The following is a 144,179-nucleotide window of genomic DNA, read 5'->3' as shown; positions in this document are numbered from 1 at the left end:
TCCACTCCGCCAGAACCCTCAGTTTGCTCTGGTACATGGTTTCCATTCTCCAGCCTCTCCAGTAATTGCTCCTGTGGCTTTCCTTAGCTTGCTCTTTGTGTGCTCAAGACCACCCAGTACTCCTCTGGCTTCCATCCACCGTTTCTGCCAACAAAGGCATGATTAAGAATCCTATGAATCCAGCTTCATTCCAGTACCAGGAATCTGCTCAAAAAGAAACCCCTGCACCCAGCTGGGATCCACACACATAGTATACAATATATTTACTCTCTTTCATGCAGGGAGCCCTGGTTTTCTGGAGACACATAGCCACAATCATACAACCTCAGCATACTTTGTGCCAACCTAAGATGGCACAATCATGCAACCTCAGCATACTTTGCAGCTTTGCAGCAGCGTATAGCTTCTTAACCACTTAACTGGCTAATTTGTTTCCAAAAATGTCACCAAAATTTTTATTTTTTTATTATAAAATTATGTAAATAAGGGATATTTAAACTTGATTAAATTTAATTTTTTAACAAATTGTAAAATTAAGTTTAAATAACTATTATTTATGTAATATGAGCATAAAAAGTGATTATTCATTTTAGTTAATGATGTCAAGTAACTATTCATTTTATTCAATGATACTGAATCGACGATTAAAGTTGATTAAAGTATTATGTTTATGGGGAGTCTCTCACCTGGTTGTTAGTGAGACCAGTCAGTCTGCCTGCTTACAGACATGCTGGTAGTGTGGTGGCCACCCCTTCCTCTCCTCCAGTCCTCTCCTGCACTGGAGTCATTAGGAGCCTGTCAGTCAGAACCTTCGCCCCCTCCACCCAGATTACACAAGGAGCTGCTGCTGGAAGAAGCCCAGTAAGTTATCTCTTTAATGGCTTCCTGATGAGGAGAAAGGATGTGTGTGTGTGTGAGTGTGGTGTGTGTGGTGTGTTAGTGTGTGTGTATACCCTATGTTACTCAGAGGATCTTGTGGAACTTTTCAGTGATACCTGATCAAAATCAGTTCCGTATTTCTCATGTTTATTAGGGATAGGTAGATAGATAGATAGATAGATAGATAGATAGATAGATAGATAGATAGACTAGCAACCCGCCCAGGCTTCTCATTGGAGCAATTTTGAAATTATGGCAAAAGTCTTTTATAACCTAGGTCTTATAAGATTGCCTTGTCAGAGAATCAAACAAATGTCCAAAATGGCTCCCATACCAGAGAGCAGAGAGCAGTGTAGTTTAGGCAGTGGTGTGCAAACAGAGCAGTTTCCGGATCCTGCTCTGCGTATCTAACAGTACCTTTGGCTCCTTCAAGATACTGGATGCTTTTGAGTAGCTTGCAGTGTGTGTCTGACATGTTTCGAGCTGCTGGGCTCTTCCTCAAAGGCATATGCCATGTTGGACATTTGTTTTGATTCTCTTTATGCATTCACTGTGATTTTATCTGTTTGCTCCTACCCAGAGCTATTACTCTATGTATGCCTATGCTCCAGGACCTAAGCAAATGATAATTTATTTATGAGATTGTTTTTATTTGTGTGAATAAATTTGTGTATTTACATTTTAAACCGTGTTACATTATATTTGTCTATATGTGTCTTTTTTACATGTGGGAATACCCTTTTTATGAACCAAATGTCTGATATATGGGAAGTATTTCTCATTTATTATTCTCTCCCCCACCTTCAAGAAGCACCAAGAGATAGATACCTTTATTTTCTTTGCCTGTTATCATTTTCAGGGGATTTTGGGTTCCCCTCAGTATCTGTACCCCGGCTGCTTCTTAGATTGCACTAAGGTGATCTGCACTCAGCACTTTATAAGTTCTGTGGACATCTACACCTAATTTGAGAGATTTTTTTTTTGCCAGTAATCTGAACTGTTTCCTAACCCCTTCCCATATATGTTGTTTCCCATATTGCCTTTGTCTGTTACCTTGCCGGGTGCTGTGGAGAGGAGGATGCAACTATGCTAGTAATGTTTAACACACTTTTGAAAAGCTGTCTCCACAAAAAGAGCAGTTTTTTGAAAGTGATAATAAAGTAACTGAGCGCTGCGAGTTCAAAACTTAGTTATCTCTGCTCATATTTTTTTCATGATGAATCGGCCCCTTAATCTTATTACTGTATTTTCAGGAATCATTTCTAATTTGTTATTTTAGAAATCAAAGTGGCTGGTGACTTTATTGATCACATCTAAGGTGAAGGTACAAAAACTAGAGATGAGCTGTTCGGTTTTGCTGAAAACTGAGCACACCTGAACTTTGAGGTTTTGAGTCAAACTGAGTATGGGCTTGAATCACTTTTGGGGTTCAAAGTAGAACCGAGTTCTGGCTTCTGTCTACCTATAAGTTTGAGTCTCGAATCTAAAAATCTTGGTCCAAACAGGTCCCAGTTACATGATTGTTGGTTTTTTATTTTTCATTTTAAAGAAGCACAAATCCAAAACCAAAACCGAACCAAAGCACTTGAGTGTATTTTTTGCCAAAACCATAACATTTGAGGGTGGTTTTGCCAAAACCAAAACATGAGGTCCGCTCATATCTCTAACATATACAAGAGTATTTGTAATCTTATTGTTTAGAAAATGTTGTTTCCATTATAACCTATTCGTAGAACAAACTATGGTGCAATAAGGTAAACAAGTATGTTACTTTTTCATACATTTTCTTTGATATCTTTATTGTACACATTGAATAAATAAGAGCATTGATATTACCATAAATGCACATATGACAGGCTGTTTACTTATCAGGAGATAAAATGCTAGTACCATGTCTAAAAGGTGCATTCTCCTTATTTACTATCTATTACTTTTCACTCAGTATTCATTACTTTATCAGTGTGGTGCCAATTGTTATGCTTTCTGTACAGTTTACATGCTTGTAAGACTTATTTTGAATAACAATTCTCTGTTATACAGTTCACTTTCTTTAATATTTGTTACAATCTCTGTATGTAGCAATAAGAGCAAGGCTTTCTTTTCCTTATTTACTTCAGTACATTAACTTAGTTCTTCTTCTTCTTCTTCTTCTTCTTCTTCTTCTTATTATTATTATTATTATTATTATTATTTTATTAGTTTCAAAATGTAAATATTTCTTTAATAGTTTGTTATTCCCAAATAATCCTGTTTTTTTGTTTAGAGAGAAATAGAATGTATTTGATTTATTTATAGTATGCTCATCTAACCACATGGTCAACATAACAAGGTCCAGTGGAAAGGGTAGGGCAACTTGATGAAGCTAGAGTCACAAGGCAGTGATGAGTCTTGGGGGGGACAAGAGCTCTCACTGATCCTGTACTTGTCATAACAGTGAGCAGACAGTGTCAGAGTTGCTGAAGACGAGAAGGAAATGGCAGATAAGGGGTAATGGTGCTAAATATAGTACATGGAAAGAAAAAGAGAGAGAAGGTTACTGCCTGAAGGCTTACATTCAGCAAGGATGGGGTAAACGGTTGGGAGAACTGAGAAGAATAATAATCAAATAATGATTATGATGATAATGATACTAATAACAATAGTTAAACTAATAATAATAATAATAATAAGAAGAAGAAGAAGAAGAAGAAGAAGAAGAAGAAGAAGAACTATTATTATTATTATTATTATTATTATTATTATTATTATTATTATTATTATATTATTATTATTTATTATTATTATTATTATTATTATTATTATTATTATTATTATCATTATACCTTATGATCACTATATTATACTTTGTAATATACTCTGTTACAAATTTGCTTCTACAACAGTGTTTATTTCAGAAATAAATTTCTGAATAAAAGAACTCTACACTTACATAAACTGCTAGCAAAATACTCTATCATTGTATATGATAGACTGGCCTGAGGGAAATTGTTCCAATAAAGTCTGTGGTTGAACTTTCATTTAACATTGTCTTTGGAAATCAATTGGAACTCAGTATGGTCTGCTACCAGTTCTGTTAAGAATTTAAAATACAAATGCAAAATTACTTATGCTGAAATATTTAGCAACACTTTTTTTAACTCTACTTGGTAATGGCTTTATTTTGCCTTTAATAAATACATAAATAAATGAACACATTTGTAACTTATACCTAAATATTTAGGCTTTATTTTTCTCCATTCTTGAAAAACTCTGTGCTGTAGTTGTAAATAATGAGTTATCATCAGTTCTAAGATCTTATGAGCATGAATCAATCAAGTCAGTTCATGCACTCAGCAGGGCAGCTTATCCTTCCAGTCTACATAAACATCCATTTTATTGAACAGATGAAGTACAGTCCTCATTAAAGTGGGGACAGAAATTAGACACCAGCTTGATAAAGGAATAACGTTCTCTCCAAGAAGAGGACCTTCCGGTTCATTAACCCCTTTTCACTGTTAGAAGCAAAACATTAGCATTGATTACTGGTTGTCACTTCTTCTTTCCCATGCAAGGCCTAATTTACTATATGATCGATTGAACCTTATTCAGATGTGGTTCACAGAATAACCTTAGTTGAAATTCTTTCCTAATTTATTACTCTTTCCAGTGAGAAGTTTGAGAAGAATAATATTATTATGTATTTGTGTAGTTGTAAATATTATAAATCACATTAAAATGTCCAACAACCATATACTAGTCATTATTATACCTTTAATATCTGGATCTTGTAGTAATCACATACTAAAATATCAAGACACAGGTGCACATATGTTTTAAAATACTGACATTTCTTCTATATGGAAGTGTATACAGTATTTATCTATTGCTTGGGTATCCAGACAGTTTAATGTTAGCTAGAGAAAACTACATTTATCACTCCTCAGCTTGTGGACTGTTTCACTCGCTCATCCAAACATTCATGTCTTGCCAAAGTATTTGTCTGAATGCTGAGATAATAAGTTAAAATAAAAAACTCATGTTTTGGCAATTTGGAAGTTTGGGCATCTGTAATCAAAAGCTGACTAGGAACTTGTAAAAGTCAAACATTTATAGGAAAAGGTGTTTTGACATTCAAGGCCATATCGTATGATTTAGTGCTAAAGGTTGAATAATTTTACGTCTTGATTTTAAATTTGTTAAAATGTACTATAGTTTTTGGAGCTATAAATGAACATAGATTACAATGTAGGGAAGTACTGGTCCTTTGAACTTCCATTTGTGTCTCTATAATAATGATCTTATTCTTGTCCCCACTTTGCTAGCTTTGTGATGAAGACACTGTTGCCAATTCTCCACAACCCATGAACAGTGGGAAATGTAACTAGGAACTGACTGCACTTAAATTTTGTTTAGCAGGTCAGATGAAGTTGCTTCATGTACAATGGTAGCATTATTAATGAGTTCCACTGCAAACAAAAAGCCATCTACTCTACCAGCTGCCCTGCTAACCCATTCAATACTTGATACTTTGCTACCAATGCTAATAAAGATACAGTTTCATCATGAGAATACCAACAGCAGCTTCTGTTTATCAGTATGACTGCTGTAATTGCCTTGTTACATTTCCCATTACTACTGAGTATACAGTCACATTTTAGAACATCACATCTTTTCTAACTCAGTCATAAGCAGGAAACATTCTAGAACAGAGATTCCCAAACACAGTCCTCAAGGCTCCCCAGCATTTCAGATATCCTTGGTTGGGAAAGGTCAGTTTTTTTCCCGGCAGCAGCATTTGCTGGAGAAACTGTGTTTTCTTTGTGCATATTGTTTTGGGGTGAAAATGAAGGGAGAACACAATGCACACAAAGGACCTCATTCAGACCCAGTCGCAAGCACTGCGTGCTCACAACCAGGTCAATGTTTTGGTCCTGCGCACATGCAGCGGGCGCACTGCGCGTGCGCAGCGGCCACACTGCACGTGCGCAAGCCCCGGAGCAAGAGAGAAACTCTCTCGCTCCAGAGCTCACTACAAAAGGGCCGGCTGTCGATGTTGATCGACAGCTCGGCCTGTTTTGTAGGCGGGGCGGGGGGTGGTTTCACAAATGGAGGCATTCAGTGATGTCAGTGGGGAGCTTCCTGCTCGATCAGAGCAGGAAGCTCCCAGGGGCTTGCTGTTGCCGAGACCCAAAATTAGGGTCTTGTCGCAAGCCCTGATGGTCGCAATGGTCTTGACCTGGTCGGTCGCTAAGCTGTGGGTGGTAACCCACAGGAAAGCTAGCGACCAGGAGGCCACACTAGAAAATGCAAGCGGCCGCCCTCATTCAGAGCAAGCGGTCGCTTCTTGTGACCGCCTCTGACTGAGGGCCACTGTCTCTACACTGTAAGGAAAACACACTATGTACATTTTTTTAGACACAAGCAAGACTGAAAATTGTTTGCATGCACTTGAAGGAACAGATCTTCGTGAGAATTATTTTGGGGTGCAGATTAAGGGTGAGACACCACTGCACACACTGTTGATTACACTTGAAGGATAATACAGTATGAAATTTTTCTTGCACAAATAAAAATCACTGTCAATTGTTTGCACACACTTTAAGGAATAGGTCTTTGTGAGAATTGTTTTGGGTGCAGATTAAGAGTGGGACACCAATATCACAAACATAACAGTAATATACGCTGACCCTACCACAAGGGTCTCGTCGCAAGCCCGATGGTCATGATGGTCTTGACCCAATGGTCATGATGGTCATCATCATGGCCGCTCGTTATAGCTGTGGGTGGTAACTCACATGTACGCGAGCGGCCAAGAGGCCGCTCCAAAAAAAAAAAGCCCGGCCCTGATTCAGAGCGAGTGCTCTGTCAGAGCGAGTGGCTCTGAATCAGGCCCAGTGTGTGACAAACACACATACTATACACTGACAAGTGACAAGTTACAATGTCACACTACCGGTGGGCACACCCTTGCACGATATTGTCCTGATTTGGGAAAACCGGAATGACAAATCAGGCAGTGCGTATACCTGACTGTGTGCTCCCATGGGTCACATGCAATGTTGTGTGATTGGCCATGCTGAATGGTCAATCACATGCTATTGCATGCAAGGCTTTACATATTGTTGAAGGATGGAACAGTGATTGTTCTGTAGTTCATTAAATCTTTTAAGTGTGTACCAGCAATTTCCTTTGGAGTGGGGTGAAGAGAAATCACCTCCTCCATCTGCATGCTATCCGGTTGTACAAGTGTGTAGCCGGCCTAAGTTCCCAGGGACCTACTACTGTCCCCAGATCTACCTATTAAACTTCTAAACTTATCTCCTCCTAGCCTTATACTAATGTCACCCTAATGCCGTTCTTTATTACACTGTCTCACTGTGCTCCAGTCTACAGTCCCACACCCTCTCCCTCTGCACTCCTGTGTACAATTACGAGGGAGGGACTTTTATTTACAATCCAAAACAGGCAAGATCTGATGCTGGGATGTTGTTGTTTTGCCTTATTTTGGGATCTGAACTTGGCAGGAAGACCCGAGCCATAACTTAGAATAACTCAGAAACCCAAAGTTTGGGTGTGGTCTATATCCAGGACACCAAACCTGTGCATCTCTAATATATTTAGGATATAATGAATTTTTTTACACAAGTGTCAAATGTAGGCTGGTGCTATCAGTGTTTACTACTCAGTAGTACTTTTAGAATTGGGATAATTGTTAAGATTGGGGTCACTTAGGATGTATATCACGTGTGGGAGGGTCTGATGAAGTAGGGTTCATGAATATAGAGAAGCACTGCAAGCAAATACTTTTTATTTGGTGAGAGGTGAAAATTACTGCATTAAAAATGTATTTGGTTAGTCCCATTCCCCTTATCCAATAAAACTACTCGTATGTTACAGTAAATCAAAAATTATCTTCCATTGTTGTATTTTTGTTCTATTTTTTCCCTGCAGGATTTCTCAATATTTAGGCCTCTTCTTCATTACAGAAATTGGTTATAAAGAAGATGAGCACTTTACTGCTTCCCAATTGGGCAATCCTAGTTTGTTATCAGAGAATAACTTTTTGGGAAATCTAGGTTTACTGGATAAAGAAGTAAAAGTCTTATAACCTGACAGGATATCCACTCAGTAGGTCGACAGTAACCATATTATCATTCATAATGTCTACACCACAAAGTAAACATGGTTAAAAATGTCATCAGGCACCATGTTGACATGTTCACAATGTTTTGTGAAGAATACCCTGAGAAGTGCTTGGAGGGGATTCACAGCTCTGTCCTAGCATTCAATATGTGATACATCCTTGTGATATATTCAAATATTGCATTGTGAATTTGGGCAAATGTATTACATCTCATCCATATCTGAGATGCAGATTGTGATAAATATGCACCTAAGAGACAATGTATATAAGCTGGGTTTATAATATCATTGATCGAGAAAAGTAAGTTTAGTCTGGCATACAAATATACATATTATATTATTGCAGATTCAATCACATTAAAGCACAGAACACTAATACATCCCAATACTTAAGAACTGAATGAATAGAAAAAGGGATATATATAGGCATAGACAGGAAAAAGAAATTAAATATGAACAACCAGTACAGCATTGGCTATTTGGGATGATATGGCCTCTGGAGGTTGGAGGTAGAAAGTATCAAGCTAATCCAAAATATTCTACCATTAGTCCCGCTTTTCAGATACTGTATATCCTCTGGCTGGTGCTTGAAACTACCTAATTATTTAATTATTATAGAAGAACTATGCTATTAGAGGGGCATAGTTCTAGCCTCATGTAGACGCCAGATACAGCACTGAAGACATTGGCCAAGGTCTGATTGTTGGCCTGGCCTGGCCTTTAGAGTGCCGAGTTAGTACCATAGAAATATTTAGATGCAAACTGCACCCATTTTCAGGTAATCCATGTAGATAAAACACTTCTCAGAAAACTACTTCAGCTGTCTCCTTAGTGCAAGGTACAGTAGTCTCTGATGAGAGGTATTACTGCGCTTGAAGGTTGCCAAATGAAATTATAATAATAATCTAAACATAAGAAATGAATGTCATGGATGAATAGTGTAATAATGATAATATCAAATATAAAACAAAATAATTTAATAGTAATAGATGATTTGAATCGTATTTGTTACTCGTGAGAATGCAACATGGTAGCACATTTATCAGCAATAGATAGTCTCTAATAGAACACATATAATACCATAAAAATTGTATAAACAAGACATTAATTATATAACACAGCCGCGTTAAAAACAATAATCATATGCCACTAAAACACAAGGTTTGTAAAAAAATATGTTGTTTTAGTTCTCCCTCAAAAAATCTTCATTGCTATAGCAAATCATAAATGAAAAATCCAGTTTCAGAAGTATTGCTATATTGTTTGGTATCCAAACTAATAATCCCTATGCGATATAATAGCACTTCTGATTTATATCTGTATCTTGCAGCTCTTGCCCAAAAATTCCGCAATATGTTTGCTGAATCTATACACTGGGCCTGATTCAGACCCGCTCGCGAGCGCTGAGCTCTCGCAAGCGGGTGGATGTTGCCCTAGTGCGCATGCGCACGACGGAGGCAGCTCCATCGTGCGCATGCACGAGACCCGAATAACGACGGTCAAGCCGTTGTTATGGGTCTCGCACCAAAGAGAGCGTGCTGTCGATGGTGATTGACAGCATGAACCCTTTGGTGCCAGTCCCACTGACATCACTAGTGATGTCAGTGGGAGTGCTTTTGGCTCTGATAGAGCCAAAAGCACTCCAGGGCTTGCAGCAGCGAGACCCTACCGCAAGGGTCTCGACGCAAGCCCGATGGTCGCGATGGTCTTGACCATTGCAACCATCATTTTGGCCGCTCGCTATAGCTATGCGAGTGGCCAGGATGCCGCTCCAAAAAGTAGGAGGGACGGCCCTGATTCAGTGCGAGCGCTCTGTCAGAGCGTCCGGCTCTGAATCAGGGCCACTGTGTATAAGCACAATCTGGTGCAGCCTTTTGTAATGTGAATAAAAAGGGGAAGAGTTTTCACATGTCCTGCACTATATAGTGATACAAAGTAGTTGATTCACAGGGTCAGCGGCTGCCGCACCAGGACGTCCTGTATATCTGGAGTGTAAGTGCTGGAATTTGTCCGACTAGCTCTCCATAGTGGGCGGCTGTGCCGTGAGATGTGACGCTGAACAGCCACAGTACTAGCTAGTTGCGGCGGTCACAGTGCAGAGTGTAAGTGCTGGAACTTGTCCGGCTAGTAGTCTCTGATGCAGATATCAACAATAGCTAACACAGTTATCATTCCCTTTGATAAGGGGGGGATTCAGAATTCCAAGAAGATCAATCCCAAAAAGAAATCCTGAGGGGTTTAAAACTGGACACAGGTATAGCAAGAGTACACATTTCTCAACATCCTCTCAAATGTTATCATAAATGGTAAAGCATTTTGGGTATTCTGGACACCTCTGTGCCAATGTGCAGGGTTTTGTTTAACACCTTTAATGATACTGCCAGAACAGAGACTATAATTATGCTCTAATCTGAAAAATGAACAATAGATCCACAGGAGAATGGAAAATAACTGTATTTGTCTCAAGCCTTTTAATATTTGATGCCAGTGCAAAACTATAATTTCAAATAACTGCATTTGACCGTTGTAGTCTTCTTGGCCTCTGTTTTAAAATGTCCATGATAAATGCTCTGTATGGGGTGTAGGCCATTCTATTTTGGGATCCAGGTTGGCAGAAACTGACAAAGTAAAAGTGATGTAAAAATAACTACATTTACCTTGTAGAGAAGAAATTCCCTACATCATAATTTTCTCTGGAGATGTCATTAGACAGGAAATGTAAACTTGAGAATGTTAAATAATATGTTTCCTCTTATTCTTTATGACAAAATTGCAATAGCTGCAGATTCCTTTAACAGCAATATTCATTAAAGGAAATACCAAATAATGTAGTAATAATAATGTGCATAGGTAAACCACAATTTTAAAATAGATAATGATATCTCCTTTGTAGACCAACAAAATGATAATTATTTCTTTGTTATGCAAGTAATCCTAGCAATAAAACTGGAATAGTTTTTGATGAATAGTGTACAAAGCATTTCTAAATATTCTGAATAATGGTGAAACTACAGATCAACATGCATCTCAATACTAAGAAAACAATTTTTGTAATTTTCTGGAAATGTGCTTATCTTTAAAGAAATACTCGTAATTGCATTTGAAACCCAAACTATTCTGCTTGTATTTGCCAGTTAGTTTTTGAAAAAGTTGATAAAAAAACAAACTTAAAGACATTAATGAAACTAGAAACAGCTGTATTTTGTAAACAATGACAATGATGATTTATTGTAGGGGAGGGGGTAATGTGGAAACCTGAACTTGTGATGAGTTTTAGTCTTTCTACCAGGTACATTTCAAGCTGCACTCAGAATATACAGTAGCCAAAGTACATGCATTACCATTTTCCTGGAGTAGTACCCTCTCCCAAACTAGAGTATGGGTGTGCATCAGCCCTATGCTGGGAAGACACATAAATGCATTTGCACATTAACCACTTAACTGATAATTTTTTTTCGCCAAAACTGCACAGAAATTGTAATTTGTTTTATTTAATGAAGTTTTAAAAGTATTTTTAAAAAATATATTTAAATATTGTATTTACAAAAATATACCTAGCTGATGTTTTGCTTTCCCCCAACTCCCCTGTCCATAGGCCCCTATTGTAACTTAACGTACCACCCCCCCATCAAAAATAATGCTTTCCAGTGTCAAAAGATCCCCAGCAATAATGCGGCGAATGTGCAACAGAGCGCTGTTCGCATGGCATTCTGGGGCGAGATACTGGCAGTATTGTCAGTGGTCATAGACCGGCACATCACTGCAGGGGGTCCAGGGAGACAGAGGAGATCTGTATATATATATATATATATATACTGTAATTATATATATATATATATATATATATATATTCTCAGATTCTCAGAGTTCCGGACCCACCCGAACATTGCAATTCCGAGTTGGAACTAAGATCGGCTCGGGTTTTCCTCTCTGACATGGATCTCAAAATGAAGCAAAATGTCATCCTCCCGCTGCCGGATTCTCACGGGTTTTGGATTCTATAAAGGTCCCGGTGATCGGCACCATTTTCACTCCGGGTGTGGATGGTGAACTGAACAGACGTGTAGCTGTCACTTTCTGTGTCAGTGTGTTGTCAAACTTGTCCTGTCAGTGTTTGGGGCTGAAGGCTGCTGCTATGTTGTCCTTAAAGGGGCTGGGGCTGCAGTATATAAAGGGGGGCTTCAGTGGGTGCTGCAGCTGCTGTGTCCCTTGTCTTGTTAATCAAGGGTCTGCTGCTGTGTTATACATAAGGGATGCTGCTGTATTGTTGTACTGTCCATCAAGGGGCTAGGGCTGCAGTCCATAAAGGGGAGCTGTGTTATCCAGGGGGGTTGTTCTGTCAATCATGGGTGCTCTTCCCCAGTATAAAAAAAAAGTGCTTTTTTTTTCTTTTTGTGTGTGTGCGTTAGCAACTTAGCTTCGCTATTATTGTTTAGTAACACTGCCGGCCAGACTGCAGTTTATCGTCCACGTATTTCTGACTCTGCAGGTGGTCTTTCTGCACTTGGCAGGGGTGCTTTGTTGCCCATAAAGAAGGGGTGCTGTCTGTGTTGTTCATCATTGGGCTGCTGCCTCATTCAGGGTGCTCTTCCCCAGTGTAAAAAAAGTAAAATTGCTTTTTGTGTGTGTGTGTGTGCTATAGCAACTTAGCTGCACTATTAATTACTGTTTGGTGACATTGCCGGCCAGACCGCAGTTTATTGTCCATGTATTTGTGACTTGGTAGGTGGTCTGTCTGCGCTCAACAGGGGTGTTTTGTTGTCCATAAAGAAGGGGTGCTGTCTGTGTTGTTCATCAAGCGGCTGCATCAGGGGTGCTCTTCCCCAGTGTAAAAAAATAAAAGTGAAATAAAATTAATTTTATCAATCCACAAAAAAAATTAAAAAAAAAGATTTCTTTTTTGTGTGTGCATTAGCAACTTAGCTGTGCTGTTATTGTTCGGTGGCACTGCCGGCCAGACTGCAGTTTATCGTCCACATATTGTGACACTATAAGTTGTATCACAGTGTGTTATTCTTATTCATAAAAAATATTGTGAAACTGTAAGTGTTAGCGCAGTGTGTTATTCTTTTCACAATCATAAAAAATCTTATGACACTAAGTGGTAGTGCTGTGTGTTATTCCTTTATTATTCATAAAAAATATTGTAAAACTGTATGTCATTGATACTGCAGTGTAATATTGAAAATTAGTACAAATTGACAAGTGTGTAACCCACTTAATTCATGTTTGTTGATATGGAGAACGAGCAATTGAGAAGAGAGCAGGAACCACATACTAGGGCTGGAGCTCCTGCCAGTATCACCAGTCATGACAATTCTAGTCCATCTACGTCATTTACTAAAGCTGATGCCCAAGGTCATATCGGGTTTAAGTCAGGGCATCTAAAATCAAAGAACTAATCATTTAAATTGGTAAAGAAAAAAATGTCAAAGGGTAAGTTACCTGCAGAAATACATAAAATTGGCAATATGCCTTTCACCACACAAAGTGGCAAGGAAAGGCTAAGGCCTTGGCCTTAATTTATGACTGGTGGTTCTGCCTCTTATGATGATGTAAGCACAAGTGAACATGCTGACATAGAAATCGAGAATGCCTCTGTGGAAGTGCACCGGCATGAGCAGGATATTTGTGTAGCTGACGCTAATAAGGATATTGTTGATGAGGATGTTGTTTGTGTAAATCAGGCACCAGTGCAAGAAACAGTTGTTGCCCATGATAAGGAAAAGCCCATTGTCATGCCTGGGCACAAGACAACAAAATCCACATCTTATGTGTGGAATTATTTCTACCTAAATCTGGACAACAATTGTCAACCCATCTGTACCCTTTGTAAAGCCAGAGTAAGTAGAGATAGAAACCTTAACCATCTAGGAATTCCCTCCCTGTTACATCATCTGCAGCGCATCCATCCAAAAAGTTTTTTAAAATTCAGAAACTTTGGCTAAAAAAGTACAACAAGCAGTCCAGTGTCAGCTAGCTCCCTTCTCTCTGCTAGATCCAAGCACCTGCCATCTTCACCACCAACACTTTCCTCAACAATATCATTCATCAAGCAATTGGTTTGTTTGGGCCCCCACAAAAGAAGCTACCATTTGGCAGCTGACATTGCTGGCAATGATCTCTATGTGCACAAACTAGCTTTACAGAGGTTAGATGTTGTAACCATCATCATCCAATTCCTCACCCTCATCAGTGTGAACATCATCTTCACACAATATTAATTCTTCCCCAGTGGAATTCACCATTACAGGTGTCTCTGTAACTTTTGTATGTAATTGGCATGGAATTTGTAGTTAATTTTGATGGACATCATCTTTTCCACACTTTTAGGAAGTAGCCTCCTACGCTGATTGCTGACAAGGTTCCTACTGTGCTGAAAACTCTTTCTTAGTACACACTGGAGGGTGGGCAGCTCAAGTAAAGCAAAGCAAGTTTGTGCAATGGCCTAAAAAATTCCCTTTTTTTCTGCCAGTAGTCAAAAGGACTGTCTGACATGACTACTTGCCATTGGATGCTATCATTAAAAAATTTAATATAATTCTCAACCATTCTTTTAATGGTGACCGTATCAGATGGAGTCATGGTAGAGGTCTGATTAATTGTAGGCAATTCCTTTAGACCCAACCAAATGTCAAAACTTGGTTGTGTTGACTCATCTGCATCACCAGTGGTGGGTCTATTGGGAAAGTTCAGTTTTTTCTCGGCAGATGCACTTGCTGGAGAAACTGAAGAAGCCATCACATGACACTTGAGCTGACAATTTGCTTACCAACAGCTCTTTGCATCTCTTCAGATCTGTGTCCATTGGGAAGAAAGACACAATGTATGACTTAAACCTTAAATCTTAAATCTTGTGTTTGCTCTGTTCAGCTTGTCCACATATCTGTGGTTAAGTGGACAGTGGGTACAATGGCATTATGGAGGCCACTAATAAGTTTTTTTTTTAATGTCCCTGTACAGTTTGTGAATAGCTTTTCTAGCAAAGTGGATTCTTGATGGGATTTGGTAGCAAGAACACAGGACCTCAATTAACTGTCTAAAACCCACTGCATTAATGGCGGATATTGGATGCACATCTAATACCAGCATAGATGTTATGGTGTCAGTGATCTGCTGTGCAACTGGGTGACTGCTGTCATATTTGCTCCCCCTTGCAAAGTATTGTTTAACAGGCAATTGTTTTTTAAAGTACTAATAGTAGTCTTTATGGTCCCCTTCTGGGATGAAAATCCACTCCCAGCAGCAGACATAACACACAAGGATTATTCTGGGGCAAGAACTGATGTGAATGATTTAAATATTTTTTGTAAATACCTCCCCTCATTCCCTCCACTCCTCCATCATAAATTTTCTTTGGAATCAAAAAATGAAATTAAATTTACTACTAATCATATCTTCTTTTCCCTGCCTTCAACTACATACATAAGGAAAGAGAAAGAAATAATTCTGAGGAAACAAAATAAATATAATAGAGATATAAACAATTATTATCAGAACAGGAAGAGACAGACATAGAAAATTGGAGTGAAAGGAGTTATGAGGAAACAACAACACCCACAGCCTGCCCATATACTACCTGACCCCAATACCTAGGAACAGACCCAACGTTATGTATAAATCACCCAATAGAAGGAGACCAGTCCACTCTTTGAGGTTTGATTTACATTGAAAAAAGGAAAGAAATTTCAGAGAAAGGGAGGCAAACAGGTACCCCTATAGAGGAAATTATAGGAGAAATGATTAACAAGATTTTTATGAAAGAGATAGGTACCAACATAGAGAAGAAAGAAGGCTTTTTAAGAATAAATACTTATATAAAGAGGTACCGTGCGAAAGTAATAGACAAGTGAGAGACACAAGGGGAAGTATCACGAAAAATGGTGATCTCTGAATCTCGAATAAATATGATATGTTGGGGAATTATCATTTTTTAGAAGAGAGGTGGAGAAAACAAAATAAGATAGAAATGCAGGGAAGGAAAACAACACATAGGGGAAAAAGGGGGAGAGGTACAAAAAAACTGGAGATCCAAAATAAAAACAAAAATCAGAGAGATAATGATGGTTCAGGAGGAAAAAAACACTAAGATCTTTAATTTAAGCTCACACCAGTCAACTGAAGAGGAGAAAAAAGTGTTACAAAAAGGACTCAAATTTGCTCCGATAAATAAATTGAAAAAATTTGAAGCATACATTGACATTCAGAAGTTCGTACGTAACCTGTCCCTAAAAAAGTACTTTATAGGCCAGAAAATAGATTCAAATGGAGAAATAGATATTTGTAAGCCTATGTCTACCTTTAACCCAACTTTTAATAGAGGATGCTTCCTTGAAAGTTTCAATAGAATTGTATGTACGGAAATGAATAAGATCGATTTAAAAAATAAGACATACAATATGTCTAAAAAAGAGCATGAAGCACTTTTAGAATTAGAGAAAAAAAGAGACATAACTATAAAGGCAGCAGATAAAGGGGGAGGTGTAGTTATTATGGACACAATTAAATAAAATGGAGAGATCCTTCACCAGTAAGGTGATAGATCCACGTATACTCTCCTAAAGGGTAATCTGAGTGAAAGGATAGATAGGAGTCTTCGAAACTTGGTGTCAATATATGATAATAATGGAACTTTAACTGAAAACGAAAGAAAATACCTAATCTGAGAACATACGGTTTTACCAATTATATATATTCTACCTAAAATCCACAAAAATCTCACTTATCCTCCGGGACGCCCTATTATTGCGAGCACTGACTCTGTGTCGGCCAATCTCTTTCATTTACTTGACAACCACTTACAATCTGAAATAGTAAAATTGAAATCATATGTTAAAGATAGTATTGATGCCATCAAAAAAGTGAAAAATATCCCTGTCACAGATGACTATTTTCTGATCACAGCTGATGTATGTTTGCTTTACACGATAATAGAACATAAATTGGGAATTGATGCGATCAAACATACTTTTAACAAAAAAGAGGGAGAAATGGATAAGATAAAATTGTCATTTTTTAGGGAAGCTATTGAGTTTCTATTAAATAATAATTATTTTTAGCTTCAAGGACAGTTTTAGCTCCAAAAAAAAGGAACTGCAATGGGGAGTAAGTTTGCTCCATCCTATGCAAACCTTTTTATGGGATGGTGGGAAGATTTTTTTATCTAGGATAACAACCCTTTTAGTGAGTTTTTACCATTATGGATACGTTTTATAGATGACATTTTTTTATATGGAGTGGTACAGAAGAGTACTTAAATGAATTTTGTAATAATCTTAATACGAATAATTTTAATATCGCTCTTATGTTTACTAAAGATCGACAAGAGGTAAATTTTCTCAATTGAACCATCTACAAAATGGCTGACAAACTAGCTACAAAAAATTACATAAAACCAACTAATAGTAATTCAAACATAAGTAATAAAAGTCATCATCATCCAAAATGGCTTAAAAATAGCTGTACAGAGACTGCTATATTCGATACTTAAGTACGTGAATTAAAAGATAAATTTGTAGAAAAAGGTTATGATGAAACAGAAATGATTAAAACAATTAGTGATTTTAGATTATAAAGATAAGAATAAGGAAAATATGGACAAACCTCTAGTACCTTATATCACTACTAATAACCACCAACATAAAAAATTGGAACACATTTTTAGAAAAAATTGGTAGATTTTGAAACAGGATCCCATTTTAAAGGAGATAATTCCCCCAATGCCACATTTTATATATATTAAGGCACCGAATTTTAAAAGTTATTTGGTCAAAAGTGCCATACAAGAGAAAAGACAGGCAGGATAAAGACCAAAGGTTTCCATCGCTGTGGTACATTCAATGTATGTAGGACACATAATAACTAACTGTCCAAAACAGAGAGTTTTTCATCTCACTCAACGGAACAGTCCTACAAAATCAATGAATTTATTACATGCAACACTACTAACTGTGTATATATGATTGAATGTATTTGTGGACTACAGTATATTGGCAGAACCACTAGAAGACTTAGGGACCGATGGATGGAACATCTACGTAATATTAGAAGAGGCTTTGAAAATCACTCCCTTTCACTCCACTTTAAAGAAAAACACAAGTGTTCAGTTAATGAAATTAAAAACATTATAGGAATACAAAAAGTTGAGGGAAATTGGCGCACCAAAGGCATTGTGAGATTTCTAGCGAAAGCAGAGATGAAAATGATATATGATGTAAAAACACTTATCCCATTTGGTCTGAACAATGATTTTGAAATTAAATGTTTTTATAGAATAATTTATACCCTTTTCTATAATACTTATTAACCACTAGCGATCCTGCAGGGTATTTAAGGATATTTAATGTTGGGTTTTATAATAATATTTGTTATTCTTTTTACCATATATGGATATTTTATCTGCTGTATATATATATATATATATATATATATATTGGGGATGTGCAGGCTCGGATTTACTCAGATTTACTCGGATCTCAAAACGGCATTTTATTGGCTATCGCCTATCATGTGTTTTGGATAGTCATTATAATAAATCCGAATTTGCGGTAAAGTGAAAATGAGAACCGAGTAAATCCGAGCCTGCACATCCCTAATATATATATATATATATATATATATTTATATATATAGTAAATGAAGATGGCACTCACCGATATAATGCAGCTTACTTATTCCAAAAAATCATTGTAGGCTTACATACAGGTAGCAACGTTTCGGTCCCCAAGCGGACCTTTTTCAAGCAATCAAGCCTTTACTTGCATAGTGGCAAATGGGTACAGCTCCACTCAGCATTAGATCCTACTTACCTGGTGCCCGCCTAGCCCTTAAATGCCGTCCTCATGGTGCTCTTGCCGTTCACACATCGCATGCGTTCCACCCGGTGGAACGCATCACCCGGAAGTCACTCCACTTCCGGACATGTGATATCCAGCTAACAATGCTGGATTAGTCCACACGCGGTGGAACGCATCACCCGGAGGTCACCCTGCTTCCTGTCAGGTGATCAGCATACGTGGGGCAAGTTAAAGTACATGAGATTCACAAACTACACCACATGGTAGCTACTGGCCATGCCCACTTGGTGATGCAATGACTAACAAATACTAGGCCAGAGTGTCAATATACAAACACCCATAGAGGAGAACATAATATGTCATACTTCTTTGGGGTAAATAGCATAGAGTGGCCATAAGGAATAGCGATTCAAGGGATAAGCGGACATCAGGACCCTTGTAGTCCTTATTCAGCATATACTACACAATGGACAAAAACTACAATATTCACAACAAACTGACATATATATATATATATATATAAAAAATAGACTAAGTAGAGGAAAAAACCTACACATACAAAATACATTTAGTGGAGTACTGTATTAGCCCAACAAAAATATTATAAGGAACCCGTATAGTGATTCCTTTAAAAATATATTTCATATACTGGCTATTATAGGGTCAAAAGTATAGCCTATAGTGTCAATGTGATAAGTAACAACGGAGAGCATTATGTTCATTCAATCCCCTAGGTGAGATCGTATCCAGTCGATATAGCCAACGTGCCTCCAGTCTATGTAGCATAAGTTCACGATCACCTCCTCTTGGAGGAGGGGTGACCCAATCGATTAATTGACATCTCAGGGCTGATAGCTGATGGTTGTTACTCTGCCAGTGTCTAGCTACTGGTTTGTCAGGTACTGCTGCAATAGCTGTATGGATCGAACTTCTGTGATTCGCCATCGTTTCTCTAAAGTTTCGGGTAGTAAGGCCCACGTATGCAAGCCCACATGGACATATAATCATATAAATGACATGATCCAATGTGCAATAGAGATTATGCAAGATTTTAATCGGTTTGCCACTATGTGGGTGTGGAAATGTCGCACCCGTCACCATCGAGCGACAGGTCACACAGTTGGGACATCTGAAGCAGCCCTTCCTAGTTGACTTCAACCAATTATCACTAGATGCATCATCAGGCTGGCTGAGTGGTCACATCAACAGTTGTTTTAAGTTAGGGTCCCGCCTGTAAGCCATCATAGGTGGGTGCTGCATGTTCTTCTTCATTGTGGGGTCCGATGCCAATATAGACCAATTCTGTCTAATCGATATATTTATCTTATTAGACTTGTTATCATATCTGCTGGTGTAGATCATCCTTTTGGGGTTAGTATGTTCGTCAACCACCAGCCTAGTTGTAAATTTGGATCTTGCTTTTAACAAGCATCTTTGGATGGTAGATGTAGTATATCGACGTTCCAAAAAGCGCCTTTTCATATCCAGAATTTGTCTCTCAGCAGTATCTTCCACAGAGTTTAGTCTCAAGACCCTAAGGAACTGTGAGATCAGTAGGCTCTCCTTTAGTCTCGGGGGTGTTGAATGGTTGCAAAACGTAACGTATTGCGGTCCGTTTCTTTTCTGAAAAGCGTTGTACAGAGTTTGCCATCTTTCTTATATACAGTCACATCTAAAAAAATCAATGTGACCCTTATTGATGTTAGCAGTGAATCTAATTGGGTTTGATAGTATATTAAGGTCATTTACCATCATCCAGAATCTTTCCTCTGTGTCACCCCATTTCATAAAAATATCGTCAATGAAGCGACTGTAATGCAAGATAGCATGACCAAATTTTGGTAAGATGTTAATACTCTCATAATTATGCATATACATATTTGCATATGCGGGCGCCAAATTACTGCCCATTGCTGTCCCCGAGCACTGCTTATAGTATTTTTTTCCATACAAAAAATGGTTCTCACTCAGTACTAACTCCAATAGTTCCAACAAAAATTCCACAGGTGTTTTTTTTTGTCCTGAGCCATAGAGTATTTCACGTACTACTGTCATACCTTCCTCATGTGGTATGACAGTATATAGAGATGTCACATCTAGTGTGGCCAAAAGGGTCCCATCTCCTATACCATCAATCACTTTAATTTTGGACAAAAAATCACCAGTGTCTTTAATGTAACTCGGGGTTGTACATACTACAGGCTGTAAGAAACTGTCTATAAACTGGGCTAGTGGTTGGAATATAGAGCCCTCGGCTGAGATGATTGGACGTCCCGGGGGTCCTGTAAGGTTTTATGGACCTTAGGTACAGTGTAAAGAATAGGACACCTGGGGTGTTCAACAATCAAATAATTACTAATCAGATCATCTATCCAACAAAGGTCTACAGCTCTTTGAATGACTAAATCAACTTTCCTTTTGATGGTACTCATAGGGTTACCCAGGCAGGGAACATACATGGTGATATCTTTTAACTGATGTATCTCTTTATCATAGTCCACCCAATTCATCAGCAATACAGCCCCACCCTTGTCTGCCGGGCGTATCACCAAATTATGATTATTCATCAGTGATCTCAGGGCTAGACGCTGTTCCTTACTAAGGTTATCATATGTATATTGTTGGTCATTTTTCATAATGTCACTCTCTGTAATCCTCAAAAAGGTCTTAATGGATGCATTAGCTGATTGTGGATCAAAATTACCAGGTTTTTTAAATGGACATATTTCTACACTTTCACATGAAGAATCATCAGAAAAATACTCTTTGAGATGCAGCTTCCTCCCAAATCTATAATGATCCACCTGGAAATCAAATGGATCATGAGATAGAGTAGGGACGAAGCTCAAACCCAAGGTCAATAAAGAGGTCTCAGCCTCAGATAGCTGATAATCTGAGAGGTTGAAAATTAAATTTAGATTCGTCTCCTGCGATGGCTTCTCCTTATGACTGCCCCTCCTCGGGTGCGGCCTCCTTCTCTTGGGGTAGGGGGTCCTTCCCCTGACTCCATCCCTATACCTAAAAAACCACTAGGGGGTATATTGTCAGAGTACTCGGTTTCTGAGGCAGTCGTGGATGAGGCGGAGTCAACCGTACCTAATGTACTAGTCCGCCTTACTCTCTGTGTTCTATGGTATGTTTTATGTCCAGTGTTCCCAGTCGGTGGTTAGCATAGTTGTTATTAACTGTATTGAGCTTTTTTCTTTTAAAGGAAATCAGATCAGTCTTATATGTATCTATCTGAGCCTGTAATTTAGAGCTCCAATTTTCGGTCTTATCACTGTATAATCGCTGTGAGCTACATAGATCAAACTGCAATATCTGATTTAATCTGGCCTAGTTCAATGCCAACCTCCTCAATCACCAGTAGCATTAGATCTAGAGCACATTTATTAAGAACACCACACCATTTCACAAAGAATTTGGGGTTATTATGGCCAATAGTGGGAACATTATTGACCCTAAAACCCATAGGGATTTTCTTGGACCTAAAGTACTCCGACAAGAACTGCCCATGTAAAGTTAAATCAATCTCACGTATCTTCATGCGTAACAATTTATAATAAAGGTCAATAGGTTTCTCAGCTGGTAAACTACTAAATTCATGTTTATCAAACAAGACCTTCTCAGCATCCTCATCTGTCAATGAGCACAGAAAATGTTCTGCTTCAGATAATAAACAGTCATCTAGAGCAATAGGTAAAAATAAGAGAAAGATATGTTATGGTGTTACTCTCTACAAGAGATTATTTGTACGCAATATTGGATCTCCAAAGCATTTAGTGCACTAACACAAAAACCTTTAAACACGATGCATATACCCTCATATAGATCAAGATGATGAATAATCATAATTTGGTGATACACCCGGCAGACAAGGGTGGGGCTGTAGTGCTGATGAATTGGGTGGACTATGATAAAGAGATACAATGTCAGTTAAAAGATATCACCACGTATGTTCCCTGCCTGGGTAACCCTATGAGTACCATCAAAAGGAAAGTTGATTTAGTCATCCAAAGAGCTGTAGACCTTGGTTGGATAGATGATCTGATTAGTAATTATTTGATTGTTGAACACCCCAGGTGTCCTATTCTTTACACTGTACCTAAGGTCCATAAAACCTTACAGGACCCCCCGGGATGTCCAATCATCTCGGCCAAGGGCTCTATACTCCAACCACTAGCCCAGTTTATAGACAGTTTCTTACAGCCTGTAGTATGTACAACCCCGAGTTACATTAAAGACACTTGTGATTTTTTGTCCAAAATTAAAGTGATTGATGGTATAGGAGATGGGACCCTTTTGGCCACACTAGATGTGACATCTCTATATACTGTCATACCACATGAGGAAGGTATGACAGTAGTACGTGAAATACTCTATGGCTCAGGACAAAAAAAACCACCTGTGGAATTTTTGTTGGAACTATTGGAGTTAGTACTGAGTGAGAACCATTTTTTGTATGGAAAAAAGTACTATAAGCAGTGCTCGGGGACAGCAATGGGCAGTAATTTGGCGCCCGCATATGCAAATATGTATATGCATAATTATGAGAGTATTAACATCTTACCCAAATTTGGTCATGCTATCTTGCATTACAGTCGCTTCATTGACGATATTTTTATGATATGGGGTGACACAGAGGAAAGATTCTGGATGATGGTAAATGACCTTAATATACTATCAAGCCCAATTAGATTCACTGCTAACATCAATAAGGGTCACATTGATTTTTTGGATGTGACTGTATATAAGAAAGATGGCAAACTCTGTACAACGCTTTTCAGAAAAGTAACGGACCGCAATACATTACGTTTTGCAACCAGTCAACACCCCCGAGACTAAAGGAGAGCCTACCGATCTCACAGTTCCTTAGGGTCTTAAGACTAAACTCTGTGGAAGATACTGCTGAGAGACAAATTCTGGATATGAAAAGGCACTTTTTGGAACGTGGATATACTACGTCTACCATCCAAAGATGCTTGTTAAAAGCAAGATCCAAATTTACAACTAGGCCGGTGGTTGACAAACATACTAACCCCAAAAGGATGATCTACACCAGCAGATATGATAACAAGTCTAATAAGATAAATATATTGATTAGACAGAATTGGTCTATATTGGCATCGGACCCCACATTGAAGAAGAACATGCAGCACCCACCTATGATGGCTTACAGACGGGACCCTAACCTAAAACAACTGTTGATGCGACCACTCAGCCAGCCTGATGATGCATCTAGTGATAATTGGTTGAAGTCAACTAGGAAGGGCTGCTTCAGATGTCCCAACTGTGTGACCTGTCGCTCGATGGTGACGGGTGCGACATTTCCACACCCACATAGTGGCAAACCGATTAAAATCTTGCATAATCTCTATTGCACATTGGATCATGTCATTTATATGATTATATGTCCATGTGGGCTTGCATACGTGGGCCTTACTACCCAAAACTTTAGAGAAAGGATGGCGAATCACAGAAGTTCGATCCGTACAGCTATTGCAGCAGGTACATCTGACAAACCAGTAGCTAGACACTGGCAGAGTAACAACCATCAGCTATCAGCCCTGAGATGTCGATTAATCGATTGGGTCCCCCCTCCTCCAAGAGGAGGTGATTGTGAACTTATGTTACATAGACTGGAGGCACGTTGGATATATCGACTGGATACGATCTCACCTAGGGGATTGAATGAACATAATGCTCTCCATTGTTACTTATCACATTGACACTATAGGCTATACTTTTGACCCTATAATAGCCAGTATATGAAATATATTTTTAAAGGAATCACTATACGGGTTCCTTATAATATTTTTGTTGGGCTAATACAGCACTCCACTAAATGTATTTTGTATGTGTAGGTTTTTTCCTCCACTTAGTCTATTTTTTATATATATATGTCAGTTTGTTGTGAATATTGTAGTTTTTGTCCATTGTGTAGTATATGCTGAATAAGGACTACAAGGGTCCTGATGTCCGCTTATCCCTTGAATCGCTATTCCTTATGGCCACTCTATGCTATTTACCCCAAAGAAGTATGACATATTATGTTCTCCTCTATGGGTATTTGTATATTGACACTCTGCCCTAGTATTTGTTAGTCATTGCATCACCAAGTGGGCGTGGCCAGTAGCTACCATGTTGTGTAGTTTGTGAATCTCATGTACTTTAACTTGCCCCACGTACGCTGATCACCTGACAGGAAGCAGGGTGACCTCCGGGTGATGCGTTCCACCGTGTGTGGACTAATCCATCATTGTTAGCTGGATATCACATGTCCGGAAGTGGAGTGACTTCTGGGTGATGCGTTCCACCGGGTGGAATGCACGCGATGTGTGAGCGGCAAGAGCACCATGAGGACGGCATTTAAGGGCTAGGCGGGCACCAGGTAAGTAGGATCTTATGCTGAGGGGAGCTGTACCTGTTTGCCACTATGCAAGTAAAGGCTTGATTGCTTGAAAAAGGTCCGCTTGGGGACCGAAACGTCGCTACCTGTATGTAAGCCTACAATGATTTTTTGGAATAAATAAGCTGCATTATATCGGTGAGTGCCATCTTCATTTACTATATATCTGCTGAAGAACCCTGAACCCAGGAGGAACAGCCGTTGTGCACCCCATTGCTGTATTGATGTTTGGTATGAGTGCTGGACATTGGACTTATATATTTATATATATATATTTATATATATATTTTATTGATTTTATCTTCCCCCTTTATTATCTTCTCCCTTTATTATATTTATTATATATGTTTTCATGATGTACTTTCATTTTTATGCACTCCCCTTCATTTTTGTATATATTTTTTATGTATATGTTACCATCTCTATATTTATTGTTATACACATTCGCCGATTCTATGTATGATAATTAAGTGCTTGATATATTTCCCTGTCCACCTGGGTTATGTTATTTATTTATGATGCCCTACAACAAAATGGTTTCCTACTGCATGGAATATATGCGTTCCAAGAGTTGAAACACAAAACCATGTGAACGGAGGCTTGAGAGTGAAGGGCGAGAAACCTTGTCATGTGTACCGCCCATAAAACTTAAAGTTGTTTTCCTGAAAGGCGGAATCACGTGACCGCGGCTAAAATCACATGACCGCAGAATGCTGGGTACATCTAACCACATGATTTGCAGTCTTTCCATGTGGGATAGTGGATATACAACTTCCACTCCAAGGTATGGAATGCATGGGGAAAGAATACAAGTCAGAGAAATCACTTAACGGTGATAACTTCCAGCCAGGACACCATGCATAGCCACTTAGCGCGGGGAGACGTCAAAGAGACTCCCGCAGTAAGTGTCATGCGTTCCAAATAATGGAACGCTGTTCAAAGTTTGCTTAACCCAAAAAAGACACTCAGGTTATACTAGAGAAATCGTTTCAAGTAGAGGATATGTGTATAAAGGACGCCCATGAGTTTTATTTATTTATGAAGTAAACCATGTTAAGTTTGATGTAACCACACCCAGGATGACAATGGTGGGTGGGACTAGCAACCAACAATATATATACCCAGAATTTACCAGCATAGATTCATCTTGACAAAGGTTTCTGAGCTGAAATGCATTGATCTGTGGGGCTGCCACTACCTAGCTGTCTAGGAGGAACCTGTACCAGAGAGGTGAACTGCTTGTTGGGGTAGCTATAATCACCCCTTATGCTTGTTACTGTGCCTTTCTTAAAAGGTTACTTGTGGTATACTGCCATTTTTATTCATTCTATGCTTTTATGATTTTTTTAAAAATACATTTTGGAAATAAATGTGATAATACTGCACTATGAGAGAACATATCTTGTTATTCCTTTGAGATGTTGTTTAACACTGAAGGGTTTTTTATGCTAGTGTGTTGAAGATTACTGTCCAAGAAGAAATGGAGAAGTTTGTAAACATATTCAACATTTTAATTATTCATCATTTGAGACATTTTATCTAAAGACTTAAGACTTTGTGTCACTAAAATTGAATTATATATTTGACTTTACCTCATGAGGAGGAGCGCTTAAGATTTTGTTTTTCTCATACTCCAACTCCCTCTTGAATAATAAAAACATTTGTTTTCTGATGTGCCATGTTGGAAGTTGAACTGCCACAGCTGCTGCAATCTTTGATATGCGGTTGCTCAATGTCAAAAATGTCCAGAAATGTTTATGGCCACAGAAAGCATCTCCTGCATGCCCCTTTACTTTAAAAATTTCTTAACCACCAAGTTGATTTTGTGGGCAAAACATGGGACATATTGTTCACCCATGTTCTCCCCTCCTCCCTCATAAATTTGCTTCAGAATCAAAAATTGAAATTAAATTTACTACCAATCAACCCTTCCTGTCCCTGCCATAAACTACATACATACTCCATCTACTTCAGACATCTAGGTTGATGAAACATAAGTTTCCTTATGTGTCATGTTGGAAGTTAAACTGCCACGTGTTTGTGCCGTCCACTGCTGCCACTTAGCTTAGTCAGCCAGATAGCTTAGTGCAAATTTAGGGCCTAAACTGAATGAAAGCAATATTGTGAGCTGTGGGGTGATCAAGATTGACTGGAAATGAGTGGAAATTAATGGTATTGATGTTCATAATACCATAGGAACAAAAAAAACAAATTATGTGATTTTAGCAATTTTTATGACTTTTTTAGAATAAATACAGATTCAAAAAGCAAAACTGAAACCAAAACACGAGAGAGGTAGTTTTGGCAAAACCAAATCCAGATCCAAAACATAAGGAGATACAGATCCAAGACCAAAACATGGCAGTCGGCGCACATCCCTAAAATATATATAAATATAGGTGATCTGTGGTCTGGCACTCACACCTGTATTTTGTTACAGTGAATGCTGGGGTGTTATCCTTAGAGTTCCCAATATCATATGGGTAACCCAATAATAACCAAAAGGTAACTCCACGGGTTGTGGAGATTAAGGCACTCTCCAGACTTGTTTATTCACAATAATACATAAGCTTTATTAGCATGCCTAGAAATAGTTGCCAACGTTTCGGTCCACATTAGAACCTTTATCAAGGCATAGTATAATAAGAGATACATATAGCTAAAGACATAGTGGCTAGAGCAAACACATGTTTATATATATAGTAAAAGATCCACACTCACGTTTCTTAGATCAAAAGTGCTGAGGTCGCCAGGGCCGTAACTAGGGTAATGCGACCAGTGCCATGGCACACAGGGCACCGCAGGGCAGGGGGCACTGTTTGAGCCTGTCGATTTTCCTGTTTATTATCATTCTCACTTGTAGCTTCCTCTTCTTTTATCCCCAGAATCTCCTGGCCTCCCCTATCTCTTCCCTGGCTCTTCACCATGAGGCTATGGCCCTTTTTTAGGTGCACTATTTTATGTCCCAATTTAAAAATGGGTTGGCACAAATCCTCTCTCTAGCACAGGGCACCAAAATGTCTGGTTACAGCCCTGGGGGTCACAACCTCTATCGAGCATAGCAGCTCCAAATGCATAGAATCATGTTAGGTGCACTCACCAGACTTGAAACATACAAAAAAAGGTCTTTGTTCACAGGAAAGCCATCACAAACATGTTTCAGTCCTTCCTGGGACTTTTGTCAAGATATGTATATATATATATATATATATATATATAATAGAGAGAGAGAGAGCTTTTCTCTTGGTGAAAAATAAAGGCACTATCCAGATTTTGGATGATAGCATTATTAATCAGCTTTATTAGCATACCAATATAATTTGCCAATGTATCGGTTTTATCAAACCTTTGTCAAGGCATCAATTTTCATAACATCAGTCTGTTTTACTATAATAGGCAGACACAACAACATAAGCGTAAAAGTCTGATAGGCACTTCTATTTTATCACAAATACAGTATATTAGATTATCCATGCTACACATGCTTAACTACTCAGGTATTTTAATCCATTTATTCAGTAACATTGACAATTGTATTATGAGAGTCTATAATAATTTATAGTGTTTATTTAAAACATACTGTAAGATTCATCAGTATTTATGAGAAAAAGCCATTTTCCTTTACACAAATATCATGAGATTGAACCACCATTATATTGAATGAGCAGCTGAAGGAGAGCAGCAGCTGAAGAATCCCAGAATAGGATACTAAGTTTGGACACTGAAGAAACGACAAACTGAAAGACGCATTGACACATCCTATGTACTTGTTAAAACCAATCATATGTATTCTTTTCTGTCAAACCATTTTTGGCAAATGATTGTGACAGCAGTTTTCTGAACTTATAAAAGACAGCTCAAAGAGGATGTACCTCTGAGAGCTGAGTGGATTCATCACAAGTGTGTGTGTTGAGTTTTTCTCATCTCCCCAGCCGGCTGGAAGGAAAATTAATAATATTGGAGCAGCGTTTCTCATACCATGATCCAGGGGTAGGAAGCCTCATCACCCAAACATTTCTGGGGGACTCGTCTTGGATCCCTAACTGCCTGCACTGTACTGACGAAATTCCACTTGAAAATTTGGAACTGCAGAAGCAAATTCCGATCGGTGAGTATTGAAAAACAAATGCGCATTTGCACTTTTCAATGTTCTCTTCTGCGCTTCCTAATTAGTGTTGTGGGGTTCAGCATGGATGGGCTAATCGGGAATCTATGAATATATTGTATGACAAACCTACTTTTTTAAAGTATAAGTTGTCTTGTCTTGAAGTGAGTAAAAGGAGTGTGATTGTATGTGTGCTAACTATGAGATGTATATGAAGGAACCAGATCTTTAAATAATCACAGACTGCACTTCTCATCTGCAACTATAGGCTTGTCCTGTCTTTTGAGAAATGTGACCCCTGGGTTGAGACATTTACTGATCTCCTTGCTCTCATACTAGCTGTAAAAAGTGACACCTAGCACCTAAACATGGCAAAAGTGTTTAGGAGTACACAGAAAGGTGCCCATTGATTCGGGATAGGGTCCTTCACATTTCTTCAATGGTACCCCTAGGGGCGCCTGGGGCTGAAGGGTTGTACATGTTATTCATCTGTGTAGCATTCCAGAAGGATTAGAACAGTGGGTGGGAGTGTTATAGTGACATTGGGAATACTGTATTGTCTTTTTAAGGACAGGGATAACAGGTCTCCAGAGTTTGATATAGGAACCACATATAACTAAAGTTTGAGGGGTGTACTTGTGTAGTGATATTACAGAAAAAAAGATCATTTATAAGTCCTGATCTAATAACTGTAATAAATAAGAGGATCTCTGTGGTATATATTTGCCTCATAGGGTGTCAACATATTTGGCTACCAGGATAGATAAGGACTAGGCTGGACTAATAAATTAGTTACCCAGTAATATGTGCAGGGATAGTTCAGTAGTAGCTTGTCCAGTTATTAGGGGGTTGCTAGCTGATAGGCATTTGAAGCTGATAAGACAGGTTTTGTTGTATAGTTATCCAGTAGGAATGCAGGAATAAGTGAATGTTCTTTTGAATAAAATAAAGATTCCTCAGGGGATTCAGGAAAAACTAGGAGCGGTAACCCATAATAGGGGCTCAGGGCAGTACAGGCATGGTAAAAGAATTACCATGTGCTCCTGCAGATCTAGTCGAATCCAGGGAGGGGAAAAGTGCATATAAAGATATTCAAAAGATACTACAGAAAGCAGGGATGCCCAGTGTGGGTTCCCTGGATCATGTAAGATGGGAAACCTTTGCAAAAGAAAACAAGGCTTGGATAGAGTGTAAGAAAGTAAGCAAGCAAGTACAGGCTTGGTAAAAAGTAGCCAAAGAAATACATAAAGAACAGGAGGTAACACAAAACACTGAGCTTTTGGAAGATTGTGGTCCAAATACTGTGAGGCCTGTCCCAGTGATAACTTTTGTAAATCAACAGGCATCACTAACAGCCCCTGATTTAAGCCCAAAGTACCCAAGTTTGGCTCCACTTACCACACCAGTAAGGGATGGCAGGATATGCCCAGGATGTGGTAAATGTGTACCTAATGCTAACATTAATTGCCCATTTTATGGTAATCAAGTGCCCTGGCCAGGGGAACCCTGTGATCAATAAGGCTTAACCAGATCACCTCATTATCCATCACATTCACACTTATCACCAGTTATACCACCAGCTCCTCCACTGCCTTATGCAGGAGGAAATTTCAGCTCTATTCCCATACAAGAGTGGTCAGGCACCTTAATGCCTTGGATGTTTAATGAAAACAAACACAGGACACAGGTGTGCAAGAAGCAAGCCACAGGCAATATTGATGAACCTTGTGGCTGTGAACACTGTGGGGGTGAACAGATGTATTTTCAGAAAGGGACAGGTCCACCCCCATACAAAAACACATCTGTAGAGGCTTATCCTGTAACTACACAGGAGGTGTTTGAACCAAATCCCCAGAATGCAGCAGTTATGATAAGAGTAAGAACCCAAATTCAGTATAGACCCTAGACAGACCTGAGATAATAGTAAAGTATCTCCAGAAGAAGAAAAAAGGAAAGGGTTATGTTTCTTATGTCATAAAGCTGGGCACATGAATAGGGATTGTCAGAAATATAAGGAATGGGCAGAGAAAAGGGAGCAATTTGGAGTAAGGGTTCAAACAGCACATAGCCCATATGAAATAGGCTGTCCAGTGTCAGGTCCCCCACAATCCATTATTAATACCTCAGGTCCCAAGGGAATAATACAGTTGACACTACCTGGGGGGGAACAAATGACTGTATAATAGACACTGGCACAAGCCGTACCATTTTAAGGGCAGAAAATGTTCCCAAGAAATATGTAACAAATCAGACAATTCCTGGAACAGGACTAACAGGACATACCATACCCTTACATGTTAGTAAAGCCCATAAAAGTTGCAGTGGGGTCAGAAAATAAAATAAAAATTAAAGTGCCTGTACAATTCCTGACCTCCACATCCTATCCAGTTAATTTGTTAGGAGCAGATATCCTTAATGAATTACAAGCTACCATTGAGTATAGGAATGGTAATATAATACTGAAAGGAAGTACAGGGCAGGATCTTCAATATCAGCTAGCAGTAGCAATATATTTGATGCAACACCAGACACAGATAGAAGTGATGATCCCTGACTGGCTTTCAGAAGTCCCTGAAAAATGATGGTCTAAGGGTAAAACAGATGTGGGATTACTGGATGTACAACCGGTTACACTCACCTTAAAACCAGGTGTAGTGCCATTAAAGATTAAACAATACCCATTGACCAGAGATCAGGAAAAGGCCATACAACAGCAGATTGCTGCATATAAAAAACAGGGGTTATAAGAGAATGCAGGTCCCCATGGAGCACCCCTTTATTTCCAGTGAAAAAGAAGGGGGGGGGAAGATGGTAAACAGGAATACCAGATGGTGCATGATCTAAGAGAGGTAAACAAATGGTTGGTGGTGGACATACCTATAGTGCCTAATCCACACACCTTATTAAACCTAATGTCAGCAACAGCAACTCATTTCACAGTAATAGACTTGGCTAATGAATTCTTTTTCTGTACCTCTTACATCAGAGTGTCAGCTTTATTTAGCTTTTACAAGTATGGGCAAACAGTATTGCTGGACTAGATAACTCTTAGGAGGGGCAACCTCTCCATCTGCATTTACAGAGTCAATGTCCATCATACTGCAAGGGCGGAGACCACCGTTTGAGACCACCTAGTTGTTTCAGTATGTGGATGAATTGCTCCTATGTGCAGGTATAGAAGGACAGTGTATAAGTGAAACCAAATCATTACTTATTTTTCTGTGTGAATAACATTGCAGAGTGTCAAAAGAAAAATTGCGAACAGTTCAAGCACAAGTTACCTTTTAAGGACATTGTATTTCTCAAGGTACAAGACATTTGACACAAGATAGGATATCAGCTATACAGAAAGTGCCAGAGCCCACTACCACCAGGCAACTCAAAGCATTTCTAGTTCTAATAGGGTATTGATGGAATGAATTTCCAACACATCCCTCATAATGCAGCCCCTCTATGATGCATTGCCAGATACAAAAGACAACACAGTAATATTAACATCAGAACAGAAGAAAGCTTTTATGCAGATAAAAACTGCAGTTACCCAAGCACCAGCACTAGGATTACCCAGATATGACAGACCTTTTATGCTATTCTGTCATGAAACACAAGGACATGCTCAAAGGGTATTAGTGCAGGAACATGGCGGTAAACCACGGCCCCTGGCATATTATTCATTGCAGCTTGATAGTGTAATCAAAGGAGAACCCTCTTGTATAAGAGCAGTAGCAGCTGCATCTATGCTTAAAGACAAGGCAGCAGATATAGTGCAGGACCACTCATTGATCATACAGGTTCCCCACTCAGTAACAGAAATACTTAACCAGGCCAGAACTAAGCATCTTTCTGCAGCCAGGTTAACTAAGTATGAGGTAGACCTACTAAGCCCTACCAATGTGACCAATAAGAGGTGCACAGTATTGAATCCTGCTACATTGCTTCCAAAGCAGGATTCAAAAGAGGGAAATAGTGAGGGAGGCATACATACACCTGTTGATAACATAAAAGGTAATGGCAATAAGGAACACAACAGTGAGGATGATGAGGGGGATAATGTACTGCAAATACAGTCACATAAAAATAAAAATAAAATAAATTCTGACCATGATTGTCTTGAACTTATGAAAATGGAAATGAAGGAACTAGAAAATGTGACAGATGTTCCTTTATCTAATCCAGACTGGGAGTTGTTTGTAGATGGCTCTAGATATTATCATGAAGGGTCCCCAAGAACAGGGTATGCAGTCACCACCTTAGATGAGGTATTGATTCAGCAACCACTCCCACCTTCCTGCTCAGCACAGGAAGCAGAGTTGAGGGCACTCACTGAGGAATGTATAATGGTAGATAATCAGACAGCAAACATTTACACTGACTCCAGGTATGCCTGGGGTGTGGCCCATGATTTTGGGCCTATTTGGAAGAGTAGGGATTTTATGAGCTCGGCTGGTAAAACCAATAAGCATGCTGAGCTCATTAGATTGTTGTTTGCAGCCTTACAGCTTCCAAGTAGATTAGCTATTTTAAAGGTGCAAGCACACACCAAGGAGAAAACAGCTGAGGCCAAGGGGAATGCCAAAGCAGATGCTGCAGCTAAACAAGCTGCCTTGTTACCTATCCCAGCCCTCTATGGTATAGAAACAGACACAAAGAAAGACCCCTTAGACATACAGGCTAAACACGAGTTTCATGAACAAGCCACAGAAGGCGAAAAGAGAGGCTGGGAGAAAGAGGGAGCCACCTGTGTTAATATGCATTGGGCTAAAGCCACCAGGTGGTGCCTCCCAAGGGCCTTATATCCCATGAAGACCCAGCTGGCCCACGGTCCAGTGCTTAATTCAAAGGCGGCCATGGTAAACATGGTGCTCCAGCACTGGATAGCACCAGGCTTTAATGCAGCAGCTACAGCATGTGTAGCATCATGCCAGGTGTGTGGGAAACACAATCCAGGACAGACAGTAAAAGTACCACTAAGACATACACCAAAGCCATTATACCCATTTCAGAGACTGCAGATAGACTATATTCAGTTGCCTAAGGTGGGGACATATGAGTACGTCCTTGTTTGTACAGACCTCTTCTCTAACTAGCCAGTGGGTATGTAGATACTGAATGGTACCCCCAAACTAAAGATACAAAAGATTATGGCACAGACAGGCAAGACATGGGTGGACTGTCTGCCCAAAGCTTTATATTCAGTTAGAACCACCCCCAGTAAGAAACATAAGTTGTCATCTTATGAGAAACTATTCTTAAGACCTCCGAAGAGAGGGTGTTAGTTGCCCCCAATAGTTGCAGTACAATCATGCATATTTAACAGACTATGTAGCTACTCTTTGTAATCAAGTGAATACCATCCATTCTTTAGTTTTCTCCTCCCAGAAGCGGTACCTGGTGTACATTCATTGGAACCGGGCGATTGGGTATACACTAAGAGACATGACAGAAAGTCTCTGGAGCCAAGATTTGATGGTCCATATCAGGTTCTGTTGACTACACCAACTTCAGTGGAAATTGGAGGAAAGAGCACGTGGATACACGCCTCACATTGCAAGAAGTTGACGGTCAAGATTGAACCACCATCCTGAATCCATTTTGTGTGATAATGTTGGCTATACTTAGTCTAAGGGTATTGCGCACACACCAGGGGACAACAGGAGGACAAATAGAGTACTCTAGGGTAGTCTATGGTAACCAGACTTACCAGTTACACAGATTTAATGTATCCTGGTCAGGAGGTTCGATATATGTAAAAAGTTTGGGACAATATAATATAAGGCATCTCTATTGGGCACCAAGGGAGCATGATAATATTACTGTTATAAGTGGAATAAAAATTAAGTGTTGTACTGATAAGTTTACCGGCTATAAAGGATTTAAGAAAACATGGGCACAGACATGGGCACAGAGTATTCAGTGTGTCCATAGTACAGACCCTGGTATACCCATAGGAAGCCCAACAACTATAGAAAGAGGTGTAGTGCTAGTTTGCACTAATACCATGCAATTACCAAGTAATTCAGTAATAATTACAAGGATGTACGTCCTAAATAGCAAGCCCACTACAAGGAATGACTCACTAGTTAAAGTTCCCTCCACTTGTGTAAATGTGGGTACCCAAAGACAAACCACTATATAAAGATTTAATATTTCTTTCCCCCCAGATCCAAAAGAGAGAATGGTATGATACATTGCTAGGAGCATCAGGTACAGGTATAGGGTTACTTAATAGTATAGATATAGAAACTTTAGCCAGCAAAATGAGTAATGCAGGAGAAGATATGAGAAGATTAGTTACAATGCAAGCTACATGGATGCCTACAGTATTTACCCCATTACAGGCCAGTATATCTTGAATATTTACAGGTGTTCAATAGCACATTGTTTAACACACTCTACCTGTCAACAAATGTTTGTGAACTGTTTAATTGGACTGAATGTTCTCTCAGAACCATGCATAATAATATGCAAAAGGGTAAAGCACAAACACAGTTAATGACAGGTAATGAACAAGTATACAGAAGGATGTTTAATATATCTTCTTTGTTATGGATACAAATTCAGGGAAAGAAGATGTTGTGTACTGACAACTTTTACACGGGTGAAGTCATTTTGTATAATGTCACACAGAAACAGGTTATGTGTAAGTACTTCATCTTACCAGTCCCCTTGTGGACAACTACTGGAGGCAGTCAGTTGTGACTCCCCAGATGAGAGGTGCACACATAGACACCAGTAATAGGACACATGACTTACCTCTATGTACTGATACCGATGATGGATTAGTATGTCCTTAGCAAACACAGCTATATCAGCCTTCTAAGTTAGAACACCCAACCACTGTATGCAACTGGGAATTGCATGATAAAGAGGTGGATAAGTTTATAGAGGTAGAGCCTCAGGTTGTATACCTAGTCACATATGATATGAATACAACTTCCCTCTATAATTTACCAAATCCTTTTTCTGGATGCTTATTTAACGTTACACACCTCATGTGGTGGGACACTACTTATGTGTTCTATGCGAAGAGACAAGAAGATGTTTGAATTTCAGGTGACTAAGATACCTCCCCATAACCTTATAGTTAATCTCCAAAGTTTCATTAATGCCATTAATAATACAGAAAAATTTGCTCACCACTTACAGAAAGTAAACTATTCTGCCCATCATGCACAAATACAGACAGTTGTAGAAGCAGAGAAATTAGTGGAAGTAGACACACAGTTAAAAGATAATTTACAGCACCATTGGTGAGATGTGTTCACAGGTAACTCACCTTCAAACAAAAGGATGTTTAGTGGTCTCATTCACCCAGTAATCGTTATAATCATTGTATTAATTTTGCTCATTTTGTAGAATTGCTATCTATCTTATAATTTCAGGAAAATGGTAAATAAAGCATCTGCACCGGTAGAGACTCTCTTTGTCACACATAAGAAGAGTGCCTCCGAGTGGGAAAAGTGTTTAGCGTGTGAAAGAATTACATTAATCACACCTGAGAAGAAATGTGTTTTCTGTAGTACTGATGTTGGAAGAAACCCCTCTTTCTAGGGAAAGATGCGTCAGGATTCTTGGTATTCTGCTTGCAACTACTTGCATAGGGTGACTATGGAAGCAATATAGTTACTATGAAAGCCATGACTCCAATAAGGAAAGATAGTACGTTTTAATAAAAAGAGGGTATTGTGAGAGTCTAAAATAATTTATAGTGTTTATTTAAAACATACTGTAAGATTCATCAGTATTTATGAGAAAAAGCCATTTTCCTTTACACAAATATCATGAGATTGAACCACCATTATATTGAATGAGCAGCTGAAGGAGAGCAATAGCTGAAGAATCCCAGAATAGGATACTAAGTTTGGACACTGAAGAAACGACAAACTGAAAGACGCATTGACACATCCTACGTACTTGTTAAAACCAATCATGTATTCTTTTCTGTCAAAACATTTTTGGCAAATGATTGTGACAGCAGTTTTCTGAACTTATAAAAGACAGCTCAAAGAGCATGTACCTCTGAGAGCTGAGTGGATTCATCACAAGTGTGTGTGTCGAGTTTTTCTCATCTCCCCAGCCGGCTGGAAGGAAAATTAATAATATAGGAGCAGCGTTTCTCATACCATGATCCAGGGGTAGGAAGCCTTGTCACCCCAACAGTATATAGTGACCAAAATTATCCTCTGGTATGTGAAGTAGTGCAAATATGTACATACATTGTTATTCTCAGAATTACATAGTCATATACATCCAGTTTATAGGAATAAAGTTTATCCACTTGTAGATTTTAATGCATCTACTTTACCTGGTGCTAGTCTCGGTTTACACATAAATAATGTTATTCTGGTCTGACCTGCCTCTAGTTTAGAGGTAGATTGGCATGCTGCTGTATGGGCACTTGCACAGGAAGGATCGCGGATTCAATACTCTGAGACAGGGAGTGATCATGGCTCTGGACCCGCAACCGGAAGTATGCGCGCACGTGCGTATTATGGGCACAAGTCTCTAGATTACGAGGGTATACAATCTCCACTTACTTGGATATTGGCCATCTGGTAGTTCCTATTGAGGTTACAGTCATACTAGTACACGGTGCTATTAGATGTAAACTCATAGATTGGATACCCCGCCGGAACAAGGAAACAGTTGCACCCCGCAGACTTAATGAAAATTGCCCACTGAATATATTTGTTAGTTTTCTTTGTCTATTTTAAATGTACGTAAAGTATAAAGTACTAATACTGCACACAGTTTTGAATCTTTGAGTACACAATAATTAGACCAAACTCCTGCATTGCTGATATGTTTGTTTTATTGTTTGTTTTACTGTTTATTGAAATTAGTATAAGTATACTGTATGTAAAACCCAATTACTTAACAAGTGACTCTACAGCTTTTGTAAGTTTGCTGTTTGCCCCTCACATACAGTAACTATACATTTTAGTTCCCTGGTCAAGACAGAACACTATTTTGATTGCCACCCTACTCTGATTGACTCTCACACAGAAATATATATGGATAGATGGATATTTTATAGCCCTAGACAAGAGAGAACACTATTGCCATCATCGTAGTGAAATTGATAGTAGATGCCACATACTACAGTGTGTGGGGATTATTATTATTACCATCATTTATTTATATAGCGCAATCAAAATTCACAGCACTGTGCAGAGAAAATATCTGTCATTCATATCAGTCCCTGCCCCTTGGAGATTAGGGGTATATTTACTAAAGGTCAATTTTAATTGATTTTGGAAATCGATCAAAATCAATCAACATCAATTTAGTGTTTCTGGCGCTAAATCACATATTTACTAGGAGACAATTTTTTATTTGTTTTTTTAACTATCAGTAAATGTGTGATTTAGCCCCAGAAACACACAATCGATTTTAAATTGACCTTTAGTAAATATACCCCTTACTGTCTCGCAAATGTAAACCCCTTGGTGCAGGGCTCTCACAAATGTCTGCAGAGTCACTCTGTACAAATTCCATACCAGTAGGTCTGTTGTTGGCAGAGCCAGCCCTACCAATACACATTGTATGCCGATACTTATGGCGTCATGCTGAGGAGAGTGCCTCAGCCCAACATGTGCTGCCCCAGTCAGTAGCAGATAACTCTATTCCTCCTCTACCCTGGACATTATATCCTAATTGGTGGACAGCCCCAGGTGTTCCTCCCGCTTGCCTGTGTGTCTCCCCATGGCTGGAAGTCTGGTTCAGGTTAGACATGGTCTCCTGGTGCCATCAGGGAGGGCCAGGTGCCTGAACAGTGAGGACATCAAAGGAGTTGGATGTCCAAAACCTGGGAGAGAGGAGCACCAGCTGAGCAAACAGCAACAATGCAGAGACCTCCCAGCTGTACAGCAACCACACGGCAGCCACACAAGAAGAGGTGCACAGCAGAAGGGTCCCACAGCACACCATAACTGCAATGCACAAGCAGGCAAGCTAATTTGATCCACAGTGACAGTGTGTGCCTGCCCATAGGAGAGGGCAGAGAGCTGGAGGAAAGTCACAGCAGGCTCCCATGCTGCTTACTGGCACCTGAGTAGTTCCTCCCTGTAGATATGCTGCACCAAGAGTTACTCAACATCAAATTGTGGTGTCAGTAGTGGCCCCATATGTGACTCATTTATGTGTAATGCTGTGTAATGTGCTGTGTAAGATGGGCTGCTTATTATGTTATAAAGTTGTGTATTTAACTGTAATAGCAGCTTATTTATATACATGAGTTTGGCCTCTTCTCATGAGGTTTTACCTCTGCATCCCTGCCATGTAAAATATGCCTATTTTATTCAAGCTATATATATATATATATATATATATGTATATATATATACATACAGTGTATATATGTATATGTATATATAATATATATATATATATATATATATATATATATATATATACAGATGTGTCCTCTTACATGTTTGCTCATAGCACAGCATTCTGGTTTCCTTGCCGCAGCATTTAAATATGTGTTATGGCGTTGCATGGCATACCTTATGCCGTGATAGAATACACACCATGAAATACATAGTTTAACCGCTGGGTGGCGAGTGCTCCACGGATTAAAACTACAGTACTGAATACAATACTGTAGCAGTGGATGGTGATCCGTGAGAGGCTGTCCAATCACGTTCAAGCAGTGTAGACAGTCACTCCTTCAGGGGCGCTGCTTAAAATGATCACTTTGTGTCAAGATTAAACCGCTATAGACATTATAATGTACTCATTACGGGCCGTCCGTACTGTATACTGTCGTTACATGGTGTAAAAACACCTGGACTAAAGACGCACAGGCAGTTTTTCATAAAGAGAGATCATTTCAGGTTTAATACTCTTAAAGTAGTCTGCTCAAATGTATATATTGCTCCGCACTTTCCTCAACCTTTCACCCATGTTGTGCCACCCAGCTGCATTAGACTCTAAACTGCTATTGACATTGTATTGTACACGTTACTTGGTGTAAAGACACATACTTAACATGACATACACAATAGGTGTAACAGCTGCTATAGCTGGCTTGCTTGTACAAGTGGGTAAGATGAGGCCTTTCCATAGCTGGCACCTCGGGTTCGAGGTCCAGAAAGAGAGGATGCAATTTTGTAAATCATAATTTTTTATTTTTAGTCTACAATACAGGCTTAAGTAAAGGATTAAATCATTTGGAGTTTGAGTCCTGTGTTTTATAAGAATACATATCTGTGTTGGTGTGAAGATGCTCGCGCAGCATTTCATAAAGACAGAGTAATTCAAATTCAATATTCTTAAAGTACTCTGCCATACTTAATACATTGCTCTGAACTTGCCACCACCTTTCATTTCTATGTTATGCCACCCAGCTGCATTTTACACATTCCCTTCCCACACCTCTGTAGTAAGAATCATGAAATTGTGGTTTTCTGATTGCTGATGTAAGAGGGCCTTTAGAGTGCCTTGACAATTTAGTTTTGGAAACACTTCCATATTACATCCCCAGCAGTCTATATTTTATTACCCCACCATTCATTACATAAAAAACAATACACACACCACCAGACATATACTATTAATACTGCTAAACAAATAATTTACTTTCAATGGTGGATCTACAATAATCAGGAACCCTTATCAGATCTCTTTAGTCTATGACATGTGAGAAGAGAGATAGGATTAGGGAAATGGGGAGAAGAGGGAGAAGACTACACACTTAAATGGCATAGTTGACACCAAAATGATAGAAACACTCAAATGCTGTCAACCTGAAGGATTTCTTATGTGCCTGTTGGAGTCCATAAATAACTGTGAAACTTATAGTATATACTTGATTTTAAATGAAAGGTCATGCTACTAATGAGTGCTTGCTCTGAATCAGGGCGGCCACTTTTTTTTTAAAAAACACCAGCCTCCTGGCCACTCGCTAAGCTGTGGTGCTCCCTTCAGACTTCGGAACTGAGTGGTTGCACATGCTGCTCTACCCTAGTTATGGAATGACTACACATTTATATATATTTGGAATGCAATGTTGCAAAAGCTTATTATAGTGGTAGTAAGCATGGTGAAGAACCCATACCTTTCAAATTCATATGTTAAAGACTGCTTTTCTTGCTCTATCTTCATAGATGGGAGATCACCTCTTTAAAATATATTATTGATTTTACACTGCAGTAAGATTCAGCATGCCCAAGGGCATGGGGGAAAATTTACTAAGATTCATATCCAGTCGCGATTGCATTCTTATATGGGTTTTGCTTGTTTTCCAGGCACAGAGATTGACTAAAGTAAAAAATTTGAATAAAAACAGGAATCAAACTTCAAATCATTCCCATAAATGAGAACACAATTCAATATAACATCAACAAAACCTTGAACTATTTTCAATAGTAGAGAATACAACATGTAATTTTAATAACAATCTTATTTGCAAACACGCACATAAAGTGAGCAAACTCGGACCAAAGATAGATTTTTCAAATAGACTACCCTGTGGGCAGCATGTTTGCAGAAACCTGCGCAGATCAGTATGATCTGTGCAGTGCTTCTCTGTGTGTAAATGTACAGAAAGAGTTAAAAATCTTCCAAAAAATGTGCATGCCCCCCCCAAAGTGTAACCAACACTCGGCTTGGTCTTAAAAATATTTAAAAAACTTTGTGTATGGATTCCCTGTATTCTAAGAACAAGCACTGGGCTCAACTAACATTGATGTAATGCATTGGCCAGGGGACACACTTGAGGGGGTCACCCTGGCCAAAGCATTAACCACCCAAGCTAGTCATGACAGGCCGGGGATTCCTTGGGAAGTGGGGACCCCTAAATAAAACGCACACACACACACACACACTGAATGTTGTATTTTTTTATTACACACTCACACTCATTGTACATAGTTACCTGGTCCCTTGCACCGGTCGCTCGCTTTGTCTAGTAGGCATCCCAGGCACTGGTTGGTCCTCTTCTCAAGTAGCATTCTGGGGGGAGGGAAAATAAAGAATGATCCATGTGAACATAGAAGAGCTATATGTGTACGAAGATGGCATTTGTTCCCGCACCCACGCTCTGGAAAGGACTATTGGTTGCAAAGAGGGATCTGCACAGATCCCACCACCACTGCTCAGCTCCTTCTGCCGGATGTCGCGCATGCATGAACCCAAGTTCAATCAAGCACAGTAGCAGTGCTGAGCCAGACTTGGCAGTGATAAGTTTCACCACTTAAAAAACATCTGTGAAAGAATTCACAGGGATATCTGATCTTACACACTGAATTGCTCTGGTGCTTGTAGCGAGTTAGATGCTTAAGTATTGGGGGTCATTTGGCCCCCAATAATTAACATAATGAATAGGCCCCTATATCTCTGAACTGTATCTCTTGCTTTTAACCAAAATTAAAATTCATTAAGGTCCCTGGCCATCTTAGAAAACTAATAACTAATTATTTTTGAAAATTGTATTTCTTGTGACATGTATTTTTTAGTATAGGGTGAGATCTTAAAATAAAAAAACTTGCGATTACATATATTTATTTTGTATAGTAATGCAAGCTTCTCATTTCCTAAAGAGGTGGAGCAAACCTGCCAGAATACAAGCTGTAAGGAAGGGGGAACTTCAGCCAATAACACTTTTATCAGTAAATCTAGCTCAGTGTAGTGGACCTAAAGGCCTGATTTAGAGATGTACGCTAATGGATAGAGCACATCTCCTATGTTTGGGATTCTGCACTTGCACAGGACCTGTTCAGCACATGTGCAGAACTGGTCCTGTGATCTCGCACACAGTGCCCCAAAGCCTCTGCCTGATTGACAGATAGAAGCATTTGGCGGGCAGTGCCAGGACGGGGATGGCCTGCATTCCTGGAAACAAGGGTGTGTCACCCCCATTTTCTGGGAGTTCTGAGGCCTGGGTCTTTGTCCTTGGATGCAGACTTCCTGGCCTTGCAAGCAGCAAACAGCTGGCCAACCTGCATGAACTGAGGCTTACTCAGCTGGCCGATGCCGGGGAAACTCAGATGCAGCGCTGGTATTGCAGATGCTAATAGGAGGTGTCTCTTCTCTTCAGATGCCTCCTGCAGCATTAGCATTTTAAATGGATGGTATTGCACAGCCACTTGTATGCCACTGTGCCATACTGTCCATGCCTGCTAAACCACCCCAATTGTCCCAGCCATCTGCTGCTGCACGAGGACACAAAGACTTACAGCTACTAATACAACATCTGCTGCTGTCTGCCACCCCGTTTTCATCACACCGGAGCTCTCTGCCAGCCCAGACGCACAGACGCTAAATCAGCTCCCTCACCTAGGCTGAGCTGACAGGTATGCACATTTGATACCTAAACTGCACTACCAATATGCTTGTTGCTTGATCCAAGGAGAACAATTACTCATTACCACACTCTCCCTGGTACCATTCAGATTGGCTGATTTATGGAGTTTTAACCAATACACCGTGCAATATTGTCACTCACCACAGCTTCCACACGGAGATCCAGACTCCCTTTGAATAGGTCATAGCCCTATATAGTGACACCATGATCCAGACTATTTCTATCCATCACAGGCAACTTTTGCTCTCAGTGCTTACCATCCACCATTCAGGAAACTTGCTCCTTCATTAATTTCTTACGGCTGGCAAGTATAAAATGTCTCCATACTAATTTGGTTATTTATTCATCATCAAATTATTATTATTCAGAGGATATTGTCTGTGTGGGTTCCAGGATAACCTACTCATTTTATAATTGTTATATTGTCAATATATATTTTTTGTGCAATTAGGGGCAAATGTGTTTTTATTTGCAATTACAAATCATATACCATTTAAAATAAAAGCTTTTTTATTCTAACGAACCTTGTTACATTGTATATACCCCCTGATATACCAGCTGCTTTTTTCATTACATTTCTGAATTAGGCCCTAAAAGCACAGCATGTCGTTCCACTTGGCAAGCTGGAACTTGTAATTCCAAATTAACTGAAGAGCTACAGTACACTGATATACTGCAAGCCACATAATACACTTACAGTGGAACTTATAACATTTTTTATAACTAAAATCCCTTAAGAAACTGTTGCTCATGCACTAAGGACCAGTACTGTGTACGAGCCCCCAGACAAAAATCTTTATAGCCAGTTCCTGGGGGCAGGGCCAGATTATAGGCGGGGCATTAGGGGCGGTCATCTCGGGGCCCCCACTCGATGTCCCCAGACGAACATTAAATAGACATACCAGACACTGCTACAAACATTAAATTGGAGAACAGCATTTAGCTGTCTCTGATTTGGTCCTCTTCGGTGGCTCAGCTGTTCCCTAAACAGCGGCCGCTGAGGAGCTTCACTAGTCACTTGAGCCACTGAGATTCTTCTCTATGTTGCAGAAGCCTCGGCTCTGACCGTCAAAGTCTCGCGAGATGATGTCAAGTCTCGCGAGAGTTTGACTGTCAGAAGCCAAGGCTGCAAGCACACAGAAGATTCTCATTGGCTCTTTCATCCTCAGCCTTCCCCCTGCGATGCAGCTGACAGGCTGGTAGCCCACATATGTACACATCATTTGAACATTATATCACAGAGGGCACCCAGACACTTACCTATATGGTTGAGGAGTGACAGCCAATCTGTTTTATATATACACACAGTATATATAGCTGTATAATATATATAGCTATATATACATATATCATGTGTGTGTGTGTATATATATTTATATATATATATATGTTCATTAATAAAATGTTGAATAGCTGGACAATCAAGTTTATATATATATATATATATATATATATATACTGTGTGTTTATATATACATACACACACAGTATATGTGTGTATGTATGTATATCTTTATATATACACAAACATATATACTGTGTATAGTAGAGAACAAAAGGTGCGGCACTCAGCTCCATAAATGAACACAACTACACAGGTTAGGTCATCAACATTTCAGTGTTCATGACACTATCATCAGGATCCTGATGATAGTGTCGTGAACACTGAAACATTGATGACCTAACCTGTGTTGTTGTGTTCATTTATGGAGCTGAGTGCCGCACCTTTTGTTCACTATTGTCTTTATTTGTGAGGGCACCGGTCACAGTTGCTGTTTGTATGGAGAGTGCCGGACCATTGGAATTACTGTGTATAGTATAAATGTATATATAGCTTATATATATGTGTGTGATTGTATACTGTATATATTATATATATATATATATATATATATATATAATATATATATATCCACGAACCGGCGGCACTTGGACATCAAAAGTGTAATAAAATAGGCAGGTCTTTGTGTGGATACTGTATATATATATATACCATTTGGGGTTTGGACTATATATATATATAAACATATATATATAATCAGTTTTATTGGGGGCCCCACAAGCTTGTAGCCCAGGGGCCCCCACAGACCTTAATCTGGCCCTGCCTGGGGGCATGGCAAGACCATCCAATGTCTAAATGCTCACTGCCCTATGTACTTCGATGTCTTGTTACATCCTTTTAGTGACACACTGGTTGTAGCATGCACTTGCTTTCATAGGCATAGCTTTTTGCCTCTTAGCTTACCACATGGTCTTGCTCAGCATAAATTATATCAACCTATGATTTTGAATGTGATTCTAGAAGTTAATGTTCCTACTAGGGGTGTGCACCGGCCACTTTAAGTGTTTTGTGTTTTGGTTTTGGATCTGGATCTTTCTTTGTGTTTTGGATCTGAATTGGTTTTGCCAAAACCACCCTTCCATGTTTTGGGTTCTGGGTTTTGTGTTTTGGATCTGTATTTTTTTTAAAAAAAGCATAAAAACAGCTAAAATCACAGAATTTGTGGGTTTTTCTGCTCCTATGCTATTATTAACCTCAATAACTTTCATTTCCACTCATTTCCAGTCTATTCTGAACACCTCACAATATTGTTTTTAGGTAGGTAGGTAGCTGGATGACTATGCTAAGTGACACGAGTGGGCGGCACAAACATGTGGCCCATCTAGGAGTGACACTGCAGTGGCAGACAGGATGGCAGTTTGAAAAACTAGGCCCCAAACAGTACATAATGCAAAAAAAAAAGAGGTGCAAGATGGAATTGTCCTTGGGCCCTCCCACCCACCCTTATAAACAGGACATGCACACTTTAACAAACCAATCATTTCAGCGACAGGGTCTGCCACACGACTGTGGCTGAAATGATTGGTTTGTTTGGGCCCCCACAAAACAAGCTGGCAATTAATCTGTCCCTGCACAAACTGGCTCTACGGAGGCAAGATGTTGTCCTCATCCTCCTCATGCACCGATTCTTCACCCTCTTCAGTGTTGTGTACATCCTCATCCTCACAGAGTATTAATTCGTCCCCGCTGGAATCCACCACCACAGGTCCCTCTGTACATTCTGAAGGCTGGTCTCCCTGGAAGAGTTGACAATTCATTTTTTGTGGAAGCAACCTCCTACGCCTTTTGCTGACAAGGTTCCCGGCTGCACTAAACACTCTTTCAGAGTACACACTGGAGGGGGAGCAACTCAGGTAAAATAGAGCCAGTTTGTACAGGGGCCTCCAAATTGCCTCTTTTTCCTGCCAGTACAGGTACGGACTGTCTGACATCCCTACTTGGATGCTGTCACCAATGTAATCCTCCACCATTCTGTCAGTGGTGACAGTATCATATGCAGTGACAGTAGACATGTCAGAAATTGTTGGCACGTCCTTCAGTCCGGACCATATGTCCAAACCGGCCCTTGACTTTTGACACAGGCGCACGCTTGGCGCTGCTACTGTGTTGATGCACGTGCGGCCACAGTGCACACAAGTCACAAACACAGAAACAAAATTGTTTTTTATTTTTTGGAGCACTTTGGGGTTACACCACCCTTCAACAGACGATCCAGCTGGCCCTTGATTTATGACACACGTGCACACTTGGCACTGCTACTTAGTTGATGCACATGTGGCTACAGTGCACACAATTCACAACACAGAAAAGAAGAATTTTTTATTTTTGTTGGTGTGCACTTTGGGGGTTACACCACCCTTTAAGAAACAATACACAGGTAAACTTTGCGCAAAACCTCAAAAGGGGAATTATTCTCAAATAGTGGTATGCTTGCTATCACCACAAAGTCAGCATATGAAATCCATAAATCAGGTGTTGCTGTGTTAGTTTTTCTGAATACGATAATTACATGCGTCTGAAACCTCTTCTTCAAAAAATACTGGTCTGCCCAAACATCAAAATAGTCACTTGTTGCTTTCTTCAAACACACTGAAGGGCCTCTTGTTCCTCCTGGGTTCAAGAATCCACCCTCTCTGCCTTGGTCTGGAACATCTACTCCTCAGAAATAATCACCAATGCATTTCAGCTAACAAAGAGCCTTGTCAAGGTTTGTTTAGGCAAAACCATAAACCTTCTTTATATCCCCCTTCATACAGTTTCATTGATTCATACATTTCCTTTATGTTCAATGGGGATAATACTTCTTTCCAGATACATTTAGCGTTAATCACTTAGTGCACCATAATGAATACATTTGTGTGTCCCAATCTTATTAGTTGTGAGAAGTAATTTACAGAAGGCCCTCCGGCAGTGGCCAGAAATACATGCGTTCCATACAGTAGTATCTGTGGAACTCAATACAGAGAGGAGTTGACGACTTCCGGGAGTAAATACCGGAAGTGTGTGCGTTCTACGCGGAGATCGCAGTGGAACGCACGTGAACACACTCCTCAGGTTTCTAAACAATATACTTTCTTTTACTTCACACAACTAATAAGATTGGGACACACAAAATGGGACACAGGCGCGTGTTTGGCTCTGCTTCTTTGTTGATGGACATGCGGCTACAGCGCCAACAATTTACAACACAGAAAAGAATATTTTTTTATTTTTGTTGGAGTGCACTATGGTGGTTACACCACCCTTTAAGAGATGAGCCAGCCGGCCCTTTACTTATGGGACACAGGCGCACGCTTGGCGCTGCTCCTTTGTTGATGCACGTGCAGCCACAGTGCACACAATTCACAAACACAGAAAATATTATTATTTTTTTTTGGAGTGCACTTTGGGGGTTACAGCACCCTTTAATGGACAAGCCAGCCGGCCCTTGATTTATGACACAGGCACACGCTTGGCACTGCTCCTTTGTTGATGCACGTGCAGCCGCAGTGCACACAATTCACAAACACAGAAAATAATTTTTATTTTGTTTGGAGTGCACTTTGGGGGTTACAGCACTACAGCACCCCTTTAGGACTACAGCCTTTATGCAGGGCCTCCTACCCCTGCTGCAGATACAGCCTGTTAATTCCCATAGTGCAGAGAGAGGAGCAGCCGAGCGGAGTGGACGCCGGAGTGGGGCTGAAGGTAAGTATTACTGTTTGTTTTTTTTTGTGTGCAGGCAGCCTGGACAATACTTGGGGGGAGGCACTACCACTGGGGGCACCCGGGCACTACTACTGGGGACATTACTCTGGGGGCACTTCTGCTGGGGGAGCCACCACTACTGGGGGCACCTGGGCACAGCTACTAGGGACATTACAAGGGGGGCACTTCTACTGGGGGAGACACCACTACTGGGGGTACCCGGGCACTACCACTAGGGTCATGACAAGGGGGGCACTTCTACTGGGGGAGACACTACTACTGGGGGCAACCGGGCACTACTACTAGTGACATTATAAGGGGGGCACTTCTACTGGTGGAGGCACTACCACTGGGGGCACCCAGGCACTACTACTGGGGACATTACTCTGGTGGCACTTCTGCTGGGGGAGACACCACTACTGGGGGCACCCAGGCACTACTACTGGGGACATTAAAAGGGGGGCACTTCTACTGGGGTCATTGCTTAGGAGGCACCACTACTGGGTGCATTACTCAGGGGCCAGGGGCACATCTACTAGGGGCACTACTACTCGGGGCTTTACTACTTGGGGCACTACTACAAAGGGAGAATTACTATTGGGAGCAGTAATACAGGGGCATTAATATTGGGGAATTTATACAGGGGACACTACTACAGGGGGCATTACTATTGGGGGCAATACAACTGGGGACACTACTACTGGGGCACTACAACAGGGACCATTACTATTGGGGGCATTACTGATGGGGCATGACTACAGTGGACATGACTACAGGGGGCTCTGCATAAGTTACACTACCACTGTGGGCACTGTATAAGGGGCATAAATACACGGGACACTGCATATGAGGACAACTACATGGGGCACTGCATAATGGGCACTTTTGCCTGAGAGCCAGTGGTTGGGAAGCCTAAGACCTGTCAGGATGGAATGGCAAGGGAGGGGGCTGGAATGAAGTGTGTATTATGTGAATCATATTTTTTCAATGTGTTTTATGTGGTTCTGGATTTAATAATGTATTTGAGGTGGATGTGGTTTTAAAACGTAGTTTATTTGCCTCTGGCTTTTCCAATATATTTTATGTGGAAGTGGTTTGTTGCAGTGTATTTTATGTGGATCTGGCTGGTATTTTCAAAGTGCTGGGCTCGCTCCCAATGCGACTAAAACCGGGTGTGATGCAAGGTCATACTTCTGCAAATGTCACACCAAAGGCATGTACACAGAAATGCGGCGTGGGCTTGTGACAGCTAGGCCACACCCCATTTTTTGAGCGTGCATCTCTGGCGCGCGCATGCTGTCTGTCTTTTGTTTAGCTACATATATTTTTCAGCGCTTTGCCTCTGACAGGTTAGACACCCCTGTACTCAGTAGTCACAGTGGCTGACATTCTGTGGTCTTTCTAGATCACACTCCCTTACTGTGATACCACACCCCCTCAAGATGATGCCACGCCCACTCCACAATATTATTGCTTCGAGGGGGGGGCGCATTTTGACTGCTCGCACTGGGAGCCTCAGACCCTAGAAACTGCCCTGCCTTTATGGGACACTGCACAACACAGTCCAGCCAGCCCCTATAGACTTTGGAGTGGACACAGCCCCTATGGACAACTAACTGCACAACACAGCCCAGCCAGCCCCTATGACAGCAGCACAACACAGCCCAGCCATCCCCTATGGACAACAGCAGTACAACACAGCCCAGTCAGCCCCTATGGACTGAGTGGACACAGCCCCTATGGATTACAGCAGCACAACACAGCCCATCCAGCTCTAGCTCCAACCCTCTCTCTTCACTGTCCACAGCCGGAGTGACAAATGGCTCCAACGCGGGGACCTTTTATAGAATCCAAAACCTGCGAGATCCAGAAGGCGGGATGATGATGTTTTGCCTCGATTTCAGTTCCGAGTCAGGCGGGAAAACCCGAGCCGGACTCGGTTCCCGGCTCGGATCGGAGGGGCTCGGCGGGGTTCGGATTTCAGAAATCCGAACCCGCTCATCCCTAGTTCCTACTGTTTTAAAACAATAAGGAAGCTGAGCCACTCTGAGGGTCTGTGCTGCACATAGCTAATGGTACTGCTTCAATTTAGCTTTTTCTATATTAGTATTAAAATACTTTTTTGTAGCATGGGATCAGTAAATATGCACGCAAGTTATTATATAGAGGTGCATGCTAAACACTGTACAATACCCATCAATCCAAACCTTACATGTATTCCTAGACAAGCAACACTTCATCATTTATTTCTGTCCCCTAAACGCATAGCTGAGGAACTCTAAACTCGTCCACGCAAGCATTCTTTAGTGTCACTTGAATGCTTTCTGAACAGATGTAGTCATGCTTGGATTCCTATACTTTTTTTTAATAATTCTTCTCTTGGTCCTTACAATGCAATTAATTCAAACAAAAAATATACTATTTATTTTTCAACTTGTACTATTTCTAAGGGATATGAAAAGGTGTTTTATTTAAATTTTATTCTCGATAAAAATATCATAATAGTGCATATGTTTTTCTTTTTCTGTTATGCATTTATTTGTTTGTATTTTTAAGTTTGTGCCAGAAATTATATTTTCCCACAATGAGGGGTATTCAATATGAAAGGTTAACTACCCTGGTGAAGTTAACATTTCATATCGGAGTTTTTTTCTGCATAAAGGTATGGTGCGCGCTCCCGCTTATCCCCGTATTCAAAATAAAATTAACGAAAACGGGAAACTCCGAAGTTGGATTTGCGTAAAGTTACAAATTTTTCCTTAAAATAATTGTAAGACCCCCTAAAGTTGTAAAAACATGGGGGATCACTATGGGTACCCCCGTTTTAGCCTTTAATTGAAAGTCGGGGATTTAAATAGCCGCAGCAGGTGTTTTTTTCCCGACATTGAAGAAGTGATGCAGAAGAGCACTTAGGTTATTTTTTTCGTTTTTTTAAGTGGTCCCATCAAATTTGGGGTACATGAAAATGGGTACTAGCATATTTTGGTGTCCCTAAAGTCAGTTTTTAAAAATTCTGCATTTGTGCACCTGCCGCTATAATTCTATTCTAGAAAACATCTGCCGCATACTTGCAGAATAGCCCTGAACCGATTTCCCTATTGCTTAACAATTGGGTTTTTTTTTTGCACCCCAATTTTTTCATAAATTTTTTGGGGTGTCCCTATTTTTTTTAAAACTTTTTTTGACACAGTTCTTTTTTAAATGTCAATCTCAGGGGTGCAGGCTATTTTTTTTAAGCCTGCACCCCTAAACCCCAATTCTGCACTTTTTTTCGACACCTATTCAATGGTAAAAAGTTACCACCATTTTTTATCAAAGACTTTTCAAAACTGCGATAAGTCTTTGAAATTGAATACGGTGTAAAACTAAAACAAGTGATATTAATGCATAAACGTTAAAAAGTGCGATATTAACGCAAAAAACGATGTTATCGCACCCATATTGAATACCCCTAAATGACTGATCCCTTCTCCCAGCTTAATAAAGTTTAATGAAAATATCAATAATGAACTAAATATTGTAGCAACTGAAAGATACAGGCAGCCGTCAGGGCCAATATTGACAATCAGATGACAACAAAATACTTGCAGGGCCAATTTCCCATTTCCAAGTACATAGGTCACCAAATCACCAACCAATACCCCAAAAGCCCAGTTAGGAAATTGAGGCCACTGACTCTGACAGGGCAATCAGCCTAAAGGTACATTACCTATTCACAATCTCACTGGCCCCTAGCCTGCCATTCTTTCCCCCCGTGCAAGACACCAACCAGGAGCCTAGCCTGCCACCGTAACTCAAACAAGCTTATACTTAATGCCAATTAAAGGAAGAGGGAATAAAGGGGGATTGACGCACTGGCTATATTGTAACTATATGTTGAATAAAGAAGCCGCTATTCCCTTGTTATGGTCTCATTACTGTAGTAAATGTATAATATCGGGCTGCGGCGGTGCTCACTAGAGTAGAAAGCAATGTGGAAAACAAATAGAAGAAAATAAACTCTGTTTTGTGAGCACTCTTGAATTATTAAATTATTTAAAAGACAACTTTTATTTTTACTTATTAATACCTAAAGAGCATGATGTATACGTGACAAATGACAAAGACATACAACGTAAAACATAAATACCTGGTCTAAGTATGTTGTAGACCCTTATATATTATATAACAAACAAAGTGAATATTGTCAGTGCTTCAATGTATATTGATGCTGCACAGGGATACAGGAGTGGCCTCAACACACTCCAATAAACATTAATATAAGACAAGAGAAAGGGTGTAACCCCCTTGCGCACCACAAATGAGAAATCTACTATAAAGCATTCCGCATACAGTCCAGAGTTTTAAGATGATTTTTTCCAATGTTTCATTCACAAATGTACTTCTTTTTCTCCTTCTCCTTTCCCCTTTTCTTAGCCAGATGCCAAGGGTGCAGTTGCCCAACACCTGTAAGCGCGTAGTTCTTATATGCACAATGGCCTCCCAGGATACATTCAGGCCACTGAACTCAAGGTAACCCTGTAACTTGTTCCTTGGCTACCCCTCTGATACGATGCTGCCTCCCTTCACCGATGCATTTCTACTCACTTAAGCTGATATGAGCGACCACCATACTTTTTGTTTGCAGTCTTGAGAGGCATGAAGGGAGCCAGCATTGGGAGGATGTGCTTGTCCTTATAGTGCCATGGTTTCTGTGGTGCCTCCCAGGTGAGTCAGCTCTCAGCTTATACATGTGCTGTTATTATGCAGTACACTAATTTGTAATTATATGACTCAGACTGGGTGCTACTATTAGGTAGCAATAATTATTTTGGGGTGATCATTTGTGAGTAGGGCCCCCGGAGTTGCTATAGCTGGACCTTTTTCAGGGCATCACCACTTAATTCACATAGATATCTTTTTATCACTTTTCTAATTGTTTGTTTATTATTTTTGTCATTTTACTTCTTTCTCCTTTCATTAACACTTATTGATTTATCTTTACACATCTATTCTTTACAATTCACTATCACCTTTTTTCCCATTTTATGTGATCCCCTGGGGATGGTCCTTGGCTGGAATTTTTTGAGGTAAATTACTTCTCAGACGTGAACCCCTTAATGTTAGGGATGTCAGTATAGAGGAGCCTTGATGATGGCCTGGCACTTATTCATATATTTGCAAATGTATGTACCTAATACCACTGAATCTTTATTATCATGTAGGATTTAAGTATTTTTTGTTGATATTGCTGCAGTGAGCTGGAGGGAATCTTTTTTTCTGTGATTCAGTGTAAACCCTGCCCTTTACAAGCACCTGTGCAATGTCATTAAGCTGATATGAGCGACCACCATACTTTTTGTTTTCAAATGGGGACTGGTAAGACTAGCACATAAAGTAATGCTCCACTAACTAAAGAAGACAGACATCCAAAAGTCCTCCCACACTATCCAAACAAAATAATAAACAAAGTCATCTGACCCAAGGAAAGAAAGCAAGGAGAGAGGAATAAGAGGGAGGGGAGTCAGGGATAACTTGGCCCGAGGTAAATACCTAAAAAACCTACCAGGAGTACAACAGTCAATTAGTCTACATGGTTCAGGGCAAAAATGGGGCAATCCCCACAACTAATGATGACAAGTGGTCACAAGTAAATATAATTTAGGTAAAATGCAAATTAATAAAAACAACAAAGACACACAGACAGCAACCAGGCTAGTGGCAATAAACAGCAGACTCTAGCATCACAGTGCCTGGAGAGCAAACATTGGCAGCCTGGGGGGAAGCAGTCATGGCAACCCCAGTCCCAAAACAACCAGACACCATAACCTCTAAGGCACTACTCGACTGACGAATACAATGCTGGAAGGCCCAACGAAACTGAAAATCCATGACCATGGAATCATTTAGATGCATCAAGACAACCGTACATCAAAGAGGCCTGGGACAGTAGTTCCAGGCAAAACTGGGAGTCAGCACAGAGATGCAGAGGAGCCCAATGACCACGAACCAGTTGGCCAGACTTCAGATGTCACAACCTGCATGAACCAAATTAGACATCAGGGCATGAGACCGCAGCAAAGATGAGATGGAATTTCGGACAACCTACTCTAGAGAATACCCTTCTGGAAGAACCAATGGAGCTGAGAGTCCACAACCATGGACAACCCAGCCTCATCAACCATATGCCCTCAATTGAAATCCAGACAACAAGATCAGCATACCAATGCTAAAGGAACATGAAAAGACCAGTTACAAAGGCAAGCTGAAATGAACAGGAGGAAAAACAATAGTCAAAAGGGCCAAACCAAGTGAAACCAGCAGTAACAGAGTAAGGGTACACCCGTGACCCTCAGGCACTGGCACCAGCTGCGCCCAAACCCTAATGTCCCAACTTACTGAAAATATTTTGCCAAGCCACAGTGCTCGTGCAATTATAAGAAAACTAAAATGCCAGCAAACTGCTGTGACCCTACTGTCCTAGACCTTCCCGAAGGAGAAAATGTCTTGCCAAGATAAGAAAATCTTGTGCAGGGCATGACCTCTCACACATTTGTGAGCCATTAAGGATCCCCACCAATGACATTAGCATTGTATATTCCATCCATACGATGGACATTGAATGCTCTGCAAACCCCCAGTAGCTCCATTATCTAATACTAAAGTGATGCAGGAGCTCTCCCTGCTAGCTGCAAAAAAACCCTGCCATAGGCTCAGCATGTGATGCACATTTAAACAATCCCAGTGATTATTTCCCATGCTGAAATGTGAATCGTCTACACGCCAGGTCAGGACAAGAGCATGTTAAAGCTACGCTACCTGCTTCTACAGTATGCCAAAAAGCAATAGCAGTGGAGAAAGAAAAGCAGCAAACAATTAAAGGACCAGCGCAAAAATGCTGTAACCCATAGCAACCCATGATAAATTAAAGTTATATACCAGACTACATCACAATGCAAGGCTGAGAATGCAGTGGCTGCCATGTGAAACAGCACATTGCCACTCTCTGCCCCCAACACCAGGAGGCAAGTGAATGAAAAATAACAGCATATACCATTACTGCAGTGCCGTGCACTGTATCACATGTAGATGTGAACTACAACTGCTCAATTTCAGATATGGTTGAATATCAAATATTAATGCATATATTATATGGTAAGTGTCAGGTGTAAACAGGAACTTAACGGCAAAGTGCACTACATTGACGAGGTAAAAAGCTGCATCCCCACTAAAATTGACTCTATGTCGCCATCTCTGACTATGCAAGCACCATACTTAGTGTTTAATGCCCAAGAAATACTGTACATTGGTAATGGACACTGAGACTGTACTACCTGTAAATCAAGAGATATCACATAGCCCAGCAAATTTGCAAAGTGATCACCTGAGCACCTCCACTTGGGCCTCAATGGAGGATGAGAAGACAACTCTTTGGCTGGGCCACCAAGCATGCCTCCATGATCCACATCTGAAAAAGAGGGAGCAGAAGAGAGACCACCAGAACCTGGAGCCAAAACCCTAGGGACTAAATCAAACAGCACAACCAAGAGAGGGAGCAGCTTGCGACACAGGATAGGAAGCAGAGGAGGGAATGACACAGATAAACCAGAAACCCCAACAAAACAGGCCCACACAACCCGCCAACCTACAACTGCACCACATAAAGGGAACCAGGACCCTCTCATCGAAACAACTAGGCCAGTAATGGAACCTTGATCAGGAACCAGGGGCGAAGCTACAGCCAGCAGCACAGCTACCCCTGATGGGGAAGATAAATGTGACAAATTAGCAAAAAGAAAAGGAACACACCCCGCCCCTTACCTTCAGAGCACCAATGCTGCATCAAGTGCCACCAGTGCCAAGCTCCATCAAGACGGGAGCACCCCCAATCCTGGAGGCCCAAACCTCTAAAAGGCATTGGGGACATTGACTGCCTCAAAACTGCAGTCAGATTAAGAAATGTAACCTCTTAAAAAAAACGGCATTGTCAGCTCTATCTGTTCCTAGTTTAGTGGTTTAATGTCCATCATGTACACAGGATACCCTCCATCATCATTAAGTAAAAGCCAAACATTGCAATACTGCATACTAGTCCCAATTTCCTTATTTTTTTATATTAAAATAAAGCAGTTCAAAGAATTTACTGTACATTATTACGGAGAAATGGGCATTAGGTCTCAAAAGTAAACAGACATAGGGCCAGATTCAGGTTGGATCACAACTGCGATTACGCATGTTATCGGCCAATTGTTGTGTTCTGTGCATGCGTATGCATCACAGTGCGCATGTGAGAACCAGCACTGTGATCAGGACTGAGATCGCAGTGACTACGCAGACCCATCTCAGAGTGATTGACAGCAAGTACCATTTGGGGAAGGTGATGGGGGGGTGGTCAACGAAAGGCAGTCATGCCAGAGCTTTTGAACGCCATTACAGGGGCATGCATAAATTATCCACTACGATGCCTTATGCAGCCTGAGCTCTCACTATGTACCAGAAGGTTAGCAATTTCTGAGTAAAATCTTTCCTTGTACAAGTGTGCGTGAGGCTCCAATTGTATTCAATGTTACTGATGGTTTTGCAGTCTTGCTAAATATTATGGATGTGTGTAAGATAAGGTGGGCATCCTTGAGTAATGCTGAGATGGCATAGTGATTGCTATGGATTAGCATATCATTGCAGTCAGACTGTGTGCATAATCGCAGCCATGATGGCAATTGTGATCTTTACTGAATCAGGCCCATAATTTGCATCATGTTTGAAAAAGGTTTAGAAGCCTGTGTTATAGGGGCCTATTCATCATTATATAATTATCATTAGTGATAATTATGTTTCAAACTCACTACAAGTTGGGGGCTGAGGGCCTGATTCAGAGCCGGACGCTATTTGCGGTCGTTCGTCCAGAAAATAGGGGTGGCTATTCAAATGAACCGTTCGCTCTTTGCGGTCTGTTCACACCTCTATGTCTGAACGAGTGAACAAAACTTGCGGTCGTTTTTAGAAAATATACGCCCCCTGGCCGCTCGCATCCTACGTCATGTCTGCTATTTATTAGATTAATCGAGTACATTGACCAGCGTATGAACTGCTCGCTATTCTTGTGGTTGGTTTTTGCTACCACAATCTTGCGAGCAGTTCTGGCTATAAAATAACCCAGTGACGTGGTCAATGACGCTGCTGTATTAATTATGCACACCCTTAAAATGCCCGTTTTGACCTTTAAGCACGCCTGCGTTCGGATCTCCACTCCCCGTTTTCAAGCACCTTCCCCTGTTACCACCCACATACGCCTCATTCTGTCACTCAAAATAGCAGGCATATGCTATTTAGCGAACAAACGATTTTCGGCCGCACTGACTGGTTCGCGCATGCGTATTACGATCCGTACGCATGCGCAGTTGGGAAAACATCGCTCGGATCGAACGAGCGGCCGCTTACGAGTGGCTCTGAATCAGGCCCTGAATGCCATCTCAGAATGACTTACAGTAACACTCACAAGTTCCCCCAAAAAATGCTTTTTCAGAACTTAATGAATTACACAATTTCTATGTCACTATACTAAAGTGTGAGGACTGTGGAAATTATCGGAAGAGAATTGTAACCAGGAGATATCAGTGATATCTCCTGTTTTACAGGTTTAATGAATGGCCCTAAATCTTAATTTTTACAAAAGTAGGGGTTAATTTTAAGGGATGATGAATAGAGCCCATAGTGTTTTTTTTTTTTTTTTTTTTTTAATGGCCAAATAACAGTTATACAAACACTTTGCTCAGTAATGCTCAAAGTTTTAAATCAGCTTTTTCAACAAAATAATTCCTGTGAATAATGAATATGCTGCTCCTAATTATACCTAAATAGTTGAGAAAGTAACACAGTAAATCACAAGTTCAGCAATAAGTAGTCAGGATCTTCCTATGTTGAAAGGAAAATATTCACTGTAACATAATAATAAATAACAAAAGCGTCATCTTCCATGAGGATGGAAGAGTTTTTTATTCCTCCTATCAGCAATCTGCAATTTTATTTAACATAAACAATTGGTAACTGTGATTTATGTCTTGTCTATATTATATTAGCCAAGAGTGCCCATCTGCAATGATTATAGTTAAAGTTAATTTAGTTTCCAACTTTCCGCTGATGTATTAGTAAAATTCATAAAACAACATTCAGTCTATATTGTTGGTGTTAAATAATGTTTCTCTCAATCATATGGGGTGTAAACTTAAATGACTGGGAACAATAATAGAGAAATATTAAAGTGAATGGTCTTGCCACTCATCTATCTATCTATCTATCTATCTATCTATCTATCTATCTATCTATCTATCTATCTATCTATATATCTATCTATCATAAAGAGAGAGAACTTAGAAGTAGGACACTCCACTCTCAGTAGAATAAATTAGGGTGGTAGAGATTAGTTGAACTATGTAAGATAATAAAGCATGGCACTCCAAGCTGAAAACTAAACAAGCTGATTCAGCTGATTTCAAACTGATTCAGAGACGGATGGTAATGCAATCGCAAGTACATTCTCTCACAGATCACAGTTGCTAAAATATGCTAATGCCTTCCAAAGAATAGCCGAGCACAGGGACACCCACTGCTGCCTTCTCACATCCGTCCCATGACTTACAACAGCATAAGAATCATTACTATTGACCAGGGGTGGGCTGGGCTGGGGGGCAGGGTGCCACCTGCCCCCTGGGCCGGTACAACTGTGCTGGTCCTCTGCCTGTCTGGCCAGCTCACACCAGCCGGCAGGACAGGCTCACATCAGCTCGATAGACCAGCTCACATCTGCCAGCTGTGCGCTTCCAGGATTTGTGTTCCAGTGGAAAGCAAACCGGAAGCTGATGTCTGCTCTGAATAGTGGGCACTTCCAGGTGCCAGAAGGAGCCGCTGGGGACAGCTGCAGTGGTGGCTGGATGGCACTAGCAGTAGTCGGACTGGTGGCTGCTATATCCCCCATCCATAGGAGTAACCTCAGTGCCAGTAACTTTGTCTCTCTCTGGAAGGGGGAGAAGGAGTGATTGCTGCCCAACACTGCTGGTGACACCGTGTACTCACCTCCCACCTCAGTGTCTTACACCTCCCACCTGACTGCCTCACACCTGACCCCCTGCGCACTGCACTTTGGAGCCTATTTATTCACCCACACTGCTTTTACCTGTTTATATACAGTATATATATATGTAAATGTGTATATATATATTTGTATGTTTTTATATATATATATATATATATATATATGTATGTGTGTGTTTCTGTGTGTATATATATATATATATATATATATATATATATAAATATACTGTATGTATATATTTATGTTTATATTTATGTAGATGTAGATGAGCGGGTCCGGTTCTCTGAGAATCGAACCCACCCGAACTTCCAGATCCGTGGTGAGAACCGAGCTAGGCTCGAGTTTTCCCTCCTGACTCAGATCCAAATATGAGGCAAAACGTGTCATCCTCCCGCTGTTGGATTCTCATGGGTTTTGGATTATATAAAGGTCCCCGCGATCGGTGCCAATTTCACTCCGGCTGTAGAGAGAGAAGCTAGCAGACATAGTCAGTCACTGTAAGTCACTCAGTGTGTGTGTCCAGTCGGGGTATTGGCCTGAAGGCTGTTGCTATGTTGTCCATAAAGGGGCTTATGCTGCAGTATATAAAGGGGGGCTTCCCTCAGTGGGTGCTGCAGCTGCTGTGTCACTTGTCCCATCAATTACCTGTGGCTGCTGTTGTCATTGTATTGTTATCCTGTCCATCAGGCTAGGGCTGCAGTCTATAAAGGGGTGCTGTGTTGTCCAGGGGGGTGCTCTGTCAAGTAGGGGTGCTCTTCCCCAGTGTATAATGACATCACTGTAAGTGGCAGCGCAGTGTGTTATTCTTATTAATAAATAATATTGTGATGACACTGTAAGTGGTAGCGCAGTGTGTTATTCATATTCATAAATAATTCATCTTGTGATACTGTAAGTGGTAGCACAATGTGTTATTCTTATTGATAAATAATAAATCTTGTGACACTGTAAGCTGTAGCGCAGTGTGTTATTATTCATAAATAATTCATCTTTTGACACTGTAAGTGATAACACAGTCTAATATTCAACTTTTCACTTCTTTCCTCAATCTTAAATAAATGATTAGTGTACATTTCGACTACAAGACCACAACAAAGGGCTAAATAACATGAGTTATATATAAAACATAATGACATCACTATAAGTGGTATCACAGTGTGTTATTCTTATTTATAAATAATTAATCTTGTGACACTGTAAGTGACAGCGTAGTGTGTTATTCTTATTCATAAATAATAAATTTGTGACACTGTAAGTGGTTCTTATTCCTAAATAATTAATCTTGTGACTGAAAGTGGCAGCGCAGTGTGTTATTCTTTTCTTATTCATAAAAAAATCTTGTGACACTGTAAGTTGTAGCACAGTGTGTTATTCTTATTCATAAATAATTAATCTTGTGACACTGTAAGTGGTTCTTATTCATAAATAACTAATCTTGTGCCATTGTAAGTGGCAGCACAGTGTGTTATTCTTTTAAAATTCATAAAAAAATCTTGTTACACTGTAGGTCATTGATACTGCAGTGTAATATTTAATTTGGTACAAATTGACGTGTGTTCTGTTCCCCACTTCATACATATTTGTTGATATGGAGAACGGTCAGTTGAGACTTGAGAGGAGATCAGGAATCACATACTAGTGCTAGAGCTGCTACCAGTCCCACCAGTCATGACAATACTACTCCATCTATATCATCTACTAAAGCCGATGCCTATGGGCATACAGGGCTTAAGTCAGGGCATCTAAAATCAAGAACCAATCTTTTACAATGATATAGGAGAAAACATCAAAGGGAAAGTTAGCTGCAGAAAGACATAACATTGGCAATATGCCAGTTTCACCACATGACGTGGCAAGGAATTATGGCTGGTGGTTCTGCATCTTATGATGATGTAAGCACAAGTGAACATGCTGACATAGAAATTGAGGATGCTTCTGTGGAAGTGCACCAGGATGAGCAGGATATTTGTGTAGCTGATGCTTATAAGAATATTGATGATGAGGATGTTGATGATGAGGATGTTGATGATGAGGATGTTGTTTGTGTAAATTAGGCACTAGTGGATGAAACAGTTGTTGCCCATGATAAGGAAAGCCCATTGTCATGCCAGGGCACAAGACAAAAAAACTGGCTGTGTTGACTCGTCTGCATCACCAGTTTTTTTTTGGGAAAGTTTAGTTTTCTCTCAGCAGATGCACTTGCTGGAGAAACTGAAGGAGAAGCCACCACTGCATCACGTGCCACTTGACCTGACAATTTGCTTACCAACAGCTCTTTGCATCTCTTCAGGTCTGTGTCCATTGGGAAGAAAGACACAATGTCTTCATCCCTTCTGGGATGAAAATCCACTCCCAGCACTCTCAAGAAAGACACAACATAAGACTTAAACTTTAAATCTTAAATCTTCTGTTTGCTCTGTTCAGCTTATCCACATATCTGTGGTTAAGTGGACAGTAGGAGCAACAGCATTTTGGAGGCCACTAATTAAGTTTTTTAATGTCTCTGTACATGTTGGGAATTGCATTTCTAGTGAAGTGGAATCTCTGCAAAGAATTGTTTAACAGTCAATTGTTTTTTAAAGCACTACTACTTCCTGGTCCCCTTTTGGGATGAAAATCCACTCCCAGCAGCAGCAGCTTCTGGGACAAGGACTAATGTGAATGAGTAAAATATTTTTTGTAAATGCCTCCCCTCCCCCCTCATAAATTTGTTTCAGAATCAAAAAACTCCAACTCCCTCAGGCCTCTTGAATAATTAAAACATTTGTTTCCTGATGGGCCATGTTGGAAGTTGAACTGCCACAGCTGCTGCAGTCTTTGACATGTGGCTTCTGAATGACAAAAAAGTCCATAAATGTTTTTGGGCATAGACAGCATCTCCTGCATGCCCCTTCAATTTTGTGGGCAAAACATGGGACAAATTGTTCACCCATGCTCTTCGCTCCTCCCTCATAAATTTGCTTTGAATAAAAAAATGTAATTCAATTTACTACCAATCAACCCTTCCTGTCCCTGCCTTCAACTACATACATACATACTCCAACTCCCTCAGGCGTCTTGATTAATGAAAACATATGTTTCCTTATGTGCCATGTTGGAAGTTGAACTGAAATGTGTTTGTGCCACCCACTGCTGCCGCTTCCTGTCCCTGCCTTCAACTACATACATACTCCAACTCCCTCAGGCCTCTTGATTAATGAAAACATTTGTTTCCTTATGTGCCATGTTGGAAGTTGAACTGCCACCTGTTTGTGCTGCCCACTGCTGCCGCTTAGCTTAGTCAGCCAGCTAGCTTGGTACAAATTTTGGACCTAAACCGGATGAAAACAATATTGTGACCTGTGAGGTGGTCAAATTTGACTGGAAATGAGTGAAAATTAATGTTATTGAGGTTAGTAATACTGTAGGTACAAAACAAAACAAATTACTGTACAGTATGTGATTTTAGAAGATTTTATACTAAAAATGTTTAAAAATACAGATCCAAAACCAAAATCCGCAATGGGTGGATTTGGCAAAACCAAATCCAGATCCAAAACACAAGGAGATGCAGATCCAAAACCAAATCACAGGGTTCGGCACACTATGTGTGTGTATATATGTATATACACCTTACATGGGGCACCAAGATGGGGGGAATGTGGGTATTATTTACCTGGGCCCTGGCTTCCTAGAAGGAAGCAGCCACAGCAGTCTCCAATGCCTGTGGGGGGAGCAATCACACTGTTCACCCCCCATGGCTATGTGCTGGGCTGAGGGGCTCACAGCTATGCAGTGCTGCAAAAGTGTTCTTTTTAATTTTTTTGCTCAAGGGGGCATAGCCACACCTCCCATGATTAGGCAACGCCACCTCTTCATCTGGGCCCGGTAGGGCTCTCTACGTCCCTGCATCTTACACCTGATTGCCTCACACCTAACCCCCTGATTACTGCACCTAGGGGCCTATCTATTCACCCACATTTCCTTTTCCTGTTTATATACAGTATATATGTATACATTATATTTATATATATATATATATATATATAAACATACATACACAAAAATAAAGCAAACCCCAAGTCTAAATGTCAGGGCAAAAACATAAAAAAATTAAGATTTGGGAGTAATCTAAATCTCCAACTGTCACTTTTTTCTAATATTCTTAATTAGGACCACTTTTGGGGGATTTTTGGGAAGGCATAACTCAGGGTAGGGGGCAACTATAGATTTGGGTTTTGTTTTATTAGGTAGCTATTGTTCCAGAATAGGGCTTTTTGGGGTTCCGGTAATTGAGAAAGTTATATATATATATATATATATATATACATATATGTGTATATATATATATATATAGTTATAGATAGATAGATAGATATGTGTGTGTCCCCATTGAAACCCACAAAGAAACTTCAAGGCTTCTCTTTTCTTCATAGTAATTATAGTGAAGCAATGTGTTAGGCTTTTTTCACCTCTAATGCTTGACAAAAGTTTGTTTTAAGATTAATATTTAATCCCCTTTGCACCATTTTTTTTGCACATGATTGACTTTACTTTGTCCTGTTACCCATAACCTAACACTGCAGCCATTTCACTTTCCTGCATCACCACTACCTGTCTGCTCCTGTCTCAATACTGTTCCATCTCTCCCCCCTGCAAATCACCTTGACACTCTTTTCTCCAATGGTAGTGTATAGATCCCCTTCAGTACTTGTACCTGCAAGTGATGTGGAGTGATGCCATTTCATGCTTATCTGCTCATGGGCTCACTTCGCTCACCACAGGATTATATATGCCCTCTATATCTATGTGAATGGTAGGGAATGATGTTGGACAGTAACTGATGACATAAGGGTACATATACAGAGGAGGATCTATCCACTACTCTTGTCCCATCTGCCCCTTTATCTTCCAACTCCACCCACTCTCCTCTCCATCCTTCTGTCAGTGTCACCCATTTTCCCTGCTCCACTATTATCCCCTTCTTACCTCCCCTTTCCCATCAATCCTATCTCTTCCCTGCCACATCTATTCCCTCACTACATATCCGCCCTCCTCCCTTACAAATTTTCCACCTCCCACCTACAAATCCCCTTCCTCCACCCCACACATGCTCCTTCCTCTCCACTACACTTTTACCCTCCTCCCCAATACAAATCTACCTTCTTTCCCCCTACACTTCCTATCCCATAGACATCTACCCTCCTGCCCCATACACATCCAATCTTTAAGTTCAGCACCACAAAACTGAACCTAAGGATGGTAGATCACTTACTAAGTGATTTATTTATCACAATCCACATTTTTAATGTAGATGTGATAAATATTTTATGTCCAAATTCGCAATGTGTTAATTAATATTTTCATGCAAATTTACCAAAATCTTCTTGCCAGGAGATGGGCTCCGATAAGAGCCTGCCCTGGGGTAGAGCTGGAAGCAGAGCGATAGTGTAATGCTATCACACTGATTTCTGGTTCAGGTCCTCGGCACACACTGTACGTGTGGCTCTCAAGGGCCAACAGAGAGGGATCCAGAGCACCCCTCTCCAAAAGAATAGTAGCCCATAGGCTACTAACACCGTCTGGAAATGGCGTTACCCTATCAGGGTCAAGCTCCACAATGTGCTGGTAGAAAAGTCGGGGTCACTTGCTTGTTTTTGCCCCCAGGCTAAAATTTGGCAGCCAGCCCCTGCTATTGATGCACAACAGGCAGTCACGCAACATGTAAGGCAAGTCTGACCAGCCACAAACACTGCAGATCTCCTGACATGCAGAGAGTTCTCATGTTGCACTGACTAATTATGCATTTCCACAAAATGGCACTCACTTTGCAAATGGTTATTCAGTACAACCGTAATCACATTGCATTTGCTGCTTGTGCGCAGTGCTGCATTCGCACATGCGCATAAACAAACAATCTAAAATATTGGTATTGCACTCTGAATCAGGCCCAAAGTGTTTCTTAAGCATCAGTAAAAGCAGAAATATTTCAGGCAGCACAGTGGCTTGATAAAGGGCAGTATGCTGTCTGAAACCTGTTAATTTTCGTGATGCTCAATAAACACTTTGGTGTTTAATATTAAGCTGAAAGTGCCATGCTTCATAACCTTAAAATATATATACAACTAGCTGGAGTACCCGGCGTTGCCCGGGATTTTAAGAATGTTTGTTTATACATAATCCTCCAACAAACCTCTCCTTAGGCAGGCCTCATGAAAAGTGTGACAAACTTTCCCATCAACAGTCCTAAGGTCTTCGAAGGAAGTAGGACCTGTAATGGTGTAAAGCAAACTTTGGAGATAGAAGCATTCAAAATTTGTCAGATGTACAGTGTAAACACGGCCAAGAGCTTCTGTTGCTCTGATACCAGGATGACCATCTACAGCAACACCCAGTTTTCTGTGCATAAAAACTCTTCGAGAAGCATTCCATGTGTAATATTTTGGCAGCTCACAGTACAGCAGGGTCCTTGCAAAGTTATCAATTTCACACAGTTTGAAGAAAGAAGTCAATGTTGTTGTGTAATTTGGTATAGTCAGAGAGCTGAGAATGCTGGCAAAGCCTGCTAAAGCTCTCTTCGATAATAAATATTAAGATCATGACAAAACATGACAACACAAAACGCTTGCTCCGAGGTCCTACCCATATGCCGTGAGGTCCCACAATGAGTGTACAGCAAAAAATTTGTTTTTTGATTAATTAAAATCAACAGTAATTAATTTTGATTTTAATTTTTTTTAGTTGCCTCCGCTGTGTTTTAATATGCTTGTATGTAAAATTGCACGATCTTCGCTTATAAATTTGTGGATTTGTATAGAAAGACAGAAGGATAAATTTTCGCTTTTATATAGTAGAGAAGATAGAAAAGAAAAAATAGTAGATAAGCTAAATCCTTTTCTAATTCCGGACCTGACCTGTAGAGGGCGAATGCTATGAAAAATTGTGTTTTTTAATTAATTAAAAATTAACAGTAATTCATTTTGATTTCAAATTTTTTTAGTTGCCTCTGCCGTGTTTTAATACACTCATATGTAAAATTTCACAATCTTGGCTTGTAAACTGTGGATTTGTATAGAAAGACAGAAGGACAAATTTTCGCTTTTATATAGTAGATATATATTAATCTTTCCCTCTATCCTGAAAAGTCTCCCAGTTCTTGCTGCTGAAAACCATCCCCACAGCATGATGCTGCCACCACCATGCTTCAATATAGGGATGGTTTTGGCATGGTGATGAGCGGTACCTGGTTTCTTCCAAACATAATGCCTGGCATTGATGCCAAAGAGTTCAATCTTTGTCTCATCAGAGCAGAGAGTGCTTCAGGTGCATTTTGGAAAACTCCAGGTGGGCTGCCATGTGCTTTTTACTAAGGAGTGGCTTCCATCTGGCCACTCTAATGTACAGGCCTGATTGGTGGATTGCTGCAGAGATGGTTGTCCTTCTGGAAGGTTCTCCTCTCTCCACAGAGGAATGCTGTAGCTGTGACAGAGTGACCATCGGGTTCTTGGTCACCTCCCTGACTAGGGCCCTTCTCCCCAGATTTCTCAGTTTAGATGGCCGGCCATCTCTAGGAAAAGTCCTGGTGGTTGCGAACTTCTTCCATTTACAGATGATGGAGGCCACTGTGCTCATTTTGACCTTCAAAGCAGCAGATATTTTTCTGTACCCTTCCTCAGATTTGTGCCTTGAGACAATCCTGTCTCGGAGGTCTACAGACAATTCCTTGGACTTCATGCTTGGTTTGTGCTCTGACATGCATTGTCAAGTGTGGGACCTTATAAAGACAGGAGTATGCCTTTCAAAATCATGTCCAATCAACTTAATTTACCACAGGTGGACTCCAATTAAGCTGTAGGAACATCTCAAGGATGATCAGTGGAAACAGGATGCACCTGAGCTCAATTTTGAGCTTCATGGCAAAGGCTGTCAATACTTATGTACATGTGATTTCTTAGTGTTTTTTTATTAAATTTGCAAAAATCTCAAAAAAACTTTTTACATGTTGTCATTATGGGGTATCGTGTGTAGACTTTTGAGGAAAAAAAATGAATTTGTTCCATTTTGGAATAAGGCTGTAACATAACAAAATGTGGAAAAAGTGAAGCGTTGTGAATACTTTCCAGATGCACTGTATATACAGTACATGAAAAGAGTGGTTTCGAACCCACTTGAACTTACATGAACCGAGCTGATCTGAGCCCCAGCTCGGATCTCCCCACCATTTTCAGATTCTGAAATGAGGCAAAACATCATCCTCCCGGAATTAGATCTCACGTGTTATCGATCCAATATAAGTCCCTCTTGCGGTGATTCGGGCGTCATTTGTCACAGGGCCGGCAGAAAGGCAAGTTTAGGAGAGCCAGTTCAAGATCAAGTTCAAGTTCAGTGACACTTTTTGTCTTCCATGACAAGAGTAATATTGACCGAGCAAGTTTTTTGGATAGGCAGTCAGCAAAACATTGTTTTTTTTTATAGTGCAGGAACATCATTCTATTATATTAGTTATTATAGTAATAATAATTAAAAAAAGTTCATGCCATGACACTGTGTTTTTTAAGTCTAACACTAATGGTCAGTTGGTCAAGGGCCACCGCCTTAATATTTTCTATGCAGTGCGCCACAGTCAGTGGCAGATTTGTTTTGTTTTTGTTTGTTTTTTAAAAAGTGTTTGCTGAAAAAACTTCAGGCCGTGATTCTGTGTTTTTAAGTCTAACACTAATGGTGGGTATGTCAAGGGCCACTGCCTTAATATTGTCTGCACAGTGCGTTGTAGTCATTGGGCAATTTGTTATTTAAAAATAAAATAAAAAGTGTTTGTTGAAAAAACTGTGCAGGAACATCATTTTATTATATTAGTTATTATAGTAATAATAATTACTTTTTGTGTGTGATTTAAAAAAAGAGTTTTTGTTAAAAAAAGTGCAGGCCATGATACTGTGTTTTATAAGTCTAGCACTAACGGTCAGAAGGTCAAGGTCCACTGCCTTACTATTATCTGCACAGTAGATCACAGTTGGTCTCATTTTGTTTGTTTTTTTGAAGTGTTTGCTAAAAAACACTTCAAGCTGTGATACTGTGTTTTTTAAGTCTAACACTAACGTTCAGTAGGTCAAAGGCCACCACCTTAATATTATCTGCACAGTGCATTCTATACGGTAGGTAATTTGTTATTTAAAAAAAAGACTTCAGGCTGTAATACTGTGTTTTTAAGTCTAACACTAACATCAGTAGGTCAAGGGCAACCACCTTAATTAATATTATCTATGCAGTGCGTCGCAGTCTTAGTAGGCAGCTTGATATTTTATTTTTTTGAAAAGTGTTTACACAAAAATCTTCAGGCATCAATATGGATCAAGACGATCAATCAATAGAACAGCAGGACCAGCAACCAAGCACTAGCACTGCAGCTGCTGCCACTACCAGTCATGATGATATTGCATCAACATCATCTACAGCCGATGCTCAAGGCCATAGAAGGTTTCAGTCAGGGCATCTAAATTCAAAAACATATTTTACGATGCTAAGAAAAAAGCACCTCTAATGAAGGGAAAATTTCCTACATAAAAATGTAAATTTGCCAACATTCCTTGCTACACCACACGCAGTAGCAAGGAAAAGCTCAGGTCTTCATGAGTGGTGGTTCTGCAACTGTTGTCAGTCAGGCATCTTCTTCTGCCTCACATGATGATGCAAAACTGACACACTCTGAGTCTAGAAGAGGTGTCAAAAAATGAAAAGAAGTAAGTACAATAATCGGTGTGTGTAATGAATCTGGTTCTTAGCATTGCTGACAGGTGCAGACTTTCATTCATGGCTGTTTCATAACATCGCAGGGACATTTCCCTGTGATTGATTGCTGCACCTGTTCACTCATCTGGTCTGCTAGTCCAATGACTAGAGACCACTCCGTACCTCAGTCAGTTCCTGTATGCAACCCAGTGCCTGAAAAATGAGTTTATACCTGGATAGTTCAAGGTGCCAGGAGTTCTCTGTATCCTGTATTGTGTCCTCCATGACTTCCTCATTGCCTCATCGATTCCAGCAAGTTACCATCCTTTGCTGAATATCGCTCACCTGTCAGCTTCTCAGCATTCACGCTGCTACAGACTAGCACCACAGCATTCACACTGATCTGCCGAGTCCCATCTATTGCTGAATTCCTATCATGTTAGCACTGCAGCTTCCATACTGTGCACAGATCCATTACTCACCTGCCGCTGTGTCTCTAGTTCTGCCAGCATTACAGCATCCATGCTACTCACTATCTTGGAAACATCCACCACAGTGCTCTGTTGCCTGCCAGGCCTGCAGTTTCCATACTGCATACAAGTCAGCCTTACCAATGCACTCCAGCTTGCAAGTATACTCTGCTATCTACCTGTGAACTGTATACATTCTTGGTCTATACCTTCATACAGCGCGGACATTGCTTGTTGTTCTTTTCTACTCTGTGCTTAGTAGTTATCCAGGAATATAGTATACTACCCTGCTATTGGTACTGCCTTCCCTGCACTGCATGATGTTGTCTTGGGCTGGTTTAGAGAAGGGTGCAGGTTCCAGGGCTTTGGTTCAGTGTGAGGTATACAGTCTGTGCACTGAGGTGTTCAAAGACTGTATTACTTTTCCTAACATTCAGTATCTGAGTTCTGCACTGCTTCCAGTTCCAGGTCTTGCATCAGAGCTGTGCCAGGGTTACAGCTTTCTCAAGTTGTACCTGAATACATAAAACACTGATTCCTGTTCTGAGTTCCTATCTACCAGTACTATGATATTCTGAGTTCCATGGTCGTCCCTTGTGGTTGGAGCATGTTCCTGGTCTGGTAGTAGGCCTCCATGGTCACTAGGCAAGGGAGTGCCCAGTTACTTGGGTAATCACCCCGGTTCCAATTTAACTTCCTTGCACATCACAAATCTGTAGTACCTACACTTGCAATAGTGTCTAGCATCCTTTTTGCTCATAAGCCAGAGCTGGATCAAACCATCTAATTTCCTAAGTACATCAGCCATACCCAGGGGTGTCAAGCCAGATCTAGAGAGGGCTGGACTTATCGGGGAAAAGAAGATGAATAGATGAGTAAAGGGGAGGTATAGTGCTGCATGTAGCATAAATCTGACAGGCAGAGCGGAATGTGTGTGTGGTGGGTGGTGTCACTTACAGGCAGAGGGGAGTGTGTGTGTGTGTGTGTTGGGGAGGTCACTTACAGGCAGAGGGGAGTGTGTGTATGTGAGGGGGTGTTGCTGACAGGCAGAGGGGAGTGTGTGGGGGGGGGTCACTGACAGGCAGATGGGAGAGTGTGTTTGGGGAGGTCACTAACAGGAAGAAGAGAGTCTGGGGTGAAGGGATAACTGACAGGCAGAGGGTACTGTGTGTGTGTGTGTGTGTGTGTGTGTGTGTGGTGGGGGGTAACTGACAGGCAGAGGGGACTGTGTGGGGGGGTCACTGACAGGCAGATGTGAGTGTGTGGTGGGGTCACTGACAGGCAGATGGGAGTATGGACCTGATTCAGACCTACTCACAAGATGTGATTGCTTGCTGGCAAAAAGGGGCAGGATAGGTAAATTAAGCAATCACGATTCATTGCATAAGGATGCCCACTGTGTGTTAGTGAGCTTTGGCAAAGTGCACTCACAAATGTCTGAAGACACCCCCTTGCCACTCGCAACACATGTCATCTCCGGGAAATATATGATTAATCGGGACCATCATGAGCCATCGAAGCTGCTCACAGCCCTTGGGGTTGCCTTTCCCCACCACAAGCACAATGATCAGTGCTGGCTGAAATACATGCAGGTGAAGTGTACAATGACACTACTTTGCTAATTATGCATGCCCTTTAAACTGCATTTTGGCAGGCAGACATGCCTGCGTTCGCAACACCACTCCCCCGTTCACATGCACCTTCCCCTGTTACCACCCATAAACGGCACTATCTGTCATTCAATGCAGCAACCTGATAGTGGCTTACAAGCTACCAAAATCAGATTGCAATGAATGGCTTGCGCACGTGCACTGCGAATTATATGCATGCACAGATGGGCGAAAATCGCTCAGAGCGAGCGATTGTGCCTTAGCGAGCAGGTCTGAATCAGGTCCTGAGTGTGTGTGTGTTTGTGTGTGTGTGTGGTCACTGACAGGAAGAGTAGAGTCTGTGGTGGGGGGAAACTGACAGGCAGAGGGGACTGTGTGTGTGTGGGGGGTCAATGATAGGCAGAGGGGAGTGTGTGTGTGTCTGTGTGGTCACTGACAGGCAGAGGGGAGTGTGTGTGTGGGTGTCACTGACATGCAGAATGGAGTGTGTGGGGGGGGGTCACCAACAGGCAGATGGGAATGTATGTGAGGGTCACAGAGAGACAGAGGGCAATGTGTTTGTGGGTGGGGTCAATAACATACAGAGGGGTATGTTGGGGGATCACATACACACAGAGTGGAATGTGGGGGGTGTACTTAGAGAGAAAAGGGGAATGTGGGGGGAGTCGCTGAGAGAGAAGGGATTATGGAGGGGATCGCTAGGAGAGTGTGGAATGTGGAGGGGATTGCTGAGAGAGAGGGGATTGTGGAGGGGATCACTGAGAGAAAGGAAAATGTGGAGAAGATCGCTGAGAGAGAGGGTAATGTGGAGGGCATCACTGAGAGAGGGGAATGTGGAGGGGTTCGCTGAGAGAGAGGGAATATGGAGGAGATTGCTGAGAGAGGGGAATGTGGATGGGATTGTTGATAGAGATTTAGGGCAATGTGGGGGGATCGCTGTGAGAGAAAAGAATCTGGAGGGGATTGTTGAGAGTGATAGAGGGCAATGTATAGGGGTATCACTGAGACAGGGGGAATGTGGGAAGATCGCTGAGAGAGAGGGGAATGTGGGAGGATCACAGAAAAAATGTGTGAGGGTGATTCCAGCTGCCTGGTACAATAAAGCTATTTTTTTTCCTTATTGAGACAAGGTGCACATGATGGCATGACATCGCGTGTGCCGCACCACCTACAGGAACTAGCTGTAATTTGAAGAGGAGCAGCCAGAAGACACAGGATAAGGTAAGTGTCTGTAGGTTGTAAGGGCTGGATGCAGGGGCTGTCTGGAGAGACAGAAAGGGTGCTATCTGGAGAGACAGAAGGGGTGCTGTCTAAAGAGACAGACTGGGGACTGTCTAGAGAGACAGAAGGAGTGCTGGCCGGGGAGAAACTGTGGGGTTGGAGTTGCAGAAACCCAGAGAGGGGCTGCATGTTTTGTCAGTCCGAGGCCCCACAATTTCTGATGGCAGCCCTGCCTTGATCATATCAAAAATTCCACAATCTGGAGAAGCTGTGCACCCATTTTGTCCTGATGGACTTCCTGAGCAAGTCTTGTGTGCCTTGTATGAAAATTTTCATAACATTACCATGCAGCATACAGTAGGCTGCATAAAGGTCAAGAATTTCTTTACAGAAGGCTTTGAAAATAATCCTAAACCCATGTCTATGATTAAAGGCCGGATGATGACAGACTATGCTATACAACTATACTTCAGCACTAGCTAGCCACTTCTAATAATGAATGTATTACTATTTTATACATTTGTACAAAAAAATAAAGATTATGACTACTATATTATACAGGGTTTTTAGTTCAGATCAAAACTAGTGGATGTAGTAATTAGCAGATAGATGCTGCTTTGCTGGTATGTTATCTCTTTCCATTTTCTTTCTTTCCATTTTATCTCTCTTCATTTTATCTCTCTTCAGGGTTTGCTACATATCCTCTTAGGACACATGGAATATGAAAACAATATGCTGAACAAAAGAGGTAGAATGAACAACAGTTATTCTATATATGTTCCAAAATAACATTATACCACTAGACTGGGTATAGCTGCTGATCACAAAACTCTAATTGGCAGGTTATAATGCTTATATGGTATTATTTTGAAACTGTGCAATTGCAAATGCACATTGACATTTAATAAATAAAATATACAGTACAACTTTATACCATGTCTATTTAAAAAATCTTTGAAATGTTATCATAAAAGTTAGAAATAAATACCTTCTTATTTAGTTCCTCCTATACTGAATTTATATAAATTTCCAAAACTCCTCAATATCCATGCACAGAATCTATTGTGTAAATTTATAAGTGGCAAATTATAGTATTACAATGTTCCAACATACTTTTGGTGATAATTTAGTTATATCACTTGCTAGTCCTTGAACACCTACACATTTACACTCATACACATTGTAGCGGAAAAGTGGATTTGCGTCCACATGGGCATAACTGCACATGATTGCGTCAGCAGAATCCATAACTTTCCCTTGTAAATGTATATGTACTGTTGTTTGTGTATAGGAACAGTAAATGTTTTCTTAAAGAAGTGGGGCCTTATAAAGAATAATGTCAATGTACATGTGTCTCTCTATAGGAAGGTGTATCTGTATAATGTCATGTTAAAGTCTAATCTGAGGTGCCAAAACCCTTAGTGTAGTTCTTTGAAGCTGAGATGAATGGTAGAAGGGATTTCCTTCCCATAGCATCATAAAACCTGGTCAACTGTTAAAATCTGTGGTTGTAGGTATTGAACACAACGTACATGGTCTGTTCACAGCCTCAGGGGACCAGGTTTAGCTAACACCAGCCATAAAAAAGCTCTGTGTCCTGTTTTGGAACAGAGATCAAGCCAGGATTGCTTATACCAGAGACACACTGTCGTCTAAGGGTGTGTATTTCATCACCTAAGTCCTGGGGTATGTTTATTGACATAAGCCTTGGAGCTAAACTTCAGAAAGGGCTGAAAGGTAATTAAAATAACCCCTGTGCAGATGAGAGAGATACCCCAAAGATCCAACCAGCTGGACAACCCTCTCTGAGTTGACAAGGGTTAAAATCACCTCAGGGAGGGTGGTCGGGGGGTGCCTGGAGAAACAGGCATAAAACTGTAGCTTACTTCTGGGTCAGTGTTCTCTTCTGAGGGGCTATCGTCAAAGGTACAGATTGAATCGGAGTTCGTCATTGGGGGCTGCCCTGTCCCCCAAATCACATAAGACAACAGTGGTTTGTTTTTTCCCTTAATTTTATTTCTGAAATTGTAAGTATATGTAGTTAACAAACTACAATACCCGGCACTCTGAATACATTTATAACATGAAAGTTCCACCTGTTAGCTAGTAGCAATCTTGATCTAGTTAATACCAAAAATCGTATTTAAACAAAAAACAACAAACCGTGTGGCTACTGCGCAAGGTGGAGATTGATACTAAATATCTATATAAATATAAATAAATTGTAGATTCTGCTCTCTAATGAAATGAACAGGAGACTTGGTGAATAAAAATATCTAATAACCAATAAATACACATATAATGTCAAAAATGATCACAATCTAATAACAAGCGATAGTAACTATATATCTAGATATCAATGATATATTGATATGCCAGTACTGATTGAGTGGCAAATCTAATGGAAGTGAGAATCAACTGGATAGGGATCACAATTATAAATAAATTTGCAATAAAAATAAATAAATGGTGAAAAGATGCTGGTGTCCCAGCTCCAATTTATAAAAGTGTAAGAAATAGCTCTGTCTCTAAGTAACCAATATATAATACTATGAGTGTGGCCACGCTACTGTTATACATACGGGGCCTGATTCAGAGCCGGTCGCTATTTGCGGTCGTTCGTTCAACAAAAAGGGGTGGCTATTCAAATGAACCGTTCGCTCTTTGCGGTCTGTTGATGCCTCTATGTCTGAATGAGCGAACAAAACTTGTGGTTGTAATTTTGAAAAAGATACCCCCTGGCCGCTCGTATCATATGTCATGTCCGCTATTTATTAGATTAATCGAGTACATCGAACAGCGTATGAACAGCTCGCTATTCTTGTGGCTGGTGTTTGCTACCACAATATTGCTAGCAGTTCTGGCTATAAAATAACCCAGTGACATGGTCAATGATGCTCCAGTATTAATTATGCACACCCGTAAAATGCCCGTTTTGATCTTTAAGCACGCCTGCGTTCAGACCGCCACTCCCCGTTTTCAAATACCTTCACCTGTTACCACCCACATACGCCTCCTCCTGTCATTCATATTAGCAGGCATTCGCTATTTAGCGAACAAACGATTTTCGGCCGCACTGACTGGTTCGCGCATGCGTATAATGATCCGTACGCATGCGCAGTTGGACAAACATCGCTCAGAGCGAACGAGCGGCCGCTTACGAGCGGCTCTGAATCAGGAGATCCAGGAAATTATCATCTTTAAGCCCAAGCTCATCCATTTATTCATTACCTTGGGAACTGTCCTGTTATGCAAGGATGCAGCAACGGCCACTAAAGAAGCTGAAGCAGAACTTGCCCAGCAAGCCTTGCTTACAATTCAGCCAGCGGCCGGAGCCGCTACATCATAGACGTGTCTAGGATAGGAGCCACTGGAGGACTTATTGCCCAGCAAGCCCTACACGTCACACACACAGCGGTGACCTGCCAATCAGCTCTTTGTCCACAGTATTCACCTTGCCTGCTATTCACTCAGCGGCCAGAGCCGCTATACTACAGACGTGTTTGGGCTAGGAGCTACTGGAGGACTTATTACCCAGCAAGCCCTCCACGTCTCACACATAGCGGTGACTTGCCGACTGACTGTCTGTCCGCAGCATCTGCTGGAGGAATAGGATAGCGTATTACTTAGTGCTCCCGGTTTGCACAACCAGCGGCCACTACCGCATCCCGTGAGATCCACGTGTATATCAATTTATATATTACCTGCTGTGACTCTGTACATCTTCCATGGGACCGTATGTATAACAGTAGTGTGGCCACGCTCATAGTATTATATATTGGTTACTTAGAGACAGAGCTATTTCTTACACTTTTATGAATTGGAGCTGGGACGTCTGCATCCTTTCACCATTTATTTATTTTTATTGAATATTTATTTATAATTGTGATCCCTATCCAGTTGATACTCACTTCCATTAGATTTGCCACTCAATCAGTACTGGCATATCAATATATCATTGATATCTAGATACATAGTTACAACTATCGCTAGTTATTAGATTGTAATCATTTTTGACATTATATGTGTATTTATTGGCTATTAAATAGAGATTTTTATTCACTAAGGCCCTCATTCAGAGCCGTTCGCTATTTGCGGTCGTTCGTTCAAAAACAAGGGGTGGCTATTCAAATGATCTGTTCGCAAATTGCAGTCTGTTCACACCTCTAAGTCTGAACGAGCGAGCAAAACATACGCTCGTTTATTTGTTAAAAACGCCCCCTGGCCGCTCGCACCACACGTCATGTCCGCTATTTATTAGATTAATCGAGTACATCGTACAGCGTATGAACTGCTCGCTATTCTTGTGGTTGGTTTTTTCAACCGCTATTTTGCGAGCAGTTCTGAGTTAAAAAAAACCAAGTGACGTGGTCAATGACGCTGCTGTATTAATTATGCACTCCCTTAAAATGCCCGTTTTGACCTTTAAGCACGCCTGCGTTCGAATTCCACTCCCCCGTTTACAAGCACCTTCCCCTGTTACCACCCACATACGCCTCATTCTGTCACTCAAAATAGCAGGCACTCGCTATATAGCGTACAAACGATTTTCGGCCGCACTGACTGGTTCGCGCATGCGTACTAAAAACCGTACGCATGCGCAGATGTGCGAACATCGCTCGGAACAAGCGTACGGCCGCTAGCGAGCGGCTCTGAATGAGGGCCTAAGTCTCCTGTTCATTTCATTAGAGCAGAATCTACGATTCATTTATATTTATATTTATATAGATATTTAGTATAAGTCTCCACCTTGCGCAGTAGCCACGCGGTTTGTTGTTTTTTGTTGAAATTGTAAGTAACTTGTGTGCAAACTTTTATTTAATATTATTATAATCTTGTAACTTTATGTAACTAAGCTTTGAAGTTATTCTTGATTAAAACAATAATTCTAGTTCTGGAACTGTGTTTTTATGACCCAAATGCCTCATGTTTGGCATGTTACCTATGTTTAAATAATGATAAGTTGTGTGTACAGGTGAGAGCAGAAGCTTGCCTTATGCTTTAGCATTAATTGGTCTCCTGCTGGTGGCAGATACCGGAGTTAATAACCACAAGCGCTGAGGTACCGGTGAAAGTCACGGCGGCGACTCTCAGATTGTCGTATCTGGAAAGAGCCGTCATGGCGGTTCCGTGACACACACCCTCTCACAATCCTACTTAGATTGAGTAATGTTACACTATATAGAGTTTACAGTATAGTGAATTCCTTTAAAAATGGCCATATAACTGTTGGTGCACTTGTAGATCAAGGGCCAAATGTAATAGGGTGAGAGTTTAGAAAATGGGAGAGTTTATCAGTAAACTCTCACATTGGCTACATTTTATCTTCAAAATGGGAAAACATTTAGATGAGAGTTTAAATTGTGAGAGTTTTTAGAGTCTAAAAACATGTGAGTTTGCATGTTCTCAGACTCTATTACATTGGGCGAGTTTAAAAAGTGTGAGAGATTACTGCTAAACTCTCACATTTTCTAAACTCTCACCCTATTACATTAGGCCCCCAAATCTTAGATAAATCAGTGTTTTTTTCCTGAATGAAGTTATGGTTGACTACAATCACTGCCTTAAATTCAGAAATACAGTTGAAGTTTATAATATAATGATCTTTTAAAGTCAGCATAGTATGTCACACAGCTTTGATTTCTAAGGACCTACAGCTGGCATCACAGTTCTTGATGCAATTAAAATGGTTGTAGATAATGTAATTCCTCCCAGGATGCAACTAACAATTCACAGAGAAACTCTGTTTTAAAGTGATGCTCTCACGGTCTATCCTGTGGCTAGCAGTTGGCTAAGGAATTCGGTTAAAATCTAATATTTACAATACATTAATCAGCTTATACAATATCTCTCTCAAATTAGCAGAGACTTGAGGGGAGATGTATTAAACCTTCCGAGTGAGAACATTTTGAACCAGTTAAAGTACCAATCAATGAGTTTCTAACTGTCATTTTTCAAACATAGAATGTAAAATGACAATTAGAAGCTGATTGGTTGGTACTCTAAAGGGGCACATCCATTAGGCGATATCAATGAGCGATTGAAAGATAACAATATCGTCTTCGTTCAATCGCTCATTAATCGTGCGTGAATCAGGTATTAAAATGTCAGAAATGAGCAGCGATGCTGGTTGTTTCCGACATCAATCATCGCCTGAACATGCTGGTCATTCTACCGATAACGACAGATTGACTATGTTCAGGGATGAGGGGGAGTGCCTACACCGACCGATATATTGTTCAGTGTGGCACTGCACAGTCTAATGAATGACTGATGGATAATGTTATCGTTCAGTCCTTCACTAGTAAGCAAATGGATGTGTGCCTTGAGGTTTGATACATCTCCCTCATAATTATTATCTAATCCATAGGATTGGGTTTAATGTGTGGTGTATTCATTAATATCAGGTTTAAGCAAGGAGGGGCCCATGTGCAGACTCTGTGCAGGTCCCCTCCTCTCTGGCAACAAAGTAGACTTTGGCTTTATGCCAAAGTCTACTGTATATGAGAAGGTCTCGTGGAAAAGGTTGTCTGTGCTATGATTCTGGAGATATCTGTCCTGTTCATGTGCAAATCACCAAGAAAATGACCACTGCACCATTTTCGTGGGGATTTCAGTCTGCAGCACCATTCAATGCTATAATAATTATATAGGTGCAGTGTGTGTGGTGCGGGCCCTCCTAGATCCTGGGGCCTGTGTGCACCGCACACCCTGTACCCAATATAGATACGCCAATGCTGAGGCTATGACCATAAAGCAAAGCTGTAATTGTGACATTTGTTTCTATTAGCATGGACTAAAGATGTACAACAATGAGGGCTTAACAGCTTTAATTAACTGCTGGCAAGCTCTACTCCACAATGTGGGGAATTATGCTGCTTTTCTTTTTTCAGATGTATAAACTGTTAAATTTGTGTTTGCAACACATTGGTTGCTTTACTAGCACCACAGTACATGGACAGCTCCTTACTGTACTGTAAACATACAAATATGCAAAATGCTAATGTTATGTTACATTTCTATATGAAGAACAGATCCCTACCGAGCAGTATTTCTCTGCTCTGATAGAGCCAAAATCACTCCAGGGCTTGCGACAGCGAGACCCTACCGCAGGGTCTCCGTCGCAAGCCCGATGGTCGCGATGGTCTTGACCATCGCGACCATCATCATGGACGCTCGCTATAGCTGTGGGTGGTCACCCACAGCTATGCAAGCATCCAAGAGGCCGCTCCATTTTCATGTAGGAGGGCCCTGATTCAGAACGAGCGCTCTGGTCAGAGCGTCCGGCTCTGAATCAGGCCCTAAGCTCCAATAGATAAGAAGGGTTATATATAACTGGACTCTCTTATGGTTACATTCTTTGTATAAAACCCACTTCCTCTAAGATCAGTCTCTATAATTGTGCAGTCCTTCACCTTACATGTATTACAATGCAAAGGGTACCTGTCCAGATGGCAGCACTTGTCTTTCAGCATGCGGCACATGACCTGCACAGCCTCTTCTCTCTCTGGTGCTGTAGTAAATTCACTGAAACTGAGCACTTTCAAGTCCTCTTGTCTTGCTGCCTGACATGGAGGGGTCTCCACCTCACAGCCACTGCTACCCTGATCAGCTGCTGATCCCCGATCTCTGTGCTCTCAGTCACAGCACGCTGCAACACACATACACTTCTGGCAGCTGATTCTCTCTGCCGGCACACACCCAGGGGCATAGAATGCAAGTCCTGGAGAAAGGAGTGTGGCCTAATTGTGGGATGCATGGCCACACACCCTTAGTGGAAAAAAACAAAAACCTTTGCTGTGTGCTGGAGAGGGGGGGGGTGCTGTGGGTAATTAATACCCACTCCCCCCCTCTTGGCATCCCTGCACACACCACACAACTCCCGTTACACTCTACATGGCTGCTTTTCCTCTGCCTTTTCTAGTTTCACTTTCAATCCTGGACTGAGAAGTCCTACTCACAGTTGGCTGCCCTTGGGTCAATCCTTAGCAACACTCACTGTGGACGTGAATGGACGGTTTTGTATATATCCCCTTCAGTGAATGTACTAGACGTGATATGGAGTGAGGGTGGAAGTGCGGTTCCATTAACTGACAGAGCCATTATTTTGTCTCCAATATAGTACCTGGCCACCAATAATAGAAATTTATACCCTCACATGCTCGCTTCACTCACCATGCTTTGGGCACAGTGGCTTGCTTTGCTTGCCACATGTTATTATTCCCACTCTATGTTCACATGGATAGTAACGGATGATGTCAGGGTACATCTACTGAAGGGGATCTATCCACAACCATGAAAGGACTGCCAGGGAGTTAACTCTTGCAGTACCAGTTAACCCCTCAGCAGTCTCTCTGGGGGTGCTACAGCTGGATGGCTTGATTTTGACACTTCAATTTAGATTTGAGTTAGGACACACCCTTCTCATATCTAAATCTCTCTGCACTTTTTAATTCTGTCCCACCTGCAGTGCTTGGTTTTGCCAAGGTGTACAGTTACTTGCTCTTTATTCCCAAACCAGAATCAGGCCCATACTCTCCAGTTAGGATACATATCTTTTGCTAGAGGTAGGTACAAATACACACTGCTGATGACTTTGCAAGAACTAGGTGCATATACTGTTGCTACTTTGTTACAGAGCTGGACACATCTCAATATGTTAACTGTTCTGCATAAGGGAGAAAATACACTAGTTTGCATGCACTTTTTTATTTTATGGCCATTTTGTGAAAATCTCTGCGTCACCCTGTATATATGTCGGGCAAAGTTTATTAAGTGGTGAGTTCTAAACCCTGGCGGTTTGTTGGCGGTTTTGCAGTGGTTTCTAAATGACAGCCCTGTTCTACTCTATTCTAAAATAAGTTTTGATTGCGGTTTGGTGGTGGTTTTGCTATCCACAGATTTACTAAGGCCAAAACCGCAGCAAAACTGCCGTCAAAACACATTTTAGAATAGAATAGAACAGGGCTGTCATTTAGAAACTGCTGCAAAACCACCACCAAACCTCTGGGGTTTAGAATAGAATAGAACCCGCCATCAAACTGCCACCAAACCACCGGGGTTTAGAACCCGCCGCTGAGTAAAATTTGCCCATCATCTTAATTGTATGACTTTCTAACTCAGTTTTGCTTCAGATTATATAATTTTTAAATTTACAGCTTTTATTTCAATTTATGTGCTTTTATTGTATCACGATTGGATTCTATGCAAGGCGTTCACTGCGAAAGATATAGTTACTCCTATAAGGTATATTTTCTAAGCAGCAGCTCTTCAAAGTCATCAATTGTTGACAATTCTGCAGCAAGTGTTAAAATGTCATTAATATTAAACACAAAACTAGACAAGAAGTCTAAAGTGAATATAAACATCATTGTTCACTCTCTGGCTTAAGTGAACAGTAAGATATAAAGATATACATAAAATAAAAAGCAATATAATATAAAGTCCCAATTAATAAAAATAAAAAATATGTCATTTACATTGACTGCACACTTAGTAGATAGACAAGTCAAGGAAAGTTGTCTATGTAGCTTGTCAGTACAAGTAAGGCAGGATTTAGTTATCCTGTGTGTTACTCAAGGGAAATTTTATGAAGAAAGTTGATTTGTGATTTTATAAAATACGTTTTCACTTAAAGAATAGGAGCCTATATTAGGTGAATCTCATTCATCAAGACAATGAGATAGGATACTCAAGTAGAACGTTGGGAACTTAATTAGAATTTATTTAAACTAGCTGAAGGGGACAGAGAGATGAACCAGGATTAATTACCTGCCTTCTTTTGAAAAAGGAAGTGATTAAGTAGTGAGTGACCTCGAGAAACATGTCCATTGGGACAGAATACAGATTAAAGAGAAATACGTCTTGGAAATACAACAGAATTTAAAAAACATGGCTTGAAGAAAACATAAATAATGCTCCATGTACACAGAGATTCTTACAAATGTTCCCTTATATTCTATTTTGATGTGTGAACTGGAATGAGATGGATACTCACAGAGAGATCATTGATCTATATTGACAAATGCCAAAACAGTGATTTACCAAAGCATACAACAAAGCAGTGATGGGGAAAATAGGACATGCTCTAAGCCTGGCAAGGTAGACCTTAGATATATTGGGCCTGATTTATATTCACCTTTAAAATGCAATTGTGCATCTTAGTAATGCTATGTTGCTGCAGGGAATGGGAAGCTAAATTTAAAATGTGTGAAAGCAGCTCTCACAATGTTACAACACTCACAATGTTAAACTGTGAAAACAATTATATTGAATTTAAAAATCAGAAATAGGTTGTGCGTTACCTGACATGGTTGCAAACAATGCCACCAGTCAGAAATGACCACTGGGTGGCTGCTGGAAACTAATCCACCAGCAACCACCAATGGCACCTCAGACTATGCCATGCTGCCAATAACTGCTGATCAGGCAGCCTGGCTGTACCCTCTACTTGGCGACTACAGAGAGGAAGTGAAGCTGGAGAAATATAAAGTTATAATATCCCGGTGATTGCCAGCTGATATTTAAAAAAAAAATCAATATTAATATGTGTTTAAAAAATTTTTTGAAATAAAATCATGTTGGATGAGCTTTAATTAAATGTTCTTAACCTAATTCAATCATAAAAAACAGAAAATTTCTGAGCAGTTTTTGGAAAAAATTAAAGATGGGCAGTTCGATTTTCCTGAAATACGAACACACCCAAACTTAGGAGTACCCAGTTGAATTGAGTCCCAGTTCGGAATCACTTTGGGGTTTCCAGAACGAGCCAAGTAATGATTCGATTCTGTAGTCAGTTTGGAACTCGGATTTAAAAGCAGAACTCAGGTTTTGGATTGCATGTAAATAGATCCAAATTACATTATTTTAGATGTTTCTCGATTTTTTTCTCAACTTTTAAGGAATCTAAAACTAAACCAAAACTGAATCCAAAATAAAACACTTGAGGGTGGTTTTGCCAAAACCAAAACACAATGATGAATTAGAAATGTGAGGATGAGTAGTAATGATGGCGTGAATTAGTCACAGAAATTGAGCATGCTACTGGTCAACAGGATGAGGGAGATAATTGTTGGTGTGAAACAAATTTGAGGATAATGATGATGTGTTGAACTTGAGGATAATGATCATGTTGAGTGTGTCAAAATAAAGCAGCCATTAATGGTACCACCTCATACCCATGATAAACTCATGACTGGGCAATAGACCAAACAATCCACTTCCAGTATTCAATAGCATATGGAAACATTTTAATCCCAACCCAGACAACAATTGTCAAGGCATCTGTAGTCTTTATCATGGCAAAGTAAGTAGATGTAGGGACATAGTCATCTTCACACTTTCACTTTATGTCATTTGCAGCGAGTTCATTTAAGTAGTTCACTTGTAGTAGGATAATCATGTATAACAAGCATAACAGCAACATGGATAGATACTAAAATTCATGCAATCATCACCGCCAACAACTTCATTGAATCATCCACTTTCTCAATAGTAGTAGTTCTGCTGCATCCTATTTATATGTGTAATGCAATACTTGATTCTCAATAGGAATGCAGGTGCTGCTTTTGAAGGTTAAACTTCATTCTAGGAGGGAACCAAGAAGTATATGCATTGTTTTTAAACAATCATTCTCCATGAAACAATTGTTTGCAAGAGGAACAAAGTAACACAGTCAACATCCTGTTGCACAGCAGATCACTACAGCTGTAACAGCTAAAGTATATTCATAATAGCTCTACATCCAATTTCAGCCATAGATGCAATATATTTAAGCATAATAGTTGAGACCATGTGCAGAGGAATTTTAAATAGACCATTGGGACTATCTAAAAATACCTGACAGAACTGCACAAAAAAGATGGGGGCACAAATGGGTGTGCCTCCACTCCTGTGTAGAACTGGCTTCACTCTGTTTCAATAGCCCTGTTTCCCTCACTGCACAGTACTCAAAATTAAGGAGCAACAGCAATCAAGAAAGGTATGCAGTCAGAATGTCTCCAGTGAGAATGTTGACATTCACAATGTTGCCAGCAGAAGGTCGACATTAGTGAAGTCAACATGGTTAGAATGTCAACATCTGCAAAATGTCGACATTGACAGAATGCTGACATTTCCATTAGGGTTAGTGTTAGTGTTGGGGTTTAGGTTATGGTTAGGGCTACTATTAGTGTTGGGGTTACCATTAGTGTTGGCCTTTGGGTTAGAGATAGAGATCAAGAACATGTCAATATGTTCAATATCGACATTACAACCATGTTGTCACAGCACGCCGGAGCACAGAGCTCACTTACCGGGTCTAGTGGTGTTGGTCTCCCTGGGCTGCCAAATCTCCACCATGGCTGGGTCTCTGGCAATGCCAGCCACAGTGACATGCAGGCAGTCAGTCCTCCTCCCTGCTGTTTCCCACACTGTGGACCTCATTCAGAGTCGGTCATTGTGGCCGCACGGTCGTACACCCCGGATCGCTAAACTGCGCATGCGTAAAGTTCGCAATGCGCGTGCGCAAACTAGCTGCTATGATCAGAAATTTCTCTCTCCTTGAACACAGCCAGGTTGGTAGTTTGAGTGACAGAATGAGGCGTTTGTTGGTGGTAACAGGGGAAGGTCCTTGAAAACGGGGGAGTGGAGATCCGAACGCAGGCGTGCCTAATTATGCGAACAGCGTTTTATGGGAGTGCATAATTAACAAAGTAGTGTCATGGCATGGGTGGTTTGTACACTGACCTGATCGTAGTGCTTAAGAGAGGGTATGGTCAACCTTAAGCTCTACGACCAGTTCCGATGGTTACCGATGGTCTCGATTAATCCTTTTATGGCCGGAGATGACATGTAATGCGTACGAGAAGGGGGCATATTTTTTGTCTTCCAGCCGCATCCTCCCCTTGGTCGGCCAGCTAACGATCCGATCTTAAGGACGCAACTTGCGAGTGCATCATTTGCATATCCGGCCCCTTTTCCCTTACGACCGTGCGGCCGCAACGACCGACTCTGAATGAGGTCCAGTGTGTGCAGGCCAACCTGTTTGAAATGTAAGGGAAATTACACACCGAATGTACCATCACATTCGGCACCAAACTCTAATCTCCTCCCTATAAAAGGGAGAATCTGAGCACAAACAAGTGCCAGAGTATTGGGTCTCATTCCTAGCTCCAGCATTCCTGCTTCTAGCATTGTTATTGTTCCTATTAACCTGTTCTTGGCCATTCCTGCATCTGTTTGCTGTTATTGTAATTTACTGCTTTGCTTCTGCAATGCTCCAGTCTCATCCAGCTCTGTACGTGGAACCCAACCAGAGGGCTGCGACCTGTGTGTCGCTCCCCACAAAGTACAAACAACCTTGTGGGGATCCCTGGTCCCTGATCCCCCCATGTTAGACTCTGCGCCTCTGTTCTGGGTATTAGTCAGTCCCATAGTACAGGTCACTGTTCTCCGAGAGTTGGGAGTATGGTGTAGACAGGAACATTGTCTGAAATGTTCTTGCCGACATAATACTGTAATTGCATACCCATAAGAAAGGGTGATTTTATTCACTAAAATTGCATCTTTTACACTTAAACAGACTCCATAATCTGAAGAAATGTATATTTTAAAGGGAATCTTCTTTACATATACACAGCTGGTGCTGCACTTATGGCTGGTGATCCTATCTTCTCCATTAGTGTCGCAGGTCCCCGCCTCTTCTGGTTCCACAATGAAAAACTCTGGTGCCACTGCTTCTCCGTCACCTGGTCCTTCTGGCTCTGGCATGGTGAGGTGCCACCATCTTGGTTCCATTCTGCAGGCTACTAGTGAGTTGGATTCCTGGGCTGCCGCACGCCCCCTTGACTCTGGTGAGATGTCTTTTCACACTGACCTGTCGCTGTCCTCTTCTCTCTCCTCTTCTTTGCTGTCTTCTGGTAATGATAGTGAGGCACATGCTATGAAAAAGGCACATCGTGCTTCTGAGCGTGGCAGTGCCCTTAGGGATCACGTTGCTTTGTTGAGGGGGGACGTGGTCCATTGCTCTGATACATCCATTATATGGGGTTTGCGCGAGCGTGCTAGGGAGAAAATAGCTAAGGGTCTATATGTTGATGGTTTTTGCCCTTACGGCTGACTCCAAAAAACTGCTCCGGATGGCTAAGTCTAAGAAAGGCAAGGGGAGGACCAGTTTTGTATCTATGAGAACTGGATGGCTTGCTTCTATGTCTTTGCAGCCTGCTACTTAGATACTCTCCTGACCCAGGCTAATAAAATTCTCTGGTACCTCCATATGATTCATGTCATGTACCAGTGAACCAGGGAAGCCATGTGGCATCTTTATGATGAGCAGTTTTGGAATAAGCATGACTGACTTCCTGCGATTGAGTTTGGATGCAAGGATGTGGAAGTTTGACTAGAAGTTTGACAAGGTCAAAGGGGTGGGTGCAGATAGCCCTGTTGGTAGATTTGACCCCACACAGTCCCCTGCCACTTGCAGTTGCTGCTTTGCATATAACAATGGGCAGTGTCAGTGGGGCCCGTAGTGCCCCTTTCATCATACCCGCCTCCAATGTAGGGGCAGTGACCCATCCCATGATTATATAAAGCCCTCTGAGACTCCCACCACTGGTAAGCCCACATTCATCGTATTGCATTGGAATTCAATACAGCATGAACCCCCATTGATCTGGGCAGCATGACTAAGTGGCTAGCCTGGTACCCAAAGCAGGAGGATGCATCCTTTTAGTCCCAGGGTTGTGGGTGTGTTTTACTCTGCCCATTGCGGAGGTGTTGTCAGGGGTTCCCCTCATAACCTTCAGTCTGCCAGGGATATGCCAGATGTGGTGCATACTAATGTGATGAAGGTGGTCAGGATGGGTAGGATGAGCAGCCCCTTTCCTTCCTCTCCCATTTCTTACCTGGTTCTGTCACTGGTAAGTTAAGGATAACACTGCATTTGTTCTTTCCTGAAGGGCAGTCTATCAACTCTGGTATACCTCCTGAGATGTGTAGCATGTCTTATCAGTCATTCAAAGACACTTTGGAATTAGTCTGAGGGGCTGGTCCTGGGGCTCTCCTGGGGAAGGTTGATATTGAGTCTGCTTTCTGCCTCTTGTGATTGCACCCTGACTCTTATAAGTACATGGGTTTTCATCTTCCTGAAGAATTTTATATAGATCATTGCCTTCCCATGGGGTGTTCTGCATTCTGCACTTTCTTTGACCACTTGCACTGGTACAGCATGGTCGGTACTGGGGCGCATGGTGTGAGCAACCACTATTTTGTATCGCGGATCTGAGAAGCATGGATGAAACCAGCATTGGGAGAGTGTGCTGGTTCCCGTAGTGCTATTTGCAGGTTTCTGGGGTACCTCCTAAGTGAGCTGGTTCTCAACTTAAATATATTTATGCATGTGTTATCATGTGGCACAACCGTATTCAATCATGACCCAGAGTGGGTGCTATTATTTATTATGTAGCATTAGGGATGCCGGTACAGATGAACCTTGATGCAGCCCGGAGCCTAACCATGTATTTGAAAATATATGCAGCAAACACCGCTGTATTTCTATTATCGTGTAGTGTTCAAGCCTTTTTGCTGGTTTTTTTGCAGTGTGCTGAAGAGAAACTTTTTTTCTTTTTCTTCTGTAGGCTCTTTTTGACTGGCTATGTTTCCGTGCACTTGCCCTCTATGCTGCCCTAGTTAGTAATTCATGTCCTTCTCTTGTTTGGCAGCTTGTAGATCTAAGCTAGAGGCCCTTACAGAGAAGGCGTTGGCCCCAGCTACCCTGCAGTCCTACAGCCTTGCAGGATTGGTTGTCTTTTAAGGACTCCGGTAGTCACAGAGTTAAGAGTGGGCATCAGATGATGCTTGACTTTCTGTGGTGGCTGGAAGAATGTGGCTGGTCCCATGTTGCAATAGTTCAGGTGCTGGCTGGTGTTGCTTTCTGTTCAGCTGTATGGTGAACCCAACTATACAGGTTAATTTATCATTTGCAAGGCCTTAAGGGCTGGGATATAGTGTCCCCGCAATTTCCTGATAGGTGGCGGGCGATTGACATTCCCTTTCTGACTGTGCTGATTGACGGAGTTGCTGCTGTGGCAGTGGACCCTTTTCAGCCTGGCATTTGATGTAGCATATACTGAGCCATTACGTGTTTGCAAGTTGGTTGCGCCTTTGTGTTTTGTGGAGAGGGCTGGCTTGCTGCTTTAGAATTTCATGGTCAGTCAGGAAGCATTGCTTTGTAAGCTTCAATGCTCCAAAATGGATCAGGGGCACTTGGTCTCCATACCTGCAGCTGCTGATGGCGGGTTTACCTGATATTCTGGGCTTCACGTTGCATTGCGGTCCACCCCACTTCAGGGGTTGTGTGGTTGGTACATTGGGACTTGGTGGCTTTGACCCAGTTCCAGTTTGGAGCAGTGTTGAAGCGTTGCATGGCAGAGGTGGAGCTTGAGCCTGGAGATTTTGGTACTCACTCTTTCCGCATCGGTGCTGTGACTTCTGCTGCAGTAGCTGGCTTGCTCATAGCTTAGCTTTGTAAAGTTGATTTCCATCACTGTGGCTATTTAAATTTACCATCTATGCACCATTGGTCTTACCATGAAAACTTGTACCAGCTCTGTGGCAGGGGCATTTTCTCCATCTGAGTATGGCCTACTGTGTGAGTGGCAATGCATCCTTCAAAGCAGCTGCTTTCAGTGACACACCCATGATATCCCTGTGTCATCTTCGCCACCCCTCATTATCTCACAGGAACACCCAATAAAAAGATCAGACCTTGCATTAGAATCTGTGCTGCGTCTCTGTGTACAGACAATCAGAAAGCATACATGATGTTGATTTGGATGCATACAAAGGCTTAAAACATTTTGAGTGACATTGCCACTGTGTCCACTCTTGAATCAGGCCCAGTGACTGAAGATCCTCACTGATTTTGTTAACAGATTGTATTGTGTATAGAACAAATGGGAATTTAAAATACATGTTATAAAAAAATAATTGATGATAATATCTGTGTGAACATGTATCCCTATATGATCCTTAAGGTGTTTTTCAAACCATATAAGAAGACATGCCATAGTTACCATATTAGGTAGTCATACAAGAAATGACTAAAGATCAATGGCATATTTTAACTAGGGGCAGCAGCTGTCCCAGTAAAATCTGCCACCTCCAGTAAGCCAGTGAGTCCGTGTGAGTCCGTGCACTAGCTCCACTAGTAGTGGCTTCCTATTGGAAGCACTACCTGCCAATCACACACAGGACAGACAGTCCCAGGGCAAGAAAACAGTCCGGGCCACAATTAGCAGAAAGAACACTTCCAATAGAAAGCCACTCTGTCTTTCCGACAGCCCTACCCGACTGCAGCTAATGCAGTCCCTAGAAGCTGGTGTTTGTGCGCATGCATTGGTCCCACTGCTGCTTGTGCACATAAGCAAGTCCCATGGCCTGCCAGATCCATTGTGCAGGCACCCATAATTGTGGATACTACTTGTGCCCATGCACCAGTAACGGAGCCTGCCAGATCTATCGCGCAGTTCTGACTGTGTTTTTCATTGTGGAACCAGAAGAGGCGGGGACCTGCAACACTAATGGAGAAGATAGGATCACCAGCCATAAGTGCAGCACCAGCTGTGTATATGTAAAGCAGATTCCCTTTAAAATATACATTTCTTCAGATTATGGAGTCTGTTTAAGTGTAAAAGATGCAATTTTAGTGAATAAAATCACCCTTTCTTATGGGTATGCAGTTACAGTATTATGTCGGCAAGAACATTTCAGACAATGTTCCTGTCTACACCATACTCCCAACTCTCGGAGAACAGTGACCTGTACTATGGGACTGACTAATACCCAGAACAGAGGCGCAGAGTCTAACATGGGGGGATCAGGGACCAGGGATCCCCAGCTCTGACTGTGGACACTGCTTGTGCACATGCACCAGACCTGGAGCCAGCCAGATTCATTGCGCAGGTGCCAGAACTGTGGACTTCAGCGTGGGCAGTCGTACGTCTAAGAGGGTAGAAAACACTGCTGCTTAAGAACAATGTAAAGTTTAGTATATTAGTAGCTAATTCTTATAGGCTTATATAAGCATTAGCTACTCTATGTAATCAAACCACAATATTGGTGCATATATTCTAAAAATAAAAAAACGTGCTTATGGACTACACATCTTCTACAAACTAGAAGGATAGGGGAGTGCCTAAATGGTAGAGGGGAGTGGCATCAATCTGCAGTTTAACTGATTTATTATTATGTTAAGAACAGTTTTATAACTTTTTGAAATGGTTGATCTCTATAAATGGTTAACAGAATTTCATAATATTTTACCATCTATTTTCTAGTCCATTCCATTCATTTGCAGTTGTGTATAATTGGAGATTTGTAGACAGAGAATAGTAATGTATCTGGTGTGTGTGGTTTAGTTTCTAGTTAAACAAATATTTGTCATTTGTAATGAATACAGATATTTTTTTCTATGCTTAGCAACTCATTTTAATTAGGCAAGTGCAGAGGTGAGAAAGCGGTATTGTTTATCAAAAAGTATTGTACTTGTATTTTTGTTTTTGCTATAGATTCATAAATTGACTTACCACTGTCGCAGAATGAGGCAAAATAAAATTAATGATTTCATATTTTTTAAATCTTAAACTATGAGTGCAAACAATTAGTAACATAAATTATGTCTTACATTTCCAAAACTCCCTAGTAAGTCTTTCTGTAATGAGGCACTATTTTTTTTAGATGTAATTATTAAGGCCACAGTAAAGAAATATTAATTTAATAATGGGGTAACATTTTATTTATCAGTACACTGGGACACTAAAGCCTTAGGGTACAAGCCAGCCCCGATGCTATTCAGCATTGGGAAGATTACTTCTGTCAAAAAGGGCACACATTTTGGTCAAATACTCCCCTGCCACGCCTCTCTAGAGGACCAGATCTACTTCTGACTAGCACAAGAATAATAAAGTATTTTTTAAAATTTTTGCCTCAATGAACAGATACTGTAGTTGTGATTTTTGGTAATGTTTTTCCTGGTGTGTTGGTAGCAACTTGTGATCTCAATTATTATTATATCTGTTGATTTGTATCTAGAACAGTCAATAAAATTGACTTGCTGTGACTCGTATATTAAAACTGATTTTCCGATGATTTTTATGCAATTTACTCTTTATTACATTTATTACATAGTTGCACTTTACAACTTGACATTAAAATCAGTGGTTGGAAGCTCCTGGTCAATTTATCATTGGGATTTTTTTGGGGGGTAGGCAGTCTATTTTTGGTATTCATTTGTTCTTGCAGATTGAGAGAGAATTTGCTTTTAAAATGAATGATGTGGTGAAGGAGGGTTTAGAAGGAGTCTTTTTTGAAAATAAATACATGCAATTTAAAATATGATAAAATTGTGCATGTGTTTTGTTTTTGCTGTATTGATAAAATCAATTATTACTGGGGAAAAAAGTGGAATATTAAAGATCTCTAAAGCTTATAAATCCCCATAGTGCTATTTTAGGACAGGACTGATAGGGAATGGGTATCTAATGCCAGCGCTAAGACACCCAGCTTACCTTCGTTTCGCATGTCGGGTGTCAGGATTTTTCAGTGGGGCTAATGATAGGCATCAGGATTTTGATGCCTATCTTTAGTCCCATGTCGGGATGTCAGCGTCAGGATATTGGTGGGTGGGATAGCGGCCGCCGGTATCCTGACTGATAGTCCTTGGGAAGTTAGCAAGATGATTTTATTGCCTTTACTGTCAACCAGCCCTGTGTTGACCAGTATGGAGCTGTTTTTTTTAACTATGGCAAGTGGACACCAAGCTTGTGGTGTCTGTGTTACACTGGAAAATAGTCAAGCTTGTGTGTTCTATTGAAATGAGCATTGGCTCTGAGGTCAAAGGATGGGAAATAGAATTTCTATTACTAAATGAAACACTTCTGATAACACTGGATTCAGCCCCTTTCATCCTTCTGGAGCCAGAAGTATGAAGGGGGCTGAATCTGGAGAGGCACTGTGGGGCTTGGATAGACACATGGGGAGCTTGAGTGACAGAAAAGGGCTTGAGTTTGAAATACACAAGGAGGCTAAAGAGACACTTGGGGGAGGAGAGATACAAGGAGGCTGGAGATACATCTGGGAGCTGGAGGGACACTGGGGTGCTGGAGATACACATGGAGGCTGCATTGTGGAGACAATGGGGTCTGCAGAGACACATGGAAGCTGTAGAAACACTGAGCATCTGGAAAGACAGAATGGGGCTATAGAAACAGAGGAAAGTTGGAAAGATAGAAACTGGGGCCTTAGAGACACAAGGAGGCTGGAACTGGAGTCCTGGAAAAAAACAAGAATGCTGGAGAGACAATGGGGAAATGGAGAGACACAATGAGACTGGAGCTGAGGAGACAATGGAGGGCTGGAGAGACAGAAGGAGGCTGGAGAGACACAGGAAGGCTGGAGGGACACAAAGGGATAAATAGAAAAGGGAGATTGGAGAGACAAATGAGATGGAAAGACACTAGGAGGCTAGAGAGAAAAAAGGGGGCTGGAGAAACACTGGGGATAAAAACTAGAGATGGAGCTGAATAGACAAAATGGAGCTACAGCTGGAGAGACACAAGGGGGCTGGGGTTAGAGACACAAGTGGGCTGTATAGACAAAAGGAGGCTGGAGTGGGGGAGACACCAGGGGCTGTAAAGCAATAAGGAGGCTGGAGAGGTACTGAGAAGCTGGAGAGATACAAAGTGACTGGAGCTGGAGAGAGAAAACAGGACTGGAGAGACCCTGGAGAGCTGGAAAGACAAAATTTAGATAAATCTGTAGAAACACTGGAGGACAACTGGAGAGATATAATGAGGTTGGAGCTGGAGGGACACAATGGATCTGGAGTTGGAGAGACACAAGGAAGTTGAAGCATGAGAGACTCAAGAGGGCTGGAGCTTGAAAGACACTGGAAGGCTGGAGAGACAGACGGGGTCTGAAGCTGGGGGGACACTGGGGGCTGGAATGATACAAGGAGTTGTTCCAACCCCTCAGGGTCTGGAGCTAGAGAGACAATGGGGGCTGGAGGGATACAAGGAGGCTGGAATGACACTGAGGAGCTGGAGAGATAGAATGGATCTGAAAGTAGGGAGCTGGAGGGTTACAAGGAGGATGGTGCTGTGGATAAACTGGAGGCTACAGAAACACAAGGAGGCTTGAGAGGCAATGGGGAGCTGGTGAGCTGTAGGCACTCTAGGGAGTTGGGGAGACACAAGGAGATATGAGCTAGTGAGACACAGGGATATGGAGATACATACTCAAGGAGGCAGGAGAGACACAAGGAGAATGCTGAGGCACAAGGAGGCTGCAGAGACACTGAGGAGCTAGAGAGAGAAGGGGCTGGATAGATAGAAGAGTGCAGGAGCTGGAATGGCAGAAGAAAGCTGGATAGGTACAAGAAGGCTAGAGCTTGGGAAACACTTAGGGACTGGAGAGACACAAGAGGGCTGGAAAGAAACAAGGAAGATTGAGCTGGGGAGACACTTGGTGGCTGGAGAGACACAATGAGGTTGGAGAGACAGAAGGGGGCTGCAGCTGGAGAGACAGTAGAGGGTTGTGGAGACACAAGGAGGCTGGAACTAGCAAGATACTGGGGAGGTCTTAATACATGAGTAGGCAGGAGAGACACAGGGAGGCTGACAAAACACAGAGGAGCTGGAGAGAGATGAAGGGAGCTAGAGTTTGAGAGACAGAAGGGAGCTGGGGAGATACTGGGGGTGGTTGCTGGAGAGACAAAAGGTGACTGTAGAGATACTAGGGAGTTAGAGGGACAGGAGGGAGCTGGAGCTGGAAAGACACTGGAGGGATGGAGATAAAGAAGGAGGCTGGAGATGGGGAGACACTGAGGGGCTGGAGAGACACAAGGAGGCTGGAGCTAGAGAGACACTGGGGTCTGGAGAGAAACAGAGGGGCTGGAGAGACGCAAGGGGGCAAGATCTGGAGAGACACGGTGAAATGAGACTGGATAGATGTGGGGGATGAGACTGAAGATCACTGGGGGGAAATGCTTGTAAATTAACCATGACTGGCAAGAATATAAGCAAAAAGGCTCAGGAAGCCTTTTAGGAAACCAATTCTGAAGAAACCATATTACTGATACAAAAATGTATACCAAATTTGAACACAAAGTTGAACAATATAAAATTGTTGGACAGGGAAGTTCACATCTCATTCTTCCCCAACACGTCTGTTACTATATATTAGCTGGTTGAAGCTCTGTTATATGATCATGATATTGGTTACTGTATATTCCTACGCAAACAGGAATCTTCTGAACCATGCAATCTCCAGCTTGAAAAGTGAATACGGCCTGAAGTAACCATCTGCCAAGGAGGATTAATTTGTATAGAGGTTCCCCTTTGCAAAGTATACACCATATAGGTAACACTCTGAATTGGCCTTTACCTGCCGAGGACCTGGAGGAGGGGTGGGGGTCCCAGATTCATGGGTGTACCGGGCCCTGCTGATTCATAACTGCTATTATCAGGGCTCAACTCTGATTGAGCAGCATTCTGAGCTTCTGCACATGTGTAGAAGCTCATTGTATAGTATGAGTGAAATGGCTGAAGTGGAGATGCTATGCATGCCCAGCAGCAGCAGCATCTCCTCTTATGCATGGGTCTTTGTGGAGCTCCAGGAGTTACTCCTTATGGCTCCAGCAGCAATACAGGAGGTAAGGGGTGGCTAGCACTGCTGTTCTGACTGATATTTAACGAACACACACATTTTATATATATATAATGTATGTATGTATATATATATATGTGTATATATACTGTATGTATATATATGACAAAAATAAATGGGGGGCGCAGATAGTGTAGTATGATAATTAGTGTACTAGTTTAATGGTTTACTTTAGATAAATCACACATACATTACATCAGAAAAGTGAAGAACTGGCATATCAGGGGCACACAAGCCTATTAGTAGAAAGCGTTCCTTGGATATTGGAAGGTGGTTCCTGATTTGAAAACAGTGCCATGGTACTTTCTACTAACAGGCTTGTTTGCCCCTGATATGCCTGTTTTGAAGCGAAATTAGCATAAAGTAGCATACGCAACTGCAGCAAATGACACAAGGAAGGCAGTGACTGCCTCCAACTCAGAATCAGGCCAAATGAGGAGGGAGTATCCCGACACCTCCACAGACCTGTCCCCATTTCCAGTAATTTCCTGTGCTTTTTTTCTATACTAATCCTTCCCTGATTACAAATGGCACTACTTGCAATGTAAATGCTTTAGTTATATTATATGGTCATAGTATATATTTTTAACATATAAAACTGTTATCTGTGTGGAATATGCAATTAGTCCACAAAGTGGTTGCTATGCTTTTTTACACTATGATTTTCCAAGTATACATTAGTGGCTGTCTAACTGTAATCTCCTGCGTCAGATAATTAAAAAGAGAGCTATTCTTGTTTTGACAATAACAGGATAAGAAAAATCTATAGAAAATTCATTAGATTTCATATGGCATAAAATACAGAAAAATTTCATTTAAGTAGAAATTTAGTTGGATGATCCCCTTAGGTTAGGTTTCTAAACACAGAACTGAAATGACCAGTCAAACAAGGCTTGGAACAATATAAAGGTCAGCACAGGTATGCACACAATTATAGATGACAGCATGGATGGGACATTACAATAGCAATGTTTTCTTCTCTTGGCAGTGACTGTAATTAGAAGAGAAAATGGCATCCTTGTGATGTTATGACAGTAATTTTAATGTATTAAGATTGTATAAAATTGCACAGCATAAAAATGCATACAGCAAAATACATTACACTATCAGTAACACAGAAGTTAGGGATATAATGTACCTCTCAAGCAAACCATTAGAGGCATGAAATGTGTTTCCCTGAAAGCAGTGCTCCATGTTCTAAAGTCTAAACTATACCTTTGTTTTTATATTATATGTAGTCTGTGCTTATCTTGCACTCCCATGCAAATATATCTGATGTTTAAAAATACTCAAATTATATAATCTAGTCTAGTGAAGTTATAAATGAAAAATATACAATAGTTCTAATTAAATAATTTTTCTGTTATTTTGACAATAAAAGGTATAGTTTATTTCCTTATGTGTAGATTTACATGTTTGCAGAAATGTTTCATCTGACACAATATGGGGGTAAAACATGGGGGTAAACACAGACGGTGTAATGGTTAGCTTTACTGCCTCACAACACTGAGGTCATAGGTTTGTTTCCCACTATGACCCTAACTGTGTGGGGTTTGTATATTCTCCCTGTACAGTACTTTCGTGGGTTACTTCCAGGTGCTCCGGTTTCCTCCCACTCTCCAAACATATACTGATAGGTTAATTGGATCCCAACAAAAATGAACCCTAGTGTGTATGTGTGTGAGCATGTGGTAGATTGTAAGCTCTACTGGGGCAGGGACTGATGTGAATGGGCAAATATGCTCTGTGAAATGCTGTGGAACATTTGTGCACTATATAAATAACTGGTAATAAATAATAATAAACAACAGTACAATAGACATAACTTATTTTGCTTTCTCCCATCCCTTAATTAATCTTGTCTTGATTGAACACGTGTACTTCACTGGCTAGATATCAATTATTTCTAAGAGGTCTGTTCATTATGTTAATTATCGGAAAATCAGCTGTCTCTGCAAGTGGTTTTTGGGGCAATGAGACAAGTGCACATGCGTGACCTATAGGTCACGCATACGCGCAAGAGCCCCGACTCTGGTGTAAGGAGCCAGACAAAGGTGGAAGGAATGGGTTGCAAGCCACAAATGGCAGCACTCGCCCCCTGAAGATGGCGAATGCTCCTGCATTTAAGCTCCGAAAATATTACATTTTGTCCTTATACTAGTGTATAGGGACAGTGGGCCATTCCGGTAAGCAGGAGATATCTATGATTTCTCCTGCTTTACCACTTTGATGAATGGCCCGAAAACGTAATTTCTACAATTGAAGGTGAAAATGCTCATTTGATCAATTAATAGACCCCTAAATGAGCTTTCATCTCTATAATTATACTACATAATCTAAACTCTATCAGTTGCTATTGTAAGGGAAAACATGTTGCAAAAATGTAGCACTACATTTGTCTTTTCATTTCTTTGGTCATACAATATTTAATTCATAGACTAAGCAACCTATTTGAAATATAGCAGATGCTGTTGTTGCCAGCTATTGCATTTTGTATTATATTCTCTGTCATTTTATAGGTGTGTGGCAACCTGTGTACTATTAAGTAAGATACATAAGCAAATCAGGGGATATATACGATATGTAACTAGGGCAGGGTGCGTGCCCTGGGCACCGTGGGACCGGCAGTGCGGGGGGCACCGCCGGCCACGGTACTGGCCCGCCCTAGTTAGCCAGTGCAGCGCCGACCGCAGTGTGTGCAGTCAGCGCTACACATTTACACAGGACCGGCGCTAGACTTCCAGCGCCGGTCCTGTGCTGCACAGCTGAGCCCCTACCCTCCCCCTGAGCACTTGCCCAATAGTGCCAGGAAGAGGGTGGTGGGTGGGCTCAGACTGTGCTAACACACACAACGCCGCCAGCACGGCAGCAATGTGTGTGTTATTCAGCAGCCAATGACAGTTAGACAGACTCTCATTGGCTGCTGCTGCACACACATCCTCCGCCAGCGCTGGCGGAGATGTGTGTGAATCAGCAGCCAATGAGAGTCAGATAGACTCTCATTGACTGCTGCGTGCCCACTGCAAGAGCTGGATCCCTTTCAGCTCCTGCAGGGGGTAATGGGAGAGATGTCATGATGTCTCTCCCATAATGCATAGCGCACCAGCCCAGGAGGACTGACGTGCGGCGACGGGAGCGGCGTCCTGAGCAGGAGCGTGGATTCAGGTAAGTGTTTTTTTTGTTTTTTTGTTTTTTTAACTTTTGTGTCTGCACTACGGGGACTACTACTGGGGACAATATCACTTGGGGGGGCTACTACTACTGGGGACAATATCACTGGGGGGCTACTACTACTGGGGACACTATCACCTGGGGGGGCTGCTACTACTGGGGACACTATCACTTGGGGGGCTGCTACTACTGGGGACACCATTACAGGGGGGCTACTACTACTGGGGACACTATCACTTGGGGAGGCTGCTTCTACTGGGGACACTATTAGTGGGAGGGGCTGCTACTACCGGTGGACACTATTACTGGGGGGGCTGCTACTACTGGGGACACTTACTGGGAGGGGCTGCTACTACTGGGGACACTATTACTGGGAGGAGCTGCTACTACTGGGGACACTATTACTGGGGGGCTACTACTACTAGGGACACTGTTACTGGGGAGAGATACTACTACTGGGGACACTATTACTGGGTGGGAGCTACTACTGGGGGCACCATTACTGTGGGGGAGCTACTACTGGGGGCACCATTACTGGGGGGGAGCAACTACTGGGGGCACCATTACTGGGGGGAGCTACTACTGGGGGCACTGCATCAGGAGGGGGAACGTCTACTGGTGGCGGACTGCTAATGGTGGCACTATTTAAGGGGCTTACTAATAGGGGACCACTACTGGGGGCACTAAATAGGGAGGACCACTACAGGGGGCACTGGATAGGGGGCACTGGATAGGGGGGATCACTGCTGGGGGTCTGCATATGGGGGACCACTACTGGGGGCACTGCATGGGGGGGCTACTGCTGAGGGCACTATATAAGGGGCTTACTACTAGGGGACCACTACTAGGGGCACTAAATAGGGAGGACCACTACAGGGGGCACTGTATAAGGGGCACTGGATAGGGGGGGGATCACTGCTGGGGGCCTGCATAAAGGGCACCACTACTGGAGGCACTGAATAAGGGGAACTAATGACGGGCTGCATAAGGGGGACCACTACTGGGGGTACTGTATAAGGGCCACTACTATGGGCCTGCATAAGAGGGACCACAACTGGGGACATTGCATACTGGGGGTACTGTATAAGGGATACTACTGGGGTTAAGGTACATATGGAAAGTAATGTGATGATAAAGGGGTGTGTCATGTTGACACGCCCCATTTTTAGGTGACCACACCCATTTTTCACCGTCACGCGCACATAGGGTGGGGGGGATCCATTTTTACACTTGCCCTGGGCTCCAAATACTTTAGTTACGCCATTGGTCTCACTTTCAAGATAACAATAGCATTTTAGAGATTGTAAAATTTTAAATGTTCACCTGTCTGGAAGACATCTGATCAAGTCTCTGATTTATGTTTCAAAATATGGGCACTTTTGCTGTTTCTGATCCAAATTCAATAATGTAATAAAGACACTTCAACTTTCTTTGAAATAGGGGCAGCCAATTTTGGTGATCGTGGTAATGATGATGAACATGTGGCTTTACAGCTAGTTGCCACATAGAGCCTGACTCTGAGATGGAAGCAATGCTAATGTTTGCTCAGTTGAGTGTTTATTTGCTACCGCACATGTGCAAAAAGTCCTGAAACCACAACAGCCTGAGTGTACACAGAGACGTACTGTTGCATCAGAATCACAGATACTAGAAATGGTGGCAAAAACCATGGGCATTCCTGGGAGGTGACTGGGAAGTGGCCTGAAGTGAATGCAAGAAAAGGCTGTATCTTGGGCTAGCTATGGCATGTCAGTGAACACGGCTGCATTCTCAAATGCAGGGCTGCAGCCACATAAGCCATATTTAGAGCAATTTTAGAAGGAGACACTGTGCTAGCCATACTGTAGGCTGATGCTAGGGTCCACGGTAGATGCGATGATGCACCGATGGTGGAGTGTTAAGAACTACTGACGAAGTTGCACTATCCATGGTCATTAAAAGTGAGTGTGACAGGGTATGTACAGTACAGTATACACTACTTCACAAGGGGAAAGCTAAAACTAGCATTTGCATATAACCATTGCTGCAACTCTGCAAAATAGCGTAACACATGCTGCAATAGCATCCATCTCTAAATCAGGACCTTAGTGAACAGTGAAAGCCTCTGGCCATAGTCACTCTGCCAATTTCAGAGTATATTATGAAATGTCAACAAGGTGGTCTTGTTATTGTAATTAGACACATGCTATCAGTTCATATAATATAAACATTAACAACCTAATGTCACAAGGCTCTTATCCTGTCTGGCGGTTTTTCATCAAGGTTGGTCACTCTGTCCCAGAGCACTGTCACATTAATCAGTTTAGTTCAAGTCTGTGGTTCCACCCTGGCTGGCTGCTGCTTTTTTTCTAGTCCCATTCCAGTTCAAGCGTGTGGTTCCACTCTGTCTGGCTTCTGTCCTCTCCGGTCCCATTCTGGTTCAAATCTGCATTTCCACTTTGGCTGCTATTCTCTCTGGTTTCACTATGGTTCAAGCCTGCAGTTGCAATCCAACTGGCTACTATCCACTCCAGCTAAACTGCTGCTACCACCGGTCCCAGCCCTGTTCAAGTCTCCAGATCCAATCTGGTTCCATGTTTGCTACCTCAGATCACAATTCAGTTCAAGCAAGGTCCAAGTCTGTGACTTATCATTATTTCTAGCCTGCATAGTAATCTGAAGTCTTATGGGCATCTCAAGGACTTTTGTAGTGCTTCCAAGTCCCAAGTCTACTGCTGACAGTGATCCTGACTAGAAGCAAGTCTTCTGGGTGCAACTCTCCTGCTCATTGTGGCTTCAAGTGGATTATACTTTCACTGTGATTCAGATTACCTTTCTGCTCCTCAAATTGCATTGCTTTCTCTCAGCATCATAGCTCCTGACCTATTCTGAGTTCCTCTACTCACTATACCATTAGTACTTCTTTCGATGGTGGTTGTAGCACTGAGGGTCCTATTTTATAGTGTTAGGGCTCGTGCTGAGTTTCTGCTCCAGCATTTACTCTGGTTCCTGGGGACTGGGTGATGGATCTAGATTCCTCTTTGAGGGTCTGGGCTCCAGCGACCCAGCTCTGATAACACAGGTCTGTGAAATTTAAGGTATTGAACTATTTTTTAATAATACTTTTATATTCTGATCCTGTGTACATCAAGAAATAGTATATAAAAAAATTACATTTACCTATAAGGGGATTACATAAATTTTTAAGAAAAAACAAGAAGTTTAATTGTTTTTGACATGTTTATTGTGAAATATTAAGAAGTGTAGATTATATCACTGTGTTTTGTCTTAATTATATAATAAAATAATAATAAAATAAAACAATATTAGAAACAAAACCATATTTATTGAAAAAATTGTTAATATCTTGTTTTTTTGTCTTCAAACTTCGTTTTGTCGCTTTTCACTTATAAGCTTTTTCTGTGTCGTCTCTGTGTATCATCCAGCAGTAGTCAGCCATCATGCTGACGTCCCAACGACCCTGGTATCTTCTTTCTACATCTTTAACGTCTTGGTGGAACCGTTCACCCTGTTCTTCACTGTTCTTCATTATTTGGGAAATGCTCAATATGGGAATTCAAAAAATGTACCTTTAAACTCATTTTACAGCCAAGGTTTCTGTAACTATTAAGCATTTCCTTGACAAGTTCTTTGTAGTTTGGATCCTTGACATTGCCTAAAAAATTTGAAATTACTTGTACTGTATGAGTGGTGTGTACTGTATATGTACTGTGTGTATGTAGTGTGTGTGTGTATGTGGTGGTAGGCAGGGGTTAAAATGAGCTGGCACAGGGCAAAACTGTGTTGCACCTGTTGTATTTGGTTCCATCTTCACCAACTCACCTTGTAGTTGTAGCTGTGTGTGTGCAATGTTCCTTTAGACAGTATGGGGTTTAGGCCCTTTGTAAATTTCAGCTCCAGGACCATGTGGACCTTAATCTGGCACTGGGCGGGGGGAAGTTTTATGACGAGAACTGAATTGCAATGTTCTATACTACCGACTGAATTCATTTAAGACAATGTTTTATAATAAATGTAGGCAGCACACATTTATTACTTTAAAGAATATGAAAAAATATTCATAAATACACGTTTTGCAGAAAACCATGATGTGATATGCAAAATTGGAAGTCATTTTCGTGTTTAGAAGCCAAAGATCTATAAGTGTCACATAAATTTGTTAAAATAGCTTTTTCATTTCAGACCTGTGTAATCTGTTAGCAGCATCTGTCAGTGGATTCCAGATGGGCTACTGATTATCTGTATTACTCACTGATCTGCTTGAGTTCTCAAACACTGTGTCCTGCCACTTATCCCTGTATCCGGGGACAGACAGAGAGCCTTCCAGGTGTAACTGACCTTTCTGAAGGTTCCAAGTATTTACTGTATGGTTCTCACCCCATGAGTAGACATTTGATTCAAACAATGTTATTTCATTACAACCTGTTAGCCCAGTCTAAGGCTCCTGACTCGGGTCTCAAAACCCTAAACCTGACATCTAAATTCCACACTTTCTAAAGCAATCATTTTGATGAATAGAGAATCCACTCATATTGCTCTAAAATGCATTTTGCTATATGTTTTTGACAATAAGAATAGTATAATACAGTGGAAGGTGATAGTTACTGTATAGTGGATGACTTAGAATCAGAAAATTGTATTAATGATAACAGTATGTACAGGTTCTGCACGATCTCTGTTGCAAAAAGCATACAAAAGTATTATTCTCCAATATGCCTCAGCTGAACTTAATAGTATCTGCCACTTATTATACTGTACTACAGAAGTTATAGCATCTAACAGACCCAACATGCAAGCTACGAAGGGGACAGAGTTTTCACAGTGAGCAATTTGTCTTGCTTTGTTATTGAATGAATTAGGGTGGAATTTAGGTGAATATTCTGGAGATTTGGACTTTGTACTGTAAATGGGGAAAGGTAAGAAGAAGTAAAAATGCTATATGAATAGATAGATCATTACAGTGTACACTGAATAGGTGTAAAAGTAACAGTGAAGGGTACATCACATTACATAAAGCAGTGTAAAGCAGCCCATACACAGTGCAACTTTTTGCACAGTGTGGACAATTTCGATCAATCGTAATGATCAATCATGCACATCGTGTGTTGTTTCTGTGTATTTACGATGCTGATGCATGTCCCTGCAGTTGTATAGCTGGATCGTAGATCTTACTGCAAACCATAAGACTACGATCTATTGTGTACACTTGTATGCATCTTATGGTATGATTAGAATAATCAATTGTACACCATTTGACCACATCGTATGGAGAATTTCAAGGGAAGAATTTCAAGGGCAATCGTACAACACATATTACCAACTTACAGTATAATCGCACCGTGTATGGCCAGCTTAAGTGTAGTAAAGTAGTGTATAAGAACACTGCTAGCCCAGGAAGAATGTGCATCATCCTGGCTAAATATACTGTACTGTATTTCATATGTATCATAAGTTTAAGGTCATGTCATGTTGGTTGCTACTATGCAATTAGTTCCTTTATTTGATTGAGTATGGTTGTTTTATTTTGCTAATGCACATTTTATTCAGAAAATTTAGGTAAATCTTGTCTTATTTGAAAAATAAATTTAGCAATGGGGAATTTGAAAAATGTATATGAATTTTTGAAATTTGCCCAGAATTGAATTACTTATCTCACTGCATTGTAAAGCCAAAATTCAGTTAATTTTATTTCAATATTGCTGAACCCACATTACTGTTATTATTGTACTTTATTGAGATAGCGCCACCATACTATGCAGCGCCGTCCTGAGATAATATTTATCATTCACATCAGCCCCAATGGAGTTTACAGTCTAAATTAGAGATTTGCATTTCGGTTTCCGTGGAATCTGAACACACCTGAACTTAGAGGTTCCAAGTCGAACAAAGCTGGGGCTTGGGTCTTTCTGCCATGTTCAGACCCCAATACCAGGCAAAACGTCATCTTCCCATCTGTGGATATCACTTGTTTTGTATTGCATATTAAAGTCCCTCCCTCATGATCAGGCCCCATTTCACACAGGAGACCAGAGGGAGAGGTGTGGGACTGGGCTGCATCACTGTGAGGCACTAACAAATTACCTTTGGAGGAGTGGACTGGAGCGTTATGTTAAAAAAACCTACAAGGGCACTTTGTCAATTAAAAAATACATTATTAGAAGCACTGTATGTGTAGAGGCCCTGTGGATAGTGGGCTGCAGCACTAAAGGCACTAAAAAACACCATTAGGAGTGGACTGGAGCACCGAGTGAAAGTTCTGTTAACTTTCACTCGGTGCTCCAGTCCACTCCTAATGGTGTTTTTGTCATCTAATTAATAAAAATGGCATTAGGACAGAAGCACTGTTTTTAAATTAAAGGGAAACAGTTGTCATTTAAAAAAAGCCATTAGGACTGGAGCACTTTAAGCTTTTAACTTATTGGGTCACTGTATAATCATTTTTAAAAAGTCATAGATGTTCTGTGTGTTGTGTGTGCAGTCACTGTTAAAAAAAAAAAAAATCTTGTGTGTTCAAAATGTAACATCATTAGGGTGTCACCATTACTAGGGGTGCTGTGAGGCACTGTGTTGTGTGTTCAGACAATGTTAAAAATTAAATAAACTTGTGTAAAAAAATATAATGTGATTAGGATGCCACCCTTATACTCAGTGTGCTGTGAGCCAATATGGATTAATCGATAGAAGAGCAGGATCAGCAACCCAGTACTAGTGCTGCAGTTGCTGCCAGCAGTCATAATAATACTTAAACATCTACTAAAGGTGGTCCATGGGAAATAAAGTTAAAGAAAGGGCACCTGAAATCTAAACAATATTTTACAATGTTAAAGAAAACATCACCTCTAATAATAAAGGGAAAATGTACTGCTAAATATAGTAACATTCCATACACCACACATATTGCCAAGGAAAGGCTCAGGCCATGGCCTTCCTTTGCAAGTAGTGGTCCTGCTACTGAGGTTTCATGCACTAGAATGCATATTGAAGAAGCCAGGACCAAACACATCAGGGATCTTCTGCAACCTCACATGCAACACCTTCTCATTTAAATCTACATGTGTCACCTTTAAGATATGTATGTTCATAGAATCAAGTCCTTGTTTAATAAATATCCAGATCTTTCTTTGTTAGTCACAGCTTCCCTTTTATTACGTCCTCCTCAGGAGACAGCTATAGTCTATTTGGAATAAGAAAAAAGGATGTGCAGCATAGTGTAGTAGTCTTAACATTGAATAATAACAATCATAAAAATGTGCCGGCATTTCAATCCCATTCATATATATATATATATATATATATATATATATATATATATAATATTAGCAAAGTATTGCTGTGAATTATTGTGGTTGTGGAGTCTCATCGAGTTCTGCCCGTCGTTTGCCTTGATACATGTTTACACTGGGAAGGCACCAGAGCATACAGAACCTATAGAGAGTGCCGGGATTTTTTTGTTCTAGAATGTCTTACCCTGGGGTGTCGGATTCTCATCACCTCAAGGATTGATTTACCAAGGCACCTCAACCTCATTACTGATGTACCTACATTTGATCTTCCAGGACTTCATTGTGTCAATATAGTTCCTATTATTAACAATTTGTATTATTTTTCCTCACAAAGTGTGTGGGGATGTCTGTAGAAATAGAAATAACAGACAACACAGGACTTTCTATTGTCATCTTACCACTTGGAGAAATTCTCAGTTTCTCTGATGCTGAAGCAAATTATGTTCTATTTAAAGATAACCTGGAAACGACTGCAGGGGAGAGAGTATAGATCAACTCATAGCCCAGTTACTATGGCTCAAAAATGGGAAATAGATTTCCATTTACATGTAGTGAAATTCTCAGATTATTACCGAGAGAAAAAAATACCCAGAGGTTTTAGGAACAAAAATGTCCCCACTATAGGACAATACAATCCAGCATTTTGCAGAAGGTGGGCTGCAATCCTTAACATATGTTCCTTTGACTTAATCCTCTTGGTGATTAAGGAGAACTATGAGAACTTGCAAGGGAACTATCTGTAGCAAAAGAGAATTATTGCTAAATTTGAAACTACTAATAAAGATCAACTAATTGGACAATTCCACTGACCACCTATCTAAATTATCCACACAAATAGATCAGTATAAAGCTGATCTTATCAAATAAAAAAAAATCAAAATTACAGACAGTGAATCACGATTACGCGGAATTGAAAGTCTATAGCTGGATCAATAACAGAGGCTAATAGAAGACCGAGATTTTGACCCCGTAACTTACCATTAGAAACAGAATCCTCTGGTGGGGCTATTTCCTCGAGTGACACTGAATGCATGACTGCAGGCAGAAGCAAATCTACCCAAAGACCCCCTTTAAGGGTATGTACTCGGGCCAGAACCAACAGTCAAATAGATCCAAAACACACCACGGAGGCCAGTGGACGAGGTCAATCAAAAAGAATCTACAAAAATAGGATGTAGTTTTCAACTTATCATCTAGAGTTCTTACGGAGGATGAGACCATGGTCCTGAACAAAGGTCTTTCCTTTGTTCTCTCACATGATCCAGATGCATTCAGAAACAAAGAGGATTTAGTTAAATTCACCAGAAAAGTTAAGCTTAAAGAACACTTTGGTGATTGTAATACCTCCATGTAGTACACCCCACCCCCTTTATTATAAAATCTAAATGTGAGCCTACTTCTAACAACCCGGCCATCAAATACTTTTCTACCAGGATGGATAACTATATTGAGGAGTTCTTAACCCCTGATGGACAAAAATCCCGGATGACTGGTGGTCCTAACCTCTCAAGTGCTGAAAGGGCAGCACTTATTAATCAAGGCAATTAAAAGATATTGTCATCTGCTCAGCAGATAAAGGGGGAGGAATTGTGGTACAAGATACCGAACAATACAAGCAGGAAATCTATAATCAATTGTCAGACCAAGGAATTTATCAACAGTTAAGTGGAGATCCAACACAAACAATTAAAAAGGAACTTGATAACATTTTATCGTCTGCATTAACTAATAATATAATTTAAAAATAATCTCTAATAGCCTCACCCAGGAATGGCCAAAAGTCCCGGTGCTTTATACAATCCCCAAATTGCATAAGAATGCCACAAAACCCCCCAGGAGGCCGATTATTGCCGCAAGGGATTCTTTATACTATATGGTCTCACAATACCTAGACTTTTTATTACAACCTGTTGAACAAGCTCAGTCCACCATCCTAAGTGATACTACATCATTTATCTTTAGATTGCAACAACTTTCATCATTACCCCACAAACATCTCATGTGTATAGTAGATGTTGTAAGCTTGTACACCTGTATACCTCATCAAAGAGCTCTGGAAGCCATCTGACGTATTCTTACCAACAATCCAGCGTATTCTGGACCTGACATCGATTTTGTCCTAACACTATTGTAATTAACTCTGTCAAGGAACTATTTCTTGTTTGATAACAAGTTTTTTATACAAAAATCAGGTTGCACTATGGGGTCATGTGTAGCCCCTAGCTTTACTAACCTATTCATGTGTGAAGTCGAGAAAGATCTGTTCTTCAAGTCATCCGATATACACAGTTGTATAATATCATATTTTCGATATATAGATGACATATTCATTCTGTGGACAGGCACTGAAGATTCATTTATTAACACCATGCGAGAGATCAACACCAGTGATGCTGCGGTCAAGTTTACCTTTGTATACAATCATACATCCATACACTTTTTGGATGTGGAATTAAACATCAATGAGGGATTTGAGATCAACACTTCCATTTATTTCAAGGCAACAGACAGAAATACTTTTCTGCTAGCAAATAGTTTTCATCCACCAGCCCTCAAAAAAGGCCTGCCCTATTTCCAGTTCCTTCGAATTATACACATCTGTAGTGACTCGATGGATACAAGCTGTCAAATAGACAACATGATACTCAAATTTTTAACCAAGTAATATAACCCCAGGGTGTTGAAGGAGGCAAAAGATAAAGCCCTGAAAGAGTCCAGAATGACAGCTCTCAATCCAGTGGACAAAAGCTCAGAGGATAACAAATTATTATGGGTACAGGTATTTTCCTCTTCTTCTCAAGAAATCATGAATAAAGCCAAACAGATCTGGCCGATAGTGACCACTGATCACTCCCTTAAGATCTTAAAGACATTAAGATTGTACCGGCATATAAAAGGGGCCGTAATATCAAGGATTTTGTAGTCCACAATAATGTTTCACAACACAAACAAGAAGCTCCTTCACACTTTCTCACTAAAAAACCTGGTTATTGCAAATGTAACGGTTGCATCACATGTAGCCACCTTGAGACTGGGAACACATGTGTACATCCATGATCGGGTAAGAAATTTCAAATTAAACATCCGGTGACATATACTAGCTAATTAATTGTTTACTATATCAGATGCCCCTGTGGATTTCTTTACATAGGGAAAACTACATGTCAACTTAAGGAGCGAATGGCGCTCCACTGCTCAAGTATTAGAGCAGCCCTGGATGGTAAAGTAGTGGACCATCTGGTCGCTAAACATTTCCAGGACTTCAAACATGGATTAGCGATGATGCAATGCAAAATCATTGACTGGATCCCCCCCCATATCAGAGGTGATGACAGAGGATGCATCCGTCTGCAACATGAGCCTAGATGGATATACAACCTTCAGACTTTACAACCATTGGGATTGACCAAAATCACAAGGTGAAGATTATTTAAGGTAAGTATTTTGATATTTTTCTTTTATGACTTGATAAAAGTCGTACAACACTGAAATGGCATCAACTAGCAAAGTATTGCTGTGAATTATTGTGGTTGTGGAGGCTCATCGAGTGCCACCCACCCTTGCCTTGAGATATATATATATATATATTAATTAGGGGTGTGCACCGGCCACTTTTTGTGTTTTGGATCTGGATCTTTCTTCATGTTTTGGATCTGGATTGGTTTGGCCAAAACTACCCTTCCGTGTTTTGGGTTCTGGGTTTTGTGTTTTGGATCTGTATTTTTATTTATTTTTTAAAGCGTAAAAACAGCTAAAATCACAGAATTTGTGGGTTTTTCTGCTCCTATGCTATTATTAACCTCAATAACATTAGTTTCCACTCATTTACAGTCTATTCTGAGCACCTCACACCTCACAATATTGTTTTTAGTCCAAAAGGTGGCACCGAGGTAGCTGGATGACTATGCTAAGCGACACGAGTGGGTGGCACAAACACGTGGCCCATCTAGGAGTGACACTGCAGTGGCAGACAGGATGGCAGTTTGAGAAACTAGTCCCCAAACAGTACATAATGCAAAGAAAAAAAAGAGGTGCAAGATGGAATTGTCCTTGGGCCCTCCGACCCACCCTTATGTTGTATAAACAGGACATGCACACTTTAACAAACCAATCATTTCAGCACCAGGGTCTGCCACATGACTGTGGCTGAAATGATTGGTTCATTTGGGCCCCCACAAAACAAGCTGGCAATTAATCTGTCCCTGCACAAACTTTGCTCAACGGAGGCAAGATGTCATCCTCATCCTCCTCATTCACTGATTCCTCACCCTCTTCAGTGTTGTGCACATCCTCATCTTCACATAGTAATAATTCGTCCCCCCTGGAATCCACCACCACAGGTCCCTCTGTACGTTCTGGAGGCTGGTCTCCCTTGAAGAATTGATAATTCATTTTGATGAACATCATCTTCTCCACATTTTGTATAAGCAACCTCCTACACCTTTCACTGATAAGGTTCCCGGCTGCACTAAACACTCTTTCAGAGCTCACACTGGAGGGGGGGGCAACTTAGGTAAAATAGCGCCAGTTTGTACAGGGGCCTCCAAATTGCCTCTTTTTTCCTGCCAGTACAGGTATGGACTGTCACTGATGTAATCCTCCACCATTCTCAATGGTGACAGTATCATATGCAGTGACAGTAGACATGTCAGAAATTTGTTATGGTTCAAGAACAAGGGGTCCAGACTGGGCCAAAAGTTTGTTCCAGACAGATGGGGATCCTCTTTCATCCACTGATGATATATCTCCAATACATGTCATTATAAATGGGGAAAAGAAAATATAGATACTGATGAGGATAAAAAATCCTTCTGAAATCACTTCAGATACAGCATATTCCCAGAAAACCAATACCGGTAATTTTCAGGCCAACACCTCTAAATTTCTCCAGTGGTATAAGGAAATGGAATGCCACCTCTGTGCATATAGATGATTCTCAATGTAGGCTTACATTTTATGCTTACATAAATAAACATATGACATGCTCATCAAGGTTTCTTTCATTTTCTTCCCTTCCACTTCAAAGGGGTGTATATAGGAAAAAGAAGCAAACTCCAGGTGTATAAAACAACCTTATAATTTTATTAAAAAACAAAGAGTACTAAAACAGAAATAGGGCATCCGTACCATCATACATTTACAGTACTGTAATCACCTCAAAGATGGAATGAAGACCCAGGTCCAAATAAGTGAATAACAGGATCTGCACCATGTGACAATAACAGACTCCTCAGATGCCACTTGTTATCAACACGTTTCAACGCTCCTAAGCGTCTTTTTCAAGATAGTGTGGCTAAACAGATTAAAAAATCATTCCCAAAAACTTCCCAAAGCAGATATTAACAGCCAAAACCACATGAAATACTCACATTGTATGCCGGTCTAACCATGTGACAATAACAGACTCCTCAGATGCCACTTGTTATCAACGCGTTTCAACGCTCCTAAGCGTCTTTTTCAAGATAGTGTGGCTAAAAGGATTAAAAAATCATTCCCAAAAACTTCCCAAAGCAGATATTAACAGCCAAAACCACAGGAAATACTCACATTGTATGCCGGTCTAAATGTGCATCTGGATGCGGCATCTGCTCAGCCGCGTGTGAGCTAATTACCAGGGATGATGCCTGTGATGCGGACTTCCGCATTAGTCACTTCCAATCACATGTAGGCTTAGGCATACGTATCTAATCGCCTTCCTTTACTGAAACTTGTATTGGCGGAAGTGAAAATGGTACGCTTCATCTATTTATAAAACCTGGCAGAAATGTCTTATAATTATTTTTAAGAAACATTTAAAACTTTCTTAATAGAAATAGATAGAAATACACCTCGACCCCGGTATTTTATAAAGAACCCGGGTTTTTATCTCCATGTACAACCACTGCATTGAATGAGATCATTGAAGGGAGTACATACAAACTACAAATAAAACATAGTAAGCAAAAAATATAAGATATTTGATAATTATAAAGGTTAACCCCACTGAATATATTTTCTCATTTTAAAGGGGATAACATACAAACTCCAACCATAGGAACCATTTTGCTTCAGATAAAGGAACCATTTACCTCAATATACAAATATACATGAAATCATTAAGAAGAGTACATACAAACTCCAAATATATATATATATATATATAAACAAAAAATTAATTCATCTCTATTTGGTGCCTGGAGAAGTCACCCCAAAAATAACCATAGGTATATATAAAAAGTGAATATAATACATCATCTTTAAGGAGAAAAACATATAAAAACTCTAACTATAGGAACCATTTTACCTCAAAATTGTCTTTTAGACCAGCTTGTATTAGTGTGTCTAATTCAAATATAGCTCTCATCTCTGCTTTAGCCAATCTATTATCTTTATTATTATTTATCCAAAGAGAAGCTTTAAAATCATCCAAAGAGAAGCTTTGGATAATTTTTGCACTTATCTAAATAATAACAATATCAATTTGAAATGGACTTTTTCTATAAGTCAACAGACTAATCATTTTTTGGATATGCAAATAGATATAGTGGGAGGGAAAATTATAACAAGTAACTATGTGAAGCCCACCGATTCCAACACATATATAGAAAGCACCAGTCATCAGTTGGCAAGATTGCTAGATAACATCCCGAAAGGACAAATGGTACGGTTGAGACGTAACTGTTCTGAAATTAAAACTTTTAATGAACAATCAGAAGCTCTAATTAAGAAATTTAAACAAAAAGGTTATGGAGTGAAAAAGATGGAGGAATCATTAGAGGAAGTATGGGATATGGATAGAGACAAACTCATTGGTGAAAATAGAGATAAAAGGAAATCCAATGAGATTACTCTTAATTTCTGTACTACTTTTAATAAACAATACAAAAGTGTTTTGAAGGTAATAAGAAAGAATTGGGATATTTTATTGAAAGATCCCGTACTAAATAAAATAATAAATCCGGCCCCCAAATTTATATATAGGAAATCAATGAATATGAAAGATAGACTAGTATCTAGTGCACTTCCACAGGTGCAACAGAGAAACCTATCATGAAATAAAGGTTTCCATCGATGTGGGGTATGTAGGATGTGTTTAGAATGCAAAGGAGAACAGAAAATTACGGAATTTGGAACAACAAAAAGGAATATACCCATAAAGGATTTCCTGACATGTCACTCTAAATTTATATTATATGCAATAGAGTGTACTTGCCCTTTGATCTACATATTAAAAACCACAAGGGCAGCTAAAGTACGATGGGCTGAGCAAATTAGGAATCTAGTGAAGGGAAAGGAAGATCATCCTTTCTCGAAGCATTTCAGGGAAAAGCACAATTTCTCCATGGTAGGAATAAAAAGGTTTGCAGCTTTATCACAAATAAAGGATAATTGGATAAATAATAATAAGGAGAATAGATTGGCTAAAGCAGAGATGAGAGCTACAGTCAGGTCCATAAATATTGGGACATTGACAGAATTTTCATATTTTGGCCTCTATTCACCACCACAATGGCTTTGAAATGAAACAAACAAGATGTGCTTTAACTGCAGACTTTCAGATTTAATTTGAGGGTAAATCTGAAAGTCTGCAGTTAAAGCACATCTTGTTTGTTTCATTTCAAAACCATTGTGGTGGTGAATAGAGGCCAAAATATGAAAATTCTGTCAATGTCCCAATATTTATGGACCTGACTGTATATTTGAATTAGACACACTAATACCAGCTGGTCTAAATGACAATTTTGAGGTAAAATGGTTCCTATAGTTAGAGTTTATATGTTTTTCTCCTTAAAGATGATGTATTATATTCACTTTTTATATATACCTATGGTTATTTTTGGGGTGACTTCTCCAGGCACCAAATAGAGATGTATTCATTTTTTGTTTATAAATATATATTTGGAGGTTGGTCCGGCCTGCCCTGCATCACCGCCAGCGGGTTGCTTAGGATACCTAAGTTGTTTCATGGCAGCCTCAGTTGCGGGAGAAAATGAAGAAGGAGCTGTTGACGTGTCACGTTCCGCTTCAGCTGACAGTGTTTTCACCAGCAGGTCTTTGCACCTCTGCAGGCTTGTGTCGGCTGGAAAGAGAGACACCACATAGGCTTTAAACCTAGAGCACGGTGGCCAAAATGTAGTGGTCTGATTTCAACAGATTGACCACCCTGGAATCCTGGCAAAGCGAATGAAGGGCTTCATCCACAAGTACAACATGCCGAGCGGAATCACTCCGTCTTAGCTCCTCCTTCACTTTCTCCAGCTGCTTCTGCAAAAGTCATTGAGGGTATTGACCTGACTCAAGCTGGCAGTGTCTGAACTGACTTCACGTGTGGCAAGTACAAAGGGCTGGAGAACCTTGCACAACACGGAAATCATTCTTCACTGTGCTCAAGTCAGGTGCATACCCCCTCCTTTGCCTATGTCATAGGTGGATGTATAGGCTGAATGGCCTTTTGCTGCTCCTCCATCCTTGAAGCATATAGAGTTTCACCATGTCACAACCTCTTGTTTCAGGTGATGGCAGGGCAGGTTCAAGTGTGTTTGCTCATGCTCCAGTCTTCGGCACACAGTCGCTGAATGGCAAAAGTGGCCAGAAATTTTTCAGGCCACCCAAAGCGTCTCCTGTACGCCCTTTTTGTATTTCAGAAAATTCTGCGCCACCAAATTTATTGTGTGAGAAAAACATGGGACGTGCTGGAATTTGCCCAAATGTAATGCCCGCACAATATTGGTGGTGTTGTCAGATATCACAAATCCCCAGGAGAGTCTAAGAGGGGTAAGAAACTGGGCAATGATTTCCCTCAGTTTCTCTAAGAGGTTGTTGGCAGTGTGCCTCTCACTGAAACCATTGATACACAGCGTAGCCTGCCTTGGAACGAGCTGGTGTTTCTGAGCTGCTGCTACCGGTGATGCTGCTTTTGTTGCTGCGTAAGGTGTCATATAGTCCTTAGTCTGCCCTGTTCCACTTGTCCACATGTCCATGGTTAAGTGGACTTTGGGTACAACCACATTTGTTAGGACACTGAGGACACTTTTTCTGATGTCTCTGTACATTCTCAGTATCGCCTGCCTAGTGAAGTGGAATCTAGATGTTATTTGGTACCGGGGACACACTACCTCCATCAATTGTCTAAATCCCACTGCACTAATGGCAGATACCAGATGCACGTCTAACACCAACATAGCAGTCAAGGCTTCAGTTATCCATTTTGCTTCAGGATGACTGCTGTCGTACTTCATCCTCCTCGTTAAGCACTGTTGGAGGGTCAATTGTTTAGTAAAAGTAGTGGTGTTCCTACTTACTCTCTGGGATGATGAACGACTCCCAGCAGCAACAGCAGCAGTGGCAGCAGTATGCATAGCAATGCAGGATCCTCTGGAGGAATCCTGTATAGGAGAGTCTGTCATGCCAGTGACATTGCCTGCAGGACTACTTCTGATCTTGACTAAGGAGGAAATTGATGAGGAGGGAGTTGACGGTGTGGTTTGCAGGAGCTTGGATACAACAGGACAAAATAATTTCGGAGTCCCTGTACTGCTTATGGTCTTAGCAAAAGTTTCTGAACTTGACAGTAACTTTTTATGAATGCGCTGCAGGTGACATATAAGGGAGGATGTTCCTAGGTGGTTAAGGTCCCTACCCCTACTTATTTCACCTTTACATATGGTACATATGGCAAGACAGTTGTTGTCCGGATTTGGATAGAAATATTGCCAGACCAAAGATGTGAAATGTTTGGTCTTCTGCCCAGGTATGACCATGATGAGATTTTTCATCCCATGGACAACAACCGTCTCCCCCAGAGCCTGATTTAAACAAACCACATCACCATCACAATCCTCCTCGTCAACTTCCTCCTCAGCGCCAGGTACACCAATATCCTCAACATGTTCTACTTCAACAGTGACATCTTCAATTTTAATATCAGCAAGTGGACTGTGGGTGCTCCTTCCAGCACTTGCAGAGGGTATGGTGGAAAGAGCCACCTCTTCCTGTCCAGTGTTGGGAAGGTCAGGCATCGTAACCACCACCACACTTGGACTCTCCTTGGGGATTTGTGATATCTTCTTAGAACGCAAAGTTCTTTGCTGTGCTTTTGCCAGCTTAACTCGTTTGATTTTTGTAGCGAGAGGTGGGCTTCCATCGTCATGTGAAGCTGAACATAGGGAAAGACCTTAGCCATTCCTTGCCACTCCGTGTCGTAAATGGCATATTGGCAAGTTTACATTTCTCCCCATATTCCTGAACTTTGTCATTTGGGATTTTATATGCACTCTACTATGACATTGGGCATCGGCCTTGACAGACGACGTTGATGGCATTTTCTTATATATGTCATGACTAGTGGTAGCAGCTTCAGCACTAGGAGGAAGTGGTTCTTGATCTTTACCTATTTTATTTTTATCAGACAAAGTTTTGTCCTCCATTTATGTGTTATTGATATATACGTGCGGCTAAGGTGCATACAAAAACAGAAAAGAAGAATTTTTTATTTTTTTTGGAGTGCACTTTGGGGGTTACACCACCCTTTACCAGATGAGCCAGCTGGCCCTTTACTTATGACACAGGCGCATGCATGGCATTGCTACTTTGTTGATGCACATGCGGCTACAGCGCACACAATTCACAAACACAGAAAAGAAGAATTTTTTTTTTGGAGTGCACTTTGGGGGTTACACCACCCTTTAACAGATGAGCCAGCCAGCCCTTTACTTATGACACAGGTGCACGCTTGGCGCTGCTACTTTGTTGATGCACATGTGGCTACTGTGCACACAATTCACAAACACAGAAAAGAAGAAATTTTTTTTTTTTGGAGTGCCCTTTGGGGGTTACACCACCCTTTAACAAATGAGCCAGCCGGGCCTTTACTTATGACACAGGTGCATGCTTGGCGCTGCTACTTTGTTGATGCACGTGTGGCTACTGAGCTCACAATTCACAAACAGAAAAAAATATATATTTTTTTGCACTTGGGGGGAGCACCCCTGATGGACAGATCACTCCCTGGAAAACACTACAGCACCCCTTTAGGACTTCAGCCTTTATGGGACACTGCACAACACAGCCCAACCAGACCCTATAGACTTTGGAGTGGACACAGTCCCTATGGACAACTGACTGCACAACGCAGCCCAGCCAGCCCCTATGGACAACAGCATCACAAGCACAACACAGCCAGCCCCTATGGACTTTGGAGGAGTGGACACAGCCCCTATGGACAACAGCAGCACAGCACAGCCCAGCCAGCCCTAACTCCCATCCTCCCTCTTCACTGTCCAAAGCCGGAGTGAGAAATGGCGCAGACGCAGGGACCTGTTATAGAATCCATACCTGCGAGATCTAACAGCGGGACGATGACTGTTTTGCCTCAATTTCAGATACGAGACACGTGGGAAAACTCGAGCCTGACTCGGACCCGACTCGGATTGGGGGGGCTCGGGGGGCTTCGGATTTCATATATCCGAACCCACTCATCCCTTATAATATGTGTGTGTATGTATATATATATATATATATATACTGTATGGTATGTACATAATAGGCTGACAGAGACAGTCACTCACAGACTGTCTCAGACACTCCTCGCTTACTGCACTGCTGCTGCCCCACACAATCCTCTCCCAGTCCCTGGCCATCACCAGGAGGAGAGAGACTCGTGAGATGTTATCTCACAGGACCTGCCCAGCACCTCTTCATTGGCACATCAGGGATGTGTCTGGAAGCAGTGTGTGCGAGTATCCACCTGTCCCTCAACCTGGCATGGCCACCTGCTCTACCACCACAGAGTTTTAATAAACAGTGGGGGGGAGGCTGCACAGGGCAGTAGGTTGCTTGCTGGACCGGCGGGCTCCCTAAGCCGCCGGGCCACATAGAAAATGCACCCTTTGCACCCTCCATAGTTACTCCACTGACGGTGGGTCTGCACACATCTCTAATAATATGTATGTCTCCCTGCTATGGCATTATCCCCCCAAATGGTTCAACCCAATGCTGGTCATTGAAAAATAGGGGGACCCCCATGCCATTTTTTCCCTCTATTTTCCCTTACCAGCCCAGGCTGAAAGGTCTGGGGATATTTTTTTTTCTTATTTTTACTTTTAACTCTTTTATTGCTTTTACACCTAAGCAGCCTGCACAGAGCACTTGACTGCCACAGGCAAGTATATTGTTTGGGCAGGTTTCCCTTCATTTTAACATCAGTTTTTGGGTGGTTTTAAAACTGACCTTTAGTAAATCTGCAGATCCTACAGTATTATTCTTACTGTTAAAAAAATGGATAGTTGGTCCGATGTTCTAAAGTGTTCTAAAGTCAGAGTTTTAGTTTTGGGTTTGACATTAGTAAATGCCCAGTTTGAAAAATTGACGGACAATTGGCCAAAAACCCAAATTCGACCTTTAGTAAAGTTACCCCCTAGGAACATCGCACTAAAATCTAGTAAAAACTTAACATTAGACATGTGATGATTAGTCATATGTAGATTGCAGTCTAGTAGGGCTTCCTTTATTTAGAAAAAACATACTAAAATCAGTCTGCTTACTCATTAACAATACAGTAAAATGCAAATAATACCAATTCCCAATAATACTGTTAATCTAGGGCCTCAGGAGCCTGTTTGCTTGGACAATACATTTTTCAAAATTAGAGAGAAAACTGGAACCAACTGGAAAAACTGTGAGCCCTAAATCTTAAATGGTCAATTTCACACATTCAAAAATGACGGATCGCAAAAATCTTCTATTGCTTATGGATCATAAAATTGCTGTTTAGGGTGTGAACCTATTTATGTGCTGTGAATAAAAATAGATTCACAGGTGTATAAAATGTGTTATGCTGTTTATTGCCTGACACAGAAAATGACAGCATTAATTTAATTGATGCTCCAAAAGGTCTGATTCTATTCAATATAGATACTGTAGAAAGTATTCATGACATGCAGATATAGCAAAATGTCACCAAAGTTTTATCTTATATATTCACTTAATTAAAACCTAAACAATTAGCTTGGAACAATAGTTCTAATGGTAACAGAATCATCTTTACCTTTTGTTTCACATAATGTTATGTCATTTGTGTGCTAATGTACAGTACGCAAGAAAAGTGCACAGATGGAAAAATAGTAGTAATAATTAAAAGACCATGTTTTACAGGGGTTAAGGCAGCTCTAAACCCAAAATTATATTTACCATCTTGTACTACAGTTCTAACAACTTTCCAAATACTTTTCAATTGAGGCACTCAAATAAATCCTGTAGAGTTCTGAGTTCACATTTTGGACTGATTCTTAGTAGCATAGACTACTGGGGAGGATTTGGCTGTGGATGCAGAGGCTATCACTGCTGCTTACATGGTAGCAACTGTGATAGCACTAATATGGTTATGCAGCAGGAGGCATCAAGCCTCCTGCAAGCTGCATTCTTGGAGGCAGCATCGGATTATCTGCGCTACCATTGCCGTCATGCACAGATTCACGAACATCGGGAATCTGTGATCAGCAGTGCACTAGCATGCAATGCTGAGGCCCTCTGTTCACAGACTTAAACTGCAAGTTTTTGCATGCATGGCATTGAACAAATGATCATTTGAACCAGGGGCATTTTAAGAGAGGAGGGGACCTGTGTGCGGTCTCCGTCCGGGGCCCCCTCCTCTCTCTCCGATGGCCAGCAGTGCACTGAGCGCAGCGCTGCAGCAGTAGACTCTGGGCACTAGTCTGTGCCCAGAGTTAACTGCGCATGCACAGGTCACCGGGAAATGGCGCGGCCAATTTCCCAGTGATTTCTCTATTGCACATGAACAAAATGCCAGGAAAATGGCCATGGTGACCATTTTCCAGGTGATTTTTGCAGCACTGATAGCGCCGATGTGGGACTCCGGAGAGGTAAGTATTAAAAATATGGGTGCAGGGTGTGTGATGAGGCCCCCAGGACCCAGGGGCCCATGTGCCTTGCACACCCTGCACCCATTATAGATATGCCCCTGCTTTGAACCACCATCTGCACTTCCAGTGAATCTGCTATGTATTCCTTGTGTCTGGAGTTTGTGTAAAATGGAAAAATAATCTCATATACATACAGTATATATATATTTACAGTGCTCGAAGTGTGCTGGTATGCAACGGTATAGCATACCAGCACTTCAAGCAAGCACTACTTTTTTTTCAACTAGCTTGGAAGGAACAGATCAAGGCTACAGCCGCAGTGCTGAGAGAGAAAGCTACAGTACATGCCTCTGCCTGCTACACTGACTACTACTCAGTGTCAGTGGAGGACAGCCCCTAGGACTACCCAAACCCCTAGTGCCGCTGATGCACCCACCCGCCAGTGTGCCCATCCCCCACGGGGAGATTCCCCCTTTTTGTAAGACTGGGCTGGGCTGGGCAGTGGGCTGGGTGGGGCGGGGGCAGGATGACATCTTCCCGCTGGCCGCTTCCATTTTAAAGATAGGGTGCCACTGTAGCCGAACACTGCATTACATACCCTGCATCCGGTAGACAGAGAGAAGATGCTCCCCTACTGTTCCATTCAGTCAGAGCGGCCGGGGAGCTTATTCTCTGTGTCTTCCTGCTGCCTGTCACATAGCTGTCCTGCAGCCGCAGCATCCGACGGTGTCTGGCAGATGCTGATTGGTGGATGGCTCTAGTCCCATCCACCAATCACAGTGGTGGGATGTCTCCCCACACTGATTGGTGGATGGCTGGAGCTATCCGCCAATCAGAATTCAGAAGGCTGCAGGACTAGGCAACAAGAGATTGCAGGCAGTCTAAGTACAGCACGTTCCATGGTTGGGTCGAATCATAGATCTGAGGTCTATTATACTATTTGCAATAAGGGAAAGAAGGAGAATAGATTTGAACCATACATTTTAATAAAAAGGGAAGGCAGATGATTAATAAGGGCATATTTGTGGCATTATTTTTAATTTTTAACGTGTGTGTAGTGCATTATTTTTAATAAGGGGAGTGTGTGTGTGGGGGGGTGGCAAATCTGTGGCTTGATTCTTTATGTGGAGCACTACTACTATAGTGGTACAATCTATAGAGGGCACTACTGTGCAATGTATAGAGAGCACTACTGTGGCCAATGTATAGAGTGCACTACTACTGTGGGCATTGTATAGAGGACACTACTACTGTGGGCATTGCAAAGGGAGCACAACTAGTGTGGGCAATGTATAGAAGGCACTACTACTATGGGCAATGTATAGAGGGCACTACTGCTGTGGGCATTGTATAGAGGACACTACTACTGTGGGCATTGCATAGGGGGCACTACTACTGTGGGTATTGTAAAGAGGGCACTACTACTATGAGCATTGTATAAGGGGCACTACTACTGTGTGGCATAATGTGTATAAGAAGTACTATGGTGTTGTGCACTACACTGAGAAAGGTGCACGCCTTAAGGACACACCCCTTTTAAATGGCACTCCCCTTCCCCACCGCATGCCGAAGACAAACGCATAGGTACAGCCTTATATTTTACATACCACTACTTCAAAATTCCCACTTCGACCACTGTTCTGCTTCTCCTTAAACCCTAAAGTGGACTTTTATCTGCTACACTGCGTTTAAGGTAGGCATTTTTTATTGTGTTAAGAGTTTACCCTGTGTTTGTGTGTTTCGTATTTGGTCAAATTAAAGCAATTATTTACGGAGATTCTCCATTTCTGGCCTGAGGTTTACCACTTGATGAGGTTTGAAGTAGGGGTGAGCGGGTTCGGATTTCTGAAATCCGAACCCCCCCGAGCCCCCCCTATCCGAGTCCGATCCGAGTCAGGCTCGACTTTTCCCGCCTGACTCGGATTCTGAAATCGAGGCAAAACGTCATCTTCCCGCCTTCCGAGTCTAGCGGGTTTTGGATCCAATATAAGGTACCCGCGTCGGCGCCATTTTCTCACTCTGCTGTGGACAGTGAAGAGGGAGGGTGGGAGTTAGGGCTGGCTGGGCTGTGTAGTGTAGTGTAGTGTAGTGCTGCTGTTGTCCACTACTTCAAAGTCCATAGGGGCTGGCTGTGTTGTGCTGTGCTGCTGTTGTTAATAGGGGCTGTGTCCACTACTTCAAAGTCCATAGGGGCTGGCTGGACTGTTTTGTGCAGTCAGTTGTCCATAGGGGCTGTGTCCACTCCAAAGTCCTGTGCAGTGTCCCAGTCCTAAAGGGGTGCTGTAGTGTTGTCCATGGGGTGCTCTGTCCATCAGGGGTGCTCCCCCCAAGTGCTAAAAAAATAATATTTTTTTTGTGTTTGTGAATTGTGTGCGCAGTAGCCGCACGTGCATCAACAAAGTAGTGCCAAGCGTGCGCCTGTGTCATAAGTAAAGGGCCGGCTGGCTTGACCGTTAAAGGGTGCTGTAACCCCCAAAGTACACTCCAGTCCAAACCAAAAAAATAATTATTTTCTGTGTTTGTGAATTGTGTGCGCAGTAGCTGCACGTGCATCAACAAAGTAGTGCCAAGCGTGCGCCTGTGTCTTAAGTAAAGGGCCAGCTGGCTTGACCATTAAAGGGTGCTGTAACCCCCAAAGTTCACTCCAGTCCAAACCAAAAAAAAAATTATTTTCTGTGTTTGTGAATTGTGTGCGCAGTAGCCGCACGTGCATCAACAAAGTAGTGCCAAGCGTGCGCCTGTGTCATAAGTAAAGGGCCGGCTGGCTTGACCGTTAAAGGGTGCTGTAACCCCCAAAGTACACTCCAGTCCAAACCAAAAAAAAAATTATTTTCTGTGTTTGTGAATTGTGTGCGCAGTAGCTGCACGTGCATCAACAAAGTAGTGCCAAGCGTGCGCCTGTGTCATAAGTAAAGGGCCGGCTGGCTTGACCGTTAAAGGGTGCTGTAACCCCCAAAGTACACTCCAGTCCAAACCAAAAAAAAAATTATTTTCTGTGTTTGTGAATTGTGTGCGCAGTAGCCGCACGTGCATCAACAAAGTAGTGCCAAGCGTGCGCCTGTGTCATAAGTAAAGGGCCGGCTGGCTTGACTGTTAAAGGGTGCTGTAACCCCCAAAGTACACTCCAGTCCAAACCAAAAAAAAAATTATTTTCTGTGTTTGTGAATTGTGTGCGCAGTAGCCGCACGTGCATCAACAAAGTAGTGCCAAGCGTGCGCCTGTGTCATAAGTAAAGGGCCGGCTGGCTTGACAGTTAAAGGGTGCTGTAACCCCCAAAGTACACTCCAGTCCAAACCAAAAAAAAATTATTTTCTTTGTTTGTGAATTGTGTGCGCAGTAGCCGCACGTGCATCAACAAAGTAGTGCCAAGCGTGCGCCTGTGTCATAAGTAAAGGGCCGGCTGGCTTGACAGTTAAAGGGTGCTGTAACCCCCAAAGTACACTCCAGTCCAAAGCAAAAAAAAAATGATTTTCTTTGTTTGTGAATTGTGTGCGCAGTAGCCGCACGTGCATCAACAAAGTAGTGCCAAGCGTGCGCCTGTGTCATAAGTAAAGGGTCGGCTGGCTTGACTGTTAAAGGGTGCTGTAACCCCCAAAGTACACTCCAGTCCAAACCAAAAAAAAATTATTTTCTGTGTTTGTGAATTGTGTGCGCAGTAGCCACACGTGCATCAACAAAGTAGTGCCAAGCGTGTGCCTGTGTCATAAGTAAAGGGCCGGCTGGCTTGACTGTTAAAGGGTGCTGTAACCCCCAAAGTACACTCCAGTCCAAACCAAAAAAAAAATGTTTTTCTCTGTTTGTGAATTGTGTGCGCAGTAGCTGCACGTGCATCAACAAAGTAGTGCCAAGCGTGCGCCTGTGTCATAAGTAAAGGGCCGGCTGGCTTGACTGTTAAAGGGTGCTGTAACCCCCAAAGTACACTCCAGTCCAAACCAAAAAAAAAATAATTTTCTGTGTTTGTGAATTGTGTGCGCAGTAGCCGCACGTGCATCAACAAAGTAGTGCCAAGCGTGCGCCTGTGTCATAAGTAAAGGGCCAGCTGGCTTGACAGTTAAAGCGTGCTGTAACCCCCAAAGTACACTCCAGTCCAAACCAAAAAAAAAATTATTTTCTGTGTTTGTGAATTGTGTGCGCAGTAGCCGCACGTGCATCAACAAAGTAGTGCCAAGCGTGCGCCTGTGTCATAAGTAAAGGGCCAGCTGTCTTGACTGTTAAAGGGTGCTGTAACCCCCAAAGTACACTCCAGTCCAAACCAAAAAAAAATTTATTTTCATTGTTTGTGAATTGTGTGCGCAGTAGCCGCACGTGCATCAACAAAGTAGTGCCAAGCGTGCGCCTGTGTCATAAGTAAAGGGCCGGCTGGCTTGACTGTTAAAGGGTGCTGTAAACCCCAAAGTACACTCCAGTCCAAACCAAAAAAATATATATTTTCTGTGTTTGTGAATTGTGTGCGCAGTAGCCGCACGTGCATCAACAAAGTAGTGCCAAGCGTGCGCCTGTGTCATAAGTAAAGGGCCGGCTGGCTTGACCGTTAAAGGGTGTTGTAACCCCCAAAGTACACTCCAGTCCAAACCAAAAAAAAAATAATTTTCTGTGTTTGTGAATTGTGTGGGCAGTAGCCGCACGTGCATCAACAAAGTAGTGCCAAGCGTGCGCCTGTGTCATAAGTAAAGGGCCGGCTGGCTTGACCGTTAAAGGGTGTGGTAACCCACAAAGTACACTCCAGTCCAAACCAAAAAAAAAATTATTTTCTGTGTTTGTGAATTGTGTGCGCAGTAGCCGCACGTGCATCAACAAAGTAGTGCCAAGCGTGCGCCTGTGTCATAAGTAAAGGGGCGGCTGGCTTGAGCGTTAAAGGGTGCTGTAACCCCCAAGTACAATCCAGTCCAAACCAAAAAAAAAATAATTTTCTGTGTTTGTGAATTGTATGCGCAGTAGCTGCACGTGCATCAACAAAGTAGTGCCAAGAGTGCGCCTGTGTCATAAGTAAAGGGCCGGCTGGCTTGACCATTAAAGGGTGCTGTAACCCCCAAAGTACACTCCAGTCCAAACCAAAAAAAAAATTATTTTCTGTGTTTGTGAATTGTGTGCGCAGTAGCCGCACGTGCATCAACAAAGTAGTGCCAAGCGTGCGCCTGTGTCATAAGTAAAGGGTCGGCTGGCTTGAGCATTAAAGGGTGCTGTAACCCCCAAAGTACACTCCAGTCCAAACCAAAAAAAAAATTATTTTCTGTGTTTGTGAATTGTGTGCGCAGTAGCCGCACGTGCATCAACAAAGTAGTGCCAAGCGTGCGCCTGTGTCATAAGTAAAGGGCCGGCTGGCTTGACCGTTAAAGGGTGCTGTAACCCCCAAAGTACACTCCAGTCCAAACCAAAAAAAAAATTATTTTCTGTGTTTGTGAATTGTGTGCGCAGTAGCCGCACGTAAATCAACAAAGTAGTGCCAAGCGTGCGCCTGTGTCATAAGTAAAGGGCCGGCTGGCTTGACCGTTAAAGGGTGCTGTAAACCCCAAAGTACACTCCAGTCCAAACCAAAAAAAAAATTATTTTCTGTGTTTGTGAATTGTGTGCGCAGTAGCCGCACGTGCATCAACAAAGTAGTGCCAAGCGTGCGCCTGTGTCATAAGTAAAGGGCCGGCTGGCTTGACAGTTAAAGGGTGCTGTAACCCCCAAAGTACACTCCAGTCCAAACCAAAAAAAAAATTATTTTCTGTGTTTGTGAATTGTGTGCGCAGTAGCCGCACGTGCATCAACAAAGTAGTGCCAAGCGTGCGCCTGTGTCATAAGTAAAGGGCCGGCTGGCTTGACCGTTAAAGGGTGCTGTAACCCACAAAGTACACTCCAGTCCAAACCAAAAAAAAAATTATTTTCTGTGTTTGTGAATTGTATGCGCAGTAGCCGCACGTGCATCAACAAAGTTGTGCCAAGCGTGCGCCTGTGTCTTAAGTAAAGGGCCGGCTGGCTTGACCATTAAAGGGTGCTGTAACCCCCAAAGTACACTCCAGTCCAAACCAAAAAAAAAATTATTTTCTGTGTTTGTGAATTGTGTGCGCAGTAGCCGCACGTGCATCAACAAAGTAGTGCCAAGCGTGCGCCTGTGTCATAAGTAAAGGGCCGGCTGGCTTGACCGTTAAAGGGTGCTGTAACCCCCAAAGTACACTCCAGTCCAAACCAAAAAAAAAATAATTTTCTGTGTTTGTGAATTGTGTGCGCAGTAGCCGCACGTGCATCAACAAAGTAGTGCCAAGCGTGCGCCTGTGTCATAAGTAAAGGGCCGGATGGCTTGACTGTTAAAGGGTGCTGTAACCCCCAAAGTACACTCCAGTCCAAACCAAAAAAAAATTATTTTCATTGTTTGTGAATTGTGTGCGCAGTAGCCGCACGTGCATCAACAAAGTAGTGCCAAGCGTGTGCCTGTGTCATAAGTAAAGGGCCGGCTGGCTTGACTGTTAAAGGGTGCTGTAACCCCCAAAGTACACTCCAGTCCAAACCAAAAAAAAATTTTTTTTCTCTGTGAATTGTGTGCGCAGTAGCTGCACGTGCATCAACAAAGTAGTGCCAAGCGTGCGCCTGTGTCATAAGTAAAGGGCCGGCTGGCTTGACTGTTAAAGGGTGCTGTAACCCCCAAAGTACACTCCAGTCCAAACCAAAAAAAAAATTATTTTCTGTGTTTGTGAATTGTGTGCGCAGTAGCCGCACGTGCATCAACAAAGTAGTGCCAAGTGTGCGCCTGTGTCATAAGTAAAGGGCCAGCTGTCTTGACTGTTAAAGGGTGCTGTAACCCCCAAAGTACACTCCAGTCCAAACCAAAACAAAAATTATTTTCATTGTTTGTGAATTGTGTGCGCAGTAGCCGCACGTGCATCAACAAAGTAGTGCCAAGCGTGCGCCTGTGTCATAAGTAAAGGGCCGGCTGGCTTGACCGTTAAGGGTGTTGTAACCCCCAAAGTACACTCCAGTCCAAACCAAAAAAAAAATAATTTTCTGTGTTTGTGAATTGTGTGCGCAGTAGCAACACGTGCATCAACAAAGTAGTGCCAAGCGTGCGCCTGTGTCATAAGTAAAGGGCCGGCTGGCTTGACCGTTAAAGGGTGCTGTAACCCCCAAAGTACACTCCAGTCCAAACCAAAAAAAAATTATTTTCTGTGTTTGTGAATTGTGTGCGCAGTAGCCGCACGTGCATCAACAAAGTAGTGCCAAGCGTGCGCCTGTGTCATAAGTAAAGGGCGGGCTGGCTTGAGCGTTAAAGGATGCTGTAACCCCCAAGTACAATCCAGTCCAAACCAAAAAAAAATAAATTTTCTGTGTTTGTGAATTGTGTGTGCAGTAGCTGCACGTGCATCAACAAAGTAGTGCCAAGCGTGCGCCTGTGTCATAAGTAAAGGGCTGGCTGGCTTGACCGTTAAAGGGTGCTGTAACCCCCAAAGTACACTCCAGTCCAAACCAAAAAAAAAATTATTTTCTGTGTTTGTGAATTGTATGCGCAGTAGCCGCACGTAAATCAACAAAGTAGTGCCAAGCGTGCGCCTGTGTCATAAGTAAAGGGCCGGCTGGCTTGACCGTTAAAGGGTGCTGTAAACCCCAAAGAACACACCAGTCCAAACCAAAAAAAAAATTATTTTCTCTGAATGTGAATTGTGTGCGCAGTAGCCGCACGTGCATCAACAAAGTAGTGCCAAGCGTGCGCCTGTGTCATAAGTAAAGGGCCGGCTGGCTTGACAGTTAAAGGGTGCTGTAACACCCAAAGTACACTCCAGTCCAAACCAAAAAAAAAATTATTTTCTGTGTTTGTGAATTGTGTGCGCAGTAGCCGCACGTGCATCAACAAAGTAGTGCCAAGCGTGCGCCTGTGTCATAAGTAAAGGGCCGGCTGGCTTGACCGTTAAAGGGTGCTGTAACCCACAAAGTACACTCCAGTCCAAACCAAAAAAAAAATTATTTTCTGTGTTTGTGAATTGTATGCGCAGTAGCCGCACGTGCATCAACAAAGTTGTGCCAAGCGTGCGCCTGTGTCTTAAGTAAAGGGCCGGCTGGCTTGACCATTAAAGGGTGCTGTAACCCCCAAAGTACACTCCAGTCCAAACCAAAAAAAAAATTATTTTCTGTGTTTGTGAATTGTGTGCGCAGTAGCCGCACGTGCATCAACAAAGTAGTGCCAAGCGTGCGCCTGTGTCATAAGTAAAGGGCCGGCTGGCTTGACTGTTAAAGGGTGCTGTAACCCCCAAAGTACACTCCAGTTCAAACCAAAAAAAAATTATTTTCATTGTTTGTGAATTGTGTGCGCAGTAGCCGCACGTGCATCAACAAAGTAGTGCCAAGCGTGTGCCTGTGTCATAAGTAAAGGGCCGGCTGGCTTTACTGTTAAAGGGTGCTGTAACCCCCAAAGTACACTCCAGTCCAAACCAAAAAAAAAATTATTTTCTCTGTTTGTGAATTGTGTGCGCAGTAGCTGCACGTGCATCAACAAAGTAGTGCCAAGCGTGCGCCTGTGTCATAAGTAAAGGGCTGGCTGGCTTGACTGTTAAAGGGTGCTGTAACCCCCAAAGTACACTCCAGTCCAAACCAAAAAAAAAATTATTTTCTGTGTTTGTGAATTGTGTGCGCAGTAGCCGCACGTGCATCAACAAAGTAGTGCCAAGCGTGCGCCTGTGTCATAAGTAAAGGGCCAGCTGTCTTGACTGTTAAAGGGTGCTGTAACCCCCAAAGTACACTCCAGTCCAAACCAAAACAAAAATTATTTTCATTGTTTGTGAATTGTGTGCGCAGTAGCCGCACGTGCATCAACAAAGTAGTGCCAAGCGTGCGCCTGTGTCATAAGTAAAGGGCCGGCTGGCTTGACCATTAAAGGGTGCTGTAACCCCCAAAGTACACTCCAGTCCAAACCAAAAAAAATTATTTTCTGTGTTTGTGAATTGTGTGCGCAGTAGCCGCACGTGCATCAACAAAGTAGTGCCAAGCGTGCGCCTGTGTCATAAGTAAAGGGCCGGCTGGCTTGACCGTTAAAGGGTGTTGTAACCCCCAAAGTACACTCCAGTCCAAACCAAAAAAAAAATAATTTTCTGTGTTTGTGAATTGTGTGCGCAGTAGCCGCACGTGCATCAACAAAGTAGTGCCAAGCGTGCGCCTGTGTCATAAGTAAAGGGCCGGCTGGCTTGACCGTTAAAGGGTGCTGTAACCCCCAAGTACAATCCAGTCCAAACCAAAAAAAAAATAATTTTCTGTGTTTGTGAATTGTGTGCGCAGTAGCTGCATGTGCATCAACAAAGTAGTGCCAAGAGTGCGCCTGTGTCATAAGTAAAGGGCCGGCTGGCTTGACCATTAAAGGGTGCTGTAACCCCCAAAGTACACTCCAGTCCAAACCAAAAAAAAAATTATTTTCTGTGTTTGTGAATTGTGTGCGCAGTAGCCGCACGTGCATCAACAAAGTAGTGCCAAGCGTGCGCCTGTGTCATAAGTAAAGGGTCGGCTGGCTGGAGCGTTAAAGGGTGCTGTAACCCCCAAAGTACACTCCAGTTAAAACCAAAAAAAAAATTATTTTCTGTGTTTGTGAATTGTGTGCGCAGTAGCCGCACGTGCATCAACAAAGTAGTGCCAAGCGTGCGCCTGTGTCATAAGTAAAGGGCCGGCTGGCTTGACCGTTAAAGGGTGCTGTAACCCCCAAAGTACACTCCAGTCCAAACCAAAAAAAAAATTATTTTCTGTGTTTGTGAATTGTGTGCGCAGTAGCCGCACGTAAATCAACAAAGTAGTGCCAAGCGTGCGCCTGTGTCATAAGTAAAGGGCCGGCTGGCTTGACCGTTAAAGGGTGCTGTAAACCCCAAAGTACACACCAGTCCAAACCAAAAAAAAAATTATTTTCTCTGAATGTGAATTGTGTGCGCAGTAGCCGCACGTGCATCAACAAAGTAGTGCCAAGCGTGCGCCTGTGTCATAAGTAAAGGGCCGGCTGGCTTGACAGTTAAAGGGTGCTGTAACACCCAAAGTACACTCCAGTCCAAACCAAAAAAAAAATTATTTTCTGTGTTTGTGAATTGTGTGCGCAGTAGCCGCACGTGCATCAACAAAGTAGTGCCAAGCGTGCGCCTGTGTCATAAGTAAAGGGCCGGCTGGCTTGACTGTTAAAGGGTGCTGTAACCCACAAAGTACACTCCAGTCCAAACCAAAAAAAAAAATTATTTTCTGTGTTTGTGAATTGTATGCGCAGTAGCCGCACGTGCATCAACAAAGTTGTGCCAAGCGTGCGCCTGTGTCTTAAGTAAAGGGCCAGCTGGCTTGACCATTAAAGGGTGCTGTAACCCCCAAAGTACACTCCAGTCCAAACCAAAAAAAAATATATTTTCTGTGTTTGTGAATTGTGTGCGCAGTAGCCGCACGTGCATCAACAAAGTAGTGCCAAGCGTGCGCCTGTGTCATAAGTAAAGGGCCGGCTGGCTTGACCATTAAAGGGTGCTGTAACCCCCAAAGTACTCTCCAGTCCAAACCAAAAAAAATTATTTTCTGTGTTTGTGAATTGTGTGCGCAGTAGCCGCATGTGCATCAACAAAGTAGTGCCAAGCGTGCGCCTGTGTCATAAGTAAAGGGCCGGCTGGCTTGACCGTTTAAGGGTGTTGTAACCCCCAAAGTACACTCCAGTCCAAACCAAAAAAAAAATAATTTTCTGTGTTTGTGAATTGTGTGCGCAGTAGCCGCACGTGCATCAACAAAGTAGTGCCAAGCGTGTGCCTGTGTCATAAGTAAAGGGCCGGCTGGCTTGACCGTTAAAGGGTGCTGTAACCCCCAAAGTACACTCCAGTCCAAACCAAAAAAAAATTATTTTCTGTGTTTGTGAATTGTGTGCGCAGTAGCCGCATGTGCATCAACAAAGTAGTGCCAAGCGTGCGCCTGTGTCATAAGTAAAGGGCCGGCTGGCTTGAGCGTTAAAGGGTGCTGTAACCCCCAAAGTACACTCCAGTCCAAACCAAAAATAAAATTATTTTCTGTGTTTGTGAATTGTGTGCGCAGTAGCCGCACGTGCATCAACAAAGTAGTGCCAAGCGTGCGCCTGTGTCATAAGTAAAGGGCCGGCTGGCTTGAGCGTTAAAGGGTGCTGTAACCCCCAAGTACAATCCAGTCCAAACCAAAAAAAAAATTATTTTCTGTGTTTGTGAATTGTGTGCGCAGTAGCTGCACGTGCATCAACAAAGTAGTGCCAAGAGTGCGCCTGTGTCATAAGTAAAGGGCCGGCTGGCTTGACCATTAAAGGGTGCTGTAACCCCCAAAGTACACTCCAGTCCAAACCAAAAAAAAAATTATTTTCTGTGTTTGTGAATTGTGTGCGCAGTAGCCGCACGTGCATCAACAAAGTAGTGCCAAGCGTGCGCCTGTGTCATAAGTAAAGGGCCGGCTGGCTTGACCGTTAAAGGGTGCTGTAACCCCCAAAGTACACTCCAGTCCAAACCAAAAAAAAAATTATTTTCTGTGTTTGTGAATTGTGTGCGCAGTAGCCGCACGTGCATCAACAAAGTAGTGCCAAGCGTGCGCCTGTGTCATAAGTAAAGGGCCGGCTGACTTGACCGTTAAAGGGTGCTGTAAACCCCAAAGTACACACCAGTCCAAACCAAAAAAAAAATTATTTTCTCTGAATGTGAATTGTGTGCGCAGTAGCCGCACGTGCATCAACAAAGTAGTGCCAAGCGTGCGCCTGTGTCATAAGTAAAGGGCCGGCTGGCTTGACAGTTAAAGGGTGCTGTAACACCCAAAGTACACTCCAGTCCAAACCAAAAAAAAAATTATTTTCTGTGTTTGTGAATTGTGTGCGCAGTAGCCGCACGTGCATCAACAAAGTAGTGCCAAGCGTGCGCCTGTGTCATAAGTAAAGGGCCGGCTGGCTTGACCATTAAAGGGTGCTGTAACCCCCAAAGTACACTCCAGTCCAAACCAAAAAAAAAATAATTTTCTGTGTTTGTGAATTGTGTGCGCAGTAGCCGCACGTGCATCAACAAAATAGTGCCAAGCGTGCGCCTGTGTAATAAGTAAAGGGCCGGCTGGCTTGACTGTTAAAGGGTGCTGTAACCCCCAAAGTACACTCCAGTCCAAACCAAAAAAAAATTATTTTAATTGTTTGTGAATTGTGTGCGCAGTAGCCGCACGTGCATCAACAAAGTAATGCCAAGCGTGCGCCTGTGTCATAAGTAAAGGGCTGGCTGGCTTGACCGTTAAAGGGTGCTGTAACCCCCAAAGTACACTCCAGTCCAAACCAAAAAAAAAAATTATTTTCTGTGTTTGTGAATTGTGTGCGCAGTAGCCGCACGTGCATCAACAAAGTAGTGCCAAGCGTGCGCCTGTGTCATAAGTAAAGGGCTGGCTGGCTTGACTGTTAAAGGGTGCTGTAACCCCAAAAGTACACTCCAGTCCAAACAAAAAAAAAAATTATTTTCTGTGTTTGTGAATTGTGTGCGCAGTAGCCGCACGTGCATCAACAAAGTAGTGCCAAGCGTGCGCCTGTGTCATAAGTAAATGGCCGGCTGGCTTGACCGTTAAAGGGTGCTGTAAACCCCAAAGTACACTCCAGTCCAAACAAAAAAAAAAAATATTTTCATTGTTTGTGAATAGTGTGCGCAGAAGTCGCACGTGCATCAACAGAGTAGTGCCAAGCGTGCACTTGTGTCTTAAGTAAAGGGCCGGCTGGCTTGACCGTTAAAGGGTGCTGTAACCCCCAAAGTACACTCCAGTCCAAATAAAAAAAAATATATTTTCATTGTTTGTGAATTGTGTGCGCAGTAGCCGCACGTGCATCAACAAAGTAGTGCCAAGAGTGCGCCTGTGTCATAAGTAATGGGCCGGCTGGCTTGACCGTTAAAGGGTGCTGTAACCCCCAAAGTACACTCCAGTCCAAACCAAAAAAAAAAATTATTTTCTGTGTTTGTGAATTGTGTGCGCAGTAGCCGCACGTGCATCAACAAAGTAGTGCCAAGCGTGCGCCTGTGTCATAAGTAAAGGGCCGGCTGGCTTGACTGTTAAAGGGTGCTGTAAACCCCAAAGTACACTCCAGTCCAAACCAAAAAAAAAATATTTTCTGTGTTTGTGAATTGTGTGCGCAGTAGCAGCACGTGCATCAACAAAGTAGTGCCAAGCGTGCGCCTGTGTCATAAGTAAAGGGCCGGCTGGCTTGACCTTTAAAGGGTGCTGTAACCCCCAAAGTACACTCCAGTCCAAACCAAAAAAAAAATAATTTTCTGTGTTTGTGAATTGTGTGCGCAGTAGCTGCACGTGCATCAACAAAGTAGTGCCAAGCGTGCGCCTGTGTCATAAGTAAAGGGCCGGCTGGCTTGACCGTTAAAGGGTGTTGTAACCCCCAAAGTACACTCCAGTCCAAACCAAAAAAAAAATAATTTTCTGTGTTTGTGAATTGTGTGCGCAGTAGCCGCACGTGCATCAACAAAGAAGTGCCAAGCGTGCGCCTGTGTCATAAGTAAAGGGCCGGCTGGCTTGACTGTTAAAGGGTGCTGTAACCCCCAAGTACACTCCAGTCCAAACCAAAAAAAAAATTATTTTCTGTGTTTGTGAATTGTGTGCGCAGTAGCTGCACGTGCATCAACAAAGTAGTGCCAAGCGTGCGCCTGTGTCATAAGTAAAGGGCCGGCTGGCTTGAGCGTTAAAGGGTGCTGTAACCCCCAAAGTACACTCCAGTCCAAACCCAAAAAAAAATTATTTTCTGTGTTTGTGAATTGTGTGCGCAGTAGCCGCACGTGTATCAACAAAGTAGGGATGTGCAGGCTCGGTTTTACTCGGATTTACTCGGATCTCAAAACGGCATTTTATTGGCTATCGCCTATCATGTGTTTTGGATAGCCAATATAATAAATCCGAATTTGCGGTAAAGTGGCGATAAGAACCGAGTAAATCCGAGTAAATCTGAGCCTTCACATCCCTACAACAAAGTAGTGCCAAGCGTGCGCCTGCATCATAAGTAAAGGGCCGGCTGGCTTGACCGTTAAAGGGTGTTGTAACCCCCAAAGTACACTCCAGTCCAAACCAAAAAAAAATTAATTTTCTGTGTTTGTGAATTGTGTGTGCAGTAGCCGCACGTGCATCAACAAAGTAGTGCCAAGCATGCGCCTGTGTCATAAGTAAAGGGCCGGCTGGCTTGACCGTTAAAGGGTGCTGTAACCCCCAAAGTACACTCCAGTCCAAACCAAAAAAAAAATTATTTTCTGTGTTTGTGAATTGTGTGCGCAGTAGCCGCACGTGCATCAACAAAGTAGTGCCAAGCATGCGCCTGTGTCATAAGTAAAGGGCCGGCTGGCTTGACCGTTAAAGGGTGCTGTAACCCCCAAAGTACACTCCAGTCCAAACCAAAAAAAAATAAATTTTCATTGTTTGTGAATTGTGTGCGCAGTAGCCGCACGTGCATCAACAAAGTAATGCCAAGCGTGCGCCTGTGTCATAAGTAAAGGGCCGGCTGGCTTGACCGTTAAAGGGTGCTGTAACCCTCAAAGTACACTCCAGTCCAAACCAAAAAAAAAATTATTTTCTGTGTTTGTGAATTGTGTGCGCAGTAGCCGCACGTGCATCAACAAAGTAGTGCCAAGCGTGCGCCTGTGTCATAAGTAAAGGGCCGGCTGGCTTGACCGTTAAAGGGTGCTGTAACCCCCAAAGTACACTCCAGCCCAAACCAAAAAAAAAATTATTTTCATTGTTTGTGAATTGTGTGCGCAGTAGCCGCACGTGCATCAACAAAGTATTGCCAAGCGTGCGCCTGTGTCATAAGTAAAGGGCCGGCTGGCTTGACCGTTAAAGGTTGCTGTAAACCCCAAAGTACACTCCAGTCCAAACCAAAAAAAAAATTATTTTCTGTGTTTGTGAATAGTGTGCGCAGTAGTCGCACGTGCATCAACAAAGTAGTGCCAAGCGTGCACCTGTGTCTTAAGTAAAGGGCCGGCTGGCTTGACCGTTAAAGGGTGCTGTAACCCCCAAAGTACACTCCAGTCCAAACCAAAAAAAAAATTATTTTCTGTGTTTGTGAATTGTGTGCGCAGTAGCCGCACGTGCATCAACAAAGTAGTGCCAAGAGTGCGCCTGTGTCATAAGTAAAGGGCCGGCTGGCTTGACTGTTAAAGGGTGCTGTAACCCCCAAAGTACACTCCAGTCCAAACCAAAAAAAAATTATTTTCTGTGTTTGTGAATTGTGTGCGCAGTAGCCGCACGTGCATCAACAAAGTAGTGCCAAGCGTGCGCCTGTGTCATAAGTAAAGGGCCGGCTGGCTTGACCGTTAAAGGGTGCTGTAACCCCCAAAGTACACTCCAGTCCAAACAAAAAAAAAATTATTTTCTGTGTTTGTGAATTGTGTGCGCAGTAGCCGCACGTGCATCAACAAAGTAGTGCCAAGCGTGCGCCTGTGTCATAAGTAAAGGGCCGGCTGGCTTGAGCGTTAAAGGGTGCTTTAACCCCCAAAATACACTCCAGTGCAAACAAAAAAAATAATTATTTTCTGTGTTTGTGAATTGTGTGCGCAGTAGCCGCACGTGCATCAACAAAGTAGTGCCAAGCGTGTGCCTGTGTCATAAGTAAAGGGCCGGCTGGCTTGACTGTTAAAGGGTGCTGTAACCCCCAAAGTACACTCCAGTCCAAACCAAAAAAAAATTATTTTCTGTGTTTGTGAATTGTGTGCGCAGTAGCCGCACGTGCATCAACAAAGTAGTGCCAAGCGTGCGCCTGTGTCATAAGTAAAGGGCCGGCTGGCTTGAGCGTTAAAGGGTGCTGTAACCCCCAAAATACACTCCAGTGCAAACAAAAAAAAATTATTTTCTGTGTTTGTGAATTGTGTGCGCAGTAGCCACACGTGCATCAACAAAGTAGTGCCAAGCGTGCGCCTTTGTCATAAGTAAAGGGCCGGCTGGCTTGACTGTTAAAGGGTGCTGTAACCCCCAAAGTACACTCCAGTCCAAACCAAAAAAAAATTATTTTCTGTGTTTGTGAATTGTGTGCGCAGTAGCCGCACGTGCATCAACAAAGTAGTGCCAAGCGTGCGCCTGTGTCATAAGTAAAGGGCCGGCTGGCTTGACCATTAAAGGGTGCTGTAACCCCCAAAGTACACTCCAGTCCAAACCAAAAAAAAAATTATTTTCTGTGTTTGTGAATTGTGTGCGCAGTAGCCGCACGTAAATCAACACAGTAGTGCCAAGCGTGCGCCTGTGTCATAAGTAAAGGGCCGGCTGGCTTGACTGTTAAAGGGTGCTGTAACCCCCAAAGTACACTACAGTCCAAATCAAAAAAAAATAATTTTCATTGTTTGTGAATTGTGTGCGCAGTAGCCGCACGTGCATCAACAAAGTAGTGCCAAGCGTGCGCCTGTGTCATAAGTAAAGGGCCAGCTGGCTTGACCGTTAAAGGGTGCTGTAACACCCAAAGTACACTCCAGTCCAAACCCAAAAAAAAATTATTTTCTGTGTTTGTGAATTGTGTGCGCAGTAGCCGCACGTGCATCAACAAAGTAGTGCCAAGCGTGCGCCTGTGTCATAAGTAAAGGGCCGGCTGGCTTGAGCGTTAAAGGGTGCTGTAACCCCCAAAATACACTCCAGTGCAAACAAAAAAAAAATTATTTTCTGTGTTTGTGAATTGTGTGCGCAGTAGCCGCACGTGCATCAACAAAGTAGTGCCAAGCGTGCGCCTGTGTCATAAGTAAAGGGCCAGCTGGCTTGACTGTTAAAGGGTGCTGTAACCCCCAAAGTACACTCCAGTCCAAACCAAAAAAAAATTATTTTCTGTGTTTGTGAATTGTGTGCGCAGTAGCCGCACGTGCATCAACAAAGTAGTGCCTAGCATGCGCCTGTGTCATAAGTAAAGGGCCGGCTGGCTTGACCGTTAAAGGGTGCTGTAACCCCCAAAGTACACTCCAGTCCAAACCAAAAAAAAAATTATTTTCTGTGTTTGTGAATTGTGTGCGCAGTAGCCGCACGTAAATCAACACAGTAGTGCCAAGCGTGCGCCTGTGTCATAAGTAAAGGGCCGGCTGGCTTGACTGTTAAAGGGTGCTGTAACCCCCAAAGTACACTACAGTCCAAACCCAAAAAAAATAATTTTCATTGTTTGTGAATTGTGTGCGCAGTAGCCGCACGTGCATCAACAAAGTAGTGCCAAGCGTGCGCCTGTGTCATAAGTAAAGGGCCAGCTGGCTTGACCGTTAAAGGGTGCTGTAACCCCCAAAGTACACTCCAGTCCAAACCAAAAAAAAAATTATTTTCTGTGTTTGTGAATTGTGTGCGCAGTAGCCGCACGTGCATCAACAAAGTAGTGCCAAGCGTGCGCCTGTGTCATAAGTAAAAGGCTGGCTGGCTTGACCGTTAAAGGGTGCTGTAACCCCCAAAGTACACTCCAGTCCAAACCAAAAAAAAAAATATTTTCTGTGTTTGTGAATTATGTGCGCAGTAGCCGCACGTAAATCAACACAGTAGTGCCAAGCGTGCGCCTGTGTCATAAGTAAAGGGCCAGCTGGCTTGACTGTTAAAAGGTGCTGTAACCCCCAAAGTACACTCCAGTCCAAACCAAAAAAAATAAAAATTTTCTGTGTTTGTGAATTGCGTGCGCAGTAGCCGTACGTGCATCAACAAAGTAGTGCCAAGCGTGCGCCTGTGTCATAAGTAAAGGGCCGGCTGGCTTGACCATTAAAGGGTGCTGTAACCCCCAAAGTACACTCCAGTCCAAACCAAAAAAAAAATTATTTTCTGTGTTTGTGAATTGTGTGCGCAGTAGCCGCACGTGCATCAACAAAGTAGTGCCAAGCGTGCGCCTGTGTCATAAGTAAAGGGCCGGCTAGCTTGACCGTTAAAGGGTGCTGTAACCCCCAAAGTACACTCCAGTCCAAACCAAAAAAAAAATTATTTTCTGTGTTTGTGAATTGTGTGCGCAGTAGCCGCACTTGCATCAACAAAGGAGCAGCGCCAAGCGTGCGCCTGTGTCCCATAAGTAAAGAGCTGGCTGGCTCATTTCTTAAAGGCTGGTGTGACCCACAAAGTGCACTACTCTCCAGCAAAAATAAAAAAATATTTTCTGTGTTTAGCCGCACGTATATATCAAATCGATATAACATAAATGGAGGACCAAACTTTCTCCGATAAAAATAAAATAGAGAAAGATCAAGAACCACTTCCTCCTAGTGCTGAAGCTGCTGCCACTAGTCATGACATAGACGATAACATGCCATCAACGTCGTCTGCCAAGGCCGATGCCCAATGTCATAATAGAGGGCACATACAATCCCAAATGACAAAGTTCAGGAAAATGACCTTGAAAAAAACATTTAAATCAGCTGAAGAGAAACGTAAACTTGCCAATATGCCATTTACGACACGGAGTGGCAAGGAACGGCTAAGGTCGATCCCTTGTATGTTCATGACTAGTGGTTCAGCTTCACATGACGATGGAAGCCCTCCTCCCACTAAAAAAATCAAAAGATTTAAGCTGGCAAAAGCACAGCGAAGAACTGTGCTTTCTAAGAAGATATCACAAATCCCCAAGGAGAGTCCAAGTGTGGTGGTGGTTGCGATGCCTGACCTTCCCAGCATTGGACGGGAAGAGGTGGCTCTTTTCACCATTTGCACACCCCCTGCAAGTGTTGAAAGGAGCACCCACAGTCCACTTGCTGATATGCCAATTGAAGATGTCACTGTTGAAGTACAACATGATGAGGATACTGGTGTAGCTGGCGCTGAGGAGGAAGTTGGCGAGGAGGATTCTGATGGTGATGTGGTTTGTTTAAATCAGGCTCCGGGGGAGACAGTTGTTGTCCGTGGGATGAAAAAGCCCATCACGGTCATGCCTGGGCAGAAGACCAAACATTCCACCTCTTTGGTCTGGCAATATTTCTATCCAAATCCGGACAACAACTGTCTTGCCATATGTACCATATGTAAAGGTTAAATAAGTAGGGGTAGGGACGTCAACCACCTAGGAACATCCTCCCTTATACGGCACCTGCAGCGCATTCATAAAAAGTTACTGTCAAGTTCAGAAACTTTGGCTAAGACCATAAGCAGTCCAGGGACACCTAAATCCCGTTGTCCTGTTGTATCCAAGCGCCTGCAAACCACACCGTCAACTCCCTCCTCGTCAATTTCCTCCTTAGTCAGGATCGGAAGTAGTCCTGCAGGCCATGTCACTGGCATGACTGACTCTCCTATCCGGGATTCCTCCGGAGGATCCTGCATTGCTACGCCTACTGCTGCCGCTGCTGCTGTTGCTGCTGCTGGGAGTCATTCATCATCCCAGAGAGGAAGTAGGAACACCACTACTTTTACTAAACAATTAACCCTCCAAAAGTCCTTAGCGAGGAGGATGAAGTACAACAGCAGTCATCCTGAAGCAAAACGTATAACTGAGGCCTTGACTGCTATGTTGGTGTTAGATGTGCGTCCGGTATCCGCCATTAGTGCAGTGGGATTTAGACAATTGATGGAGGTAGTGTGTCCCCGGTTCCAAATCCCGTCTAGATTCCACTTCACTAGGCAGGCGATACCGAGACTGTACAGAAACGTCAGAAAAAGTGTCCTCAGTGTCCTGAAAAATGCCGTTGTACACAATGTCCACTTAACCACGGACATGTGGACAAGTGGAACAGGGCAGACTAAGGACTATATGACTGTGACAGCCCACTGGGTAGATGTATCACCTTACGCAGCAACAGCAGCAGTGTCACCAGTAGCAGCATCTCAGAAACGCCAGCTCGTTCCAAGGCAGGCTACGCTGTGTATCACCGGTTTCAGTAAGAGGCACACCGCCGACAACCTCTTAGAGAAACTGAGGGAAATCATCGCCCAGTGGCTTACCCCACTTAGACTCTCCTGGGGATTTGTGATATCTGACAACGCCACCAATATTGTGCGGGCATTACATCTGGGCAAATTCCAGCATGTCCCATGTTTTGCTCACACAATAAACTTGGTGGTGCAGAATTTTCTGAAAAGCGACAGGGGCGTGCAGGAGATGCTTTGGGTGGCCCGAAAAATTTCTGGCCACTTTCGCCATTCAGCGACTGCGTGCCGAAGACTGGAGCGCCAGCAAACACTCTTGAACCTGCCCCGCCATCACCTGAAGCAAGAGGTTGTGACGCGGTGGAACTCAACCCTCTATATGCTTCAGAGGATGGAGGAGCAGCAAAAGGCCATACAAGCCTATACATCCACCTATGACATAGGCAAAGGAGGGGGTATGCACCTTACTCAAGCGCAGTGGAGAATGATTTCCGTGTTGTGCAAGGTTCTCCAGCCCTTCGAACTTGCCACACGTGAAGTCAGTTCAGACACTGCCAGCTTGAGTCAGGTCATTCCCTTCATCAGGCTTTTGCAGAAGCAGCTGGAGAAAGTGAAGGAGGAGCTAAGATGGAGCGATACCGCTCGGCATGTGGGACTTGTGGATGAAGCCCTTCATTCGCTTTGCCAGGATTCCAGGGTGGTCAATCTGTTGAAATCAGACCACTACATTTTGGCCACCATGCTCGATCCTAGGTTTAAAGCCTATGTGGTGTCTCTCTTTCTGGCCGACACAAGCCTGCAGAGGTGCAAAGACCTGCTGGTGAACACACTGTCAGCTGAAGCGGAACGTGACACGTCAACAGCTCCTTCTTCATTTTCTCCCGCAACTGGGGCTGCCAGGAAAAAACCTAGGTATCCTAAGCAACCCACTGGCGGTGATGCAGGGCAGGCAGGACCAAGTTTGGACATCTGGTCCGGACTGAAGGACCTGGCAACAATTTCTGACATGTCTACTGTCACTGCATATGATACTGTCACCATTGACAGAATGGTGGAGGATTACATCGGTGACAGCATCCACGTAGGCATGTCAGACAGTCCATACCTGTACTGGCTGGAAAAAGAGGCAATTTGGAGGCCGCTGTACAAACTGGCTCTATTTTACCTGAGTTGCCCCCCCTCCAGTGTGTACTCCGAAAGAGTGTTTAGTGCAGCCGGGAACCTTGTCAGTGAAAGGCATAGGAGGTTGCTTCCACAGAATGTGGAGAAGATGATGTTCATCAAAATGAATTATCAGCTCTTCCAGGGAGACCAGCCTCCAGAACGTACAGAGGGACCTGTGGTGGTGGATTCAAGTGGGGACGAGTTAATACTTTGTGAGGATGAGGATGTACACACTGAAGAGGGTGAGGAATCGGTGGATGAGGAGGATGAGGATGACATCTTGCCTCCGTAGAGCCAGTTTTTGCAGGGACAGATTAATTGCCAGCTTGTTTTGTGGGGGGCCCAAACGAACCAATAATTTCAGCCACAGTTGTGTGGCAGACCCTGGCGCTGAAATGATTGGTTTGTTAAAGTGTGCATGTCCTGTTTATACAATATAAGGGTGGGTGGGAGGGCCCAAGGACAATTCCATCTTGCACCTCTTTTTTTCTTTGCATTATGTACAGTTTGGGGCCTAGTTTTTCAAACTGCCATCCTGTCTGCCACTGCAGTATCATGCCTAAATGGGTCTCGTGTTTGTGCCGCCAACTCGTGTCGCTTAGCATAGTAATCCAGCTAACTCGGTGCAACCTTTTGGACATAAAAACACTATTGTGAGGTGTGAGGTGTTCAGAATAGACTGGAAATGAGTGGAAATTAAGGTTATTGAGTTTAATAATAGCATAGGAGCAGAAAAACCTACAAATTCAGTGATTTTAGCTGTTTTTATGCTTTTTTTCAAAAAAATCCAGATCCAAAACACAAAACCCAGAACCCAAAACACGGAAGGGTGGTTTTGGCAAAACCAATCCAGATCCAAAACACGAAGAAAGATCCAGATCCAAAACCAAAACACAAAACACGAAAAGTGGCCGGTGCACACCCCTAGTTTGAAGCCGCATTGCTTATGACCTATAACACAGAGGAGTGACACGTTTACAGGCATTAATTTATGCACCATCTGGTACGCAGATATTTGTATGTCCACTGTTGCTAATTCTTTGCTTAAAATTACTACACCATATTACATCTCTATGGGCAAAAAATTCTAAAGCCCAAATTTTAAGGTATTATAGAAAGAGTTCCCCTGGAAACCTTGGAAATGTTTTGTTGGTTTGGGTTAATCTGACCATTGCAAGTACCATTTGGACATCAGATAAGCCTTTAATTGCTTTATATTTGGTACACACATTACTTACTTTGAGCACAAGTTCAATTATTGTAAGTTCTACACTATTAGGAGAACATCTCATTATTATTTTTCAGCACTATATATATATATATATATATATGTATATATATTTATACAATGTTTATAATTATATATATGTATAATGTTTTAAATAAAATAGAATATGAAATGCACAGCAATCTTAAAATGGTAACAAATAAAATAAAACACTGGAAATTACTAGCAGCTTACCAGATGAAGATGATGACTGACAGTGGCGTAACTACGGAGGGTGCAGGGGGTGGAGCTGCTATGGGGCCCGGCGGCATAAGGGGCCCGCCAACCCAACGATCGCACCCCCTGCACCCTCCATTTGCCGGGCACCCGCTGAGGTTGTGTTACCAGCGGGCGCCCGGCTTCTCTCCCCCCGGCGTCAGCAGCAGCCGGAGCTCACTCCTGAGCTCCAGCTTCTGGGTCCCGCAGTACACTGTGGGAGTGACGTCATGACGTCACTCCCATAGTTTCGAGGAGCGGGCGCCGGGGACGGAGAGCAGCAGGCACTGGAGTGGGGTTCAAGGTAAGTATTGTTTTTTTTTGTGTGTATGTCAGTCTGTGGCAGGGGGGCTTTACTACTTGGGGCATAAAATGGGGGCACTACAGGGGCATGCCTTACTACTGGGGGCATAATATGGGGGCACTACAGGGGCCTTACTACTGGGGGCATCATATGGGGACACTACAGGGGCCTTACTACTGGGGGCACTACAGGGGCCTTACTACTGGGGGCACTTTTGGGAGCATTACAACTGGGGGCACTACAGGGGCCTTTACTACTGGGGCCACTTCAAGGGGCATTACTACTGGGGCACTGCAGGGAGCATTACTACAGGGGGCATTACTACTACTGGGAACATTGTGTAAGGGGCACCATTACAGTGGGCATTGCATAAGGGGCACCATTACAGTGGGCATTTAATGTTTATGGGGAACTACTGTGGGCATTGTGTAAGACCTAAGTTAGGGGGGCCCTTTAAAATGTTGCTATAGAGCCCAAAAAATTCTAGGTACGCTCCTGATGACGGACATGTTCTGGTTCTCTGTGGTTCTTCTTTAGGCTGCTCACCCGAAAGCAAGTGCACCAATCCCACTGGCGTGTTTCAAATTATATAAAATATTGAACAAATCTTTATTAGCTCTAAAGGCTGTCACTCACCTGTGGACTTGGAATACCTGTGAAGTCTTGAAGATCCAAATATTTGAAGAGCGTCCCACCAAAACACAGTAAGGAAAATATATAAGGTGAAATTTGCTTTGTTTTTATCTTTTAAGGGTGGAGTTGGCAAAATGTATGGCAGCATCATACTCAGTGGTACCTACTCACCTCCAATGAAACTGAAAATACAGTATGGGGAAAGTAATATAAAACAACATTGGAATGCTGTGATTTTGTCAAAATAAAAATATGATTTAGTAAATAGTAAGTAGTGTATTTTCAATAGGGTAACGTGAGAGCACACAAAAATGCTAATGGAAGGTTAATATCCAAATATTTCATAGTGTGCTGCTTTGCTCCAAAAGAGCCACTAACATACATTAAAAAATTAGCTGTGGTGAACTACACATTTGGCCAAATGTAATAGGGTGAGAGTTTAGAAAATGTGAGAGTTTAGCAGTAAACTCTCACATTGGTTGAGTTTTATCTTCAAAATAGGAAAACATCTGAATGAGATTTTAAATCGTGACAGTTTTTTAAGTCTAAAAAAATATGCAAGTTTGATCTGTTACTTTGTTTTTGGACTATATTACATTGGCAAAGTTTAAAAAGTGTCAGAAACTCTCACTTTTCTAAACTCTCACCCTATTACATTTGGCTCAGTATCACCATTGTATCTGTGTATTCCTGTCCCCTGTATGCATGGACATTCTAGAGGACCATTTTTCAGGTTATACATGTTCTAAGCAGTGGCATACCCACCTTTTGACATGAGGGGGAGCAAAGATGGAAAACTAGGTGCCAAAGGCCCAGGTGTTTCAAAATTATAAATAGTTTACTTGCAGCCAAATTACATCAATAAATACTCATATAGTACATTATATTAATACTGCCCCCACATATACACACCTCCCTAAGTAGTGGTTTTTCCCCTCAGTGATCACATTATCATGAAAATAATAATTATTTTTTTTCAATTGGCTTTAAACTAGAGATGAGTAGGTTCGGTTCCCTGAGAACCGAACCCACCCGAACTTCGGGTATACTAGGCAGATCCGCGTCGACTCGGGTTTTCCATTCTGACTTGGATCAGAAAATGAGGCAAAACATCATCGCTGTCAGATT

Source organism: Taudactylus pleione, unplaced genomic scaffold (assembly GCF_031769625.1).
Source record: "Taudactylus pleione unplaced genomic scaffold, aTauple2 ptg000127l, whole genome shotgun sequence".
Lineage (NCBI taxonomy): Eukaryota > Metazoa > Chordata > Amphibia > Anura > Myobatrachidae > Taudactylus > Taudactylus pleione.
This window is presented reverse-complemented; position numbering follows the sequence as displayed.